The 121,896-nt window shown below is 44.7% G+C and overlaps 2 protein-coding genes and 2 long non-coding RNA genes across 36 annotated transcripts in view; 2 read left to right on the top strand and 2 right to left on the bottom strand.

Annotated features, from left to right (window-relative positions):
* The first annotated feature begins 744 nt into the window (after window positions 1–744).
* GAPVD1 (GTPase activating protein and VPS9 domains 1) lies at window positions 745–59,301 on the top strand. 17 transcript variants are annotated; one of them, XM_083721144.1, is made up of 28 exons: window positions 879–1,025; window positions 14,066–14,285; window positions 14,705–15,548; window positions 19,378–19,464; window positions 20,289–20,423; window positions 20,525–20,714; window positions 22,754–22,834; window positions 25,434–25,594; window positions 26,549–26,678; window positions 26,967–27,095; window positions 28,424–28,597; window positions 29,941–30,081; window positions 31,899–31,928; window positions 33,940–34,074; window positions 35,227–35,346; window positions 44,331–44,408; window positions 44,576–44,937; window positions 46,626–46,713; window positions 48,598–48,678; window positions 49,673–49,795; window positions 49,921–50,050; window positions 51,135–51,244; window positions 52,248–52,407; window positions 52,676–52,863; window positions 53,473–53,686; window positions 54,670–54,742; window positions 56,006–56,203; window positions 58,268–59,301. In XM_083721144.1, exons 2-28 carry the CDS (start codon window positions 14,101–14,103, stop codon window positions 58,406–58,408), a joined length of 4,488 nt encoding a protein of 1,495 aa, XP_083577270.1. In that variant the 5' UTR covers window positions 879–1,025; window positions 14,066–14,100; the 3' UTR covers window positions 58,409–59,301. The 17 variants fall into 17 exon arrangements, 14 of the variants coding, with proteins under 14 accessions (XP_083577274.1, XP_083577275.1, XP_083577277.1 ...); XM_083721145.1 differs by lacking the exon at window positions 31,899–31,928 and having other exon boundaries at window positions 876–1,025; window positions 44,579–44,937; XM_083721139.1 differs by lacking the exon at window positions 31,899–31,928.
* Window positions 59,302–89,388: 30,087 nt separating this feature from the next.
* LOC310836272 lies at window positions 89,389–90,555 on the bottom strand. The gene is made up of 2 exons (XR_014559984.1): window positions 90,246–90,555; window positions 89,389–89,490 (listed from the first exon to the last, which is right to left on the bottom strand). It is a non-coding gene; the product is annotated as an uncharacterized lncRNA (long non-coding RNA).
* Window positions 90,556–90,566: 11 nt separating this feature from the next.
* On the top strand, window positions 90,567–92,912 carry LOC310836264. Of its 3 annotated transcripts, none has more exons than XR_014559974.1 (3): window positions 90,567–91,208; window positions 91,538–91,741; window positions 92,777–92,912. It is a non-coding gene; the product is annotated as an uncharacterized lncRNA (long non-coding RNA). The 3 variants fall into 3 exon arrangements; XR_014559975.1 differs by having other exon boundaries at window positions 91,538–91,782; XR_014559976.1 differs by having other exon boundaries at window positions 91,538–92,912.
* Window positions 92,913–109,751: 16,839 nt separating this feature from the next.
* The window catches only part of MAPKAP1 (MAPK associated protein 1), a 185,951-nt gene continuing 173,806 nt past the window's right edge, over window positions 109,752–121,896 (bottom strand). For 11 of the 15 annotated variants that reach the window (XR_014559941.1, XR_014559944.1, XR_014559945.1 and 8 more), the window contains 2 exons: window positions 115,936–116,033; window positions 109,752–110,472 (listed from right to left, as the gene is read on the bottom strand). Coding sequence is in view for 8 of the 15 variants with exons in the window: in XM_083721202.1 (XP_083577328.1) it covers window positions 110,347–110,472; window positions 115,936–116,033 (224 nt within the window). In the remaining 7 variants the exon portion in view is untranslated. Of the gene's footprint in view, window positions 110,473–115,935; window positions 116,034–117,417; window positions 117,593–121,896 lie in introns of all 15 variants that reach the window. The other 4 variants (XR_014559940.1, XR_014559942.1, XR_014559943.1 and 1 more) reach the window with 2 other exon arrangements.

Here is a 121,896-nt window from a genome sequence, read left to right as displayed (position 1 = left end):
TCTACTTGCACTTTGAAGTGCTCTTGAACTGCTAGGTTAGCAGGAGCAGGGACCGAGCAACCCTGTCATGGGGATTCGAACAGCCAACCTTCTGTTTGGCAAGTCCTAGGCTCTGTGGTTTTGTGGTTTAACCCACAGCGCCACCCGCATCCCTTGGATACAGATGTAGTGAGGACTTAAAAAAACAACAACTGTACAAATGATTAGAGTATTAAAAGCTAAGGTAGTCTCTGTCTTAATTTGACATGATTTTTAAAGGGGGGGAAGGATGGGGGGAGGAGCAAAAAAGTTATGTTATTATGATTTATTGTCCATCTTTCCACCCTATAGGCCCCAGGGCGGGCGAGTACAACATCAAAACACACAGAACACTAAAATAGTAGCACAATGTGGAATCACAGCATCCCCTCCTATCCTAAATATGGTACAGCACCCTCTAACTAACCCCTTTATTTGTAGCATGTGTTTTAAAATTCTATTAAAATTTAGCTGTTGTACATACAGAGAATTTAAATTCTGTTATTGTTTAATTGTTTCCCTCCCTCCCCAATGTTTTTAGCTGTTCCTGTTTTAACTGTAAGTCGCCTCGAGTCCCTTTCAGCGAGAAAAGCGGGGTACGTATAAATGAATGAAACAATGAATGAAGGTAGCAAGAACTCCGGAGGACGACACCCCTTCACTTAAACAGTTTCCCCGCCTTCGGGGCGTGGCGTCCCGCCCCTTCTCCTTTGAGTGACTGCACTTGCAAAGCAATTTAACGCCCTTGCTGCAGCTGCCGCCGCCACTGCCCCCTGCTGGCTCCGCAGGTGGCGCGCACCCTTCCTTCCCAGGACGACAGTATTTATACCAGCCACTCCAGGGCGCTCCCCTCTATCCCGCATGCGCAGTGTCTGGCTTGGGAAGCGAGAGGGAGAGTGAAGGAGCGTCTTGGTGTGGCGGCGGCGGTGGCGGCGGCCCTGCTGGTAGGAGCTCGCGCAGGGCGGCGGACCCGGAGAGACCCAGGCAGCGGCGGCTTCGCCTCACAGGTTGGTCCCCTTAGGCTGGGTAAGGCCCGTACCAGGCCGCCCCCCCTCCTCTCAGTAGTCCTGCCCGCCCTCGCAGCGCCGGGCCCTGCCGTGAGGGGGCTGCCCGAGGTGGGGCTGGTGAAGTTGGGGGGGTGGGATAAGAGGCACACAATGGGTGCAGAGTCCGGCCTGGGCAAAAGAATTGGCGGACCTGATCTAGTTTGCGGCGACGGCAGCAGCAGCCCACCCCGCCCCGCTTTATCTCAGCCTTACACCGAGCCCAACCACCTCAGTGTTGTCTACACTGGCTGGCAGTAGCTCTGCGGGGTTTCGGAGGCGCCGCTGGGGGTTGAACCCGGGACCTTCTGCGCGCGGGGGGGGGGGCGTGGGTGCTCTGCTACTAAGCGAACGGCCCCTAAAGCTCCGCCGTGTCGTTTTCCTCTTCGCTGTCCCGCACGCCCCATATTTCGCTTTGGCATCCCTTTACGTTCTCTCTCCCCCCCCCCCCCCGCCTCCCTACACTCCTCCCTTCAGCCTAAATTCAGGATACTTCTGTCCCCAACCCCACCCCAGTGGTTTTTTTTTTTTTTTTTGCATTGCCTTCTTTACAGCTTGCACGTGACCGCCTATTTTATCTCCCCTCTCCATATTTTGCATTGGCTTCCCGTCCTCTCACCTAGACTACGCCCTCTCCCCTTTCAGCCGAAAATCAAGGTGTTCCTATCCCACCTCGTGATTGTCAGCTTCCCCCACCCCGCCCCCAATTTTGCAAAGATAGCAGCCACCTGGCCTTGCTGCTGCTGCTTCTTCTTCTTCTTCTTCTTCTTCTTCTTCTTCTTCTTCTTCTTCTTCTTCTTCTTCTTTTTATAAAGCCATGCACGTCTTATTCCTTACCCTTTCAGTGTCTGGTCAGACTATTCAAACCATTGACATTGCATCCTACCACCCCCCAGTCTACAGCCCCTTTAGCTTAAAGGCTGGCTATTTTTTCCTCACTTTGTCAATTCTTGCCACTTTTGCACTGACACACATACAACCTGCTTTCCTTACATTTTGCATTTGCTTACCCCGTCCTTTCAACTTCTGATCAGGTTACACCTTGACCTATATGTATTTATCTCAGAAGTAATTTAGCTCTTATATTTCCTTCCTCTGCCACAAGTTAGGCGTCCCTCCTCCATATTTTGCATTGACATCCCCTCCTTTCCCTCTCAGGCCCTACAACCAACTCCATACCTTGTGGTCCTCTTGTTGTTGAACTCCAGTTCCCATCAACCCCTAGCCAACTGTACTGGTGGTGAGTGATGATGAGAGTTGTAGTCCAAGAACACCTGGAAGGCCATAGGTTCCTCATCCCTGCTATGTGAAGAATCTGCTTCAGGCCATCACACAGTCTAGTCCCAGCATCCTGTTCTCAATGTCCTCCCTCAGTTTAATTCTCAGGTCAAAGCATTCCTTCCCTCCCTTATGTGTTTATAGTTTTCATCTATATTTCAACTAACTTATTCTACTCTTTGTGCCTCTACCCCCACTTTAGTCTAAAGTCAGAATATTTATTTTCTCTTTGCCAGTTATGATTGTCCCCTGCTGTGGTGTTCTATGACATATTTCCCTCCTCTTCTTGTTGCAGAAAAGGAATTTTCCTCCAACCTTCAAACTTGTAAGGCTCTGAAGAAAAAGTGTGGGGTAGAAGAGTCCTCCAAATTGGAGGGTGGTGGTAGTGATGGGGACTGCTGGAGAGAGGGAGAGAATGTGTTCTTAATTTCTAGTTCTTAATTTCTAGGTAATAAAGCTCGAAGCACTTCCCCCCAAAAGAGAAAATTCTGTCTGAGATACAGTCATACCTTGGTTTGAATGTGCTTCAGGTTGAGCGCTTTCAGGTTGCACTCCGCTGCAACCCAGAAATAACGGAGCATGTTACTTCCGGGTTTCAGCGCTCGTGCATGTGCAGACGCTCAAAATGACGTCATGCACATGTGTGGAAGCGGCAAAACGCCGCTGTCACGTTTTAAGTTCTATTCAGGATGCGAATGGGGCTCCAGAATGGATCCTGTTCACATCCTGAGGTACCACTGTACTAGAGTTTCTTCCCATCTGAGATGACAGTAGTTTGGCATAGATGGGGTCATGGTCTGGCTCAGAATCAGGCAGGTTCACAAAATCAATCTCTGGTAGGTTCAGAGTGGACAGAAGGAAGCATTGCTTCACTGTGTGTAATTAATGTAAGGAATTCAGGGCCACAGCATGTGGTGGGTGATTGGCAACCTCTGGCTTAGATAGCTTTATTTCTAAAATCATGGAAGATAAATCTGCGGATGAGGCAGGTACTGTAGTTCAGTGGCAAACACTATGTTTGAATGCAGGGCATCCCAGTTCAATCTCCAGCAGATCATATTGGGCACGGGGGGAGAAATGGGACATGCTGGCTGAGATGTTCAAGAGCTGTTGCCAGTCAGAGCAGGTAGTATTATGCATGATGGGCCAATGACCAGACTCTGTTTTAAGGTAGCTTCAAATGATCAAAGCCATTATAACCCCCTGGAGCCTCCATGTTCAAAGGCAGTGGGTCCATAAATACTAGATGGATGTGTCTTAGGTGGCTACAAGTTGGAAGCAGTGTTAGACACTCAGACATATAAGCTAATTATCCCGTCCCAATAGTGAAATTATTCCATCCTGTTTGCAGGCAGTAAAATGAGGCGGTACCATTTTGCCAAAAATTATGAGGCGTGGGGAGGAGGGAGGAGAAATTATCCCAGTTTATTGTGGGCATGAGCTCGTTTGAAGCATCATGGCTTCTTTTTTGATTTGCAAATTCATTTTATTCTGTTTATATCCCAACTTTCCACCTGAGGGAGTCCAGCTCTGCTGGCAGACTAGCCATCATTTTGCAACCCCCACATTACCCTGGGTGTAACATTGTTTTAGGGTATTGATGGTGGTGAGTAGCAGAGTCTGTTTGAAGAAAGAGCTCTATTTTGCGTGTCAAAATGGTTCTTTTTGCGGGAGAAAGCAAACAGGAAAATTATCAGATAAAACATATTCTATGTTCCACAGTTCCACAAGAGTGTTATGGAGATTTGTTTTGCATATTTCTGGTATGCTAAGCAGGGAACAAAATTATTGCTCTCCAAGAAGAAAGGGGCAAACCTCACGTATGTGCTTATCAGACAAAGGAGGCAGTGGGGTTTTAAAGTGGCAACTAGTTTGGTCATATGAAATGATTTTGAGAATTCACCCATGACATACAAACATTGTTAGACATGGGAGATGATGTCAAAAGGTACGGTAACTTGATAAGCTGCCATCTAGCATTGTTTATACTGACCGGCAGCAGCTCTCCTAAGAATTCAGGGCGGGTTCTCTCCCAGACCTACCTGAAGATGCTAGGGATTGAACCAGAGACCCTCTGCATGCAAAGCTGATGTTCTGCCACTGAGCCACAGCCCCTCTGGAGAGTGCCAGGTTGGCAAATTCTGCTTATTTAGGATTTCCTGTCTCTCATCCTAGCACTGAACTTCAACTTTGCTTCAGCAAGGTGGTTGCTTTATATGCCTTCAGACACAGCCCCTGGGACTTTAGGAGAAAGGTGAAACCTGGGTTTGAGTGATCTTAAATGGGAATATAGCTGTCATTCTACTTACAAATTCATATTAAGATTTGTATTTTTTTGTTCATTACTCTGTTTAGTAATATGTCAAGTTGTGTAGTAGAGATGATGCAGAGAAGGGTAACGTGGATGATCTTCTGCCCTATTTGGAGGAGCTGGTGCAGGCCACAAAGGAGGTTTTAAATTTATACTAACCATTACTGTGTTCTAGGTGGTGAGAATTTACTACATATTGCAAAGTTACTGCACCATCTGTCCCAGAGGCTGATTAGCCATCCTTTATCTGCTCTCACATAAAATTTGAGAGAGAACAAATTTATGATTATGCTACTATCCTCTAGTTACATACCTTCTCTTTGAATACAATGGAAGTGATACTATTCACTGTGGATTTATGATTTTCATCCTGTAAAAATCGTATTAGATATATTTGTAGCAATGTGGCCTTTTTCTGTCTGTTGATGGTTGAAGACAAGTTGTAACTAGCCACTTACTTGCTTGGTCTCATATAGTAACAACTCATGCAGGTTACAAGGTATGGAAATTTGTTCTGCTGCCTGGAACACTGCTTCATATGTGGTGGGATTGCTTCATAGTTCAGAGCTTCTGGACCCATATGTTTTCATTTAAATCAAAGCATTGAGCTTCACCTGGATTGAATCCATGGTGCCTGTGCAGCACAAAACAATATTTTATGCTGAAACATTCCAAGGGATGCTGCTCTTGCTGCCCACAAAGGCACTCTCAATACTCGTAAGTTCATTGCTAGAACAGAAGGATATAAAATGAAATAAAGAAATTACTTTCTCTCAGAAACTTGTTTCATATTTTCCTCCTTTGCTTTTACATGCAGTTGAGCCAGGAACAGCTGAACAAACTTTACCTGAGACCTTTTCATTGCAGCAGCATAAACAGTTGTCCGTTTAAAACTTAGGTGTCTGTGTGGGAAACAGAACATAACTTCACAACTAACCAGTATATTGAACATTCCCACCTTCAAACTAGCTTTACAAATATATCCTCAGTTATTAACCTAAAAATACAACACTAAGCATGTTTACTTAGAACCAAGTCCCACTTGAGTTCAGTGGGATTCACCTCTAGGTAAGGGTACAGAATTGCAGCCTTAAAAATTTACATGGCCTGCCAGGCAGAACTATGAAAGCCATGTGTGACTAAAAGGGGAAAGGGAGCCTATTTTTGATGCTATCTCCATTATCACCTCAATATCACCAGACCCAGTCTGGAGCTCCTATCCTTGGAGCATGGTACCAACTCTCCCATCATGCATAAACCTCGTGGGTTTATGCTTCTTGCCGCAGCCACATTGTTAGTGGCCTCCCAAGGGAAGTTGCTAGTGAAAGTATGGGACATTGCACTGTCAGAACATCTAAGTAGAGAGTCCTTAACTGTTCATTAAAAAGATATTCTTTATTTGACATGGTTTTTCTCCTGTGTTAATCAAACAGCCCACTAAACCCCCTGTTTTATGGATAAACATGTGGAGAGACTTTATTGTGAACTGAATTGACTCACCCCCTTTTAAAAATGTGCGATAATTGAATACTGTATTGTATTCTCAGTTGCTTTCAGGTTTTCCTCCTCAGTGTACAGTGGTACCTTGGTACTCAAAACGGCTTGGCTCCTGAACAAATTGGCTCCGAACGCTGCAAACCTGGAAGTAAATGTTCTGGTTTGTGAACGTTTTTCGGAAGCCAAACGTCTGACGCGGCTTCCGCTTCTTCTACTTGAGTGCAGGAAGCTCCTGCAGCCAATTGGAATCCACGCATTGGTTTTCGAACAGTTTCAGGGGTCGAACAGACTCCTGGAATGGATTAAGTTCGAGAACCAAGGTACCACGGTATCTTTTAAAAAAAAAAATTCTGTATGCATTTGTATTATTTACACTTAATACTTTTACTGTATTCTCTCTCTCTCTCTCTGTCCAGGAAGAACTTAAATTATCCAGTTGAATTCAGTGGACTTTAATTTGCCTGTATTGCACCCTATTATCGCATCCTGTTTTTAAGTGGTTTTTCTGCTTTCATTCTTACTCTAACCATACGGAAATGTACAGAATCCTGAGCTCGAAACTGCAGGCCTGGGAAAATATTTTCAGGTTCCTATGCATGGTGTCAGAAGAAAATATTTAGACATCTTCTTTGCTGGAAGATGGATATCTGTTTACTTGAGTGCTGCTGGCAAAGAATCTAGATGCCCAGGTTTTTCTTGGCCCTGCATAGTGGACACTAGCATCTCTTACTGTGATTATGCTGTCTATTGATGGTATGTTTTTGTTGCTGTTTTATGGGTTATTGTTTGGCAGTTGAAGTTGTATCCAATTAAGTTCTACTCACAGTAGATGCATTGAAATTAATATACCTACATTAGTTTATCAGTATATTAATTTCAGTGGGTCTTCTCTAAGTAGATTCAACATCAGAATCGTAGAATTGTAGAATTGGAATGGACCATGAGGGTAATCTAATCCAGCTCTCTGCAGTGCAGGAATATTTGCCCATTGTGGGGCTAGAACTCACAGCCCTGAGATTTAGAGTCTCATGCTTTACCAACTGAGTGATTATTATTAGTATACTGGATGCAACCTGGTTTTTGTTTGTGTGTTCCATGCTTTCCTTTACAACTTGGTAAGTCACTTGGAGATACTTTATATGTCAATATATTACTAATACCAGAACATAAGAAGAATCTGCTGGATCAGGCCAGTGGCCTATCCAGTGCAGCATCCTGTTTTCACAGTGGCTCAACAGATTCCTGTGGGAAACCTGCAAGCTGCACTTCAGTGCAGCATCCTTCTGCTCACCCAGTATCTGGTCATGATGCCTCTGATAGTGGAGGTAGAACATAGCCATTATGGCTAATCCTCTTTTAAAGGATTAATCATACTATCCCTGCTCAGGATTCTGACTGCATTAGCCAGACATCCTCTGCACTTTAGTACTGGACAATTACAAGTGGCTCTGTATAGAAATAGTAAACCTTGCCAATAGGCAGATTGCCAACAGGGCTAATGGAGGGGGAAATGGGGTTCATAGGAGCCAGCATCAAAGTTCAAGGCGAACTATTCAGGTTGGGTGCCTGTGAGATTCTGTCCAGCCCTGACAACCACCCTACAAAAGCAAGCCCATTGACCTTCATCAGTCTGGGTGTTTATAAATGTCAGTTCATCCATGTATTTTACTCTTGCAAATAAGTCTGCACAACTTAATAGTCAGCCTGCTACCATATACCTGTATTAGTCATTGGTACATGTTTACAGTATAAAAGCACCAACTCCATTCCTGTTTGCCAGTGTTTGCCTTACCTTGTTTTTCTCATGGCAGTTCCTTGATGCTGCAGGTAGCCAGGTGGCCACCTGATTTTTAAGCCTAATGTATTTAACAGGCTAGTATTTTGGTAGTGCTTGTTTAATAAGGAAGCTGTCTTTTACTCAGAAAGGTGACTGCTTTGGCTAGGACCCAATCCCAAATTAATCTTTTAAAAAAACATGTTTACAGTGTTTTTAGTTACTATGGATATTAAGCTTATCCAACAAAGTTCTAATGAACCTAAATCAGCTCTGTCCATTGACTTCAGTAGATCAGTTCTGAGTAGAACATGGAATAGCACCGTAGGAAGTAGAGGCTATTTTTAATTTCAGCTGTACCACAGGAGTAGGGGATTGTTTCAGGTTCGTCTTAAATATATTTTGATATAGACAGATTAGTACTGACACTGCTTTGCCTTGGTCTGCTTTGTATTTGATGTGACCATTTCTGCATTGGTAAGTAAATCTTATACAGTATTGACTGCTATGGCCATGTTAACACAAAGCAGAAGGCTTTCCAGGAGTTGGGGGAACATAGCTTTCGGAGGGTTTTCTTAAGGGGTGGGAGGAAGAGTAATAATTATAACAGTCTGCTGGATCAGGCCAGTGACCTGTCTAGTCCAGCATCCTGTTCTCAAGTGGCAGTGAGTTGCAAGCAGGACCCAATTAAAAGAGCACTCTCCCTTCCTGTGGTTTCTAGAAAATGGGATTCAGAAGCATTTTTGTCTAAGCCTTTATCTGTCACAGTTCTGAAAATTCACTCCCTCTGTGGAAGAACCAATAAATTAGAACGCTAGAAAGGGGTGATAGAGAGAATCAAGTTTGATTGGATGGTCATTACCAAGGGCAGAGCAGAGTTAGCCTCCCCTCTATAGTGTGCCTTATTGGACCCTTTAGTTTATCATATGTAAGGGAGTAGCTGCCATTCATTCCCTCAGTGAAGCACTGAGTTTTTAAGACACTTGTGCCTCCCCCCCCCATCCCCTCAGGATAGGAGGTTTAGCCCTCACTACCAGCTTTTTTTCTTCCAAGTCCTGCAGTATATCCCTTTAATCCTCATCCCTGACTGTAGCCAAGTTTTAAATGCATTTACCCATATCCTCCCTACCTATATTCTCCCACCCCCACTCCTCCTTTCCCCATTGTCCCCTTATAAGATGGGCAGGGACTGTATTTTTTTGCCTATGAAAGTTTGTAAGGTACCATATATGTAGGTGACACTGAATATATTATAAGTAATAAGCACTCTCTCTTTCCACATGCCCACCTGTCACAATAATGGCTGGGGGTTTTTTTGCTGAAAATTTTATATCAATTAGCACAGGCTTTTAAAAGCAGCTCCTCTTGGACTGCAGGATCAACCAAGTCCTGTGTGGGCTGCTCCATTGCATGTCCAGCATGCCTCATACAGCCTAGGCTCTAGAGGCTGAGAAAGCCTGGCAGGCTTGAATTATCTCATTTAGCTCTCTTTTTTAGTGATATTTGATCTGTAAATGCAGAAAAGCCCTTTCCCTCCTCTTCTGATGTCATTTTGTACCAAGCTGTCAAAATGAATAGATTTTGAGTGCTTTGAGGTGTCACCAGTGCTGTATTGTTCTGTTTTCAACATTTGCCAAGCTCCACATTTCTTTGGTTTTTTCATATTGCAAGGAGGGCATCTCCTGATTTTTTTTAAAAAAAATCCTTCGTCCACTGGTGTTTGGGGCCAGTTTGAGTTTGGTGAGATACTTGCAGTTCCAATACTCATGTGACCTTTCTGATGTGGTGAGGAAGGCTCATGTCTTTGACTATTTTAAATCCAGAATCTGTACTTGCGTGTTTAAGGTGATAACTGGAGTGGAATATCAGAAGTGGTACTTGGGAGCTTATCGGAATCCATGTGCCTAAATGCCAGCGGCTGCTGACGTTCTATAGTTTCTTATGTCTGCATAGAATTTAAACTGTTGATTATAGTGAATCCAAAATAGTTGTGCTGGTTCATATCTTCTTGCATGAGCAGCTGTGATGCCCCTGCAAAACCAGCATTACAATGTGCAGTAAAATGTATAAATAAATGCTTGAAGTTATTCATAGCTGCTTCAGTGGTTTTCTACTGGAAGTGGGACATAAATCTTAATAAATCTGTGCCAAGAGTTCAGTCCCAGTGGAATGTTAGCTTAGCTGTTGCAGAGTGACTTTCTTAAAGTGACCCCACATGTGGAAAACACATCAGAATGGCAGGCTCAAATGATTGATTTTTTTTACCAGGATGATACTGCGAATGAGATCCTAGGTTCCTAATAGATGACAGCTCTAGGGCTTATCCCCAAGAGAAATACAATCTGTAATAATTTTTTGGTAACTTACTGTGAATCTGTGCCAAAGGTAGCCAATGTGATACCTTCTAGATATTGTTGGACTACAACTCTTATCATCCTGGTCCATTGGCCAGTGCTTGTTTTGAGGCTGTACACACCGGTACGCCATACCACCACCTATTTTTTCCTTGCCTGCTACTGCCGCTTTTTTCATGGCAGCAGGCACAACCTCCTGGAAGTGCTTTGGCACAGTCCTTTAATGATTGCCCATAGCACCTTTCAAGGAGGTGCTTGCCGATCGTAAAAAGGTTGTGGCAGACCCCAATGTTTGACGTGACTCTTTTACAATTGTCAAGCGCCTTCCTGGAAGATGCTTTGGTGATCATAAAAGGGCCACACCGGGAGGCTGTGCCTGCTGCTGCGGAAAATGGTGGCCACAACAGGCAAGGGTGCAATTGGGAGAGGTGGGTGTGTGTGCGAGCAGGCAAACAGCAGTGGTATGGGATAGAAATAAAGCACTGTCGTTGGATATGCTTGGTCTGCAACAAGATCTATAGGGCAGGGGTCAGCAAACTTTTTCAGCAGGGGACCGGTGCACTGTCCCTCACACCTTGTGGGGGGCCAGACTATATTTTGGAGGAAAAAAATGAATGAATTCCTATGCCCCAGAAATAACCCAGAGATGCATTTTAAATAAAAGGGGACATTCTACTCGTGTAAAAACACGCTGATTCCGGACCATCTGCAGACCGGATTTAGAAGGCGATTGGGCCGGATGTGCCCCCCGGGCCTTAGTTTGCCTTAGTTGGCAGGGGTGGACAACTCCCAAGAGACTGCCGTCTACTCAGAGTTAAAAACTGGCAGGGAGCTAACCCCTTTTTGGGGGGGTTCAGGTCAAAGTTGTTTAGCTTTTTTTTAGGAAGGAGGAAGGCCCATTTTGGGGGGGTTGGGTCAAAGTTGTTGAGTTTTTTCAGGGAGGTAAAATATTGGGACAGGTAAGTTTTTTTCAGGGAGGTAAAATGTTGAGTTTTTTCAGGGAGGTAAAATGTAGGGATGCGGGTGGCGCTGTGGGTAAAACCTCAGCGCCTAGGACTTGCCGATCGCATTGTTGGCGGTTCGAATCCCCGTGGCGGGGTGAGCTCCCATTGTTAGGTCCCAGCTCCTGCCCACCTAGCAGTTCGAAAGCACAATTAAGTGCAAGTAGATAAATAGGTACCGCTTTCTAGCGGGAAGGTAAACGGCGTTCCGTGTGCTGCTCTGGTTCCGGTTCGACGGAGCAGCTTCGTCACGCTGGCCACGTGACCCGGAAGTGTCTGCGGACAGCGCTGGCTCCCGGCCTCTAGAGTGAGATGAGCGCACAACCCTAGAGTCTGTCAAGACTGGTCTGTACGGGCAGGAGTACCTTTACCTTTTACCTAAAATGTTGGGCTTTTTTAAGGAGAGCCGCAGTTGTTCAGCTTCTTGGAGGAAGCCAATGATCTACCAGTGATCTACCGGTAGATCACGATCTACCTGTTGGACATGCCTGCTATAGGGCATCATATGGGCAATCCTTTTTATGCCTTTGGGATCACTTTAGAAAGTAATCTGTAGTGCTTAACATATTGTTAGAATGTAGTCTCTGATTCTTAACGTTTGGGACATGCAGCAGGCACCTTATCTTAAGTACAGATTTATTTGCACAATGTAGTGGTTTTCAAACTGTTCTTCAGGAACATGGGGCGATTCTTTGAGCTTATTGAAGAGGAACCTTCCTGGAGGTTGAAGGCTTTGAATGTATTGTCTTGTGCGTCACATAATTGTGCTTGAAATGTTAGTCTCCCATACTCTAGTCAAGAAGACTTCAGTGAGGCAATTCTGAAGAAAACTAGTTGAGAATCACAAGTGGTAGAAATCCATTACACTGTCAGTTGCGAAAAGCAAAAGCTCTTTATGGATGCGGCCTAATGTACTTACGGCTTTCTGGTTTGTGTGCATTAAAAAAACTAATCTTGGGTTGTCTTTTTGGTGCTGAGGTCGTCTGACAGTGCTATAGTGCAAGGTGGTTGTTGTTTTCAGCTTTTGAATGCAAAATATGAACAATGCAAAGGCAAAATATTACAGATTTTCATGCAAAATTCCCAAATAGATATTTCCCCCTTTTTAGTTGAACTCCTTAACTGATACTGTGGTTGTACTATGTTCTTTTTTTTAAAGAATATGCCAACACATTTCATGCCACTCTCTGTTTAAAAAACAAGTGTATAGTCAACTATTTTTCTAGCATAACACAAGTGCAGCATGTAAAACCATTTGTAATGTTTGTTTTGGAAACCTGATGACAGAAGGAACTGCCATGGACTGCCATACCTGGACTGTAGCGATTATTCTTACTTAGTGAGAGGATTTTCCAGAGCAGACTGTTCTCTCAATATCTACTTAGGCAACAGTGAAAGTGAGACCAAAGCACACAGTCATCTTGACAGTATTTTTTTTTAAATTCCCCTTCGGCTTCCCATTTCACTGAATTCAAATATCGCTTTTATTCACGCAGCCAACTTTTAAACACTTCCAAAGCAACATAGGATTGGCATCTCATGGTTCTGGACTTTAACGGGCAGACGTACAGCTGAACATGGGAGATGGGGAATGTTTTTTTAAAAGCTGGGGAGTGGGAGAATGCTAGGGCTCAGATTTTTTGTCTTTCAAATGCTGAGGCCCCACCAGAAGTGGTCTTACAGTGAGGCAAGACAGATGGTGAGTTTTGAGCACTTTGAAGGGTTTTGGAGTGAAAGACGCGAACCTCATCTGGGGTAGAAAAATAAATCCTTGCTCCCATAAGTTTCAGCGGCGCTTGAACAGGAAGACAGTATCATTTGAAATGAATAAGGCACAGTAGAGCTTTAGCACAGTTCCCGCACCATTTCAGCAGAGAACCTGCTGTTGTCTTCCCAGTATGTTATCCTGTATGTTAACTGGTGGAGTGGGGCTAGGCAGATTTTGGATTTTCAGCTTCAAGCAGCTAGACATTTTGAGCCAGCTGGGGCCCCCAGGATCACACATGTTTGTACCCACTGTTAGTCCTATTCTCTACCTACCCATTGAAAAATAATAATGGACATTTGACGCTCTTAGACCCATTAATTTTAGAGGGTCTTCTCTGATGTGGTAAAATATGTGGTAAAAAAGATGTAGTAAAGCATTTTACCTTCTGGTCAGCTTGAAATGCTTTATGTGGCTGGTTGATATGTTGGATTTTTTTTGGGGGGTGGGTCTTGGTTGAGACAGTGGGGAGTGCACAGTTTCTTACTTTTCTCAAAGGCTAACTCTTCCATGAGGATAATGTAATTACCAGAAAGCCAGAAAGCCATGGCAGCGTTGAGCCCATTTTTCTTCTTTCTGCTCTCCTTTGAAGAAAACGCTGAACTGCCTAATTCATGTACAATTATTTTTGAGGTGTGTTCAGTTTTGCAGCTGTGTTCCCTGATGCAATTATACTTGCAAAAACTGCTGCTTCATTCCATATCGTTCACACCCAACTTGATACTTGGGCTGCTTCAGAATTACATTTTTATTCTCTTCACTTTTTAATTTCTGGAGAAGCCAGGTATTGAATCATTATGTTGCTGTTGCTGCCTAGATTTGATAAACTGAACCTGACAGGTTCCCTAGCTTCTAAGTTAAAGGGATAAGAGGGTGCTTGGGGTTGGCATATCCCAGCTAATTCTGCCAAAGCATGCCAGCCACTGTGGTGGCCCCAGGTTCATTCAATCAGTGTACCATGGATTGACTGAACTCAGTGTAACACGTCCTTGTCCATGGATCTCATTCTGTTTCTCCTTCACAGCAAGTCACCCAACGTCCTGCTGCCCCCTTTCAAAGATGGTGAAGCTGGACATTCACACATTGGCCCATCACCTCAAGCAGGAACGGCTCTATGTGAACTCCGAAAAGCAGCTGATTCAGAGATTGAATGCTGAGGTGCTGAAGACTGCTGAGAAGCTGTATCGCACGGCATGGATTTCCAAGCAGCAGAGAATTAACTTGGACCGGCTAATCATAACAAGGTAACTGCTGGTACATACAGAAATAGAAATGCTAATATCTGAAATTGGACAGTGCTTTGTGCACTGAAACACTGCAGAAATCACACATTCGAAATGTAAGCTTTCAGGTTGCACAGAACTTTTGAGCGAGCATAAAGAAAACATAGCTTTGAGCTGGGTCGAAGGGATGCAATTGGGCGTGTATTTTATAGCCCTCTTGCAACCACTGAGAAGACTTACCTGTGTCTTGAGTTGGTGGCCGTCTCTTCATAGATGGGACTTTGAGATCTTAATATTTAGGAGATTCTTGCTAAATGTGTGTGTGTGGATATACTCAGCAAAAATAGGATGTTTTTCTTTCCATTGATTTTTTTGTGACTTTGAGAAATTAAGATTTTGGGTGATCTAAATGGTTTCTATATATATTTATATTTTCCTAGCGCGGAAGCTTCACCTGCTGAATGCTGCCAGCATGCCAAGGTCTTGGAGGATACACTGTTCGTGGATGGGTACAAGCAGTTGGGTTTTCAAGAGACAGCCTATGGAGAATTCCTTAACAGGCTGCGCGAAAACCCTCGCCTTATTGCATCGTGCCTGGTTGCTGGAGAGAAGCTCAACCAGGAGAACACACAGAGTGTCATTCACACAGTCTTCACCTCCATCTATGGCAACTGCATTATGCCAGAAGACGAAAGCTACCTCCTCCAAGTCTTGCGCTACTTGATTGAATTTGAACTCAAGGAAAGTGATAATCCCAGACGGCTCCTAAGGAGAGGCACCTGCGCATTCAGCATTCTGTTCAAACTCTTTTCTGAGGGGCTCTTTTCAGCCAAGCTCTTCCTCACTGCCACTTTACACGAGCCTATTATGCAGCTGTTGGTTGAAGATGAAGACCACCTGGAAACCGACCCCAGCAAATTGATTGACCGCTTCTCGCCCACCCAGCAGGAGAAGCTCTTTGGGGAAAAAGGCACTGAAAAGTTCAGGCAGAAAGTTCAGGAGATGGTAGAATCCAACGAGGCCAAGCTGGTGGCCCTGGTGAATAAGTTCATTGGCTACCTCAAGCAGAACACCTACTGCTTCCCACACAGCTTACGGTGGATTGTATCCCAGATGTACAAAACGCTCTCCTGTGTGGACAGGCTTGATGTTGGAGAAGTGAGAGCCATGTGCACGGACCTTCTCTTGACTTGCTTCATTTGTCCTGCCGTGGTCAACCCAGAGCAGTATGGGATTATTTCTGATGCCCCAATCAATGAAGTGGCAAGGTTCAACCTAATGCAGGTATAACCAGGTCTTCAAAAATACATACGATATTTTTCGTCCTATAGGGCGCACCGGCCCATAGGACGCACCTCATTTTTTTGGGGGGGGGGGGGAAATGAATAAAAAAAATTTATTCCCCCCCCAGCCGCGGCTGCTGCCCCAAGCCTTGCGCACACCTGCCCGAAGCACGGGGCACCCTCCAGAGGGCTCCGCGTGCTTCGGGCGGCAGGACCTCCCGCCGGGTGCGCTAGGCTTGCAGACACTCGCCGGGGCTGCAGGCTGCTGCCCGCAAGCCTTGTGAGTCCGCGGGAACTCCCGCCGGGCTTGCAAGGCTTGCGGATAGTTTCCTGAAGCCTGGACAGCGAGAGGGGTCGGTGTGCACTGATGCCTCTCGCTCTCCAGGCTTCAGCGAAAGCCTGCATTCACCCCATAGGATGCACACACATTTCCCCTTCATTTTTGGAGGGGAAAAAGTGCGTCCTATGGGGAGAAAAATACGGTATTCTCTCTCTCTCATAGTGCTGCTGTATTAGTCTGTAGTACCAAGAAGAAAATAGATAAAGGTGCTGACAGTTGTGCTGATATAAATTGTAACTGAGAACAACTGTAGGGCACAGGGTTGGGGAAGGCTGCCCTGAATACCTTTTTAATCCACCTTTTTCCATTTTTGGTGCTGTGTCCCCCTTTTCAGCCTGCTGGTAGTGAGACCAGTTGTTTGCAGGCAGCCTCTTTAGCCTTCCTGTTAGCTGGTGGTTCATAGTTTTCTCTGGGCAAATGTTATTTTGTGAGCTGTTAGCTGTTCTGGACTTTGTCTGTGGGTTTAGAGGAAAAGCTATGTAAGATGACTAGGAGCCAGAGAAGCAAATGCTACACAAACTTGAGGAAATAACTTTATTTTGCAGTGTTATTCCTTATTTAACAATGACATTCACATACAACATAAATACAACAGTATAATACAGACATAAAACATAAGGCCAAAATCTTGCAATATTCCCAATAAAGTAAAAAGTTTCTTGTACTTTACTGTACAAGCAGATGGGTTTCTAACTTTTTCATACAAATGGCAAGGCTGGAGGGGAATTCCCACTGCTGAAAGCCACACTAGAAGTGTGAAAAATAGCTGTCCTCATTTGTTGCAAGAATTAATGCTTACAAACCCTTACCCTAGGCCAGGGGTCAGCAAACGTTTTCATCAGGGGCCGGTCCACTGTCCCTCAGACCTTGTAGGGGGCCGGACTATATTTTTTTTGGGGGGGGGGGAATGAACGAATTCTTATGCCCCACAGATAACCCAGAGATGCATTTTAAATAAAAGGACACATTCTACTCATGTAAAAACATGCTGATTCCCAGACCGTCCGCAGGGCAGATTTAGAAGGTGATTGGGCCGGATCCGGCCCTGAGTCTTAGTATGCCTACCCATGCCCTAGGCTGTTTTCAGATTCCTACAGTTAGGTTGTTATTCATCAACCCTATATAGACTAGGACAAAAGTAAAAAAAAAATATCTAGCTGCCATTATAATTTTTTTTGGGGGGGGACCCAGGTGCTTGGGAGTGGTCTTTCCAGCCCTGCTTATATTGCAGATAGCTCAACTGTCATAGTGTGCGTATTTCTTGGCTTAAAAGAACTGGGACAGCATCCAAGTTGCTTTATTTTATTTCCAGTTGTGCTACCAGAGTATTTTTCATTTGTTGAGATAAGGTGATGTTGACTGTTATTTCTCCCAGCGCTACCTATCGCTGAGCAATTGAGCTCAAATAACCACTTTATTGTAAAAAGGTTGAATTTTTAAGAGGGATGTGGTTTTACAGTATCCATTACAAGGAAAGTGTGTGTATACAGGTTGTTTTGATGTTGTTGTAAGCTAGGAGAGAACAACTTCATCGTACCTTTTGGGCAAAATCGAGATCCACCAATAGCCATGTTACTTGGACTACCCTTTGCTACCAACAAAATTTACATTTTCTGGGTTGTTCCTTGCCTTCCAAGGACAGTTAGTGTGCCAGTCTAATTTGTGCCATGCTGACCAGCTTTAAATTGCTGGTGTTCATACAGCACCATCAATGTAGATGACACTTTGTGGAGAGTTCCTTGGACAGCATAGATCTCTGCTCCCAAGGAACAAGGTGGAAATGAGAGACAAAGCATAGCTGTGAAGGGGAAAGTTACAAGTGCCTAAAGCTTTGTTAGTTTTGAATGATGTTAAGATGGAGAGGTGGTGTATGTTATACATTTAGAGTGGTTGTTCTAGGCATGTGAAGACTGGGCACAATTGAAAGACACATAGACATTTCTCCTTTAGCTGGCAACTAGGTTAGTGATGTTATTTGCTTATTTGTTTTGTGACTCTGGCTATATTTGAGATAGTTTCCGGAAGTAAGAACTTTTTTGTTTTGTTATACCTTAGCACACAACACCTTGTGCTGTTTAATAAACTTCATGGATGTTCACAGTAGTCCTAGTTCTACAGAGCACACATCACGCAACATATAAGCGTGTGTTACTTTTGCATTACCCATCCTGCTTTTTTGGGGGGGGGGAATTAGCATGGGTGTTGCAGTGTAGAATGCATGAAGGCGTAAGATCAGATTTTGGTGGTCAGGTGTTGTCTAGTATTCAGAGAAGAGCAGGAATGGAAGAAGGAGGGACTTGTGTACAGAGCGATGCCAACCTGCTGTAGCTAGCCCACTAGTTTCTAAGCATTCACTAGATAAGCAGTCTGATCCCTGCAGCTGTCAGAGGCCTGTCCTTTATTTTTGGAATAGCTGGATGCCCATTGGTATAACTGTGTGTGTGTGTGTGTGTGTGTGTGTGTGTGTGTGTGTGTTTTCTTCTCCCCCACCAAGAATTTCTTGCTTCTTTACTCATGTAAAGGGCTGCAGTTGAAAAATGAATTGTGGTACAGTCTTTATACCTGCTTCAATTACGGCCTTCTGCTTTGTACTGTAGAATTCAATGCCTCCTGTAGGCACACAAATGGACACTTTTTGATATTGACCTGTTATCTTCCTGCTCCTGCAAGGTCCTTGTCATACTAGGTTTCCTGTCTGTGAATGCCCTCTGCAGGAGAAGCTGACACCCTGCAGTTCAGCAAGTTCAGCAAGATGCAAAAGACAAACTGGGATTTTGTGTGTTTATATAAAGATGTTTATGGGTTCAGTGCAGGTTGATGGATAGATGGTTGGTTGGTTTTGATGGACTCTTGGTTCATCCCAACTCTAGATGATAAAAGCTGAGGATTTTCATGGATGTCATATTTATTGCCAGATGATGATTATTCCGTGTTTATGTGAAAACCATCTTTTGGCACCTGTTAAGTATGGATGGAAATAGAATGAGCAAGTTTAATTCAGGCTGGGAACTGTGGCTTAACAGATAAATTAGTTTGCAAACATTTCAGGTTCCCACAACTGTTCTGGCCACTGAGGACTCAGCTATATAGCTGCAAATAAAACGTTTTAAGTGGAATATACAGTGTGACACTAGATGGTGATGGTGAGCTTTATGGGAAATTCAATGTATTTTTTAAAAGGCTTTTAAAAAAAGCCTTTTCAGAACAGTTTTTATATGTGTGTAGGTTCCACCTGAGATGAAGCAAAGCTGATAAGAGGTAGCCATAGTTTTTGTAAGGGAAATTGAAGTTCTGTATAGGCATGTTGCTGTGGAACTTTTCCATGTAATTGTTTTTAATTTTTGGAAATAAAATACGGTTGTAATGTCTCAGACTTTGTGCAAGCTGAGTATGAATAGTTATTTTTCATCCCGTTTCAACTTAGAGGGTGGAGGCGGCTTTCTTTGTGGTAGTATTGCAATCCTGTCTTTAACTTGTTTCTCATTGTTAGGTTGGGAGACTTTTGCAGCAGCTGGCCATGACCAGTTCTGAAGAAGGAGACCCCCGCACAAAGAGTTACCTGGGTAAATTCGACAAAGTAAGAGCCAAAGCTATTGAACTTGTATCTCTGTGCATGCCAGTGTTTTTCTCATTCTGTATAATTTTGGAAAAGGCACCTGCAAATAGACTTTTGTTATGACTGTGAAGAGATTTAAGTGAGCAAATTGCAACCTTAAGAGGAAGTAGCAAATGGCACTTCCCCTCAATAGGATCTGTAGTGTGCAAGAGCCACTATTAAATGTAAATGAGTTTCAAGGAACCTGTATGAAGAAGTGTGCTTTGGCATATATTGGTGGTTCCCCCCCTTAACTATTAAAAACGTGGACCTGCTTATATTCTTGCTGCATGTTTAAAATAATAATATAACAATTTCAATTTCTTACCTGCCTTTCACCATAAGTGAAGAACTAGGGATCAAGAGTGTTGGACTAGGACCTGGGAAACCTTGGTTTAAATTCCCACACAGCCATGTAGCTGACTGGGTGTGATCTTCGGCCAGTCACTACCTCTCAGCCCAACCTACATCTCTGGGTTGCTTTGGGGATTAAATGTGGAGATGTAGAACTATGTATGCCACCTTAAGTTCCTTGGAGAAAAAGGTGGGATATAAATGAAATAAATATAACAATAAAATAAAATAAAATAAACAAAGGTCCCAGCGTGGGTTACAGCAATTTAAAATACAATATTAAAATCAGTTTAAAACAAATACAAACAAAAGGTCCTAAATTCTTTCTCTATCTGTGTGTGTATCTCTATATCGTCTACCCACTTTGTAGGGGTGTACAGGTCTCTTGTTGAAGTGCTTGTATTGAAACAGCTCACTTGTCTGTCCCCCGCCCACCATTTTTTTCCTTGCAGGGTTGTGTGGCTGCCTTCTTGGACGTTGTCATTGGCGGACGGGCAGTAGAGACTCCACCCATGTCCTCGGTGAACCTTTTGGAAGGGCTGAGTAGAACTGTGGTTTACATGACCCATAGCCAGCTCACTGGCCTGGTAAATATCCAACTCCTTTTGGGCTGCAGGAGGAGACAAGTCAGAGTGTCTGTGGGTGGGGGTCTGCTTTGCTGCCTTTTAACATTGCACACTTTTTTTAGGTCAGCTTTATGCGGAACGTCATGTCGGGCGACCAGCTGAAGGAGGACCGCATGGCTCTGGAAAACCTGCTGTTAAACTTGCCCCAGAACAAGCCAGGGAAAAGCAGCAGCCTGGAGATGACCCCATACAACACCCCACAGCTTTCCCCTGCCACCACACCAGCAAACAAGAAAAACCGGCTGCCTATAGGTGAGGAAGGTCAAGGCTCAGGCTTTTGCATGATAGCTTTTACCAGATTTGTTTTCGGATGCTTTCCTCTGCCTCTTTTGCTTTAGGACAGTGGAGTCCCCTTGACTAGTGTCAGTCACTTGGGTTTTAAAGTACAGTGGTACCTCGGGTTACGAACTTAATTTGTTCCGGAGGTCTGTTCTTAACCTGAAACTGTTCTTAACTTGAGACGCACTTTCACTAATGGGGCCTCCCGCTGCTGCCGCGCCGTGATTTCTGTTCTCATCCTGGGGCAAGTTCTCAACCCAAGGTACTACTTCCAGGTTAGTGGAGTTTGTAACCCAAAGTGTTTGTAACCTGAAGCGTTTGTAACCTGAGGTACCACTGTATATACCAACCTTTTCCACCCAGAGCCCTCCTGATGTGTTGAACTATAACACCCTTCTTCCCTGACCAATAGGATTTATTTCTTAAAGTTTTTTAAAAATTCATTATCCAACCCTTTCTTAGTATATCCAATCCAAATAGCTTTATTGTACTTGCCATTGGCCATGACAAATCTGAATCAGAAATAAATACAAGCAAAAGGGATGCTGCGCCACAAATAAATCTCTATTTAATTGATCTCTATTTAGATCTCTTCATCTCTCTTACAGTTCACTGCTATATTGTCCAGGGTCTTCTTTCTGATCTTTTTGGGCGCCAAAGCAAAAAGGGCAAAATCCTTTTATGAATTCCTTCACAAAGAAATCTCAAAGTGATGTCAGCAATAAAAATAATTTTAAGAAAAAAGATCTATGTATAATACAAGACCCACATGTTGACAGAATTAAAATTATTGTTATTCATTATACTGATTATCAACTTTCTTCAAAAAACTGAGCTCAAAGCAACCTACAAAAGCTAATGTTAGAAGTAGATATAAAACATGAATAAAAGGCAACCTAAAATTCAATAATATGTATTCAGGAGCAAATCCAGCACAGCCCCACTAAAAATATATATGCAGAGAATTATACTCCAAAGACCTGGGTAAATAACAATGTTTTAACTGGGCACCAAAGAACTATTTCATATGTAAAATACCCATTTTCAATTCTAATAGGGATACAGACTGGGGTAAAGATCTACCTAAAATACTTGTTGAAAAAGGGAGGCCTTCAATAAATGCCAACAAGACAAACAGGGTGATACCTTTCTTTAGTGTAAGAGAATTGCACTGTCAGGGGCTGATGGGAGTTGTAGTCTAAAACATCTGGAGGAAAGCAGGTTGTGGAAGGCTTGTATATGTACCTGTTTCGTTCCAAAGCCTAAGCAGCAAATGCACATTATCCCAACTCTCTATTCCTGTTGATTTGCTTTCTTCAAAAATGCCTCTTTTCAGCTCATTGATGGCACAGCCTGTCATAGTAAGTGACCCTTTTTAAATAGGAAATTAAGCATTTTTTGTGGTGGGCTGCTATTGTTCCTGCTATAAGTTCAGGGCTGTGTACATTGTGCAGTTGACAGGAGGGTAGGGGTAAAGTTCAGAAATGCTTACTTGCACAACTTTTACATGATTTATTCCATTGCTGTAAGTTGTTTGAGTTACTTTTGTATAAAAAGCAACTTATAACTTTAAATAATAATAGTCAAGGAGAAGGGCAAATAACTAAAAGGGGAACTGGATTCAGCTTGTTATGTCTGCTAGACATTTAGCATCTCTTTTGGCTTCTGAGATCTCTACAGACATGTTTGCAAGTATGTCTTCACAATCAGGAAGCATAGTAACTTTCCCTAAAAATATCTCTGTATATACTCAATACGACAATTTCTGCTCCCAGTATTGCATTCTTTGGATTTTCTGCATCCATGCCAAATTGCGGTTGACACACAGCCTTACACAAAGCTGCACTTGAATTGTTGTTAAGCCAGAACCTCACAGTCTCAAATAATTATTGACTCCTCCACTTCACTCCAAATGAGGCATTTGTATTATGTGCTTATTTTACAACTGAACCATGTTTTATCTCCTCCCAATGGCTTGACCTGTGTTTCTTTTTTAACGCTGTCCACTCAAGGACAACAGTTGGCAGCCATCACTGCCTGGGATACGTCTGCCACCAACCTGACAGCTCACATAAACCTTGTAACCCCATTTGGTGGGTAACTGAATCCTTCCTCTTTCTCAGTGTTTCTGCAAAGCCATGCTGTTGCCTTGCACGTCTGTGTCCACACCAGCTGCTTTTTTAAAAAGAAAGGCATCTTCCTTTTGTTCTGTTCAGAAGCTTGCTTTCTGTTTTTAAAGCTTTTTATATCTAGAAAGTGTTGGAAAGTCTTTGTGCATGAATGAAACTCTGACTTAGGATCTTGACTTTTAAGATTTGTCCAAGGGGGCGGTGGAAAGGAGTCCGCTGGTTCTGAATATTGGGTCAGAATCCTGCATGGACCTTTTGTGGTGGTAATTATATTATATGCTTTGATAGTCTACATGTGAAGAGATGTAAAAATAATGTGTTAAAAAATGTTTGTGCAGTGTTCAAATAGTTTGCTAGAGAATAGGCACCCTGTTCTTCTCGCTGAATTAGGCATCCACCTCTGATAATGGAGACATGCTTTCCCTCTGAGAACATGGCTTGATTTCTAGGCATTTAGGTCCCCCAGTGGTAGCTGATCAAGTGAAGCTGCCTCAAACATCACAATTGTGTGTATATTGAAGAAATCCACCACACCATAAACCTTTGATCACAACCCAAAGAAGAGTTCAAACACTCCCTGGGCTGTTGAATTCTTGTGGTCTATCATCCTCATAATTTCCCAAGACCAACATTCCTGGGGACAAGCTTCTTGCATGTAAACTTCATTTATGCCTAGCTGGTTTTGAATCACCATGTGCATTTTTTCCTTTTAAGTCTTTCTAAATAACAGCAACCTATTCTCTAGATGCCTTTCTATTATTATTATTATTATTATTATTATTATTATTATTATTATTATTATTATTTGAAAAATGTATTATCCTCAGCTTTCGTAAACATCCTCAAGGCAGATCGTTGACAAAAATGGTTTAACTTTCTCAGTTATGATGACCAGCTACCCTTTGGGATAGTTTATGCAACTGGCAAATTCAAGTGTTAATGTTGCAGATGGAATGGGGTCACCCTGTAAAAAAAACATGTCACCCTGTAAAAAAAACCCCAAAAGCCCTGTACCTTGAAAATTGGCATGTGAGGTGGAAGAGTTGAATCTAACCTTGCAGATGTATTATCTTTCTACAGATAGACTTAAAAAAAACCTGGGGAATGTTCAAACATATAACTCTCTTGCTGCGTGAAATGGTTCCGTTCAAGCAAAAAGAATACCACTTACTTTTGCTGGTCTGTGTAAACTTGCCATCTTGCAAGAATTAGAGAGTCATCCTTGTCTGGAATGGAACTCCAGCGGGGATGTAGACTTGAAATTCCATCATGTATTTTGTTCTGTGTTGTGTATGTGGAAGTCTGTCTTAATGTAGTAAAAGTTCTGAAAGTTTCTGTGTTTCTGTTTGAAGCATTTTCTGCTTTATTCCAATGTTATGCATTTTATTTTTTGAAAAGAGCTTGATTTCTTTTTTTTGGACGGGGGCAGAGGAAATGTAAGATTTTTCTTCACCCCCCCCCCCCCCGTTTTATGCTTGGCTGTTTGGGACTCTTTCTGGTGCTATGTCTGCATTTAGATATTGCCCAAGATACGGGGCCCTCATTCTTGATGATAATGTGGTTTTTGGCATGGAGTTCTTCGAGCAGCTGTCTAAATAGCAGGATCTGAATGCTGCCAGTGTGACTTTTCCCTCTTGCTGTGAGAGGAAGGCCCTTTCCTTTCTCATACATTTGCTTCAAGTTGTGAAGAGACACTGGCTATTTCATTACTTGTATCTAGGAACTAATTATCTCTCATTTGGGTAACTCCATTAAAGATATTTAACCCTCCCATTTTTATGGGGGATCCTGACTATTTTCTCCCTACCAGCAGTCCAAACACTGGGGAGATATTTCTTCTTTAACCACTGCAAGGCAGCTATTTTTCCACCAACCTGGTGCCCTCTGGACGTTTTACCAGAGATTGTGTTGCATTAGGGCAGAGGAGATGTAACGACAGACACTTTGTCTTTCCTGAGAATAAAGCATGACCAAAAACCAGGGAAGTAGGAGTAACTGAATTCCTACTTATGCCTCCCTAGTGATTTTACAAAAGGGAGTAGTAAACAATGCAAGAAGAGCCTTGTTCCCCCTTTGGATGGTTGGACAAGATGCCCCTGTGCCTTGAGTAATTACACAGAAGCAGGGATTTTGGCAGGGATTTTTCCTCTTGCCCCCTGCAGCACTCAGATGTGGCAAAACCCACCTGCCAGTAAAGCATCTTCTGCACAATTAATGTATAAAGCTTCTGTCCACAGGACTGTTGGAAGATCTATGAGACGTATAAACTACTGTGGTTAATGCCTGATAGCCAGAGGGCAGGTGTACATGTAAGGCTTTCCTTGACCCTTCTTCCTGAAGGCTCAGTGTGCTGGCTTGGTGCTTGCAAGGCAACCCTCCCTTGCACATACTTTTCTTAACAGCTGGAGGGTGGCATCATATAGCACCACTTCGTGCCAGTCTTTCAAAGCCATTTTTGCGTTTTGCTCAGCATGCTTGTATTAAGCATCACCCTATTGTATGGATCTTGCATTTTTGCCAGTTAAAAAATTCTTTATAAAACAACCCCCCTAAAATGTTCCAGCTACCCGAAGCCGGAGCCGATCGAATATTCAAGTGGACCAGCATGCAGACCATGATGGATTCTCTCAGGAGACAATACAAGAAGTTCAACCAGAAGAAGTATTGGTTATTTCTCTCGGGACTGGGCCCCAAATAACTCCAGGAATGATGTCAGAAAACGAGGTATTGACCCAGCGAGGCTTTGAGATCTGTGTAGGTGGAAGTAGGTGCTGTGCAGCACAGGATGCTACCTTAAATTCAGATAGTACTAGGTACTGTGGAACTATGAAAACATTAACAGCTGTTTTCCAACAGCAAACAAGTATCTGCCCCTCCTTGATCCAGCTTTCAGCAAACATGAAGTAGTACTTTCACATATGGGTTTGGTTAACTGCAGTTTAGTATATATTGTCTGGACCCACAAACCATGGTCAGCATTAACAATGTTTAGTTTAAGCAAGCCAGTTTAAGAAATTGTACTTTGAAGATGACTTTTTTTTTAAAAAAAGTTCATAATAACTTGTTATCTGAACCCAAAAAAAGTTTTGGGTTAAACACAACAAGCTGTGGGTAACCAGAAGCAAAAGCTTATGAGCTCCTTCCTTCAGCCTTCATGTCACAGTAAACCATGATTTCATGTGACATCTGAACAGTTGTTGGATGTGGGCTTTCTGGGTGAGGTGCCTATCACTTCTATATTCAGGACAATAAATGTTAAGACAGACGCATGGCAACTTGATAATTCACCTCCTCATCTCCCCACCCCCGATGTGAAGGTGAAGAAGATGATGTAAAGGATCCTGTGATGTAAATGTTAGATTTATTATGGGCTTCACAAGCACTTGACAAAAATGATAGCTCTGTATTTGCCATATTTAGTGAATATACATCTATTATTTCTTAAATATAGACAGTTTAATTTAGTATGTGATTTCTGCTATGTTCTAATGACTCCAAACAAATTAGAGAAGCAGTTCTGATACCAAATCGCTACACTCCCAAAAGTTTGATGGCACTAGAAGCCAGAGAGACTCTTAGTTAAAAATTCTGGCTTAAAGGTATTTGGCAAAGAATAATTTTTTCTTGACTGTCAATCCATGACCAAAATGCTGACCACCCCCACCCCTCTTTTCCTAGGTTTTAAACATGCAGCTTGCTGACGGAGGGCAAGGAGATGTCCCTGTTGATGAAACCAAACTCCACGGTAAACCTGATAAAACCTTGCGCTTTTCCCTCTGCAGTGATAATCTGGAAGGAATATCTGAAGGTGATGGCCTCTTGTCTGTCAGGCAATATTTAATAGGAGCTTCTGTTCATTGTAGCTGGTGTGTGCTTTGTATCTCAGCCACTGTTGTAAATGCTGTGATAGCTGCTCATTCCATTGGCCAATAATGTTTTGGTGTTTTTTTTATATATAACTTTTTGGTGCAGTTTTCTTTTTGATCACCTTGTCTAATGACTTCTGTTTGGTTCCTGGTTGCATTTAGTTGGGTGTATATTTCCTCTTACTGGGTGTGGGGAGATCAGGCTAAATAGCACCATCTCTTTCCAACAGGCCCTTCAAATCGCTCCAATTCTGTGTCATCGTTGGACTTGGAGGGGGAATCTGTGTCCGAACTTGGTGCAGGCGGCCCATCAGGGAGCAATGGGGTGGAAGCCCTGCAACTGCTGGAGCATGAGCAAGGTTAGTGCTGACAATGAACACAGCCAAAGGCGTAGCTCGCAGATGCTGAACTCACTGCCTTTTTTGGTTTATGCCTATTTAGTTAGTTTAAAAGATTTTTTTAATCCCACTCTTCACACACACAAAAGGTCTTACAAATGCCAATGGCCAAAAAGTGACTTGCTAATACCAGTGATCAGTCCCTGCTCTCAAATTTATTATAGTCAAACCTTGGTTTTCAAACGTCTTGGCTGCTGAACGTCTTGGCTTCTGAAAACCCGGAAGTAAATGCTTCCATTTTTGAACGCGCCTCGGACGTCAAATGGCTTCCGAGGCACGTTTCTCAATTTTCCCCACTGAACTTGCTGACAGCCCTTTGATCCTCGGTTTTTGAACATTTTGGAAGTCAAACGGAACGGATTACATTCAAAAACCGAGGTTCCACTGTATCTAAAAAGACACAGTGCAAAATAAAAGGGGGTGGGAAAGCATTAGGAAAATAAGCAAACTTGGAACCTATTCCCGCTTTTACTCTATAAGAAGCCTAGGGCTTGTCCTCCTCCCCACCCCCCAAGTTGCAAGTCATGATTAAAGAGGAAAACTTAAAGCACAGTTTCAGTATTTGGACAACCTGCACTGACCTGAAAAGCCCGGGAAGTAAAGCAGGTGCAAGCTTGTCTTCAGGAGACTGCATGGTTGCAGTAAACCATATTCTGACATGCAGACCAGTCCACGTGTGGGTGCTTACTTCATGTTTGTAAACAGAGTGTGCTACTTGTGCCCTTCCTAATACCTTGCGAGCTAATGGTTTTGATGCATGCCATGGATGGAAGCCTAGAGTTGGCTGCCTCAACTGTGGTCTACTCAAGTGTGGTGAAAGATGGTTTAGATGCTAAAATGGGTTGTCTCCAACCAAGTTCTACTTGAACCTAGACCCGCTGAAATTGATGCTCCTAAGTGAGCTGTGTACATTAATTTCAGTGTGTCTAACTTGGAGTAACAGCAGCACTGGGTACAACTCACTTTCTCTGGATTTCTTCTTTACCTATGCTTTATCCTTCTCTTTCCAGGGGTGATCAAATACAAAGAAGGGCACTGATCTTGTATCTGTAACTGTTGAGTGGAAGGGGGAATTCTGGCAGATGATTTCCACCCTCATCCCTGTTTGATAAGCTATGCCTGCCAAAGTTCCTGCTTCTGTTAAGGGTTCAATAAGCCTTCTGTCTTCTTTTTATGTGGTCATCCTGCCTCATGTTTACCTCAGTTCCCCACCTTTAAAAACACAAGCTATGAAATAATTGTGTAGGGATGCAAAGTGTTTTAACCAAACTCTGATCTTTTTACAATAGCAACCACTCAGGATAACCTTGATGATAAGCTCCGTAAATTTGAGATCCGTGACATGATGGGGTTAACAGATGACAGGGACATCTCTGAGACTGTTAGCGAGACCTGGAGCACTGATGTTCTAGGGAGCGACTTCGATCCAAATATTGACGAGGACCGCTTGCAGGAAATTGCAGGTAACCGGTCTGCTGTTTGATGCAAGAAAAACACTGGTCCTTCTGCAAAGCAGTGAGGTGCCTGCACTCTGTATTTGGATGTGTGTTTTGAAGCAGGTACCCAAAAAGAGCGCACTGCACAATTGTTGCCATGCTTTAAGGTTGAAACTATACATTTACTTAAGTCAAGAAATATCTTGCAACTGTTCAAAGGTAGGAAATACCTTTTAACAAATCATGATCAGCAAGTTGAGAACAAATCTTGGCTACAGATCATGGCTTCTGGGGGACAATGCAAAACTATGATCTTGTCCAGATATAACATCAGTTTACGGGTTGCACTTTCTTTCTTTCCAGCGCTAACAGGGAGGAGCAGAGGAGCCCATTTAAAGCATATTCATGCAATTTATAGACTGGGTTAAAGGATTCTCTGCATGGAGTGCTTTACCACAGTTCCCCAGAAGGTTGTTTTGCCTCGCAGTGCTAAATGTATGATGCATGGCCTTGACAGCACCTGATATAGTAACATGGATACAGCTACTCAGGTTTAGACAGGATTTGCTTGGATGGAAGAACCAACAGAGAGCCGCATAGACATTTCCCTTAGCATTCTATAGGAAGAGCAGGTTGTAAGTGTAATAAGCAGGAGCTCATTGTATGGTTACTTCCATTGCCAGTGGCCCACTTCCACCCCACAGATGATGATGTGGGAAGGAGCCATGCAGTTCGAGTAATACATGAAATCTGGGCAACTCATGTGGACATCCAGTAAAGCTGAATGTTGAAGAATCAGGACGGATAAAAGAAAGTATTTCCTCATGCACTGCAGAGTTAAACTTTGGAACTAATTTTCACAGAAGCAGTGGAGGCCACCAACTTGGATGACGTTAAAGAGGATTAGACAAATCCATGGAGGAGAGGGCTGTAAATGTCTGCTAGCCATGATAGCTATATTCTGCCTCCACAGTTGGAGGCAGTAATCCTTCTGAATTCCAGTTAGCTGGAAACAGCAGGAGGGGAGAGTGCTCTTGTGCTTGGATCCTCCTTGCAAATTTCCGACAGGCATCTGGCTTGCCACTGTGAGACCGGAATGCTGTGCTAGATGGGCCATTAGCCTGATCCGGCAGGGCACTTCTTACATTCTTAAAAGATTGCAAGCTTCTCATGGGTGGTGGCCCATATTGTTTAGTGAGAATAGGGGCCACTTAATGTTTTCCAGGTGGATAAGGTTTTTGCCTCTTGCACAGTCGCTACTGGACAGCCAGAAAATGGATCCTTTCAGAGCTAACATGAGGGATAAAGGGTAGATGTAATTGCCTTTGGGTATCTCCCTGCCGTTAACAAATTGTGGGTTGCTTCGTCAGGTGCCGCAGCTGAGAATATGCTGGGAAGCTTGCTGTGTTTGCCTGGTTCAGGATCGGTGCTTTTTGACCCCTGCACAGGCTCAACCATCTCGGAAACCACCAGTGAAGCTTGGAGCGTTGAAGTGCTACCAAGTGATTCAGGTTAGACTCCTCAGCTTTAAAGATAACTGATTTGTCTGTATGTCCCACACAAGCAGGGCTGTAATTATGAAGGAATGCTACCTTCTGGTTTCTTTGGTTAAGGAAACTTGAACTTCATTTCCATATTGAACTTCCCTTCTCTGTTGAACTTCTTACTGGAGACTTAAAAAAAATTCAGCAGGCTTTTAAATTGATATTATAGTTTGTTTTTTTTAATATTTTTTAATTAAATTTTCTTTTACAAATTAATCAACACAATCCTGTTCTCAAATTTCCAGTTTTTTGTACTTCCACCAGCTCCTCCACCAATCATCCATATTTTCTATTCATTACGCATTTTTCATGACTTGTATTGCCAGTTAATAGTAACTTATCGCTTCTGGGTTTTTTTTACAATACATCTTTAACAATCACAAAGCCTCTTTGAAACCGACTAACGTTGTCTATACATCACATCTGTTTTCCAGATAATCTGTAAACTTTCCCCAGTCCTCGATGAATTTGTGGTCTTTTTGATATCTAATTTTCCCAGTCATTTTGTCCAATTCTGCGTAATCCATAAGTTTCATTCTCCACTCTTCAAGTGTCGGTAGATCCTCTTGTTTCCATTTTTGGGCCATTAGTATTCTTGCCGCTGTTACTGCATATTGAAAAAGTTTATAGTCCCTTCTATTAATCTCTCTTCCTGTTATTCCTAGCAAAAAGGCTTCTGGTTTCTTTACAAATGTATATTTAAACATCTTTTTCAGTTCATTATATATCATTTCCCAGAAACCCTTAACCTTCTTACATTCCCACCACATGTGAAAGAATGATCCTTCTTTTTCTTTACATTTCCAGCACTTATTACATGTGTTATACATTTTTGCTAACTTGACCGGTGTAATGTACCATCTATATACCATTTTCATGATATTTTCCTTTTATCGCCGAACATGCAGTAAATTTCATATTTTCATTCCATACTTTTTCCCAGTCAGTCAGTTGTATATTATAACCAAAATCCCTGGCCCAATGTATCATAACCGATTTAACCTCCTCATCCTTCATCTGCCAATTGATATTATAGTTTTAACATATTTTTAGTCTTATTGTGGGTCTCCTGTACACTGCTTGGGGACAACTGTGCCAAAACAGTGTACAAAATAAAATAAATAATCCTTCCCTACCTTCCAATCCCTTTCATATCGGGCAGAATCTCTGGATTCTGTCTAGCTAAGTTCTACTTAGAGTAGACCCATAGAGATTAACAAAGCTAAGATGGTCACACCCAGCTGTTTCAATGGGTCTACTCTGAGCAGGAATAATGTTGGACATGGTCCCTTGTCATCAGTGGCGTAGCGTGGGTTGTCAGCACCCGGGGCAAGGTAAGTAATTTGCACCCCCTAACCCTAACCCCCAGATGTTGCGCCTGGTGCGGCCGGCCCCCCCCCTGCACCCCCCACGCTACGCCACTGCTTGTCATTAACTTTAAATGTTCTCCGTGACGTTTCTCCATCTCTTCTTGGCCTTTGTTTTCAATTATATTCTTGCCTATGGCCTCTGTTCCTTCGACTCTTACCACCCTTAGCTGCTGGAGGTCTTTTGCTTCCTTAAACATTTCTGTGCTCTCTCCTTTGTGCTTGGAACTCTTTCCCAGAGGTGGACACAGAACCGTTTCTCTTTGTCTTCATTCCTTTAAACCTACTTTAATTAATTTAAACCTTAAGCTTCAAGGGTGGCGGCACCTCTGCTTTGGAACTCCCTCCCATGCACATTAGGCAGGCATACCTTCATTGTACTGTTTTCGGTGCCTGCTAAAACCTTTTTTGTTCCAGCAATCCTGCCCAGACACGTGATTTTAGTAGGTATGCTTCAAAATTACTGATTTTTATTGAATTTTTTTTTAAAATTTATGTAGCCTGTTATTTGCTTTTACTGAAATTTTTAATTAACACTTGAGACTGTCATGTACTCTGCTTAGAGGTCTATTGTTCTAGTAAGGAGGATTATAAATTTTGTTAAGTAAAATAAGCACATGGAGCTGCAGGTGCCTCTATCCATCTTCCTCCCCCCCCCCTCCACCCCTATTAGATCTGTAAGCTCTTTCCAGGCCAGGGACCTGTCTGCTGCCTATTAAATTCTGTAATGTGCTTTTTGCTGAGGGTGCTATATTAATAAATAGCTGTATATTTATTAATCTCCTACGAAAACACTGCCCAAAGGTTATTTACATACAGCATAAACAAAACAAAACAAAACAAATACATTTAAAACAAGGCTAAAACCATGACAAGTGGACACTCATAGTAAACGATCATTTATTCACCTGGGGAAGCCCATCAGAACAAAAATAACTTCCGTTATTTCCAGAAAGGGCAGAATGTGGGTGCTTTTTATTCCACGGAATGGGGCAGCCACACTAAATGCCCTGCTCTGCGTTACTGTGGAGTGAGCTTTTGAGACTTTTGAGACCTTTGTAACTTGCAGGAGAGATTCTCCTGCGGACTGCAGTGGTCTGCGGGTGTATAAGGGATAAGGCAGTGTTTTAAGTAACCTGGTCTCAAGCTGTATAGGGATGGATGTGTTAGTACCAACGCCTGAACTTGGCCTAGTAGCAAATAGACAGCCAGTATGTATCCCACAAACAAGGTACTGTATGCTGTTGATAGTTTGCCCCCACAAACACACTAGCCTCCTTGTTCTGCATTGGCTGTAGCCTCCAAGGAGTAGCCACAAAGAGAGTACATTGCAGTGCCTCAACTGTGAGATTACCAATGTATGGACAACTGTAGTCAACTAGTACAACTGTTGCCTTTTCTCAACAGTTAACTCACCCATGCACACACTTTCTGTTTCTTTATGGTGGAGGAAGATACCCTTTGTTGGGTTGCTCCTCCCCAGACAGTGGGGCCATTCAAATGAGGCAACCTAGAAGCCTCCCATGGGAGAGTAGCCTCCCCTGGTCTTCCATTTTGCCTACTCACCCATGCAGATGTTTCCTTAATTCTCTACACAAACCTTGAATTCTGGGGCCGTGGATCGATCCCAAACTATTTTCCTTATGGACCACTTGAAAACTGCTGGGAGTCTTAGTGATTTTTCTTGTTGATTTTTATTCCTGTTGTAGCGATTGTTATACACTGCGGTAATGCACGTGGTAGATGCCACGTGATTTTTAAGTGCATTTGTATTGCTTCTTTTGTTCTTACGTATTTTGAATTCCATAGAATCAAATTGTCATACAGTAAAAGACCAATACAGAAGAAATAAAAGTAGCAATAAACATACTGTTAAAAATCTGTATGAATATTTAATGTAGACATGCTATGCTATGGACCACCTGAATGAAGCTTGTGGACCACTGGCAAAGCACATACCAAAATTTGGGAATCCTTGCTTTGGGGAATTCTGAGGTTCTTCAATGAGATTTTCCACAATGGGGTGATTATTAACGCCAGGGGAGCTTCTCTGAAAGGCACCTTGCCTGATACTTAGATCTCCAACATGCATCTGCAAGGAAGGGTGATGAGTACATTTTGGGGCAGCCCTTCCCCAAGCTGATGCTCTCCAGATGTTGTTGGATACCCTGGACTCTTGACTATGCTGTTTGGAGCTGATGCCCCAAAACACCTGGACGGCCACAAATTCACCTTCCCTGTTCTAGGGGGTTCATGTGGGGGTGACAATAAGGCCAAGGGATCCAGGTTAATGTACCATGTGAATTGAACATGACTCTGTGGCATCTGCACTGGGGTTCCAATGTTTAGGAAGCGTTCACGGAAGGTAGGAAATTTGTGAAAACTGGATGTAAAATTACAAGACTACTGTATCTAGAAGGTGACCTGTGTGTTGTATTTCTCCCCACCCACAATTTAGAGGCCCCAGATCTAAAGCAAGAGGAGAGGCTGCAGGAGCTTGAGAGCTGCTCTGGGGTGGGGAGCACCTCTGATGACACAGATGTGAGGGAGGTCAGTTCCCGCCCCAGCACACCAGGCCTCAGCATCGTATCAGGTGAGACCTCAGAAAATAACACATTATGTGAACAGTTGAAGCTGTGCTATGTCTGAAAGACTGATTGTCCATCTAACCTGGTATTGTCTACCCTGAATGGCAGCAGCAGTCCAAGATCTGAGGCAGGCGACTTCCTTAGCCCTGCTGCTGGAGATGCCAGGGATTTGAGAACTGGGGAAGTGACCTTAGCTCATATGGGCAGAGCATGCATTTTGCATGTGAAAAGATCCCAGGTTCAATCAATAGTATTTCTAGACAAAAGAGTCAGGGAGCAGGTGAAAAGGAGGGAAGCATTCTTGGCCTGTGAGACTGGAGAGCCACTGCCAGTCAGAGATGGATCAATCTGATCTGGCATGAAAATCACTTTCCTGTGTTCCTAATTGTGTGTGTCTTATGTGTTTGTGGCCTCTTTGTAAAACTTGTATATGGGATTGTCATCCATAAGAAGGCCAAGTCCTTTCTCAGTGGATGGTCTAGCTTCTCAAAATTGCTTCTCTCCTCTTGGCTCCATGCTAAGATGGCTCTTGTGAGAGTTGTTTTGCTGCCTTCCCACAAATGGCAGCCTTTCAAAGCCAGACATATACTCACCACCCTCGGAAGAATTTTAGCTGGTCGAAGATTCCTGACAGGGTTAGTGCCTGGGTAAAGGAAAAGTCAGTATACACTACAGGAGGGTGGTCTTCGTATGTGTTTCTTGCTGAAAAGAGGAGGAGAGTTCCTGCTCTAAGTTGTGAGAGTTGGCAGAAAGGGGTGTGGAGGTTGATAACGTGGCATGAAGGCAAGGAAATGCAATTATATATTCCTCCTCAAAGTTTTAATTGGGGATGAGAATTAGAGTTAAGCCCAAAGCATTCATTGTCGCCATTCTTCTTTCTGGACTAGTCAAATTCCCATAGAATAATTGAAGCAGGAGAAGCTCATAATCCGGCTGTAAAATAATGGAGGGGAAATTGCTTAGATTACTTCTTCAAGGTTACAAAGTTTGGTCTTGCTGGACAGGGTTCTAGATGTGGAGAGCAGGAGGCCTATAAATCCCATGCATTCATTGCTGGAACGGATATCCACTGCAGTGGTCTAGTAAGTTACTGTTTTGCTGAATGTCTTCAGACTTGGTGGCTTCCCTTTCAGCGAGGTCTCTTGTTCTCTCCTAAGGCATTAGCGCAACCTCTGAAGACATCCCAAACAAGATTGAGGACCTGCGATCCGAGTGCAGCTCTGACTTTGGTGGGAAGGATTCAGTAACCAGCCCCGACATGGATGAAACGGCTCATGGTAAGGTGAAGCATGGGCCACCCTGCAGTGAGTTTCCTGGCAGCTTAAACGTCAGTCCTGGAAGCATTTGAATTTACCAGATGGAGGGTGATGGCATTCCTGATAGGGATGACCTCCCTGCTGGAGGCAGTCAAGGTCTTCAGATTGTGTCCTATCCAGGGGAGAGAAGCCATCCTGTCTCTCCAGACTGGCCCTTCATGTTGCTAGGGATGGTTGGGTCTTCACGTCTCCCTGTGTATGGAGAGAAACACTTGTCTGAGTACTTGTTTTTTGTGGATTTTTCTTTCTGTGTACAATCCCAGTCCTCTTTACTTTCTGCTCTTCCTTGGTTGTTTCTGAATGTGTCTTGCATGTTTTCCCCGGCCTGCTTTCCTCACCCTCCAGCACCATCATACCTTCCATTTTGTTTTCCATTATACACACTATCTGGTTTTCAACATTGTGGTATATCACCAGCTGAACATTTGCAATTTAGTGATATACCACAGTGTCTGAAACATGGAACTATGTAGGGTGGAGCGGGGGAGATTGGGCAGAGCAGCAGTCATGGAGACTAATAGGTGTGTGCTATGTGCTCTGTGAATTCCTCCTCCCAAAGGCAGGCAGGCCCTTGTGTTTGGAGGGTGAACTCCTTCCACTCCTTCCTAGACAGAGAGAGAAGGAAGAATCAGATAATCATAGAATTGTAGAGTTGGAAGGGACCCTGAGGATCATCTAGTCCAACCCCCTGCAATGCAGCTATGTGCAGCTATGCAGGAATATGCAGCTGCCACATATGGGGATTGAACCTGCAGCCTTGGTGTTATCAGCATCACGCTTTAACCAACAGAACTATCCAGCCCACCTGTGATTCTTCATCAGGTAGAGACACCATGGTTATAGGGGGGCACCAAGGCTGGGAGTGGGAGTGTTCTGTCATTGGAGGGGAAAGGGAGCCGATAGGGCAGGCAGCCAGGCAGCCACCAGAAGACTCAGTTATTCCGCCCTTTTAGTTTTGAAGGCTGTGCTTCGTAATACATTGCCAGTTCAATTATTCTGTAATGGTTCTCATGATGTGATCCACAAACCAGTGTTGGATGATGCATCAATACATCGCCAAGCCCTAACACACACCTTTTCGTTTTTCAATGTCCCCCCCCGCCCCGCCCCCTGTTCTGGTGGGAGTGTGTAGTAGGGGATTTGACCCAGTTTTTTCAGGCACCTTGCAATTCTTAAATCACAACCTTCCTCTTCCTTTCAGTACAGATGGGGTAGACACCTTCTGTTGTTAATGAAACAGAAAGGAAGCTAATTGTTAAAGTGTCTAAAGCAAAGCGGAAAGGCTTGATTTATGGTGGACAAGAAAGATTAAAATGGACGATAGGAACTCATATTTGAAAAACATTTAATTCTTTTTTGTTTCTTGCCATTAAAGAACTGGTGAAAGTCAAATGGCCATAATTGGCTGTGAGAAAGGAATTTGCTTTGAGATGACAGTCACAACTGTGATTTTAAAGGGAAAACATTAAGGTGGATTGAGTGGCTGATAATATGCATAACATTAAAAGCTTCCAGTATGGAAAAGGTAGTTTTGTTTCAAACAGTGACTGTTGGTATTGTTAAACAGTTGATGACTGAACTATTAAAAATGATCAGATCAATGTTTGATGAAGATGAAGAAAATGAGCCAGAGGATTATGAGGCGGAAAATAGAAAGAGAGAACACCCAGAGGTTACAATCGGTTGCAGTTCTGTATGGGAAGGAGTTTGGCGGGGAGACTTCCGGAGGCGGCGCGAACGGTAATGGCTGCCCTTTCCTAACCGGGAGAGGGAAGCTACGCTGGAAAAGGGTCGTCCGCTACGGCGAAGCGGAGACCCATTTTGGAAAACCGCAGGCAGCGGAAGCCTGCGGTCTCGGGACCCGGCGGGCGCCAGGAGCTACCCCCGAAACGTTGAGGGAACCCCGTAAGGGGCTCCGGATCGCAGAGGGGGTAGCGGCGCTGTGGGTCTATGCGCATTCAGCGGAGCGAAGCCGCGTTGCCGTTGCCGGTGAGCGCCGACCTTTCTTCCTTCAACACAAGATTCCAAAACGTAACAACCCGTGAGTAATTGAGGACTTTACTAAATTTCGGGACTAAAATATTGAAAATAAGCTGAAAGCGGAGAGACGAGGAAAAGGAAGTCCGTCCTCCGCAGCCATTGATTTTTAAAGCAAAGAGCAGGAGGAGTGGAGGCATAGAGAGAACTTTTGACAGCTCAGATTGAGCACCCGCAGAAATTACTTTTCCTTTTAAAGACTGTAAGCAATTGATTTTTGGACTTTTATTAGGACTTATATATTCCTTTCTTTGTGGATTACAATTCTGTTTAAGAAGCCCAGGTGTCAGAACTGCCTGAGCAGTAGAACTGTCAGACTGCAAATTTGGATACATTCTATTTAAACTTGGAGACAGTCTGAGGGAGTTCAGAATGGTTACGTTCTTGCATTTTGGAACTCCAGTAAGCACAACTTGAAATATTGTGGCAAACCTAAAACCAACTCTGCTAAAACTACTTTTGTGAAGATCCCTAAGAATTGGTTTAGATTTTGTATGTGGAATGGACTCTTCTTCCTAGGACATTTTATGCTCCCCCTAGAGGATTGAGGACTTACAACAAAAACATTGTTTTACTTTCTATTTCCCGGCCCTCTGTTTGATTGCTACCATCTGGGCCGTAGCTTTCCCATGGGAATAACTCAGCTTGACCTTGACTGCTAGATATTTTTGGAATGAGTGGCGCAAAAAGAAAGGGATTAAGAACCAGACAAACAACTCTGACAACCGTAACTGCAGCCTCACAAGCACGCAGATCATCTGTGCCCACTTTGCCCTCGGAGGAAAAAGTTACCTCCCTGTCACAGGCAGGGGAGGAAGAAACTGAGGATTTACAACTAGAAGAGATGGCCTCAGGAGGATCTGGTTCTGTATTAGAGAGAATTCTTGAGAAATTGGAGTCTTTGGAGAGGAAAGTTGACCAACAAACTGCGAAAATTGACCTTAATACAGAAACTTTAAACAAATTATCTGGGCAAGTTGCACAGAATGCACAAGCAATCGGACAACTGAAGGAGGCTGCAGGTGAAAATCAGAAACTGGCCGAAGAGACCAGCCAAAGAGTGGGAGAGTTGGAAAAAGAAGTAAGGCCGCTCAGTAAGCAGGTCGGAGAACATCAGACCTATCTCTCTATGTTGGAACTTCGGAACAGGGAGATTAATTTAAGGATAAGATCGATACCAGAAGTGGAAGAAGGTAATCTAGCTGAGTTTCTGACCAAAGAATTCTCCAAGTTCTGGGGTTTAGAGGAGGAAGATTTTAAAATTGTGTCAGCCTTCAGACTTGGAAGACTTACAAAGAGAGAAAGGCCCAGAGACTGTTTGATTACGTTGAGATCAAAGGAGGAAAGGGACAAGATTTTGGGCCTGCACTACGGAAGCTCTTTGAACATTTCGGACAAAAGAATTGAGATTTTTAAGGACATTCCTAAACAGCTGTTGGATCTTAGATCTGAATATTTGGACTTAGTAAAACTGCTGAGAAGCAACTCAATCATCTTTAGGTGGGACTTTCCCCAAGGACTATCTTTTACCTTTAGAGGGAAGAAGATCAAAATTAGAACTTTGGAAGATAGGGATAAGTTTTTGACTGCCTACGGTGAGGACCTTCATAAAGGACTTGAACTACCCTCAGGGTCTGAACCACCACAGGTGCCTGTACCTCAGAACCCTGAAGACTCACAGAACAAAATACCATCCCAAGGAAACTAAACAGATCTATCCAGGATGTCTCTGCAACTTTTAAGTTGGAATATAAATGGCTGCAACAGCCCGGAAAAAAGGAAGAAAATCTTTCACTTATTAAAAAAGGAGCAACTAGACATTACTTGTTTACAAGAAACACATGTGACTAGGCTCCACAGAAAAATATTGGTAAATAAAAGGATAGGCCAAGAATTTATATCTTCGGATTTAGTTAAGAAGAGAGGAGTGGTGATATATGCAAAGGAGAGCCTCTCACCAAAATTTCTATTTAAAGATGAACATGGAAGAATTTTGGCAATTGAAATACAGCACCAAGGAGAGAAAATTTTGATATTAGGAATCTACGCTCCAAATGAAGGGAAATCAGAATTCTACAAGAAGTTGCATGAGATTATGCTGGATTATCTGGACTATGATAACATCATTATGATGGGAGATATGAATGGGATCGTTTCTACAAACATGGATAGGTCACAAAGCCAAAAGGTTACTAAAGAAGGCAGACTACCAAAGACCTTTTTTGAAATGACAGACAACATGGACTGGATTGATATATGGAGGACAAAGAACCCCTTAGGGAAAGAAGGAACATTTTTCTCTGAAGCCCAACTGACTTGGACAAGAATTGACCAAATATGGATTTCTAGAGGTCTGGCTCCTAAGGTGAAGAAAGTGGAAATCTGCCCAAAGACCTGCTCCGATCATAACGCGTTGAAAATGGACATGACATTATTACCAACCGGCTCCTTTAGATGGAAGATGAATGACAACTTGTTTAGAGATCAGGAGATTATCAAGAAGGCCCAAAAAACAATAAAGGACTATTTTGAGATAAATTTGAACACTGCTGTGGAAAAAAGAACAATCTGGGACGCAAGCAAAGCTGTGATGAGAGGGTTCTTGATACAACAGAACGCCATAAAGAAAAGACTACAAAATGAGAAAAAGGACAAGATTTTGGGGAAAATTAAAGAGTTAGAGAAGAAACTAAGAGTAAACCCGAAGTCACAGCCGATTTTGAGAGAAATTAAACTTCATCAGGCACAATATTCCAAACTGATAAATCAGGAAATAGAATGGAAGATTAAATCAATGAAACAAAAAACATTTGAATCGGCTAATAAATGTGGGAAACTGCTGGCTTGGCAGTTGAAGAAGAGACAAAAGCTGAACATAGTAACAAATTTGGAAATAGAAGGAAGGAATATTCAGAACCCGGTGGAAATTAGAAAATGTTTCCAGAAATATTTCAAGAAATTATACACTCAAGGGCCACAAAAGGAGGAAGAGATTGCAAAATTTTTGGAGAAAAATGGACTTAAAAAACTATCACAAGAAAATAGATCACTCCTGAATAGTAAAATAACACGACTAGAGATAGAACAGGCCATTCAGAATATGAAGTTGGGCAAGTCTCCAGGGCCAGATGGCTTGACCTCCAAGTACTATAAGACATTAAGTGACTATTTGATTCAACCACTGCTGGAGGTCAGCAATGAAATTATGGAGGGAAAGAAGGCGCCTGAATCGTGGAAGGAAGCTTTCATCACATTGATACCAAAATCAGAAACTGAAAAGACACAACTTAAGAACTACCGCCCCATTTCCCTTTTAAATGTGGATTACAAAATATTTGCTGACGTTTTGGCAGGAAGATTCAAAAGAGTTTTAAATGAGATAATTCATAAAGACCAGGCAGGCTTTCTCCCAGGAAGACATTTATTTGCTAATACAAGGAACATTATTGACATTTTGGAACTCTTGCAAACAAATATTAACACTAAAGCAGTTCTAATTTTTATAGACGCGGAGAAGGCCTTTGATAATATTTCTTGGAAATTTATGAAGGGGAATTTAAAAGAAATGGGAGTGGGGCGGGGTTTTGAAAATGGGATCGACGCGATTTACTCAGAACAAAAGGCAAAACTGATAGTTAACAATGTGGTTACAGAAGAGTTTAAGATTGAAAAAGGGACACGACAAGGCTGCCCGATTTCCCCCTTGCTGTTTATTTCTGTCCTGGAGGTGCTCTTGAACTTGATTAGAGGGGACCGGTTGGTGCAAGGGATTCAGATCGGAGTGAAACAATATAAACTTAAAGCTTTTGCAGATGACCTTGTTTTGACATTGCAAGAGCCAGAATCTAGTACAAAAAGAGTGTTACAATTGATTCAGGACTTTGGTCGGGTAGCGGGCTTTAAACTAAACAAACAGAAAACTAAGGTGTTGGGAAAAAACTTGACAGATGCAGAGTCAGAACGGTTTCAGAGAGAAACAGAACTAACTGTGGTTAAAAAAGTAAAGTACCTAGGGGTAAACATAACAGCAAAAAATCTGAGTCTATTTAAGGATAATTATGAAAAATGTTGGTCTGAAATTAAGAGAGACTTGGACAGTTGGTCAAAATTGAAGCTTTCTTTGTTAGGCCGAATTGCTGCTATTAAGATGAATGTATTGCCTAAGATGTTGTTTTTATTTCAAACATTGCAAATTGTGGATAAGACGGAGTGCTTCAGGAAGTGGCAGAGAGATATTTCTAAATTTGTCTGGCAGGGCAAAAAGCCCAGAATTAAGTTTAAGATATTAACTGATGCGAAAGAAAGAGGGGGCTTTGCCCTGCCAGACTTAAGGTTGTACTACGAAGCCGCAGCTTTCTGCTGGCTAAAAGACTGGCTACTTCTAGAGGACACTGATGTGTTAGATTTAGAAGGTTTTAACAATGCATTTGGCTGGCATGCATACTTATGGTATGACAAAGTTAAGATCAATAAGGCCTTTAAGAACCATATTGTCAGGAAAGCAGTGTTTAATGTCTGGACAAAATACAAAGACCTATTGGAAAATAAAACTCCAAGATGGCTATCACCTCTGGAGGCTAAGGCCCGAAAAAGACCCAATATGGAGGCCAAATGGCCGAAATATTGGGAAATAATAGAGAAAGAGGGTAACAATTGGAAATTGCAGAGTTTGGAAAAAATGAAAGATAAAGTGCGAGACTGGTTACATTACGCTCAGATTCAAGAAATTTTTAAAAAGGATAAAAAGTTAGGATTCCAGGTGGAGAAATCGAAGTTGGAAACAGAATTGTTAGAACCTAAGACTAAAGTACTTTCAAGAATGTATAACTTGCTGTTGAAATGGAATACACAAGATGAAATGGTTAAGTCGGCCATGATAAAGTGGGCACAGGATATTGGGCATAATATTATGTTTGAGGATTGGGAAAGGTTGTGGACCACGGGGATGAACTTCACGGCATGTAATGCTCTGAAGGAAAATGTAATGAAAATGATTTATAGGTGGTACATGACCCCAGTTAAACTAGCCAAAATATGCCATGTGCCAGACAACAAATGCTGGAAATGTAAGGAAAATGAAGGAACATTCTTTCACCTCTGGTGGACTTGTCCCAGGGTGAAGGTCTTCTGGGAAATGATATATAATGAGCTGAAAAAGGTATTTAAGTATACCTTCCTTAAGAAACCAGAGGCCTTCCTCCTGGGCATTGTCGGCCAGATGGTGCCAAAGAAGGACCGAACATTCTTTTTGTACGCAACAGCAGCAGCAAGGATACTTATCGCCAAGAAGTGGAAAACTCAAGATCTACCCACTCTGGAAGAATGGCAGATGCAGCTGATGGACTATATGCAACTGGCCGAGATGACTGGCAGAATTCGAGACCTGGGAGAAGAGAGGGTTGAAGAAGATTGGAGGAAATTTAAGATTTATTTACAAAAATATTGTGATTTGGCGGAAAGTTAAGTAGGATGTTTGATCATAAATAATTGGCCACCACAAAATCGGATCGAAATGGGATGTAAAGTGAGATTAAGAGAAACTAATTTACAGAGGATTATATTTAAATGAGTGGTTATAAAATTTGCAAATTAGATGATAAATTGCTGGGAAAAATTTATGATGATGAAAATGGCAGCGGGAGATGTGAGGAAGTCCAAAGAAGTTATGAAACTTTGTTGAGATAAAAGAAAGGTTGTTTATTTCTGTACTTTATTTTGTAAAAACCCCTAATAAAAATTTATTAAAAAAAAAAAAAGGGAAGGAGTTTGGCGGGGGTTACCTTTGAGTTTCTGCCTAACCTCTTGCGGTTTGTATGAGTGTTTTCATTCCTAGTGCTGAGTATCTATGGGTTCTCCTTAACTTCTTGGGGGTTGAGGTGTTCTTCCTTTCTGACACTCAGTCTGGAGAGACAGGATGACTCCATCTAGAGTGGACACGAGACCCAGCAGGGGGAGTCATCCCTATCAGGAATGCTGTCCTCCCGCACCCAAATCTGTAAACTGAAATTCACTGTAAGGGGGGGGGGAATTCTCCCTTGTGCCATGTGCTGAAGTAGAAACCCAAAATTCTCTGATGAGTAATGGTGCCATTTCTCTGTTGAGGGTGGGTGATATCCACTCAGGTTGTGGGCATGAGAGGAGAAGCTAAGTTTAAAGGAGGGGGCATGTCACTCTTACCCAGAGGTCTGAGCAGATTACTTGTAGGGAGGACTTCTTGAAGCCCAGCCAAGGGCTGCTGATAGACCATCCTTGCATTAGGGCTTTCAGAGCAGGAGTCAATGAAGGTGATTTTGAATCTGGCAAGATTATCCCCACCAGGAATGAGGAAAAGATTGCAATTTCTCCCAAGTACTTGAGAGATGACTAATGTCTGGTAACATTGATTTAAATTATCCATAAAGGTAAAGGACTCCTGACAGTTAACTCCAGTTGCAAATAACTCTGGGGTTGCAGCACTCATCTCGCTTTACTGGCCAAAGGAGCCAGCGTACAGCTTCCAGGTCACGTGGCCAGCATGACTAAGCTGCTTCTGGTGAAGCCAGAGCAGTGCACAGAAACGCCGTTCACCTTTCCGCTGGAGTGGTACCTATTTATCTACTTGCACTTTGTGCTTTTGAACTGCTAGGTTGGCAGGAGCTGGGACCAAGCAACTGGAGCTCACCCTGTCGCGGGGATTCAAACCGCCGACCTTCCGATTGGCAAGCCATAGGCTTGGTGGTTTAGACCACAGCGCCACCCGCTTCCCTTAAGGTATCCATAGTGAAAGGCAAATCCTTTTGTATGTCAGAGTGCTGTAGGCATGCTGGAGTAGGTGACCTCAGGTGATATCTCTGGCTTCTTAGGGTCTATGCAGCCTGTTAGTGAAGATCTTCCTGGTAATTTCTTAAACCCACTTCTCCATCTTTTAGGAACCAGCCAGGGGGCCTCTACCTTGTCTCATGCAGAATCCTTGCTTGCCATGTTCGATCCCTTGTCTTCCAACGAAGGTAATCTTGCAGCGTGTGGGCCACATGCATGTTAACAGTAGTGTTACTGCATTTGGTCCTCTTTCCATAGCTGCAAAACTTCCATGTGTTACCTGTAACTGTAAGGGATGTGAAAGAACAGCGTTGGTGTAATGCTTTGCTTGGTCTGACGCTGGTGTTTTTTCCAGCAGTGGTGAGGCCCAAAGTTCACTATGCAAGACCTTCACACCCCCCGCCAGACCCCCCGATCCTGGAAGGGACCCTAGGAGGCAACGAGGCAAGGCTGCCCAATTTCAGCTCCCACACTGCTATAATCATTGACTCCGAAGTGTTCAGGCAGCGGTATTCCTATCCTGAGAGGCTCGTGCGGAGCAGGAGCTCTGATATAGTGTCATCTGCCCGGAGGCCAATGAGTGACCCTGGTTGGAACAGGCGAGCCGGCAACGAGGAGAGGGAGCTTTCTGTGCTTGGCTGTGTAGGGGGAACTCCTTTGCTGACAGCCTCTCAGTCTTCTTCCTCATCTCCTAGCAGAGATTCCTGCAGAGGAGAGGTAAGAGAAGACAAACTAAGCCTCTCAATGGCTTTCTCAAATCAAGGCTTTATAGCTAAGTAATGCATTAAGTTTTACTTCTATCTAAAAGCATTTTGTGTGTATTTTGTGTTAGCTTGGTTGCTACCTCAATTTTTTCTTAAGCTAGAACTCCCTTGAACTGGAGCATAGTTAAACTATGAAACTTGCTTCCACAGGAGGCAGTGATGGCCCCCAATTTGGATGGCTTTAAAAGAGGATTAGCTTAATTCACGGAGGGCAAGGATATCAGTAGTTACTAGCCATGATGGCTATGTTTTGCCTCCACTGTCAGAGGCATGGTTTCTCTCAATACCAGTTTCTGGGAATCCCAGGTGGGTAAAGTGCTGTGGCACTCATATCCAGCTTGCTTCCCACAGGCATCTGCTCGGCCACTGTGAGAACAAGATGCTGAACTAGTTGGGCCTTGGCCTGATCCCGCAGACTTAATTTTACAGTCCTTTGTTCTTAACCCCATACACATTACAGTTTGGTGGGAGTACTGAAAAGCCACAAAGTGTGGTGTTGGCTGCAGAATTCCTAAGAATCCCAAGGGTTTCTTTCCCCTTTGAAGCAAGTTGAAGCAAGACCACTGTATTTTAATACTTTGGAAGCCACCCAGGTGGCTGGGGTATAAATAATAAATTATTATTATTAATAATAATAATAATAATAATAATAATAATAATAATAATAATAAGTTTTCAGTCCTTTCAAAGGTTTAAGAAGCAAGCTTCTAGCCCTTATGAATATATGTTTGAAAGTGTGTGACTAATGTGGGATTTCAGTCTCTTGTATAGATCCTTTCTACTTTTCATAAGTAGCTCAAAGCAGAATGCACCAGGCAGAAACTGGTTGGCGATTTTTACATAAGTCACAGAATTCAGTGTTTTTGATTTTGTAGCATAGAGGCCACACTGCCCTGTCTTTTAATCTGCCAGTTTTCTCCTGTGGAAAGCTGATGAGGCTGTGAGAGGCTAAACAGTCAGTCACCCTTGACCTCAGAGGAGTGTCCCCCACACACCCATTAGCTTTTGTGGTTGAGCAAGTGGGGGGAGAGTCACTAACATCCCTTTTAGTTCTGCATAAAGGGGTAGAAGAGTCCACTATGCCCCCTCCCTCTCCTGCACACAGAGCAAAGAACTGAATGCTCTAGTGCTCTTGGTTGATCAAAGGAGACAGGTTCTTCTTATTAGATATAGGTCCATGTGTCAACAGCCTCTTTGTATGATTCAAAAGGGATGGACTGTGATTCATGCAGAGTTTCAGTGGTGGCTGCTACTGCTACATGACCCTCCATGGTTGGACTACAGTTCCCATTTTCTCTGGCCATTGGCCGTGCTGGCTGCTGGAAGTCCAGCGACATCTAGAGGGTCCCAGGTCCCTCCTGATTTCAAGTATTGAATTCAAATATGCTAATATTCAATTCATATTTGAATTGATTACTTGGTTTAAAAACCCTATGGTTTCTTACAAGCCTTCAACCAGTTTAACATTTATTAACATTCAACAGAATCAGATAAGGCAGAATGAAAACAACAGGTTGGATCTAGTAGTTATTTCAACTTTTCTGCTGAAAAATCAACAGGAGAAGATACTCGTGACTCATGTTCCATTGATTTCAATAAACCTAAGTCTAGACCTGACCCAACACATCTCTCCCCAAACAGGTTGAGGATCGCAAAGACAGCGATGATGAGAAATCCGACCGGAACAAACCATGGTGGAGGAAACGTTTTGTTTCAGCTATGCCCAGAGGTGTGGTTTTATATCTCACTTCTTAGATAAGTTATGTGTATAATGCCTTATTTCTTCTACTGTGCATTTGTCTAGTGGCAGTGCAGTTCCTGTGGCCACAACTCAGCTGTGGGTTGAAGACCAGTGTCCTAACATATCAACCTAAATAGGTAGCAAAAAATCAGGTTTGGTTATTTGTTCAAAAGCTGGACTTGGGCAAGTTTTCTTTTTAAAAAATATTAAAAAATGATTTTCAGCAGTAATACCATAAGCATATCATAAAAACAAGAACAACAAATGGAGTACATATTATTGGCTTGTCTGTTACAAAAAGTAACGGTAAGGTACATGCATAGTAAGTTAACTGATTAGTTAGTTAGGTGAGGTAGTCCTCTCCATCGACATACATGCGTTGTAGGGGGTTGCAACAACTGTGCTGACATTGATGTGATCAATGTTTTTAATGTTGTATATTGGCTGGGGATCTTCAGATAAAGGGTCCCACCACATTTGGAGCAGAGATCCCAGAACATTGCACCTTCTCCAACAACTTGGGGAATGCTGAAGATTAATTTGGGGAAACTTTAGTGGGGTCCAATGCCACTTATATATAATTTTCAAGTATTTCATTGTATCATGGCCACTATTGTTTTTAACAGTGGTCTGGACCACACTTTATGCTATTGATCTTCTTGGATCACCAGGCCTAGGTGACTTTTGCACATTTTCAAGTGATCATTGCTTTTCCTTACAGAGAAGAAAATCACCTCAGTAAGTCAGGGAGTCACATTCATATTGAAAAATGGGTTGCCTTTATTTTTTACTGTTTTTTTTAAAATTAAATGATACAGAAACAACAACAAAATAAATACAACAACAACAACATCATCATAAATACTTATATCCCGCCCATCTGGCCCGGGCCTCTCCAGCCACTCTTGGCAGCTTTCAACAGGATACTAAAAACACAATAAAAGATCAAACATTAAAAACTTCCCTAAACAGGGCTGCCTTCAGATGTCTTCTAAAAGTCAGATTGTTTTTTATTTCCTTGACATCTGGTGGGAAGGCATTTCACAGGGTGGGCGCCAGTGCCGAGAAGGCCCTCTGCCTGGTTGACAGAGACAAATAAACAATTCCAAAAATCCAATGATATATCCAACAAAAGGAAGGGCATGCAAAACCTGAATATATTAAATGGAAATCATGTTTTTCCAAATGGCACAGGGAGAGATACTTGTATATCTTAAACTGAACTATATGAAATAAAATCCCACCACACTCAGTCTTCCTGCCCCTTAGATACCTGTAAATTATGTGTTATTTCTTATGCACCTAATAAATTCTGAAGGTTTTTTATAATAGATATAGTCATTTTTAAGCAATTTCTATTGTGCTGTAGAGATACTGGCAGTTGGCTTTTGTTGAAAGTTCCTTTTAGTTAAAAAACAAAACAAAACAAAAAAACAAAACAAAACAAAAAAACCTGATTGTCTTGCCCCGAAAACAGCTTGTTCGCTTCTTTGCCTGCTGATGCCTTGTTTCAGCTTCAAGTGTTGTTGCAGGAAGACTGGTGGGTTACTTTATATATATATATATGTACCTGTTTACCTATCACCTGGACTTGTGGCAATATCACTCAAAACATGCCTAGAATAAGCTCTCTCTAATGGGATTTTTGCACCTGTGGTATTTTTATTTTTATTTTATTTATTGAATTTATATACTGTCCTATACCCGGTGGTCTCTGGGCAGTTCACAGAATTTCTCTCCCTCTCACTCCTCAGATCCTTTCTCTCATTACCATGGGGTGAAATGTGTTTTTGGGATAATCTTGTGCAAACTGAGCTGTCATAGAAGTTCCTATTTCAAATTAAAATTCTTCCGCCTTCCCCACATCCCCAGCTCCCATCCCATTTAGGAAAAAAGAGAAGCAGGACAAGGACAAAGAGGACTTTGTGCCTGATAGATACAACGCTCTTCAAGGTTAGTAGTTGCTGCTGAATTTAATAACATGGTTGACTTTAAATAAAGAAGATCTCAAGGACTCTTAATCCTGGTCTAGGGATTCAGGTAGGATTTACCTATACTTACTACATGAGAACACTCATCTTGGGGCCAGTCTGTAGAACTGCATCACTTCAGGCTGTATATGTGTGTGTGTTTTTGTGTTTCCCTGCACACAGATGGCTTGTATTAAACCAGGGGTGTGGAGCCTGTGGCTGTCCAGATAATGTTGAACTGCAACTCGCATCTATCTATTTAGTGTTTATGTACCCCACTTTTCAACCAAAAAGGCTCCCAGAGCAGCCAACATACAATCGGCACAAGACAGTCCCTACCTGCAGGCTTCTAATCTAAAAATAAACACAAGGGGAAAACTAAGAAACAGGACACCACAGATAATATGAAGAGTTTTTAAGTGTGTGTTTGAACCAGAAAATGTTGTACTTTAGTTATTTCATTTCTATAACCACAATGAATGTTTGTAGCGGGAGTCTAAACCTTCTGAACCAGTTAAAAAAAAAGTTATTTCCTCAAATCTGTGTTTTGGCATGTAAATTTCACCATCCCACCCCTGTCTTCTTCCTCAAACTTATACTGTATACAACACTAATGTCTCATATCAAATGTAACTGGTCTGTAGAAAAGACTTTACAACCTGAAAAAAGAGACAATGCACGTACTTTTGTAAACCAAGACAATCTTTAATAAAAAAATATTTTTTTAAAAAACAAAAACCTGTGTTTCTGCAGCCATCTTTCCCACACATTTGATTTAATGGGGAAAGCAAAACGGCTGGGAGAAACCCCCAATGACACGTCTCTGTATTCTCACATTCAGTCATGTCCGTAGTGGCTGCATGACTTCACCCACAACATGATGCCTTTGGTATTTAGACTGCCTACTCGAGACCAGCACCCACCCCCATGTTAATTCCTTGCTGCTTCTCTCCCCCCCCCCCCCTTTGACATTTTAGATGACTCTGGCCCTAGACTGAGCGCTCAGGCCCAGGCAGCAGAGGACATCCTGGACAAGTACAGGAATGCGATTAAGCGAACCAGCCCCAATGAGGGGGCTGTAGTGACCTATGACAATGCAGGTGAGAGTCTGTTCTTGCCCCCAGCCATCATGGCTTTCAAGCAATGAGGGGAAGAGGATGGCTGCTACCTGCTGCTAATGTGAGAACGCTAACTTTTCTATGCTCATTTGGTGGGCTGGGTTTAGATGCCATCGGAGATGGCGAGAGCATCCATGACTCTGTGCGGGACGACAACTTGCAGAACATATCCGCAGATGACCTTCCGGATTCTGCCAGCCAAGCAGCCCAGCCACAGGATTCGGCTTTCTCTTACAGGTAGCTTGACTCTGTGTGTGTGTGTGTGTGTGTGTGTGTGTGTGTGAGAGAGAGAGAGAGAGAGAGAGAGAGAGAGAGAGAGATGTTCACTGCAGTAGACAAAGGGACTTTGGGAAGAAGGCTAGATCCAAATACTGTCTAGGATTCTGGGTTTGGTGAAAATCCTCCGCCTTAGTGTGGTGGTTAGAGTGTTGGACCAGGACTCAGAGAGACACCAGTTCGAATCCTCCAACTCTACCAAGGCCAAGCCTTGGGGAACAGCAGCATACTCTCGCCCATGCATATCCCACAGGGTGGTTGTGAGGGTAAAATGGGAGGGTGAACCACGTACTCTAATCAAAGCAAAGGTGAGGTATAAATGTAGGAATGTTAATAAATGAGCCCAAACACTAAGGCTGTTCGATGTATGGAGGCAGACACGGCAGGCATTTAGCTCTATGCTAAATAACATTCCCTGCTTTTGGAAGCTCTGTTTAGAAATTCTCCAGCGTGTAACTTGAGAGTGGAAACTGCCTACTGGTTTTCTATGCTCTTCCATCACCATGAAGGCAAGTGACTTGAATTGCTCTTTTGGGGGATGGGAGAGGCCCTGTGGCATCTATCCTCCTCTCCTGGTGTGTTCTTCCAGGGGATTTGGGGTTAGACCTTACAAAAATGGATTCCAACAAATGGCTCACAATACAGTGGTACCTCTGGTTACGAACTTAATTCATTCCGGAGGTCTGTTCTTAACCTGAAACTGTTCTTAACCTGAGGTACCACTTTAGCTAATGGGGCCTCCCGCTGCCACCGCGCGATTTCTGTTCGCATCCTGAGGTAAAGTTCTTAACCCGAGGTACTGCTTCCGGGTTAGCGGAGTCTGTAACCCGAGGTGTTTGTAACCCGAGGTACCACTGTATAGAAAAGGGAGGAGAGCAGATTCATATTACACAACGAGCATTTCCATGTGAGATGCTAGAGTCCACCACCACCTCTCTCTTTTTTTGGGAGCCTCTGAAATAAAATAAATAGATTTTGGTGTTTATATGAAAATTCAAGGCAGAAATGAATATTTTCTCTCTCCCCCTCTGCCCCTTCCTCCCAGAGATGCAAAGAAGAAACTGCGGCTTGCCCTCTGTTCAGCAGATTCTGTGGCCTTCCCTATGTTGTCCCACTCGACGCGGAATGGCCTTCCAGATCATACGGACCCTGAAGGTAAAATACTTCTTTTGACTTTCAGACTTCAACAACCACACTTAAAGCAAGAGGCACACTTGACACATGACACCACTTAGAAATGTGTAAAATTGCTGGAAATTTTGAAGCAGGGACAGGGTGGTGTTGTCCCTGTCCCTACCAGAGGAAAAGTGGAAAATTTGAGAAATTTTATTCTGTTTATTGGATACCTTACCCACCCTTCATCATAAAGCCTCAGGGCATAAGTTATACAATGCTTAGGGCTATATTTTAGTGTTAATCTCTTTACTGTGGTCAATGAACCAGTCTTCTCTAATGCTAGTCCTACTTGGAGTAGATTCATTGAAACAAAAGGGCATAACTTTTTTAAAAACAAATTTTTAATGGTTCTTAAATGAATACAGATACAATAACTATTAAACACTTATCCAGCAGTAAGGACATAACTAACATAAATCCTTTGACTTCAGCGTGTCTGCTCTGAGTAGGACTAACATTGGATATATAACTCATATCAAAGTCAGACTTATTTTACTTCTTTGACACACGGTTTGTCACTTAGAACAGGGGTTGGTAACAACATGAGTTATCATGAGCACGGTGGGCCTTTAGGTATTACTGAACCAGATGTCCCATCAGCAACCATGGCCAAGTCACCTGCTGGTAACTAGGCAGAGCATTCTTCTCCAACCTGGTGCCCCTCAGAAATGTTGGACTACAACTGCCTTCAGCCCCAGCAAACATGATCAGTTGGGGATAATGGGAGTTTTAATCCAGCAATAGGTTGGGGAAGGCTGATATAGCGTATGTGTGTGTTAGTGTGAAATGTAGACTAGGAAGTGTATGAGAGAAATCAAAGTGTTGCCAAATATAGAGTCTATCTCTTGTGCTCTAGAAGATGGCAGGGAGGACAGCAGGAAGGGGCGATCCCACAGGGCCGCAACTCGGGGGGGGGGGGATATTACCACAATGCTCCTTTACTCACTTGGTTTCCGCTCCCCCTTTCCACCATCTTGAACAGACAACGAAATTGTATGCTTCCTAAAAGTCCAGCTAGCTGAAGCCATCAACCTTCAGGACAAGAACCTGATGGCTCAGATCCAGGAGACCATGCGTTGTGTTGGCCGCTTTGACAACAGGACCTGCCGCAAGCTGCTGGCCTCAATTGCTGAGGATTACAGGTAAATCCCTTACCTTCCATAAGAACACAAGAAGAACCCTGCTGGATCAGGCCCATCTAATACAGCAGTGGCCAGTCAGATGCCCCCAGGAAGTCAACAAGGGTCTGCATCTCACTCATATAAATTTGGGAGTAGAATTATGCTGTCACTTCTCATGGGGCAGGTGCTTTGAAGCCACCCTAAACAGCTAGGAGCACCTCCCCCAAACTTGCACTTTCCAGATGTCATTGAGTTGTACAACCCCTTTCTTCCCACCCCCAAATCCCAGGAAAAGGGCTCCCTATATTGCCTACCTGACACAGTGCCGCCAGGGTCTACAGACCACCCAGGCCCATCTGGAAAGGCTGTTGCAGAGAGTCCTGCGAGACAAAGAAGTGGCAAACCGATACTTCACCACGGTGTGCGTGCGGCTGTTGCTGGAGAGCAAAGAGTCAAAGATAAGGGCGTTCATTCAAGGTAAGCCACTCCCGGCATTGTGCACAAGAGATGAAGTGGGATGTATGCAGTGTAGGGCCAGGCACACTTCGGTTCAAAGATTTACTAGGAGACGTTGGGCCATTGGCTGTAACCTAGTGAATGGTCCAAGACGTATTAAGATAAAAGGGGTGAGGGGAAGACTCATAATTGGAGTTTTAGTCTGCCATTGGCGAGACCTTGACTCCAGTTGGTTGAGCTGCTATGATCTCACAGAAGGGGCTTCTAGTCCCACTCTGTGACATCTAGCCACTTGACGTTCTAAGGTAGGCAGAGAAGGCAGGAACCAGTCATGGAATAGGAAGCAGCAGGCCCATGTATGTATTGCTGGTCTTGGTTCTTGTGCAGATCCAGTTAAACATTTTTCCCTTGGAAGTACTCTTGGCCAGCTCTCCTTTGCAACCTGTGCAGGTTCTTTGCATAGGAATAGTGGTGCACATGAACTGCCAAGTTCAAATGTCATGGCTTTCCTGGAGAGGACATGGGGATTGTAATTTTGGAGCAGCTTCTAACAATTCCTATGTTGTGTGTGAGGAGAGAGGGTGTGCTTCTCCTTCCCTTTATTTCCTCCCATTTGCTTTGTTGCCAAAGATTTCCAGAAGCTGACGGCAGCGGATGACAAAACTGCCCAAGTTGAGGACTTCCTCCAATTTCTCTACGGTGTAATGGCCCAGGATGTCATCTGGCAGAATGCCAGTGAGGAGCAGCTCCAGGATGCCCAGCTGGCAATTGAGCGCAGCGTCATGAACCGCATCTTCAAACTGGCCTTCTACCCTAACCAGGATGGAGACATCCTGCGTGACCAGTGAGTGGGACATGGCTGGTTTCTTCAGGCTTGAGCAATAATGGCAGCAGAGGCCAAGCCACAGCCGCCTTTCCTTGTGTGCTTCCTCTACTTCTGTGCAGGCCCAAGTTTGCTTCTGGTTGTAGCTTTTTCAAATACCCTAATTCTGTTCCCTTCTGTTGCATTTCTTCCTTTGCAAGAAATGAGTGTTCATTTTGAACTTGTTCTGAACTTGGGGGTTTTGTTAGGGCTTTCATTTGCCAGCCTGAGGGCCACATTTAGTCTGGGAAACCTTTCCGAGGCTGCATGCAAGTGGAACAAGTGGGCGGAACAATGGGTGTAAATCCTACCTTTGTACAATACTCTTTTTTTACTTACCCATTTTAGAGGCATTATCAGAGTTCAAGGACACATTTCAGCCAGGCAAAACCACTCAGGGGGTGAGTGGAGGGTGTGGCTTGGGAAGAGTTCCAAGGGGCAGATTGAGAGGCCTGAAGCCCTCAAGCCTGAGGTTCCCCACCCCTTCTGTATTGGGCCCAATCTACCACTCCTTCCTCCGCACCCCCCCTGTATATATAGCCTGTCCTTAGAGGCAACAAGAGAAGAAAATGAGGGCTTGAGATTCTGGAAGAGTGGCAGCCTTGCCAACGCTTGGTTTTTTTCTGTGCCAAAATAAGACAGGATAAGCGTGGATATTCTGATCTGTCTCTGAAGCTAGCTGATTGGTTTTTTAATTGCAAGTTCTTGTGTCCTTCAGTAACCTCAAAATGTTACATTCACTGAGGCATTATATTTAAATACAATTAGTCGCTTAAGCCATACAAGTTATTGGGTTGACAGCCCAGACTCTTTTGTAGGACAGATTTTTGTAAGGGGTGCTGCTGCAAGGAACTGAAGGTTGCGTAAGGAAGCCCCCTGCTACCTAACGGTGCTCGCTATGCAGAATCCCAGATTGTGCCATCTCTATTACTTAAATTGTTTGGTTCTCCTCCCTTTGTTTCTAGGCTTCTTTACGATCACATACAGAGGTTATCTAAAGTGGTGACTGCGAACCATAAAGCACTCCAGATTCCTGAGGTAAGTCCTTGGTGGTGCATGGTACCTGAGAGTAAGACTTTGTCTGAACTGTATCACTTGTGACTGAAGATGGCAGTTCATGATGTGGACTGTCACTGTAGTATGGGGGTAGGGGGTTGAATTTTGCGCGCGCGCACACACACACACACACACACACACACACACAGAGCGAGTTTGGATGTGCTGGAGTTGGGAGAAGGAAGAACTCTTCTCCCTAAACATTCAGATTGATTGTGTGGAAGTGATTGAAAGTTTGGCCATGTGGCTGTGGCTCAATGGCAGAGCATCTGCTTTGCATTCAGAAGGTCCCAGGTTCAATCCTTAGCATCTCCAGGAAGGGCGGAGAGAGACTTCTTGTCTGAAGCACTGGAAAGCCACTGCTGCCAGTCAGTGTAGACCGTACTAAGCTAGAGGTCGTGCTGTGTGCTTGTGAGCTTTAATGCCATTCCCTTTCTGGGCTTGGGGATCAGATTAGACCGAAAAGCACCCAATAACTCAGTCTTAGTTCTGACTGAATTGGTAAGTACATGAAAGGGTTTGCGTCACTTAATATTTGCGGGTACAAGTTTTTCTCCTCACCACAGTGAGGTCTGGAAGTAGTAGTAACCGTCCTGTGGCTCTAGCTTTTCTAAGTGCATCCAGTCCTTTTAGGCTCAATGGATAAGTAGTCCTAGCAAGTCCATATTTAGTAGCATGTGGAAGCTTCCTTGCCTTTTGTGTGCTGGCTCCCTACAAAATCTTCATTGTTTTGTACCAAAAAACCAAAAACATCAGTGGTTAGAATCAGTGCAGTTTTGAAAGTTTCAGTCTGCCTTCTTGATTCAAAACAGGCCTCTGGTTGTTTCCAATCGTGGGTGAACACTTGCTCCTGGATCTCAGGAATGATCACGCAGAATTTGTTTACGATCCAAATACAAAGCAAACAGGAAAGTTTTCAAAATACGTAGTAGGTGTTAGTTATAATATTGCATAACATTTGCGTAGAGGTCTCAAGCATTCAGAGCACATCACTCGCAGGTTCTAGTTGTAATATTTCCAGCAACCCAGTTAAGATAAGTCAGCGTTAGTATTTCCCAAATTGCAGACTGAGGCTCCAAGGGTGAGCGAGTGTGCCTTGTTGAAGCCTCCTAGTGAGTTCACAGCCAAGGTGAGATTTGAACTGGGGACCTTCTGATTCATAGCTTGGCCTTTTAATGGTTATGCTACACCAATCACAGGTATTTTAATAAGCTTGCATATTTACATCTTCTCCTTTCCTTTCAGGTCTACCTCCGCGAAGCACCGTGGCCATCAGCACAGTCTGAGATCCGCACCATCAGCGCCTACAAGACCCCCCGGGACAAGCTGCAGTGTGTCTTGCGGATGTGCTCCACAATCATGAACCTGCTGAGCCTGGCAAATGAAGATTCTGTTCCTGGGGCAGACGATTTTGTCCCTGTTCTCGTCTTTGTTCTCATAAAGGTAAGGGTGATGTCCCCATAAAAGAGCCTTGCGCCTCTCTCGCTCATGAAACAACTCAGACTGCAGATCGCTTTTTAGTATTTCCCTACGTGAAACATTCTCTGCAGGTGTCGTAATTTTTTTAAAAGTGAACTAGCCTGGTTCCTGCTTGCTCTGCCCTTTGTTTGCACTGGGGGGGGGGGGAGTATTCAAGAGACATGGCTGAGAGTAACACAGTCCATCCTCCTGCCCCTGTCTCCCATCTGCCATTTTGCAGCACCTGTGGGCTAGGCTTCAAGCCTGTGACAAAAAGGGACATTTGCTCTCCCAACTGCAAGGTGCAGGTCTGTGCCCAATAGAGATGGCTTTCCACACCCAAGAACCATGCAAAGGTCATGGGGGCTATTGGGCACTCCTTAGAAGAAAATATCCAGTAGGTATGGAGCAGGATATACTGTTTTAGGCTAGTCTCCAGTCCAGTCATCTTGTCCAACCCTCTGCAATGCAGGAATCTCAACTTTTAAAGATACCTCCCCAAAAACTTACAATTCCCAGCGTAAACTACTGTTCCTATTATTCTTGGTTGTGGGGGGATGCTTTACATCAGGCATCCCCAAACTCGGCCTTCCAGCTGTTTCTGGGATTACAACTCCCATCATCCCTAGCTAACAGGACCAGTGGTCAGGGATAATGGGAATTGTAGTCCCAAAACAGCTGGACGGCCAAGTTTGGGGAGCCTGCTTTACATGTATGCTGTGCCTTACCTGCTTCTGTCTGGTTCAACTGCTGTGGCAGCTATTATCCAGTGGCTGGACCAGGCCTTGGGAGGGGGGTGCGTCATTGGTGAAAAGAGTCTCCAACAAGCACAGTGCCTCCACCTGCTGCTTCACTTAATCCTGCCATGGCAGCAGCCGCAAGGTGGCATGTATGGCTTAAGGTCCTTTGACTTCTTCCAGGCCAGAGGTGTGTCTCCTCTGTACCCTTTTCTCATGAGAGGGTTCAATTAGGGGGTGTTCAGTGTCTTTCTCTGGAAGGCCCTGCCCCTCCTGTGCTGCGTGGTGTGTGGTCCGTCTCCATCCTCCACCCCGACAAACCATCTCTCTTTCTATGAGGGAGAGAGAAGGGGCGCAGAGGGGTGGTCATCAGCCCTTTCAGTGCCCCTTCTTTCCCCCTTGGCCAGCATTATCTTCTGGGAGAGAGGGACACAGTTCCTCCCTCCCAGCATATCCTACCCTACATATTATTTTTTTGAGTGGTGGGGAAGAAATGAGATTATAATGTAGGTTGCAAGCAGAATAAAATTGGAGGTGGAGGAGGGAGAGAATTGGGGTAGGGAGTCTTCCTGCATTTTGAGGGGGAGGGTGTACCCTAGCTACTGCCTCCATCCTGTAGTGGGGTGGTTGGAAGGGGGCTAAATGTCTCAGCTCCTTAAGGTATCCTTGTTCATGGGGACCCCACCCCGATCCTTCTGGGCACCTGCACTTTGCTGCTGCTGCCGCCAAGGAACCAAGCGCCATCATCTTCCTCCTCGGAAGGCAGGTACCTTCCCCATTACTTCTTCAGATTGCAGAGTTCAGAGTTCAATTGTATTTCTAAATGGTATTCTTGCCTGCTTTCCAAGCTGTTATAACGGGGGGCGGGGGGGGGGGGCTAGCATGGTGCCCTCAATATGTTGTTGGACTTGAGCTTCCATCATATATTATGATGATTAACTGCTTGATGCCAAAATAGGCTTCTAAGCAGCTTACAAGTATAAAAACCCATTGCATGAGCGTTAAAATATAAATACTCTTACTTAAAATATGCAACAAAACAATACCATTAGAACAACAGAGTAATTAAAACAGGAGTCTCAGGTTGAGAGAGCAAAGGAATTGCCTGTGTAAACAGGTGTGCCTTCAAAAGCAGACGGGATGCCCATGCAGATGGGGACCTCTCATATTTCAGCAGGGTGGGCATTCCATAACATAGGCACCATGGTGAAAAAAAAAATTATGCTGGCTAGGGCTGATAGGAGTTGGAGTCCAACAACCTCTAGAGGCAACAGACCTGCCAACCGTGACATACATCTCCTCCTCTCTGCAGGCCAATCCGCCCTGCTTGTTGTCCACTGTCCAGTACATCAGCAGTTTCTACGCCAACTGTTTAACTGGAGAAGAATCCTACTGGTGGATGCAGTTCACAGCGGCAGTTGAGTTCATTAAAACGATAGACGAGCGCAAGTAAGCCCAACCCAGCCAGCATCTCTGCTGAGAACCAAATGGCTCACAGAGGAGGACCTTTATGAATGTATGAAGCCTGGTCTCTGCCCATCAGGCTACAGGAAAACAAAGAGAGAAGACCTCCATGTGTAAATACTGTAAAGGAGTTCCAAGCATTTTCAAACAAACCTTTACTAATTCCAGCAGGGTGGTTTGAGGTATTATTTTGGGTGTGTGTGCTTCCTTTTCTTTTTGAATCCTCTTTCCCATAGAAACTAGCACTGTGTCAAATCTTAATTAAAATAAAAGGGACCACTTGTTAAAGTATCCTGGAATCTCCAGGCATTTTTTCTGCTGCCACAACCTCCATGTCAAAAAATTTTTTTCCTTAACAGTTTAGTTAGAACTTTTTAAAAACTTGGTGAGTGGAGAGAATAAAGGTAAGCACTTTCTAATGATCTTTATTTACGAGAATTCATTTGTCTTGTTGAGACGGAATGCACCAGTCACAGAGGAGAGTTTGCAGCAAGTGAAGGGGTCAAACTTGAATCATGAAAGAGCAATGTATTTATTAAAATGTAAATGCTCACCAAATGGTATACTAAAACTGGAAGATATTCATATGGCCTTTATCATAATTAGCACATTCTTTCTAATTTTGGACAGGGCATTAGAGTTATTCATCTGTTGCACAAAAGAGGTGATGTTTAAGGGTTTATAGGGGGAAGCGGGATTGCTTGAAGAGAATTTAAAAAATAAGTGAAAGAAAGAAACATCAATAACCTTACGTTTGTTTTGTTTGTTTTCCTTCGGAAATACTGTGTATACTGTACAAACCCGAAATGGAACTTTCCCCCAACGAAACCAGAATCTGTAATATATATTTTGATTATTCGTATTAAAAGCATACATCAAGCATTTGGGTGAAAATCTTTGTGTGTCTTTTGGCTTCTCATTCTCTTTGCTGTTTGTAGTTTTAAACTGGTTGTATCTAGGATAACACTCCTCTTTTTTCAATAAGAAAAACAAATATATAGGGGTTTATTGTACAAATTATGGGGCTGCTTTTGTGTGTGTGTAAAAGCAGTTGGTTGAGGACTAGGCATAATCTCTGGCTATCTTGGAGATGTGGGGTGGGGGGAAGCAGAGAGGAAAATGGGGAATTGAGGTTGGGGGGAGGTGGAATGAAGTATCCAGGATGAAGGCCAGGCTGGCTGACTGGCTTCCTGTACAGCAGGACTCCACAGATCATTTCTTACTTATATAGTGCTATCTTTCTGCAATGACAGGGCATGTCCCCGTCCCAAGGAGCTTACAATTTAAACATAGATACAAAGGGATATAAGAGAGGAAGTGTTCCTAATCAGAGAGAAAAATAAGTAGCTGTGTGTGTGTTTTGCTTGTACGTTACATAATAATAAATGGACTATGATAACCCCCCTTTCCCCAGTGTAACCTTAGCCTGGGGAGCCTGTGATTTTCCAGATGTTAGGACCCCCATCTCCCTTCGGCCCCAGGTAAGGATGGATCAACCAAGGATGATGGGAGTCAAGAGTCTAGCAACAGCTGGAGGGTCACAAGTGAACATGCAAACAGGCCCCAGAGTTTACAGTTGTGTTTTCTTTGACATAGCAAGCTCAGCTCGGACCCTGCCTTTGGCACTCTCACCACGACACTTCTGCCTGTGGGTTTGATCAAACTTGTTGCTGCACATATTGGGGGAAAGAGCTAAAGTGTTGTTTTCCTCTTGAGTTTTACAAGTTAAAATATGATGGATTGTACAGTCAAGGGGTTGTCTCTCAGTGGTAGAGTATCTACTTTGCATGCAGGAGCTCCCAGGTTCAAACCCCAATGGCATCCAGGTAGGGCTGGAGAGACTCCTATCTCCAAAACAGTATGGTTGCTTCCAGTCAGTGTAGGCAATACTGAGCTAGATGGACCGAAGGGGTTCTCAGTTTCATGTATACTGAGTAGCAGCCCCTCTCCAGGCTTTCAAGCAGAGGTCCTTGTCATTATCTGATTCCCCCTTTCTCTTTTTGGACAGTATAGGAGAGGGGTTACGAACCTGCTGCTCTTCCAATGCTGTTTGACTCCAACTCCCATCATCCCTGATCCTTAGCCATACCAACTGGGACTGATGGGAGTTGACATCTAACAGTAGGAGGACCAGGAGTTCCCCACTTCACTGCACCCAGAGGCAGAGAGCAGGGTTGCGTTGTGTGTGATGGCCCAATTGCCACCCATACCTTGTTTTCTGGGAACAAAATTTGTAACAGCTCTTTCAACTCTTGTGGATAAATGTATGTTGGGTTAGTTTCTGGTGAGCCACTGTTTTGTTTCCACTTTAAAAACAGAAGCATGAACGATGAAGGCTTAAAAGACAGAAGCATTGATGTCTTTTTCAATTGGCACATTTCACTTCTGCTTACGAGACTGTTGGCCGTTTAGCCAGCTGCTCTATTTCATGTTCCTGAATGGGATATTCAACATCCTCATACATAGCTTGAAAATAGACCCAGTGGTCAGGTGGAATTTGTGTGGATAGAGGGGAAACAGCCTTGGGGGAGCCGGAGGTAACCAATTTCCAAAATAGTGACTGATTTCCCCCCCTTTGCCGTGCTAATTAGGTTCAACCAGCATTTTCTGCTGTAGGCATATTTTTGGTGGGTTATTAGGGCTTTGTATACTTTTTTGGGGGACGCACTTTGGGTTAAACCACAGAGCCTAGGACTTGCTGATCAGAAGGTTGGTGGTTTGAATCCCTGCGACGGGGTGAGCTTGGTCCCTGCTCCTGCCAACCTAGCAGTTCGAAAGCACGTCAAAGTGCAAGTGGATAAATAGGTACCGCTCCGGTAGGAAGGTAAACGGCATTTCCATGCGCTGCTCTGGTTCACCAGAAGCGGCTTTGTCATGCTGACCACATGACCCGGAAGCTGTACGCCGGCTCCCTTGGCCAATAAAGCGAGATGAGCACCGCAACCCCAGAGTCGGTCACGACTGGACCTAATGGTCAGGGGTCCCTTTACCTTTAGCTATACTTTTTTTAAAGCGTGGACAGAAAGATAGGCACATTTGAATTTGATCCAACCTAGTTTTTGGAATGGTGACTGCAACTGTTGCTCAGAAAGCAAAACGTTTGCTGCGTTCCACAAGAGCCCTCAGGGAGGCTGTGCATTTAAATGACTGGTGTCTGGCACAGAATTGAACATACCAAAAACCTTTAAAAATAAAAAAATCAAGTTTCTAGCCCTTACAATGAAAAAATAGAGAGCTTGCTCTCACCAAATACTTGAAGATGAGTTTGTATGCCTGCTTCAGTCGTCACTCTTGTCAGCTGCCTGCTTTATGAGTGGTGCCACGCAGAGGGGAATCCTACAGTAGAGTCAGAATCTGTGTTTGTCTGCATGGTACTGGTAAGAAAATGTTGCATCGTATCCTCAATATGTTTCTGTTCAGCCAGGTTACCTCTCTTTCCAGCATGCCATTCTGTTCCATAGGGTCTTGTTCCCTACTTTTCTTTTCCAGCTGTCACTCAAAATTCTATTGCTACTGAGCATGCTCAGTTCTTATTGGGCTGCTTTGTTGGGGGGGGGGTGTCCTTTTTATTTTAAGGAACTATTTGTCTTCTACAGACCTTGCAGATACCTCACTTTTCTTTTCCTCAATGGCTCCATTTGGTTATTAGAATATTACATCTGTATAAAATGTCACATTTCTGTCCCTAAGGCATTGGAAGGGGAGGGAGCAATACTTAACTTCTTTGCACAAGAGCCAGATTCACACTTGGCCAGAAGTGGGTGGGGGTAGTCTCACACCCACACGCTTGCAATGCATACAGTTTCCCCTCCTCAATTCCTGCAAATCAGTTTAGGAAAGCAGCTGCCTCTTGGGGGATTTCCCCCTGCTCAAGTCACTTGCAGACTCGATATTTCCAGCTGAGATTCAATTGCATACTGGCACTGCAAACTCCAGATTGTGCAAGAAGTCTTGCACAACCCACTTCTCTTTCTCGGCAAAGATTTGACTTTCTGCAATAAGGAAGAAGTGATTGCAAAACATATAATAATAAAATTGTCCAGTAGCACCTTAGAGACCAACTAAGTCTCTAACGTGCTACTGGACATTTTAATTTTTTTTATATATATTTCAGCTGCGTCAAACCAACACGGCTACCTACCTGATTGGAAAATGCATAGTAAAGTGTGGGACCCTTGCTTTGATTCAGCATCATCTAACCTCCCCACAGACAAATCAGACCAAATGCTCATTTAAATGGCTAATGTTATTTAATTTACCTGCAAACACTTGATAAGCATATACAGTAATCTGGAGGGACCCTCCCTCTCTTGGGGTTGTATCAGTGATGTTCCCTGAACACTCTCACACACCTCTTCCTCCCCTCTCTACAACACACATACCTCAGCTGCTGACACTGCTGTGGGACTCTTTCCATGATCTCAGGGCTCCAGCATTAAAAGGGAGGTGTTTTTCTGAAAGCCCTATCCCTGGCAAAGACCTGGGCATATTACCTGTGCATGCCTTGAGTGACATCTAGTGGCCAAGTTTCTGTACTACCCTAGGGCTCCCCATTTAGTATGACCTCTGTGACCTTAGGCGCTGTTAAGAGCATAATAGAATCTGCTGGATTAGGCCAATGGCGCATTAGTCCAACATCCTGTTCTCACAGGGACCAGCCAGAGTCCCTAACGGGAAGCCCACAAGCTGGAATCAAGCAAATGAGCATCTCCCCTTCTGCGAATAGTATTCAGAAGCATAGAGCCGCCAACTGTGGAGGCAGAGGATAGCCATTGTGGCTAGTAGCCATTTAAAGTGTTATCCTCCATGAATTTGTCCAACCTGCTTTTAAGGCCTTCCAAATTGGTGGCTGTTCCTGCTGATGTCAGTTACTTATACATCACTGCCTCCTGCGGGTCTGAGTTTCAGAATTTAATTGTGCCCTGCTTGAATAAGTCTGAATCTTTCTACACTGGATGTTCCTGAGTTCTAGCATTATGAGAGGGAGGAATAAAAATTTCTCCTATTCACTTTCTCCAAGTTATGCATCATTGTATGAACTTCTATCATGTCCCCTATTCCTTGGTGTAGTGGTTAAGAGCGGTAGTCACATAATCTGGGGAACCGGGTTCGTGTCTCCGCTCCTCCACATGCAGCTGCTGGGTGACCTTGGGCCAGTCACACTTCTTTGAAGTCTCTCAGCCCCACTCACCTCACAGTGTGTTTGTTGTGGGGGAGGAAGGGAAAGGAGATTGTTAGCCGCTTTGAGACTCCTGAAGGGGAGTGAAAGGCGGGATATCAAATCCAAACTCTTCTTCTTCTTCTTCTTTTCTTTGCTAAACTAAAAAATCTCCAATGCTGCAACTTTTCCTCCTAGGAGAGCCACTCTCCGCCCCCCCACCCCCGATTATTTTGGTTTTCCTTTTCTGAACCTTTCCCAACTCTGCAAGATGCTTTTGGAGTGAGGCAGGCAGAATACCCAGTATTCCAAATGCAGTTTTGCAGTTGTATACAGTGGCACCTTGGGTTAAGAACTTAATTCGTTCTGGAGGTCCATTCTTAACCTGAAACTGTTCTTAACTTGAGGTACCACTTTAGCTAATGGGACCTCCTGCTGCCACCACCACGCGATTTCTGTTCTCATCCTGAAGCAAAGTTCTTAGCCCGAGGTACTATTTCTGGGTTAGCGGAGTCTGTAACCTGAAGTGTCTGTAACCCGAGGTACCGCTGTATATCAACATTATGATATTGGCAGCTTTATCTTCAAGTCCTCTTCTAATGGTGTCTAGCATGGAGTTTGCCTTTTTCACAGTTGCTGCACACTGGGTCAACAGTTTCATCAAGCTATTGACTACAATCCTAAGGTCTCGTTCCTGATCAGTTTGCCAGTTCAGCCTCCAATGTTTCTACATTCACTGGTGATCTGTGAAAGAGCTCCATACTGAGTATTTTCCTTATTTTTGGTTGTTCAAAACTGCTGTGTGTGTGTGTGTGTGTGTGTGTGTGTGTGTGTGTGTGTGGTGTATGATTTGTCATTTCAGCCAATCCCGGGCAGCTGACCTTACAAAATGCTGGGCCTGAGTTGTGCCAATCTCCTCCGCCATGGCAGCTCTCCCCACTGCCTCCACTCCTGCCATAAAGTCCCTGCCGTGTGATTGACCTTGAATCTCATTCGCTCGCTGCCGGCATTTTTCATCCCCTGGAAGATGGCGTTTGGGGACCTTTCCATCATTAAGTGGATTTACAGCAATTTCCTTATGTGTTTTCTCCAAGGGATTGTGTTATGAGAGGCACATTAAATCTCCATTAATACCTCATTATCCCACAGATAAGATTACCATGATAATGAGGCAGAAATTCTAATTGTCTCACTTCTTATTGTGCCTTTCATTAAATCATATACCTGGAAGCGTGAACAGTAGGAGGGGTGTTCTTGAGCCAACAGGCCCCTGGGAAGGCCTACAAACACACATATGTACACACCGCCCCAGGTGTTTTGGGTGGGTGGGGGTCTGCACAGAGGGGCATTCCCATAGAGCACTAGTGGATTCTCTGGGATCCATTCCTTAACGGTTTAAGAACCGTTACATATGTAAACTACCTCCGTTTACGTATTCAAGGGCCAGCAAGGCCATTGGGCATAGGGAGGCAACTGCCTCAGGGGGCAGAAGTTGAGGGGGCAGCAGCAGCAGCTCCTTGACTGTTCCCTCTGTAGGAGGGCAGGAGCTGGAGTGCCCTGTGTCAGCAGCCCTCGTGTGGGCTGGGGGATTCTGCTATTCCTAGCCTGATGCCAGCAGTGAAGTTTAGTCAGCTCTCAGTAGAGTCACCATATGAAAATGGGAGAGGGAGAGGCTGGGCACCATTTTGTCCTTTGCCTCAGGTCTCACAATGTCTGGAGCCAGCTCTGCTGGGGACTGCTGAACATTCAAGTGTAAATAATAGTCTTAAGAGCCCTTCCAGACATCCTTTTCATTGCACATTCATGATGATTTGAGATCCCACTTTTGAAATTGCTTTCTCCTGCAAAAGTTTCAGGGTGGGCAACCTGCTTCATTTCCAGTCGGCGTACATCCTGTTAACATCCTGCTGAAATCCTGTAACTTTTCATACCATAAATGTTCTGGCATGTATTTTTTCATTCTGCTTTTGCTGCACCACGGAGCAAGAGTTGCCTTGCAAGTGACAGTAATGCAATACAGTGACATTAGGGACGTGGGTGGTGCTGTGGTCTAAACCAGTGAGCCTCTTGGACTTGCCGATCCGAAGGTTGGCGGTTCGAATCCCAGTGACGGAGTGAGCTCCCATTGCTCTGTCCCAGCTCCTGCCAACCTAGCAGTTTGAAAGCACCCCAGTGCAAGTAGATAAATAGGTACCACTGCAGCGGAAAGGTAAAGGGTGTTTCCATGCGCTGCTCTGGTTTCCATCACGGTGTTCCATTGTGCCAGAAGCGGTTTAGTCCTGCTGGCCACATGACCTGGAAAGCTGTCAGTGGACAAACACTGACTCCTTTGGCCTGAAAGTGAGATGAGCGCTGCAACCCCATAGTTGCCTTTGACTGGACTTAACTGTCCAGGGGTCCTTTACCTTTTAACCTTTTTACCTTACAGTAACATTGGCAGAGCACTGCAGAACTACTGATAAAGTGGAATGATGCACTGATGGTCCGACATGAATCTACCATAAATGCACTATGTAGCAAAAACATCCCCAGTCTAAAGTGTCCATAAGTCTGTTGTGAAGTTTGGTTCCACGACACTTAAGATTTTGCCATGCTCCCTCCCCACAAGACCTGCTACTTTTAGTCGGCCTCTGCTGACAAGCTTCCAGATTTATCAGGGTTCCGCTGCCCCAGCTTTCTCTCATCTGCTTCGCTCCACCTACAAGGTTTGTATCCACCTAACTTGTACTCAGACCCATTGAAATCAATGGACCTGCCTTAGTCATCTCTATTCATTCCAATGGGTCTAGTCTGAGTCGGACTAAATGTTGGATGCAGCCCATAGTATTTCTTTCATTCTCATTTATCCTAAGAAGAGAGAGCAGTGGGGGTGCGGGCTTCAAGTTGCTTTGCCATTAGGACCCTGGGCCACAGGGTTGACAACCTGTTTTTTTTTAAAAAAAAAACAGGTCCTGCTCCTGTGCCTTGAAGTTTTCTACCAAGGTCTTAGGCTGATCATGTTACTTTCTAGTTTGGAAATGATTCTGCGTGGCAGGGAAACTTGGCTGCTTACTTTAAAAAGTATTCTTTCTTTCTGATCATGGCAGAGGTGCTCCCCACCCCATCCCAAAAAGGTGTTATCGACTAAGCACAGAAACGGAGCACAGAAAAGATGGTAGGCTTGAAGACAGGTAGAGTCCAAGCTCTTTGGAAATCTGCTGGCTGCGATAAAGCAAATGTGTTGCATGCATGAGGTTCTGGGTTCAATCCAGGGCATCTCCAGGTAGGGCTAGGAAGGCTCCCTGCCTGAACCCCTGGAAAGCTGCTACCATGCAGTGCTAAGCTAAAGAGACTGATGGTCTGACTATGTATGGGGAGTTTTCTATATTCTTACACACCCCACATGCCCCCTCTGGTAAAAAAAGAATCTTAAGAGTCCTTTGAAAAGAGTTGTTTTCTGCCCAATGCACCTCTGCCAGTCAGAGAATGCATTGCTGGGCTAGATGGGCCAATGGTCTGAAATCAACACAAAGCAAATTTGTTAAATGTTCAACAAGAATCTCTATTCCCTGAAATTTGCTTTGCTTGCTTGTCCCCCGCCCCCAGGGAGCAGGGGGATAATTCCAGCTTCTCAAAGACCAAGTAAAATACAGGCGGCTTTATATGGCACTACTGTGTCTTCAAAAGCAGCAAACCAGGCTGCTATTCAACGGGTGCAGCCACTGCTTGCATTGAAGTGACATGATTGCAAGTTACTGCTTGATGTGCTTTTGACATTTGGTTATTTGTAAATTATTGTACATATGTGTGTGTGTGAATATATCATATCTTATCATCATATCATAACATACTTTATTATAGATTTTGTTTCCGTTATGTTGCAAGCGACCAGTATGGCAGCCTAATTTTTTTCCTTTAAAAATACTCCCCCCCCCCCCATAATTTGTTCATTTCATCTCATTCCATTTATGGATCACTTCCTACATAACATCTCGGAGCAATCTAACATTAAAAACACCAGCAATTATAGATACAGATTACTTATTTAAAAACAAATCAATTTTGTCATTAAAACCATTTAAAATCCAGTACAGATGCAGCCTGGGATTTATTATTAAAAATAAAATAAAATCCTGAAGCTTGTTTATTAAATATTGTGACAAAGCTTCACTTGTTGAATTCCTGTCTGTTCCACCACCATGAACGGCCCGGGAGAGCTCCCTGGGAAGAAGGGTTGATTGTTAACCACTCTGGGAATTATAGCTTTGTGAGGAGAACAGGGGTCTCCTAACAACTTGCAACATCCTTAACAAACCCCATTTCCTCTAATTCTTTGTGGGAAGCCATGACTGTTTAAAGTGGCATCATAGCGCTTTGAATGCATGGTGCGAATGTGGCCACAACATGCCAAATGGCCTTGGCGGATGATCAGCCTGACCGTTCCCCGTTCCTTGACAAAAGCTGCGCCGCCCCTGCCCTGCAGCCTTTGGCAGGTGCTCTGATTGACAGCGACAGCTCCAGAGCCGGCGGGAGGGAGCAACGGTGTCGAGGTCGGCCATTATTCACCGCCACCCTGCCGAAAGCTCCCCATTGGCCTAATAATGAGACCTGCCATTAACGGCTCGTCCCCCCATGGCTGAGGCAGCTACAATGGCGGAGCCCTTGCTGGGCCAATGACTAAACTCAGGGCAGGACAGCTTGACCCCAGGACAGCTTCCAGAGCCCTGGGGTTCAACAGGCTGCTAGGAATGTGGGCCTAGAGCCAAAACCAGGAGGGTGGAAATAGCTTGGAGGAAACAGACATGTTCAAAGTCCTCATCCCAAACTAGCCTATGTGCAAAATGTTTAGTGTGGCCCAACTTTTCAAAAGTCTTGGCATCACAGGCTGAATGGCTCTGGTCTTGTTCAGACCAGGACTTTGTTTCTTTGGAAGGGCAGAAAGTTTTCATTTTGAAATGTTTAAGAACATTGAGGGCTGGAGCTCAGGTCCAAATCCCATTTTATTTTTATTGCAAAAGCAAAAAAACAACAACCCCAGTTTATTTTAGATCTTGATATATAAACCTTTGTATGTAATGAATCTCCTGCCAACCTAGCAGTTCAAAAGCACGTCAAAGTGCAAGTAGATAAATAGGTACCGATCTGGCGGGAAGGTAAACGGCGTTTCCATGCGCTGCTCTGGTTCGCCAGAAGTGGCTTAGTCATGCTGGCCACATGACCTGGAAGTGGTACACTGGCTCCCTCGGCCAATAAAGCGAGATGAGCGCCGCAACCCCAGAGTCGGTCACAACTGGACCTAATGGTCAGGGGTCCCTTTACCTTTATGTAATGAATGGGAAAATTCATAACTGTTATGAGAGATGTAGCTTTGCATGCAGAAGGTCCCATGTTCAATCCCAGGCCACTGTGGATAGGACTGGGAATGTCCTATCCATCTGAAACTCTGGAGAGCCTGAACAATATTGAACTGGAAGCACCAACAGCCTGACTCTGTTTAAAGCAGAATCCTGTTTAAATCTACTCTTTTTTTCAATACCATGAGGACTAGAATCTTACTTATTTATAGCAGACAGGCCCTTAGCTCAGTAGTAGAGCATCTCCGGGGGAGTGGGAAAAGTCTCACTGAGTTATCAGGAGCCATTGCAATGTATTCCACTAGCAAAAAAAAAGGTAAAAGGACACCTGGACAGTTAAGTCCAGTTGAATTCGACTATGGGATGCAGTGCTTGTCTCCGTTTTCAGGCCGAGGGAGCCAGCGTTTGTCCACAGACAGCTTTTCTGGGCCATGTGGCCAGCATGACTATACCACTTCTGGCGCAACAGGACACCATGACGGAAGTCAGAGCACATGCTGGGCTGGTTGAGCCAGCATGTAGTCTTTGAAGAGCACCACCCTAAACCCACTGCTGGATTTCAGATACGGTCTCTGGAATGCTACACACAATTCTGTTCACCTCACATTGGAGAGGATATTGTAAAGTTGGAAGATGTTCAAGAAAGGGCAACCCAAATGTTCAAGGTGTTGGAGCAGCTCCCCTGTGAGGAAAGGTTACAGCATTGGGGGCTTTTTAACTTGTGGAAAAGGCAAGTAAGAGGGGCACAAGTTTCTAAGACGATGCACTAGAACATGGGAACATCCAATGATGGTATTGGAAGATTCAGAGTGGGGGGGGATTCTTCACAAAGTACTTAGTTAAGCTATGGAACTCCCTCCCACAGTGTTCATCAATTTGGATGGCCTTTAAAGAGGATTAAACAAGGGGTCAGCAACCTTTTTCACCTGTGGGCCAGTCCACCATCCCTCAGACCTTGTGGTGGGATGGACTATATAATTTTTTTTTGGGGGGATGAACAAATTCCTGTGCCCCACATATAACCCAGAGATGCATTTTAAATAAAAGCACACATTCAACTCATGTAAAAACACGCTGATTCCCGGACCGTCCACGGACCAGATTGAGAAGGCGATTGGGCTGCATCTGGCCCACGGGCCTTAGGTTGCCAGCCCCTGGATTAAACAAATTTATGGAGGACAAGGCTACTAGTCACGGCGAATATACTCTGCCTCCATAGTCAGAGGCAGTTCTGCGTCTGAATGCCAGTTGCTGGATATTACAGGTGGGGTGAGAGCTCTTGTGCCCAGTTGATTGTGGGCTGCCCATTGGGGCATCTGATTGGCCACTGTGAGAATATGATGCTGGACTAGATGGGCCATTGGTCTCAGGCTCTTCTTAACAGTCTTATGCTCCTTCCCCACAACTGCACCCAAACCCAATGCTGCACCTGTCCAACGCAGGTGTAGCTTGACAGATCCTTCCCTTCTTCCTTCTGCTTCTTCCCTGCCAGCCACGCAGCCACTTAACCAAATCGCATGCAGATTCATTGGGTTGGGGTTAATCAACATTCATTCATGTTTCCAAGTTTAAATGGAGCATTTGTTTAATTATGTGCAAGTAGCAATACATTCTGGCCATTATCTAAATCACTATTTTATTTCCTGGATGTGGTTTCATAATGCCCAGCTTTCACACTCCAGCCTCTGCATCATTAACAGAGAAGAGTTAATGAATATAAAAGCATAAAGGCTAATTACACTTTAATTTACAATCATGATCTCATTTTGGGACTGGAGAAAATCTGTTTTGAAAAACAGCTTCTTCCTTTTTCTTTTTCTTTTTTAAAAAAAGAACTACCCAGTTTTAAAGACCTGGAGTTGAGGACAGGAAGATGTCTGGATCTCCACCAAATTAGAATGCAGGGAAGGGGCAAGAGATTAGTGGCAGAGCACCTGCTTGGCATGCAGAAGGTCCCAGGTTTAATCCTCTGCATCTCCAGATAGGACTGGCATAAGACACTCTATCTAAAACCCCAGTCAGTGTAGACAATACTGAGCTAGATGGACTAACCTTGGTCCAAGTCAGCGTATGACAGCTTTCTGTGTCCTCTACATTTCAGAACTATGCAGACTACTTTATTTTTAGGGAAAGGGGCCATAGCTCAGTGGTAGAACATCTGCTTTGCATGCAGAAGGTCCCAGGTTCAATCCCCAACGGTATCCCCAGGTAGGGAGGGGAGAGAACCCTGCCTGAAACCCTGGAGAGCTGCTGCCAGCCAGTGTAGAAAACTTAGCATAATAGAATCGTAGAATTGTAGGGGTGGAAGGGACCCTGAGGATCATCTAGTCCAACCCCCTGCAATGCAGGAATATGTAGCTTTCCTGGGCTGGCCGTAATATCTAATCACTTGGCTCTTGTTGAAAGGGTCTGGGCATGAGATGAGTGATACAAGGGTGAAAGCAGAGCTTTCCAGACTTTCCATGTTGGGGACACACTCTTCAGAGAGGCAGCCTTTCATGACACAGTAATTCATTTTTACTAGCAAACCAGAGGTTAAACTAACCCCTTTCCAGTCCCGGGAGGAGGGTGGCAAGTGTTCGGGTGACACACCTACACGCTGCAGCCGACACACTAACGTGTTGCAACAAACAGTTTGGAAAGCTCTGAGGTAACATAAGGTAACATTTATTTTCATACAGTTTTTTAGTCAAAAGGCTGGTTGATGAAGCAATGGGGCAGAAATATGTGCAGTTTCTCATTTTGCTGCACCTTCAGAGCTTTCTAAGTTAAGCTCTTGGTCCTCCAGTCCGTTGACATTGGACTCCAGTTCCCATCAGCCTGAGCCAGCATGGCCAACGGCCAGGGATGATGGGAATTGTGGTCCTCATTTTTAACACCAAACTCCCTGAGAGACCCAGTGTGGTATAGTGGTGAGGAGACCAGGGTTCAAATCCCTATTCATCCATGAAGCTTACTGTGTGTGAACTTGGGCCAGTCACTTCCGCTGAAGCTAACCTACCTCACAGGGTTGTTGTTGTTGTTGGGGTTAACTGGGGAGAGGGACAGCCATTCTATTTTTGCCACCTTGAGCTCCTTGGAGGAAAAAATGTGAGCTATAAATGCAATCAATAAATAAATTTTACTTTTTGCAACAATGTGCAAAGTGAAACATAAAAAGGTAAAGGTAAAGGACCCCTGACAGTTAAGTTCAGCCACAGACGACTCTGGGGTTGCGGCGCTCATCTTGCTTTACTGACCGAAGGAGTTGGCGTTTGTCCACAGACAGTTTTTCCAGTTCATGTGGTCAGCATGACTAAGCTGCTTCTGGTGCAACGGAACACCGAAACCAGAGCAGCGCATGGAAACGCTGTTTACCTTCCCGCCGGAGTGGTACCTATTTATCTACTTGCACTTTTTTGGCGTGCTTTAAAACTGCTAGGTTGGCAGGAGCTGGGACCGAGCAACAGGAGCTCACCCCGTCATGGGGATTCGAACCGCCGACTTTCTGATCGGCAAGCCCAAGAGGCTCAGTGGTTTAGACCACCGTGCCACCTGCGTCCCTGAAACATACCTCTTGCTTAAAATCCACACATTTCTGAATTTTGCAGTGCAGATTTCCATCCAAATCACACTTACAAGAAATGTGTGTTTGAGGGGAGCGGAGGCATCATAATGCTTAGTGAAAATACCATACCTGTTCTGAGATGCTTCAAGGTGTTTTGAAGAAAGTAGACTAGTTTACCCCTGGAGCAGGAAAGAGGCTGTTATATGAAAAATTGGGGTTGGCCTTTACAGCCCAACTCCCTCAAAGGACACTGTATCCCCTAAGTCCATTATTGTTCAGAGAAGAATTGGGTGGAAGCAGGAACCTGTAGAAGAAAAGCAAGGAAGATCTTTATTTTCTGTTGTAACAGCGCTCCCCACCCACCCACTACTTGCAAGGAAGTGAGGACAAAGTTGTGTGATAGCTTTTAAAGGCTTTAAAAATTGCCCAACCCCATAGCCAATGACCACCAAAAAATTTGAGAGTGTGGCTTGTCTCCTGTGTGCCTATACATGATAATGCTTGCTAATGGCCTAATCCCGGCCAGTCTTTCAAAATGGGAAATACTCTGGTTCTTGAAACGATTGTCCCAGACCTGTGAGCACAGGACATGGAAGGATTTTGCAAGTGAAAAGAAGAACTGTTGGGAAAGGTTTTTTGCAATATACTTTCTTCTACTGCAGAGGAAATATTTGGGGTCATTAAGAGAGTCAAGATGGCTTCGGAATTGCCCTGTGTACTAAAACAAAATGTATTTTTTTCAGGGAATATTTCCTAATTTTGAAGAGTGGAATATTGGTTTTCTGTGGAATGTGGCCTGCTATGTGCACGCACATTAAAATTATTATAACAATCCCTTCCTCTGGGGCTATAATTTTAACTAAAATTGTTGTCCCACTATACAACCTGGTATCCACTCTTCCCAGATGTTGCAGCTGGATGGTTTTATGTAAACCTGAAGAGGGACTTGCATGACAAGTCTCTCAAGACTATTTACAAGTGAAGCAGTACACATAGGCAGACATGGGAGTCTGTAGAAGAAGAAGAAGAGGAGGAGTTTGGATTTGATATCCCGCTTTATCACTACCCTAAGGAGTCTCAAAGCGGCTAACACTCTCCTTTCCCTTCCTCCCCCACAACAAACACTCTGTGAGATGAGTGGGGCTGAGAGACTTCAAAGAAGTGTGACTGGCCCAAGGTCACCCAACAGCTGCATGTGGAGGAGCGGGGAAGCGAACCCGGTTCCCCAGATTACGAGACTACGCTCTTAACCACTACACCACACTGGCTCTGTAGCATACAAATATAATGCATACAGTAATGGAGACAAGAATGAATAAAATTCCTTTGAACTATTCCATCCGGCTAAAGCAGAGTGAGAAACAAAACCTAGAAGACACCCAAATGACCTGGTTAACACAACACCAACTACATGCCTTCTTAAACAACCCAACAGTAAAATCAGCAGCAACTAGGCCCCTGACAACCTTCAAAAACCTCCTCCTAACAACAAAGGAAAACAGTAAAGGGACGGTATCCGCAATATACAAAATACTACTCAAAAATCCCGCAAATCCCCTAGACACAATCAAAAAACAATGGGAGAATGACATAGGCTATGAGATTAACCCCACTCAATGGACCAGAATGTGGTCTAAACCCCCCTTTAAATCCTTATCAACAAAAAGAAAAGAACTCACACTGAAACTCACCTACAGGTGGTACCTAACACCAAGGAAACTAGTGCTAATACACCCAGGAACCTCACCAAAATGCTGGAGAGGGTGCACCTCCTTAGGCACATACCTCCACATGTGGTGGGAGTGTCCCAAAATTCAACTATTCTGGACAACAGCCATACAAGAAATATGTAAAATAACTAAGCAAGTAATAGACATCACCCCAGAATTGGCCCTACTAAACATTTTCCAAGACAACAATGCCCATTTACACCACAAAGAACTTATAACCCACCTGCTCTCAGCAACCAGAAACATCATAACCAGACACTGGAGAGACCTGTCAGGAGTAAGCATGGACCAATGGTACCAAATAGTATGGGAAACAGCCCTACTAGAAAAATTAACTAATAAACTGAAACTGACATGGGAACAAACAGAAGAAGACGCCTTCACCCCGGTATGGCTCCCCTTTATCACATACACAGCTCAACAGGACAACGACAATAATCCACCAACAGCATACAAATCAATATGGCTAACCTGATCCAAAACACCCACCCACCTCACTCACACACGAAAACAAAGATCACCACAGCCAATCACAAGCAAACAATCACACCCTAAGCCAACCCCAACCTCTCTCACCACCAAAGGAACACAAGTGAACAACACAAGCAATGCTGACACCAAACTCTACATACATTAAACATAATAGAAACACCGCCACCCGACCCCACCCCCATCCATCCTCCCTCTCCCCACCCCCCCTTTCTTTTTTCTTTCTGTTTTCTTCTCCCCCTAATGCCTCAACAAATGAAACGGATTTGTAAAAACGTTACATGGAAGAAGAAGAAGAAAAAAAAACGAGGCACTACACTTCTGTAAAACAAGAAAATCCTTAATAAAATATTTTTTTTAAAAAAAAAACAAACCACGGGGTCTCCACAGCCAACAGATCAGCCTCTTTTGTCTCCTCTTCCCGAACCCATTCCATACCATCTGACTGTTACAAAAACTCAAAGTTTTTAGTGACTGAGCTCCTTCCCCCACTCCTTCCTCGCCCCCCTTTTCCTTTTGTGTCATGTAATTTTTATTGCAAGCCTGAGGACAGGGTGATCCTATCACTGATATTTGCAAACCCCTCTTTGAAACATTTTCGGTTTTAGCTTTATACAATGCAATGCCATACTTTGCAGAAGCCCCCTCTGGTTTGGGGTGCAGGGCTTACCGCCTGGGAGTCTCCATGTTTTCCCCAACGTAAGTTGCCTAAAAATAACATTAAAAGAGCCCTGAAGCTAGGTCAGGCCCCAAAGTCTAGGTCTAGCCCAGAAGCCTGCTTTCAGAGTGGTCCACTAGATGCCTCTGGGGAGCTCAAAAGCAGGAGCTGAGCGTAAGAGAACTCTGCTTGTGGTTCCCAGAAACTGGTATTTAGAACCCATGAATTTGTCTGTTCTGCTATTAAAGCAATCCAAGGCTGAGTCCCCTGCATATTTTAAAGCACATTACTCCATGCAAAGAATCCTGTGTAGTTTGTTGAGGGTGCTAGGAATTCAGCTCTGTGCTGGGTAAACTACAGGTTCCAGGATTATTTGCATGAAGTAACGTGTTTTAAATGTTTGCTGGCCATCACTGCCTCTTTTGTGAGCGGATTCCATGGTTTAACTATGTTCTTGTGTGAGGAGGGTACCTTCTTGTGCCCACTAGCACTCTGTGGCCTCTAGATGGCACGAGCGAGCTATTTTTAATACTACTTGAAGACGATGATTTGGAAAGGGGAGTCTTCTGCAGGGCACCAACCATGGGAAAAGAAAGCAATTTAGGCTTGCTATATTTCAAAAAGTGAAAACCCAGAAGTGAAAAAGTTGTTGATATATATATATATATATATATATATTTGCTTTCGTAGATTTTCACGGGTACATATATATATTGGCCAAAATCTAGACTTCTGACATGGGTTACCGGACGTACATTTGCTGACCTGGGAGAAGTGTATGCCTGTTCTAGCGCTGAGCTAGCCAGCAAGAGGTGAAACACACACGAGCAGCAAAAAAGCGTGAGATTCCAAAAATGTCAGGCTCACTGAAACTTACTGGGACAATGTACATGAATCACGAGACTTAGTTCTAATCTAGGTTGGGCTTGCACACTGCAGCAAGAGTTATTGGTCTACCACAAATGGGCAGTTTGTTCCTGGTAGGTTCCTCCTTGCTAAATGTCCTTGTAGTGTCAGAAGTGGCTGCACCTGCTTTGCATGCCAAAGGTCATAGGATCAATCTCTGGCATCTCCAGCTAGGCCTGGGGAAGACCTGCTTTCTGAAACCCTTGAGTGCTGCTGCCAGTCAGTGTGGACAATACTGAGCTTGGTGAAGCAATGTCCTGACTCATATGAGGCAACTTTCTATACTCCTATTTAAAACTAGCTCTGTATTCAGGACTATATGGACTAGAACCTTACTCACACAGCCTTGAGGGCTGAACATCTGAGCTAAGGAACAAAACAAAGCACTAGCCTGAGATTCTCAAGAACACTGCATTCTGTAGCATTGAGCACTTGTGTCAAGCAAACGCCGCTGCACTCAAAGATGCTGAAGGCTATTGTTATTGTATGTGCTATTGTTATCACAGTGTGGTTATGTATTTGTGACTTTATTGCTTTCCCCCTTTATTTGTGCACCTTTCTGAGAGCCTTTTTAGTTGCAAAGTGGGGTAAGAATATTTTAAGTCACTTTAAGTCATGAAAGCAAGTATTTATGCCTGCTTTGGAGGAGGTTGGACTAGACAGCCCTCTGGGACACTTCCATCTCTACAATTCCATAATTCTGTAAGTTAAGGATGATGCCAGTGAGTTAAGGCACAAACATGCAAGGCTGCTTGCACTCTCTAGAGACTGCATACACAGTGGTACCTCTGGTTGTGAACGGGATCCATTCCGGAGACCCATTCGCAACATGAAAAGCCCGCAACCTGAAGCGCCCTATCTGCGCAGGTGCGCGGCGCGATTTGGCGCTTGTACGCACACCACAATTTAGCGCTTCTGCACATGTGCAAGCAGCGAAAGCCAGAAGTAACCCTTTCCAGCGCTTCCGGGTTGCTGCGGGACGCAACCTGAAGCAAACGCAACACGAAGTATGACTCTACACCATACAAATAAAGCACACACACACCTCTGAAGTTTGTTAATGGGTGCTGGGAACTGTAGTTCTACGAGGAGTGAACTGCAGTTCACAGGATTCTTTTGGGGTGCAGGGAAATGTGCTTTAAATGTATTGTGTGTACAATGCCTCCCACCTTCTCTGTCTCTAGCAGGAGTGTGAGCGTCCTTCCACTTCCCAGAGCCGATGGCTCGAAGTGGCCGGCCAGCCATCTGCCTAGGTTGAATTTCAAAAGCTCAGCATTTGCGCCGGCCTCCGGAGACTCCACCGAATACATTTCGCAAGCGTGTGTCTCCTCTTGACTAATGTGCTGAGTCCAGCGATGGAAGGCTGGCCTACTCCCCAGGGGGATCGTTCCCCAAACTTCCTGAATGCTGAGACACACTTTTCTCTCTCTCATAAAACTGAAACAATGCAAAAGTTGGGAAAAAATGGCATCTACGGTAGGAACATAGGCAGCTGCCTTATATGGAGTCAGACTATTGGTCCATTTAGCTCAGTATTGTTGACACTGACTGGCAGCAGCTTTCCAGGGACTCAGGCAGGAGTCACTCAGTCACAACCCTACCAGAAGATGCCATTTGGTATTGAACTTAGGGCCTCTGCATACAAAGCAGAGGTAGCCATGTCTATTATTTCTGGTGGGCCTACTCTGAGTAGGACCAGCACTGGCTAAAACTCATAAATACTACCATCCAGTGCTTTTTTTTTCCTTTTAAAAATGTTTAGGGGTACTCTGTTTTGACTCAAGAAAATCACCATTTTGTAGTTCAAATAGGGAAAAATAAATACAGAAAATGGACAAAAGTACAAAGATTCACAAAATGTTTAGGGGTATGCATCCCCCCAGAATGAGGATGAGGCATGGCACCCAGTGGTAGAGCTATTCCGAGCAGACCCATTGGAAACACTGAACATGGCTAACTTAGATACATTCATTTCAAGGGGTCTATTGAGTAGAACTTGGCTGGAGAGAACCCATGATATATATATACAGTGGTACCTCAGGTTACATATGCTTCAGGTTACAGACGCTTCAGGTTACAGACTCCACTAACCCAGAAATAGTACCTCGGGTTAAGAACTTTGCTTCAGGAGGAGAACAGAAATCATGCTCCGGTGGCGCAGCGGCAGCAGGAGGCCCCATTAGCTAAAATGGTACCTCAGGTTAATAACAGTTTCAGGTTAGGAACAGACCTCCGGAATGAATTAAGTAGGTAACCCGAGGTACCATTGTATATGTGTGTCTATGAAAGAACAAGTACCTGAGTTGCTCTCATGTTCTCTGCTGTAGGATGATTGTAGCATCCAGCCAGGTGGGCCAGGAGAAGGTCCACTGATCTGTGTCTTTGACCACCTCTTTGTGCCTGTAAATTGTGGTACTTAACTAGCCAGCCAAGGCCATTATAAACTGGGCTGACCAGTTCAGCAGCCTTTTCTACTAGATTCATCTAAACCTCACTGGACTTGGACCCACAGTTATAATCTAGACTGCTCTCCACAATCCATAACAATATATTTTGGTAAGTTGTTTGTTCACCATGTGTTTGGATACTTCTTACGATATCGTTACCAAATTTTGCATGAAGGTTCCTGACGGAGCAGTTTTTCTACCATGTTTTGACACGGTTTTGAATCAAAATGCCAGACTTAAGCTTTCAAAATTTCACGGTTTTTTAACTGCAGATTTCAAAACTGCAGCTTGATTAACTGGTTGCAGTGATTTTTTTGGGTTTCTTTGAATTCCGGAGCAATGACAGGTATGAGGCAGCTAGTAACACATACATACATACATGCACACATACATGATACATGCATTCATAAGTGGTGCAGAAAATAAACTTTGCATATGTAGGTGACGCTTATTATTTGGATGGGTGCCTTGACCGTCTGAGCAGGTTCAGGTGCAGAGCTCTAGTGAACAGCACTGGCTCACATATTTACACCTCAAGCACGTCCTCTTGAGTCCTGTGTTTTGCCCATGTCTCCATATTGATGTGTGAGAGGTTCTCCTCATTCCCTGGAAGAACCTCTAGACAGTTTGTCATCTGGCCTGTCACTCGGTGACGGGGCTGTGTCTCGCTAATGAACACATCAAGCCGCCTGAGTGTTTGTGCTGCCTAATTGAAAGAGCTCACAATTGGGAATTTTTAAAAAAATGTGGCTTAGAATGACAACACTTGGGACGAAGGGGGAGAGCGGTGCCCTCTGCAAGCGAGATAAATTATAAATAAAATGACCATGTGTATCACTGTGACTTTTAATCAATTTGTTGATTAGATTCATGATTTAAAAAAAACAACAAAGCAAAAACAAACCCTTTAATTGACTAAAAATATGTCTCCAATTAGATGGGACAGAACTGTAGTTGGTTACGGGTTCCAGATGTTGTTAGGAGACCTTTATTCCCCTCCCAGATCTACAGTTCCCAGGGTGCTTTAACTATAAATCCCTCTTCTCAGAGAACCCTGAGAATTGTAGCTCTGTGTGCGGAAATGATGGTTGCCTGACACCGCTCAGACCCTTAACAAACTACAGTTCCCAGGATATTTCGGGGGAAGCCATGACTATTTAAAGTGGTATGATACTGCTTTAAATGTATTGTACAGCTAGGGCTCCAGTTTGCATTCTATAGGTTGCGGGGACCCCATGCTCTTGGTTCTTTTGGAAATAATTTCCCTCCCCCAAAAGCTGCTTCTAATGCAGTGGGGAGAAGGGAGAGAGTATAAAAGAGCCTTGAGTTCAGCCAGTGCTGGCTGGGGCTGATGGGATTTGTAGTCCAAAATTTCTAGAAGATGCTAGGTTGGTGAAGGCTGGTGAGGCATTTCAAATTGTGGCCTCCTTGGGAGTCCTTATCACTGGGCAAGCTTCCATAAGCCATTTCCTTGTTCCATGCACCATGTATGGAGAATACAAACCAGCCATGGTTCCCCCTACAACCTCATATGTGGCCTACCACTTCCCATATTGCAGTGGGATGTTTTGGGCCACAGCCACATTTAAAGCACCTATGATAGCACTTCGAAAAGTCATGGAGAATTCTTGGAGCTGTCATTCATTAAGGGCAGTGAGCTGTTAGGAGATCCAGGTTCCTGTCCCAGGGCTAAAAGTAATCCGCAGAGTTCCCTGGGAAGAGGGATCAATTGTTAAACCACTCTGGGAATGGGATCTGAGTGAGGTGAATAGGGGCCTCTAATCAACACTCAGTGCTTTAACAAACAGCAGATCCCAGAATCCTTTGGAGGAAGCCTGCTTATTCATGTGTTTCCGTGGTTTGGCCTAGCATTATGTGAGAACTGAACCGTAGCCCTTTTGATATGCCCAGGTATCTCAGTGCTTTTTACTTGCGTTTGAAACCTGCTGCCTTGCTGTCTCAACTGCTGCTCTTTTACTTGCGTTAAAAATGGTTGAGAACGGCAAGGGGCAATATAAAATATTTAAATAATTGAAGTAAACACCCGTTGTTAATAATAATGACAACAACATTATTTGGCTAAAAGAGGCTCTCGGAGCTGCTCGTAAATATCTGTGACAGTCCCAATCCCAACCATCAGGTTCATGGTCTTAGGAGATACAGTCAAACCTCCGTTAATCCGTTCCGGAAGCCCGTTCAGCTTCCAAAAAGTTCAACAACCGAGGCGCGGCTTCGTGGAGTGAATGTGGACTTAAGCTCACTGCAGTTGATCCCCTCCTGGTTCTCCCCCTCCCCCTCAGTCTCGCTCCACCCTCAAACGCCTCCCACCCCCATCTATGCGCTGGGCCAAGCTGAGGACAGCTTCAAAGACGTTAACCAGCTTTTCAATTTTTCATCACTGCTCATGGTAACCATACCTTCAACTTGCTGCCTCCCTCAGGCTAACCCACCCAGCCTGCTGTCCGTTCTTTGGAATATTAATAATTCCTGCGCCAGTCTGCTCAGCATGGCCCCTTCCCATTGGCTGACACCGGGCAGAGCAGCCGTTGGGTTCATTAGAAGTCCTGATGATCACAAGCCAGGCAGAAAACCACCTGCACCGCCAGCCTGTCAGCAAGGAGAGTGAAGGCAACACAGACCAGCTGCTTGCGGAGCCTCGAGAAAGTAACATATTTTTGCTCCTCGTCCATCGGAACTACACACTGGGCCTGTGACGCTGTGTCTTCTACTTTAGTTTGATGGCCAGGAATATTAGTACTGTGTTACAGACTGCACACATACACCGTACATCTAAAACACAGGCTCCACTTCCCAAGATTCATGGGAACTGTAGTTTTTAAGGGTGATGGAAAACTACAGTTCCCAGTATTTTTTTGGGGGTGTGATAATGTGCTTTAAATGTATGATGAGTTCGCAAGTGCAGCAGGGCTATGTTAATCATAACAGACTGCCTGATTTCCATTGGAGCGATCAATGTGAGGTTGGTTAGACTGAGAGACAGTAACTGGCCCAGCATAGTTTCACGGTGGGGTGAGCATTTGAATCCCGGTCTCCCAAATTACAGCACAGCACTCTAACCACTACAACACACTGACTCCCAACTCTACAATATCTTTTTTTAAAGATGGAGGTGACCAGAACTGTATTCAGTATGCCAAGTGTGGTTGCTCATCAGATTTACTAACAGGTGTTTGAATATTGGCATTTATATTTTTGATCCTTCTCCTAACGATCCTTAGTGTGGAATTTACTTCCCCCCTGCACAGCTGTCATGCAAACTGTGTCGACATCTTTCAACTTTTTTCTATGGGAGGAATCAAGGGATGAAACACTCAGGCCATAAAAATTGGCAGAATTACAATTTTCCTTTAATTTGTGTGTGCTTCCTCATGCCTCCCCTCGGCCCCCCCAGTTCTTCTTTTCCATCCTCATATTTGCTAACTTCATTCTGCAGTTATTCAGGGAAGACTGCCTCACCACGATGTTCTGCATATTGTGATTGTAAGCTGGATTGATTCCTTACTGCCTATGTAAAAATTTCTCTGTAGTGTTACGATCTTCCTGAGAGGGCTATAAAATATAATGCGGGAAAAAAATGTTTAATAAAATGTAGAGCATCAAAAAAAACAGTGCCTGAATTATGCAAGGAGAGGTTGAAGGGATTCCCATAGCTAACAGGGGTAAACAGAGTTACGCTCCCTCCCTGTGCTGCCTGAGGCTGGGCTTCTGTTTGGGACAAGTGCCGACTGGGCAAGGTGTTGGGGAGGACCTCTAAGAAGAAGCTGGTGGCAGGTGCCCAGTGGAACTTGTTAGGCAAAAAACAGGGACCACCACAATAGTGGGAGCCAGAGCCAATAACAGGTAGAGCTGGATGTAGGTAAGCCACACTGCTGAGTCAGTGCAGCATAGTGGTTAGAGCATGGGTAGGCAAACTAAGGTCCGGGGGCCAAATCCGGCCAAACCGCCTTCTAAATCCGGCCTGTGGATGATCCAGGAATCAGTGTGTTTTTACATGAGTAGAATGTGCCCTTTTATTTAAAATGCATCGCTGGCTTATTTGTGGGGCCTGCCTGGTGTTTTTTCATGAGTAGAATGTGTGCTTTTATTTTAAATGCATCTCTGGGTTATTTGTGGGACATAGGAATCCGTTCATCCCCCCAAAAATATAGTCCGGCCCCGCACAAGGTCTGAGGGACAGTGGACCGGCCCCCTGCTGAAGACGTTTGCTGACCCCTGGGTTAGAGTGTTGGTCTAAGACCTGGGAGGACAGGGTTCAAATTCCCTCTTGGCCGTGAAGCTTACTGGGCGTTCCTGAGCCATTGCCTCTCTGCCTGACCGCAGGGTTGTTTTAAACGAGAAGAGAAGAATCATGTATGCTGCTTCAAGCTCCTTGGAGAAAAAGGTGGGGTTTAAATGTAATTAATCAATAAGAGTATGAATAAAAGAAGGCAGACAGGTCAGGGTCTGGAGGAAGGCAGGCTGAGGTTGGTTGGGCACTGCCCCATTTGCCCTAGCAGATCACAGACTGCTCACGGGCTTACAGAGGCACCCAAAACAGGCCATTGTTGCCTAGCCTCAGAACTAACGCTCAAATCCTAAAGCTGGGCTAGGGGATCTGTTGCTGAACTTCAAGTCCCATCATTCCTGACCACTAGCCCTGCTGGCTAGAGCTGATGGGAGTTGGAATCCTACTCCAGTAGATGCCAAGAAGACAACAGAGGCTGTGCCAGTCTAATATTTAAAGAGAAGGCATTGCAAGGGCCAAGCACCACAACACTAAAATCCAATATTGTGTCAAATGGACTTCCTGGTAAGAAGTGCAGGAGCTGAGACAATCTTTCAGGCATGCTGGACCCAAGCTATATAGGGTTTTCTCCACTAGAACTAGCATCTTGAACTTAGCCTGTTAGCTAACTGGCAGCCAGAGAGAAACCATTTCTCATTGAAATGCAAGCAAAACCCAATGTTTCCCTGAATCCCTTCCATCCTCCCCGCTCCCAGCCCCCAGCTTTGTACTGTATGCATCCTCTTTGACCTGGAAAAGACCAGCCTGACTCCAGCAACGGTGGCAGTGAAAGGGAGCAAGCCGGCAAATAGGACATGACAGCATATCACAGGCCGATATGGTAACCAGCTGTCTCAAGTTCATGGGCCAGTCGGAGCACTTGGGAAGGAGAGGGGAGCACCCACCTGAGGCCAGGCGTCTGCAGGGGAAGGGGATGGTGAGAGAGAGGGGGGGGGGGAGAGAGGATGTTACTGACGTGCAGGTCCTACCTCCCCCTTTCCGTGAAACCCTGGACGTCATGTATTGCTTGGACATGCTGCAAAACTTGCAAGTTAGGAACACTGAAAGCTGCCTTTTACTGAGTCACTTCATTGGTCTATTTAGCTCAGTATTGTTTGCACAGACTAGCAGCAGCTCTCCAGCATTTCAGACAGGAGAGCCTCCTGGCTCAACCCTGGCAATCCCTGGCTGGGATAAGACTCCTTGTCTGGAACCCTGGAGAACCACTGCCAGTCTGTGTCTCAGTGTGAGGCAGCTTCCTACGTCACTATTTCAACCAGCCCTTGATTTAGAAACATGAGGACTACAGCCTTACTTTGTTTTTACAGGAAATGCCACAACTCAGTGGTCAAACACCTGCTGTGAACATAGAAGGGCCCAGGTTCAACCCCCAGCATTTCTTATGTTCTTATTTTGAATCATGAGGACTGGAAACTTACTTTGTTTTTGTGGGAAATGCCATAGCTCAGCAGAAGAGCACCTGTGTTGCATGTAGAAGGTCCCAGCCTCAGTCCCTGGCATCTCCACATAGGGCTGGGCAAGGCTCCCTGTCTGAAACCCTAGAGAGCAGCTGCCAGCCTGTGTGGACAACACTGAAGTAGATGGAGCAAGGGTGTGATACTGGATAAGCTTCCCAGATTCCTCTTTAAAACCAGCTCTTTATTCAGGACAGTGAGGACTAAAATCTTACTTTATCTATAGGGGAACGACCATGGCTGACTGGCTCAGGACATGCTCTTCATGAGGAAGGCCCCAGCCTCAACCCCCAGCATCTCCACGTAGGACTTGGAACGTCTCCTTCCTGAAACCCTGGAGAGCCAATCAGGTTAGACGGTACTGAACCAGATGGACCAATGGTCTGGCTTGGTATAAGGCAGTGTTTTAGAAGCATGAGGACTGGAATCTTACTTTATTGTAAACAAGGAATACCATAGTTTAATGACAGCGCTCCTATGCTCTAGGTTCCTATGCTCTTGCATCCTGCAAGAGGCACGCATGCAACGACCAAAGGACCTATCTGCAGGCATCAGGACGCTGCCAGCCCTCTCTTGCATAACTACCCTTGGCTCCCGTCCATCGCTTCCAGGCCAGCAGCCTGAGCCAGCCGAAAACGGACTCTAATGAAGCCACTGTCTGTTTCTCGCACAAAGCGCCGTCCCCGGCAGACACATCGCCATAAAAACCCAGCCGTGCCGGCTTGTTCAACCTGCTCGTGTCCCCGGCTCCGAGGCAATCACCAAGCTGCTTAGCTGCCCTGTAAATGGTACCATACAAGCCATAACACCGGCTGTCGGTTCTCAGCAATGGCCTGGACCCATCTAGAGAGCACTTGCCTCTTAAACTCTTGGCCTCGTAATGGCATTGGAAATTTGCATCCTGAGCTGGCTGGGGGGAAGAGGCAGGGCTGGAGGTGAGGGGAAGACATTGGCAGTGAAATAATAATAATAATAATAATAATAATAATAATTATTATTATTATTATTATACTTCAAATCATGCAATAATGAGAAAAGCGATATATACAACAGTTGGAGGAAAGAGTACAAATTTTACCCCAAGATGGAAGGGCGTGAGGTTGAGATCTTACCAAGGGCATCCCCAGGGAGAAGTGGGAGAGAACCTTGCCGGAATCCCTGGATTCATTGTAGACAGGGCTGAGCTAGACTCTTGGGCTGACTCTGCATAAAGCAGCTTCCTATGCTCCTAAAAGAGAAAATCCGCCCGCAACGAAACAAAGAAATAGACAAGCTTTGCGATACCCAGATATTCTTAGCTGTTTCTGACATGTAGGACTGCACGTCCAAAATATATTAATTTATTTTGTGCATATGAAATAAAATTCCACCAAAAAGCCCTGAATGACTGTGGTTTCTTGTTCCCTATTTGACAAAAACTGCAGAGCAAAGACTTCAGCTTCTTTGAGCCACAGAACATAAGAGGGTAGGAACACAGGGAACAGCCTTCTGCTAAATCAGTCCATTTGTCCAGCTAGTTCTATATTGTTTACACTGACTGGTAGCAGCTCCCCAGGGTGTTAAGTAGATTTTTCAGCCATGCTCACAGGTGATGTTGTGCTCACCAGTCCCACATTATGTCTTAAGCCATACTCAGGCTGTTTGTAAGTTACGCATTGTGCAAACGCTCAAGTCTCCCACTTTTTCAGATCCAGGACTCTTTTACTAGTCTCATCCCAAAGCATGGAAACTACATAAAATAAAATAAAAATTAACCACATGTGAACATAAGAAGAGCACTGCTGGATCAGGCCAATGTCCCATCTAAGTCCAGCATCCTGCTCTCACGGTGACCAACCAGATGCCTGTAGGAAACCCACAAACAGGACCCGAGCACAAAAGCGCTCTCCCCTCCTGTGGTTTCCAGCAACTGGAAGCATTCGTGCCTCCAACTGTGGAGGCGGAGTCATTGTCCCCATCGATAGCCCTCTCCTCCGTAAATCTGTCTAATCCTCTTTTAAAGCCATCCAAGTTGGTGGCCACCACTGCCTCTTGCTGACTAATCCAGCATTCAGGTTTATCTCTCTCAAATAACCCTGGGTACTGGAGCGGGTTAAGGATGCTGAGAACTGTAGCTCAGCACGGGGTAAATTGCAGTGCCCAAGATTCTTTGAGGGTGCGGAGAAGAGTGATTTAAATGTGCTTTAAGTGAATGCTATGCAGGTGGAGCTGTGGTCTAAACCACTGAGCCCTGGGCTTGCCAATCAGAAGGTTGCCGGTTTGAATCCCCGCGACGGAGTGAACTCCCGTTGCTCGGTCCCTGCTCCTGCCAACCTAGCAGTTCGAAAGCACGTCAAAGTGCAAGTAGATAAATAGGTACCGCTCCGGCGGGAAGGTAAATGGCGTTTCTGTGCAGGGTGGTGCTGTGGTCTAAACCACAGAGCCTAGGGCTTGCTGATCAGAAGGTCGATGGTTCGAATCCCCACAACGGGGTGAGCTCCCGTTGCTCGGTCCCAGCTCCTGCCAACCTAGCAGTTCGAAAGCACGTCAAAGTGCAAGTAGATAAATAGGTACCGCTCCAGCGGGAAGGTAAACGGCGTTTCTGTGCGCTGCTCTGGTTTGCCAGAAGCGGCTTAGTCATGCTGGCCACATGACCCGGAAGCTGTACACCGGCTCCCTCGGCCAACAAAGCGAGATGAGCGCCGCAACCCCAGAGTCGGCCACAACTGGACCTAATGGTCAGGGGTCCATTTACCTTTCCTTACATAAGCAGTCTTCACAGGGCTTGCTTCCAGATGCCAGGGGCCGGACCTGGGACACTCTGCATGCTAAGCACCACTGAGCTATGGTGCTTTGGGTGTGCCACACTTGCTGACTCACTGTAACATTTCACAATGTCACTGACACATCAAAATTATTTCTCTATCTTTCACACACACACACACACACACACACACACACACACACACACAAACACACGATTTCCCCAGCACATCCCGGAATGACAGAGGCCATCCAGGCTTCTGATTTGATCCCAGAATGTCCTGTTTCAGTGCTCTAGCACTGCTGCTGCCAAGCACAGGGAAGAGGGGAGGAGCTGGTGTTTGCAGCCAGAGTTACAGTCAGTGCTTGCACTTACAGTGGAACCCTCGTGAAGCAGGACCCCTGTGCGCAGGGGAGGCAGTTCTCCCTGGAGCAGAGGTGGCAGAGCCCTTTCTGCTGCTGCCAAAGCCGCTGCTGCTGTGATGGCAGCATGAGGTGCAGCACAGGTGGAGGCAGTGAGGGGAGGAGGTAAGGGAGAGAGTAGCTGCTGGGCTGGGGCTGGGGCAGCAGGGGAGGCAGCCAGCTGACTTACGTGGCAGCGCACACCTAAAGACACGCGTCCTCATTTTCAGCCGAAGAATGTTGGAGGGTATGTTCTTTTGCATACTCCCAAATTTCCCTTTCTAAGAGATGCACAATTTGGCGGATGCAATTCCCGCATCATCTACATAAACGCCTGGGGCTGTTTTTCCATCTTTATGCATTAGCTCGACATGAATATACAAGAAGTATTTCAACTCTAATTCTGTTTGAAAATGCTAGAATAGTGTCTGTATACATTCTCCAGGAAAAGTAGGTCCCTTGAGTTCTGAAGTGTGTGTGTGCATGTGCGTGTGTGTGTGTGCATGTATTTACATATTTCCATGTAAATCTGGGTTTAGAATCTAATGTTCCCTTTTAAATAGGCATTAAAACGTCAAGCACTTCCCTTAAACACTTGCTATAGATCAGCAGATTAGTCTGCATCTACTGGGAAAAGACAGAGATCTGGCATAGGTGCGTGTGTTGTGGGGTAGGTCAGAGGTCTTTCATTGTTTATTTTATATATTTTTACATTAATACTTCAGCTTTCCTCCAAGGAGCTCCAGGTGGCGTACAATGTTCTCTCTTCCTCCCCAGATTTATCCTCACAATAACCCTGTGAGGTAGGCTAAGGTGAGAGTGAGTGACTAGCTTGAGGTTACCCAGTAAGCTTTGTGGTTGAGTTGGGATTTGAATTCTTGTCTCCCAGGTCTTACTTAGTGTTATGTACTGAGTTGAATAGGATCCAGAAGGCAGCAGTCTGATTGGTCCTAGAACAATAGGATTCAGAATGCAGCAGTCTGATTGGTCCACAGGAGCCACCCAATCCAGCTCCAAGTGGAAGTGAATCCACAACATGAGTATATTTCACTTAGTCCAACACTCTAACCACTGTACCACACTCTAACTCTCCAGAGGCTGTGAAGTGCCATTACTTTACTTCTGGGCTTGGGGAAGGACCACAAAACTAAATGCTATAGGCCACCCTGCCTTATTTGCTAGGATTTCATCAACTTTTTCCAACTTGCTGCCCTCCAGCTTATTTGGACTCCAACTCCTATCAGCTGCTGGACAGGGTTGATGGGAGTTGTAGTCCAAGGCAGCAAGAGGGCACCAGGATAGAGAAGGCTCGCTGACACTCTGGGTGCTTAAGACTTGTATAATTGCTGTCTCCTTTTCAGAGATGGGCTCTGGCCATGAACTGATATATTTTGCTGCTGCCATGTGGAACAGTCAGAGCTAAGACGTCAAGGGAAGCTTGGAGTCAATAGCAGAGGGCCAGGCAGCCTAACGGAAATATGTTAAGGCAGGAAGAGGGAGCTTCAGGCACAGGGGCCAAATATGGCCCTCCAGGTCTCCCTGTCTGGCCCTCAGAACTCTCTCCAGGCCACACACCTTCTCCCTAGGCTACGCCCCTCACTAGGCCTGCTTTGCACCTTCCTTCAGTGTATTTACCAGGCTGGAATGTGTCTTTGAGCCTCGTTTGTCTGGATGATGGGTGTGTCAGTATCTGTATAAAGTAGCCTATGGTACAAAGAGTGAACTTCACAGGTTCACACACACACACATATCTGTACACTCCAATTCTGCTCCTTGAGGTCTTTCAAATCCTGTAGCTGTTGTCTTGCAAAGTGTTTCAATCCGACAACTCAAGTTCTGAAAACTCTCCTTGAATTGTCACAGAGAGCTGGAGGGAGGTTCACAGGCCACCAACCAGATCTAAGGAAAAGACAGAAGTCAGAGCAGGAGAAATTACTGCCATGCATTTTTTAAAAAAAATAAAAAAATTGATCAGTCATTCCTGGATGAAACACATTAAACATACACACACACACACACACACACACACACACACACAATGGAAGGTAGCCTTCCGTACTTGACACGCTGACAGTTTCCCTCCCTGCTCTTCTGGTTGTGAAACATTATTATCTGCCAGTAAAAGTTAAATCTCTCAATTGAAATGGGCTCCTTCCCTGCTGGGTAGCAGAAGGCAACTCCTGCCCTTCCTGATTAGTACTATGTAGCCCCCCAGGTTTGGTTTAAAAACAAACCCCCCAACAACTACTCCCTCCAAAAGGGACAAACTAATAAAGATCTAATCCAATTACGGCTCTGAACAGCATGGGGAGCTTTGTTTGTGTTTGTGTGTGTGGTTGTAATAGTACTCTTTAAGTATTGCCCCTTATCCCACTCTCTCTTTCCTTTCCTCCTGCTGCTTTCTCCAGGACCAGCTAGAGTCAAAAAGCAGGCTGTTAGGTTGTGTGAGGATTTAAGAACCAGGCAAAACAGTCACTTCACCCTGGTCCAGCCCGTTTAGAATTTTGAAGGCTCTCTGCCAAATAAGAAAAATGGGGGCCTGGAAGAAACAGAAGTTCTTCTTCTTTTGTTGTTAGCCTCCAGTTCTCTCCAGTAATGCAGAGCAGGGTCCTAGGGAGAGAAATGTTGGCAATCCTACCCGCCATTGCACTCACCTTGGAAGAGCATTTGGAGATGCAGGGAGAGTGTGTTTTGACTCCATGTGATTCTGGATATGCGCTACCCCCAGAATGTAAACCTTGCATAAGTTGAGAGTTGATTGGATTCCTGAATGCTTAGCTTTGGAGCAGACAGAACAACAACTCCTTGGTGTTCTTCCTGAACACCTTCTCCAGAGTGACCCTAGGAGCCAATTCTCCGTGGCTGACTCACCTCCTTTCGCTCTGATTGGTTCCAATCAGCACAAAGGGTGAGAAGACTTCTCATTGGCCCACTGGAGGTGAACAAAAGAATCTAAGGACATAGTAAGAGCCCAGCTCAATCAGGCCAGTGGTCCATCTTGTGGTCTATCACAGGGGGCAGTCAGATGTGTATGAGAAGCCCACAAGCAAGACCTGGACACAGCAGCACTCTCCCCACTTGAGGTTCCCAGCAACTGAAGTTCAGAGACATACTGCCTGCACCCATGGAGGAACAGCATAGCCATGAATTTAATAGATGGTCAATGGTTACTAGCCAAAATGGCTGCACTCTGCCACCACCGTTGGAGGCAGTAAAATGGGTGTAGCTAGGAGTTTTTGGGGCGGGGAGTAGGTCTTTTGTTAGGGGGCCAAAACCTCAGTTTTCTATGTATTTTTATTGATGGGGGGCAGCTGCCCCTTCCTGCCCCCAATTAGCTATGCCCACGGGCAGTAATGCTTCTGAATAACAGTTATTTGAAGCTACAGGAGGGGAGAGTTACTCTTGTGCTCAGATCCTGTTTGCAGGCTTCCTGCAGGCATTTGGTTGACCACTGTGAGAATAGGATGCTGTACTAGATGGGCCATCGGCCTGATCCAGCAGGCTCTAATTATGTTATTAATGGTTGAACTGTGGAACTCACTCCCAAAAGGTATAGTGATGGATGGCTCAGATGGCTTTAAAAGAGGATTAGGAAGACCATAGCTTGCCATACAAAAGTAAGTATCACATTCATTCCTTTGCCCACTTTTGCCTCTGGCTGGCCCCACCCTACCACTGGCATGTGACCTCCAGATGATTGGAGAGAATGCAGCCCTCGGGCTGAAAAAGCTCCCCCTGCCCCTATTTCATGTTTTCCCCATAACCAGGAAAGCTCCTTTTCCAATTGGGACAAGTGAGTGTCTTGTTTCACACTGTGAAGACCCTTCCACCTTCCAAGTTCTGTATATTTACTGGCTTATACGAGGGAGACAGATGCTGCTGTCTTAAGAGAGTTTCAGCAGCCCTTCCAACAGATCTTGCTCTTTTCCTTTCCATCTGCAACCAGGTCACCCTATAGCCCGAGGGACCCAACATCTGATGTCCACAGTTGGTATGGAAAACAGCTGCTACTCACCCTGAGTTGTGGAGAGAAAGAGTCTGTTGTTCCAGCTGACAGTCCACGCAAGACAGGTCATGGTTGGGATCAAGGCCATCCAAGAAGAGATGGGCTGGTTGCAAGAGAAGTGGGAAGACTTACTTAATTGGGCTGGTGAGGAAGAGGAAGATCAGGATCTCTTGCTCAACCTCTGAGTAGCTTTCAGTAGATCAGCAAGAGTTTCTGTGCCTCTTGATATAATTTTCATTCATTTTGTATTATCTAAAATGCATAGCAAAACAAATAACAGATAATAATTCAGAGAATAGCATATACCCCAATCTATCTGCAAGCATTTCTGACTCCCTACAATCGATGGACAAATTGGTCAGTTTCAATTCTCTACGTTTTTATTTTTCCATTCTTAAACGTTCTCCATATTTCTACAGCAACTTGAGGTGTGTGTTGCTGGTTTGTTTGTTTTTTAAAAATCCTCAGGAAAATTTGTCAGAATTTAAGTGTGAATGTTTCCTATTAGACACATTTTTGTATGCACTTTTGCCTAAGGTACACATTTTATGCAAATAATTTCCCCCTAATATAATGCATTTGTTAATTTCACTAATAATGCACTGGTATGCATACTTTACACTAGGATTTGCATCTTTATACCCATGACTTGATTGGAGAACTGCACTGCAAAATCTGGAGAACTGCCACTTTTAAAGGGTCGTTGTATTCCCATTTATGAAAACACATTTTTGAAGCTGCAACTTAAGGAGTATGATCTTCAAATGCAAAGTGAATTTATCCCCCATCCTTGGAGTAAAGGGCAATAAGTGCCCAAGTCAATCCTCCGATTCTAAAAAACGTCAACTCCACAGGGCTCCACAGAAGGTGAATGGATTTCTGGCTGCTTTTTCCTCCCACGACCTCGAGGTGGCGAGCTAAGTATGGAAAGCAAAGTCCCTCTCTGGCCCGTTTTCAGAACAAAGGCATATTAGCCCAGCAGCTCGGGCAAATCGGCTTCTCCCTCCAAGAACGCCGAACCCTTTCCAAAACTTGCATCTGTAGGGCAGAAACTCAAACAAAACAAAAGGACATTTAGGGGATGATCTAAGCAAACTTTACCTAGGATTACTATGCTTATGTATGCATGTACGTACTATGTAACTGTGAAGCCTTTTTTCATCTGCATTGTAGACACAGGAGGTCCTAGCTTCAAATCTCAACAGCTCTAGATAGGGCTGGGAATGTCCGCTGCCTGAAACCCTGGAGAGATGCTGCTGATCTGTGCGGACAGTATTTATTTCTTTATTGTATTTAATAAAATTTATATACCGCTTGATTGTAAAAAACAAAATTAAATAAAACAACCTAACAACTTCAAAGTGGTTTACAATAACAATAAAACAGCGAACTTGGCGGGGGGGGGGGGGCAACCCTGTTGAAAACACATATTTAAAACACACCTAAAATCAGCGATAAGTGAAAGAACAGATCAAAACATAGGTCAACATTCTACATATCCTGATTGATTTTCCTAAACAGAAATGTTTATAGCAGGTGCCAAAAGAAAGGAACAGTGAAGGCCCCTACCTGGTGTCAACAGGCAGGGAGTTCAAAAGTTTCCACCTATGAATCCCCTATGAACATTGCAAAGCTCAATATGGAACTAGACTACTTGGTAGTTTGTGAGGTGGGGTTCAAATACATTCTGGCGAATTCAAGTTGTGTGGGACAACAATTGCTCTTTGTGGCATCGTATAACCTTCCAGCAAATATATCAGAACAAATACTCAATAGACAATGGCTGTTGTATAACTGCCTCACAAGCTCTGTGTGTACAAAAATCAGGATGAAGGCCCAAGAAACAAGTTGACTTGGTTGCTACCCTAGATGGATCAGTGGTCTGACTCTTTATAAGGCAGATTCCTATTTTCTGCAAGAGGTGTCGAGATTCGAGGTTGAACGGTGGTTACTTGGGTCAAAGAAAAGAACGCTGCGGAAATCCTGGTGCGTTTGCTCCACAAAGGCCCTCATCTCTTGCAAAGGGAAGTTGAAAACAATTTCTCTGGAGCTGACAGAAAACAGAGAGGCATACTTTTAGGAGATGCTATAGCTTCTCTCCATCTCCATCTCTCCTCTCTACCCCCTCCCCCCGTTCCCCCCTTTGCTGTCAGGGAGACAATCTGTTCCTCCTTTGCTGAGGAGGAACTTTACAATATGGTGACGAGATGTCAGGAATCATTAAACAAAACAAAGAAAGATGGAGCAGGGACATTCAGGAGAAACATCTTTTCAGCATGAGGGGTAGAGGAGTGTTGAGCACCCAGCTGAAGAGGCTTCTTAAAGCTTGGCAGGGAGGCAAGGCCGCTGTTGTTTATTATTCTCATCCACCTTGATCTCCCTCAGATGCCTCCCATTCTTAGCATACACAGGGGATTTGCAGTGGGTAGGATTTGGATGTGGATATGGGGAATCCCACTTTCAGCTTACCACCCACCAGGAGATTGTGACAAGGCCTGAGACTCAGGCTGATGGAACCAGATCAAGGGGGAGGATGTGCCCAAATATAAACCCAGGATATGTGTGCTCCAGAGTCTCTGGTTCTGGAGCAGAAATAAGAACCCCTAAGTAGGTCTTATTCCAGGAAAATCCAAGGTGGTGTGTTCCAGATGTTGTTTCACTACATTTCCCACCAGTCCCAGCCAACATGGGATTGGATGATGGGAGTTGTAGTCGAACAACAGCTGGAAGGCAACATGTTTATATCAAGCTGGGTAAGTTCCAAGCCTTGATACTGCCTGCCAATCACAGTGGCTGATGTTGCAAATCCGCAGTTCCTTCTGTGTCTGCAGAAGGCTCTGAGGCAACTGAGCGGGCATGATCCTGGGGAGTTTGCTGGGGTAGGTGCCTCTCAAGCTTCTTAAAATCCATAGCATGCTTTGATCTACCTTGCAAAAATATGGAAGATGGGCAGGATACATATGGAAACAGTTATAACTACTTGGTCTCCCTATGCAGATCTGAACAAGGAAAGTGTGCTGTAAATTTTCCTGAGTGTCATCCATTGATCACAATTATCACTGTTCTGCAGACTTGGTGTAAGCATGGAAGGCTGTGAGGCTCCCCCAGCACCTATCTCAATTTGGACAGTAACTTGCTTTAGGACAGGCACTGCCCACCCCTCTCAGTTTAGATTGTAAGTTCCCTTGGGCGAGTGATTAAATAGCAATCTGAATGAGCACAAGACTGTTCATGCTGATGTGTAAAGCTCAATGCACACCAGCAGCACTCTAACAAATAATAAAACAAAGCGCGCCTAACACAGCATGCAGTTTGACCCTTAGACTGTAAGTTCCTAGAAGGAAGAGATCATCCCTTGTCTGAATTTAGCCTGTAGGCTCAATTTCAGTGTAGATTCAACAGGGACAGTTGTGACCACATAGCAAGTTGAATAGACATACACTTAAGACTCTTAACAACAACAACAGCAATATAATGACTATTATTTGTAGTAGTTCCAGTAGTAGCGGTAGATGTACCCCACACGTCCCCCCCAAAGGAGCCCAGGGTGCCAAACAAATAAACAATAAAATAATTTAAACATGTGAAAACATCTAAAAACAATTCCAATGCAGATATGCAGATGCTATTGCGTCAAGGGCAAATGCACACCAGTGGCACTATAGTAAATAAGATAAAAGATAAACAACCACACCAGTAATACTTAATCTCCCTCCTCCTCTTCCTCTGGAGATAATTCTTCCAGCTACAGTCAAACAGATGTACCTGTTTGCAACTGTCAGATGTGGGTAGGGGACCCCTCAATCCTTCATGGCCCCCCTCCTTTTAAAGATTTAAGGCTGACAAGTGTCGCTAACAGAGGATGGCTTCTCACTCCTTGCCTGCAAATGTTGGAATATCCCCCTCCGCCCCCCCTCCCCGTTCCTGCTTCTCCCTCATCATCTGGGCTCTGTCACATCTTCTGCCATCAAGTCACGGCACTCCAAACATGACAACATTGATGCGATGTGTCACAGCCTGTGTTCCATGGCAGCAGCTATCACAAAAAGGCCAAAGTTTGCTCCTGGACATGTTTCTGTTTGTGCCAAGAGGCCCAGGGGTGGAGGGCCATGGAAAAATAACAAAATTTAAACTTTGCGAGTGGCAGCAATGAAGGCTGAGATACAGTTGCGCGCTCTGTGTGTGTGTGTGTTAGATTGGGGTCTGTGTGTTTTCCCAGCTGTTAACAAATAAAACCCGGGGTGTGTGATTTTCAAGAAACTTGGGGCTAGAGCAGAGGTAGGCAACCTAAGGTCTGTGGAGCGGATGTGGCCCAATCACCTTCTCAATCCGGCCTGTGGATGGTCTGGGAATCAGCATGTTTTTACATGAGTAGAATGTGTCCTTTTATTTAAAATGCATCTCTGGGCTATTTGTGGGGCCTGCCTGGTGTTTTCACATCAGCAGAATGTGTGCTTTTATTTAAAATGCATCTCTGGGTTATTTGTGGGGCACAGGAATTCATTCATTTCCCCCCCCCCAAAAAATATAGTCCGGCCCACCACACGGTCTGAGGGACAGTGGACCGGCCCATGGCTGAAAAAGGTTGCTGACCCCTGGGATAGAGTATTTAGCACCATAGTGAATATCTTAATTATCACAATGGTGAATAGTTTGCTCAAACAGCAGATCATATTGTAAAGCAAAAAAAAGGAGGGGGGACTTCAAAAAGTGGTCCTTTCTCCCTGACCCTCAGAACTGTCTGCAGGCCACACACCCTTCTCCCAAGGCCATAATCCTCACGGCCCCTGCCTTGCACCCTCACTCCGTGGAATGCATCCTTGAACTCTGAACAACCTTTTTGCTTTTCTGTAGGGAGGATGGGGAAGGTTGTGTGTAGAAACAAGGCTACTGTGAAAAGCTAGAATTTACATAACTTGCACTGCCCACTTTTGTCTCTGCCCCCCCCCTGCATATGGCCCCAGGCATGTTGCCAAGGAGGCGATGAGGTTTCTCCCCACCTGCACTTTAAAGCAAGGTGTGTATTTTAAAAGAGAATCATAGAATTGGAAGGGACCCCAAGGATCATCTAGTCTAGTTCCAGTTTGGAAGAAAAATGTATACGAATGCAAGAAGGAGCCTTTTGTATCAGAGAAGATACCTGCATATTCTTATCCCAGCAGCTCCCAAACTCCTCCCACCCACAGACCACATGAAATTTGTTGAGCGTCTTGGTGGCCCAGCGAACGATTTTCCCTGCCTTTTGTAGCAGTTGTAATTCCATAGAATTCAAACTGCAATACCATAAAAGCAATAAAAAGAAGCAATAAGAATGCAATTAAAAATCAGTACAAATGTTTAATTTGATGGATGTGCCATCTTCTGGCTCTGACCACAAATCCACAGGTCTAATGTGGGCCCCTGGTGGTCCACAGGTCGTATTTTGGGAACCCTGATCCATCCTGTTTTCACAATGGCTGACCAGACACTTTAGGGAAACCCATAAAGGGAATGTGAGCCCCACAGTGTTCAGCTGCTTGAATGCTCCGGTAATCAAACACAGAGCACCACTGATACCGAACGTAATATTGCTATTGTGGCTTATATCCTTATCCTCTGTGAATTTGTCTCATTCCATTTTAAAGCTGTTCAAGTTTATTTGTATTCCACTTTTCCTTTCCTTTTGGAAAGGAGATGTACTTGGGTCTCCATATTGTTTCAGGAGCTGGTTGATAGATAAACCCATTTCTCCCCCATCTCAGGTTGACATCACGACGCAACCAAATGAAAATGCACACACATCCTGCTTCTTCCAGGCTCTTAAGTCCCCCCCAAGTAGATCCATCAACCCTCCCCCCCCCAGTGCTTCATTTAATCATAATAATGAAAGGTGTGAGCCACTATTAATTTGAAGGCATTCGCATTAGCCCTGCACTCAGCTACCAGGAAGCCATGGCCATTTTCCAAATGAATGTGCCGAGGCCATAAATTGGAAAGTAGAGATCTGACCGACAGCAGCTCTTCATGTCTGTACATCCCCCTCCTTCTGAGAGGCACTTTACACACACACTTTCTCTCCGTACGGCAAAAGAGCCTCCTTAATTAAGTGAAAGTGGCAGCAAAAGAGCAGGCCTAAGTGTGGAAAGAGGCAGCTTAAAAACATATTTGATTCATTATAAATAATAATAACTGGAAGGTGGGAGAAGGGTGGTGTCAGAACAGAAGCAGGGGAGAACAGCTTGCAAAAAATAAAAAGAGGAACACTGGAAGATTCCTTGCAGAAGGTCAGGCTGTTTTGTCCACCTAGGCCAGCATTATTCTTAGCAGCAGTAAAAAAAAGAACCAAGAGTTCTGGGGCACCTTCGGGAGGAGCAAATGCAGCATGGCAGGGGCTCCCATCCTGGCACCTATAAATCTTTCATTATTGCCCTTTGGAAAGGCAATAATGAAAGGTGTGAGCCACTATTAATTTGAAGGCATTCGCATTAGCCCTGCACTCAGCTACCAGGAAGCCATGGCCATTCTTTTGAAAAAGGAAGTCAATCTCTAGCCCTCCTAGAAAGAAAGTTATGGAACAAAATGTGCAGGTACCTTCTAAGAGGTTTCTGTGAAATGAGAGTAAGTGTGATGTGGTCTATTTTTCCTGATATTGAGGAATACTGCCTCTTGCTGTTAGACTGCAACACCATCAGTGTATGTGCATCTCCACTTGGGACCAGGAGAATCCACTCTCTGAAACCCTGGAATGATACTGCTAGTCAGTGCAAACATTATGGAGCTAGATGGAGTCAGGGTTTGATTGGGTATAAGGTATATTCCTTTGTTTCTGCCCCACCCCAAACAAATCAGCAATAGAAGCACAGAATCTGCACAGAATTGCAGAGTTGGAAGTAAGCTTGGAATCTAGTCCAAACCCCTATAGTACAGGAATCTCAACTAAAGCATCCATGACAGATGGCCACCCAACCTCTGCTTAAGCACCTCCAGTGGAAGAGAATCTACCTTCTTAATAATAATAATAATAATAATAATAATAATAATAATAATAATTTATTATTTATTATTTCTACCCCGCCCATCTGGCTGGGTTTCCCCAGCCATCCTGGGCAGCCTCCAATAGAAGGTTAAAAATGAGGAAGTCTGTTCTACTGTCAAACAGCTCTTACCATCAGAAAGTTCTTCCTTTTGTTTAGTCAGAATCTACTTTCTTGTTTCTTGAAGCCATTGGTTTGGGTCCTACCCTCCAGATGGCTAAGGGACCACAAAATATGGAAGTGACCCACATCTCTCTGGATCTCCAAGAGGCTCTGCTGATGGGAGCTGGAGTCCAGTAATATCTGGAGGGTCATAAGTTCCCCACCTCTTATATAGAGAAGTGATGATGACTCCTCATATGCAGACTGAGTATACCTTTAAGGGTTGATGGAGGGGATGAGGTGAGTGTAAGTAATCTTCATGAATTCCTACTGGACTTTAGAGAAGCAGAATTATGGAGTTGATCCTTAATGTCCTTCTTTTTACACATTCTGGATACATCTGGAACACAAGAACACAGCTCCCTCATAGTGAGTCAGACCACTATCCATCTAGTTAAGTAAAGCCAACACTGACTGGCAGCAAATCTCTAGGATTTCAGTCATGGTGTCTCTCTCAGCCCTACTTGGACTGAGCCTGGGACTTGCATTTAAAGCAGATGCTCTACTGCTCTTAAGATCCAGCTCCTAGGGGCCAAGGTCCCTTTGGTTCAACCCACAAACTATTTGAGGGGGCTGCCTCCCCAAAGTTGATGGGCATTGCCATTCAAATTATGTTTGTGTGCTGTGTCATGTGATCAATTATGTGGGTGGGGCTTACCTGTCCCCCCAATAGTGTATCCAAGTTGGCACCCCTCCTACCATTGAATTATTGTCTTTCATCTAAAAACAAAGTAAGACTCAATTCCCCATGATTCTGAACAGGAGATGTTGAGGATTGGACCTGAGACCTTTTGCATGCAAAGCAGATGTTCTACTGCTGAATTCCTTCATCTAAAAATAACAAGGCTCCAGTCCTCATGATTCTGATTAGGAGATGCTGGGAATTGAATTGGGGGTCTTCTTCCTGCAAAGCAGATTGCCACTGAGTTACGGCCCTTCCCCATCACCTCTCCCTTTAGCAACTAACCAGTGATCATTAAGTTCTCCCCACCATGCCAGTAGCAGCATGTTCCTGCGGTCCCCACATGGCAGTGGGCACACCCTTGCTCAGTTGCAGCTGCTGGTCCGTTTATAAATCACTGCATCACTCTGCCTGCATTTTAGCATTTAACGTGCCTTCGTCTGTGATCCTTAAAAGCTGAAATTAATGACAACCTTGCCGCCGCTCATTAATAATTGCTTCATTACTGTATACGACTGCAGCCTCTTGACAATAACGGAGTTTGCTCGGGTATTTCTAATTATCTGGCATTTCAGCTTCCTAATGGAGCCCCCCCCCCCAATTCCTCTCTGTGGAAGCAGCACAGGTTCGGGCCGAATGACACGGCACAGAAAGGACCCCAAACATCCTGTAGCCCTGGCATTTATTAATCATTCCAGGACGGGGGGCGGGGGGACAGGCCATGAACTGCAGGGGACCAGTGGACCTCCAACTGTGTAGTCTTCTACACATCAACTTAGAAGTGGGGAAGGGAGATGAATTCAATTCACATTTGAAGGGGCACCCACCTCATTCACATTCTCCGAAGCAGTGTTGCCGAACTGAAACACAGAAATCCTTTTGTGCTTCTCTGAATTTTGCAATGTAGTTCTGCAGCCAAGTAATGTGTACAAAAATATATACACTAGAGTGAGGCCTATGCACTGAGATGCACTGAAATTTGTGGAGGGGATGTAGCTCAGAAGTAGAGCACCTGCTTTGCATGCAGAAGGTCCCAAGTTCAATCCCCAGCATCACCAGGGCCTGGAGAGCTGCTGCCAATCAGAATAGACAATACTGAGCTAGCTGCACCAATGGACTGGTTTGGGTATAGGTCAGTATACTACTACTAATGATGATGATGATGATGATGATGATGTAGTGTCCAATGTTCACTAAAAGCCTGATGAATTTTCATGAGGACATTTTTTTAAAACGCAACAAACCAATGTGGAAATGTGAAGAGCTGTACAGGTAGTGACTCTTTAAGGCATGACTATTTGTTGCACAACTGTACACACATGCATCACACTGACCCTGGAACTGGTTGGAAGAGGGTGGGTGGAAAAGGGTGGGCAGGCCTACACATTCTCCAGCAATGCATGGGGGGATGCACAGGAATGCAACCCCTGTGCAAAACAGCTGTTGTCTGTATTTTTGATTGGAAAAAGCACCTGAACCATCTTCAAAGGCAGCCCCATGTTTAACACAAGGCAATAATCCAGCCAGGTGGTAACCAGAGCACTGGATCACCATGCCCAGGTTAATTCAAGAATTCAAGTCTTTTTTTGTGGAAGATTGTATTTAATTTGGGCTCACCAACTCCTAAAAAATCCACAGCTTTTTACACTATGCAGCCAAGCACTACACTGGCCCTCTGTTCAGAACACCAGCATGAATGATACACCGACTGTGAGCTGAACAGCTTGTGTGACTCTAGGCCTCATTTTCCTGGGATTCCCCATCCCCAACTCCTGAGAGGAGTTTTCAGACATTACAATGCTGACACCTCAATGGACAAACGTCTGCAAAGGGCATTTGCTGAGAATCCGCTGAGCATTGCAATCAAATTTGCCGAATCTCTCTAGGAAGTGGGAAAGACTGAGAGGTGGGGAGAAAGGAAGGTAAAAAAGCAAAAACTGCCTGCAAAAGGATGGTTGGTTCCTCATCCCGTTTGGGGTGACCAGCTCAGCTATTGTGACGCAGAGCACCCCTCACCTACTCAAGAGGCTTGGCAGGTGCTTTTGCAAAGTAGCAGGGAAGGCTTTTGCTGTGCTACGTTGAAATTCCAGCTGCCCTCCTGTCTCGGGGTGGGGTGTGTAGAGAGAGATGAGGAGTGTGTGTGTGTGTGTAGCTAGAATTACAACCTACTCAGGTAATTAGCAAAATTCGGAGCAGACAGATTTCCGCTTGCACCGCTGGAACTTGTCACAGGGGACCTACTAATTAAGCTGGCTTTGGAACTGGTTGCAACCGCTGCCACAGCAGAACAGAAAAGCCATATGCAGCTCCTTGGGGGTGGAGGCCTTGCTACCTTGTCTTGTCTGAAAGGTGCCATTCTGGTGGTCACAGACCCCAAGTGAACTGCTACCACTCGTTACCAGAACAGCAGTCATGGGCAGCCCCCTCCCCGATGCTTGCAACAGAAAGGTGCAGAAGACCACCTGTGTTTATTGTTCCCTGACAATCACCCCCTGGGGAAAGGTGTCCATAGCACTGTATTCTTTTTCCTATGTTCACCGTGTGTACAAGGGCCGCTGCCCAGGCCTGCATTAAAACAGATCTTCAAATTAGAAAATGAGAGTTAATTCCCCGTTAGGGAAGTGGGGAGGCATCTGATTCAGCTGGCGTTTAAAGACAGACCTACCTAATTCACACATTCTGAAACAATTTGCAAACTGAAGCACAGTTCTCCAGCCAAGTAATGTGTACAGAAATGCACATACTTGGGCAAAGTGTGCAGATAAATGCATGTGTTAGTGAAAATAATACACAGCACTACATTGTATTAGGGAGAAATTGTTTTGCAAGAATATATATCTTAGCCAGGATTACATTCAAAAATGTGTAAATGAGGATAAATTTGCACTGAGACACATATTCATGAGGAATATGAATGAGACTGATGTGGAAATGTGCAGGAGTTAAAGATTGGAAAAACGAGAAACTGCCTGTCCTGATTCTCCAGGATTCGGAGATTCTCAGCAGGGAATACACTTCTCTCAGACGTTCACAATATGAATATAATCTTTAAGAAGCGAGTAGCTCACGTGGTGTTTGGGACTGCAACCCCCAACATCTGTGGCCACTGGTCATGCTGGATATGGCTGATGAGAGTTCGAGTCCATTAACATCTAGAGGGCACCATGTTGGAGATTCCAGCTTTAAGTGGCTGCTCATTTCTTTTTCTGTGGTCCTCAGCTTCCCCCTTCTGTGTCCACCCTCTTGGGCAAAGCAATGGTGTCTAATAGCTGACAATGTCCTTTGTGGCTCAGGTCATGCTGAAGAAGTTTCCCCAAAGCAAGCCAGGCTTGAACCCTTCAGTCTGCCCCAGGGACAAACCCTCTTTTGTAGAAGGTGTTAGGTGTGGTGCACCAGGAAAGGCTTTGCTCCCCACAACAAAAAGTCTTGAAATGATTCACATGAAGCATAAAATACAGGAAGAAAATACACAAATGCATTAAAAACACAGCCAGAATATAATATCCAATTGTTTGTGCTGCTCAAAAAGTCTGATGCTCTAATGATGACAATGTTGGAGCCAGCTGGGCCTTACTGAGGAGAGGAGAGGTGCTGCAGAATAGTCCTCTCATTGCCAGACTAAGGACCACCCTCAGAGGTGTGCAGGGGGCTGGACTAGATGACCCTTGGGGTCCCTTCCAATTCTACAGTTCTATGATTTTATAAAACTATGTATGGAAGAACCATACTGAAATACCCCTGAAGAAATGGGAAAATAATATCTGGGATTTAGCAATGTCTGAGTGTCTCACCAGACACAGGAGAGCAATTAAAGGCATAGCGAATAGAGACACCTTCCAAGGAACAGGGACCCCTTTCTTTAACTACGTTAATGACCAAAATCAAGTCCTTATTATACCACCTGCTCCATCTTCACAGTGGAGAGGTTAGGTTAAGTAATAGGTTTGAAGACTGAATGTGTGAATTTATGTCTGAAGTCAACGGGCAGAGCAAACACTATTAGATGTACTGGTGGATGTTCAATGGTTGTTGTTACTGTATTTGCTTAAAAAGCAATAAAAAATTGTTTTAAAAACCCACTATGTATGGCATAGAGAAAACAGATAGAGAGACCTTTCTTCCCACCCTCTGCCATGATACTGTTGGGGAAATCTTCTTCTTTGGCAATCACTTGTAGCCGAGTAAGATTGTCTTCCATAAACACGGTCTTAACAGTGAGTCTGTAAGTGACTGTGGAGGCCAGTTTTGGATCTGCACGTCCTTCCACAGTGGGGACATTCGTTTCCGGGCGAGAGTTGATCACGGTGTGGATTTTCCAAGCATGCCTTCCTCTTAGCACATTTCTCCCTTTTGGCCTGAGTTCAAGTGTCTTCAAAGCCCATGACACCTTTGGTAAAGGCTGCTCTCCAGCTGGAGCGCTTGCAGGCCAGTGTTTCCCAGTTGTCAAGTGTTTATACTACATTTTTTGCAGATTTACCCTGAGACAGTCTTTAAACCTCTTTTGTTGACCACCAGCATCACGCTTTCCATTTTTAAGTGTGGAGTAGAGTAGTTGCTTTGGGGTTCCAGCTGCCTGGAACAGCCAACTGAAGCCAGACACCAACTGTCAGCAAAACAGGACATTTATTTAGGCATTGCAAGACTGGTGCGACACAGCCTAAACCAGCAAGTAGTTGGGGGGCAGCAGACTAAATATGAAAAAGAGCATAAGCATTCCTATGCAAAGGGAAGCAAAGGGCAGTTGTGTTCATATTTGGCAATACTTCCTTCTACTAGCTTCCATTGGGGTAAGGCATACCAACTTCTTATATTTCCCTCCTCCCTTTGTCCTTAACAGTTATAGCAGCTGGTCCTGCTCACATGTCCTTCTGTCCTTATCTCAAGGTTCTCTTGCAAACAAAACCTTCACATTTCAACCTTCACCTCCTCAGCCCTTCTCATACACATTTCAATTTTATTTAATTCGTTAATTCCTTTGTAATTTTATTCTTCTTCCACAGTGTCAACAAAACTATCAGGACAAGTAAAAGGAAAGGTTTGTTCATATCTGCATGAACTACTATATATTTTGGAAAGCTTCGTTCACTATGCATTTGGACGCCTCTTAAGATATCGTAACCCAATTCAGCATAACGGTTCCTGAGATCTAAGAGTAATATTTCATCTATGTTTGACTACCGTCAGAGGGTTTTTTGAATCAAGATGGCAGACTGAACCTTTGAAAGCTGTAGTGATTTTAACCACTGACTAAAAAACAGCACTGAGTTTTTCTTCTTACTTAGAATTCCCAACCAATGCCAGATATGAGGCTCCTACTTCACTTATACTTCTGCTGCCCCAATATGTGATCAAATAGCTTAAAGGGGGAATTAGATTAATCTAGGGTTGCCATAGGTCCTGATTTTCCCAGACATTTTCCCAATTTCTGCCCAGGCACTGCGGCTGACTGCAGTATTCTGGATATGTTTGGGAAAATCTGTTTTGCTGAGCTGATGGGTTATGAAACATGATAGCTAAAGAGAACCTCCATGTGCAAAGGCAACCTACCTCTGAGTTCTATATGCTGAGGACGAACAATTGAAGAAAGGCTGCTGTGCTCATGTCCTGCTTGTCAGCCTCCCAGAAGTATCTGGTTGGCCACCATGGAAAACAGAATGTTAGACTGAGTCTCTCTTGGATCTGATCAAGTGCAGCTCTTTTTAAGACCTTATGAAAAAGGAGTAAGGCACACCCATGGAGTGAACTTACCAACAGCTGTTAGCCATGACAGTTAATGGAGTTTCTAGGTTCAGGTCAGGACCCAGGGTATCTCAGAATGCCAGTTGCTGAGGAATAACAGTAGGAAAGAGCTATTGCCTTCTCAGCCATACCTGTGGGCTTTCTATAGTCATTTGGAGAAGGGGGTGCTGGACTTCATAGGGCTTTTGTCCTGATCCTAAAGGGCTCTTTAGACATACTTCTGGTTAGACATACATCTATTTTGACAAAATGGCAAGAGACCAGTGCAACTCAGTATTGGCAGCTAAATAAAGCAACAATGGGCAAGCCAGGGGTGGAATAATCCTTAATTCCTTGCCAAGCTGCTTGGAGAAATGCTGGCAGTAGCCAGAGGTGGAATCAGCCACACCTTCCCCAGATGTGATCACTCATGCTGGTTGTTCCTAAAGACCTTTCTGGAGGAGACATTAACTTTGTTGGGGTGATGCTCTTGGGCCCCTCTCCCCTCGGCACACCTGAGAGAGGCCCTCCTCATTTGCTGTTTAAAAAAATCTATTGTGACTTGTCAGAAAAAGTGAATAAACGAGGGCATTATTTTTTCATTCTGGAGCTGAGCGTCTGTTTGCCTAATCAAGAGAGAGAGCCAGGAGAGTCAACCACGGTTGACGCACACATTTTATTTAACTTTTCCTCTGTCAAAAGGAGTTTAAATGTGTAATGAACAGGCCACGGCGATTTGAAATATAATCCCATTACTCTGATGAGATTACCAAGGCTGGGAGAGTTCACAAATCATGCTTAGGGGTTTTTATAGCCAACATCACCCTGTTGAGATTTTTACATTTAAAGCAAGAGGTGTGCAGTAAGAATAAAACGTGACAAGGAGACCTGCTTTAACCATTCACTCGCCCGATCTGCAGGCAACTGACTCTCTGCCCATCTCCAAAGGAGGAGCCAGTCTGTGAAGAACAGTCTCTGTGCTAATTCTAAAGGGTGGCTTATATATGCATCAGACTGAGATGGTAGAGCCCTGAGGTAGCTGAAGGGATTATACCACTTTGTCCTTCCAGCTGGGGCTTTTTTGGATTTCCCCCCAGACACTGCTCACATCTTCAGGTCTGTCTGTGGTTATATGGTCTAGGAAGTTGGAAAAGAAAGCAATCATTCTGTTCCTCTTTTAATGCTAGATCAAAGTCTAGCCGTCACCTTTCAACTCTTGACATTGTCGTGCATTTGGGTGAGAGGCAAGTCTCCTGCTTGAAATCTTTATCTTCCCCTGGCACGTGATGACATGTGGGTGTCAGGGGCGCCGACTTATACAAAATATTGGGGGGGGGGCGGGGGCCCATACCGACTTATAAAAAATATTGGGGGGGGCCCAAGACTTCCAAACCGCTGCTGCTGGGGGAACGAAAGGGGCAAGCCCCGGGCTGCCCCGACCTTAAGTGAACCTGTGAGGGCCCGCCCTTTGCGGCAGCCGATTGGCTGCCGCCGTGGGCGGTGAATATTAATGAGCTAGGGGGAATCCCTGCTTCTCGCGGGGCTGACGCCAGCCCCGCGAGATTGTTGATGGGTCGAGAGCCCGCAACCCCACCCCCTCTCTAGATCGGGAGTGGCTTTGTTTTAACTCATTACTGAATGTATTTTAAAAGGTAACTATCGTCAAACAAGGAAAATAAAAAATAACAACATAATTTTGTGATTTTACAAAGCATAATATAACTAATAATTTTCTTAAATTATTGGGGGGGCGGAACCCCCCCAAACGAATTTTTGAGGGGGCTCGGGCCCCCTCAGGCCCCATGGAGTCGGCGCCTATGGTGGGTGTGCCATACATTTTTGGATGCTGCCTCAGTCCACAGCGACCATTGGCAAGTCCCAGTGTTCCTGGCCCCGAATGCATTGTTGAACTGAACGTGCTCCAGTGGAGATTCCCAGAATCTTCTGCAGTGAGCCAAGGAGGAGGGGCAAAGGTTCCACAGCAGAGGCATTAAGGATTCTTAGCAAACAAAGCCGATGTATATGTGTGTATGGGGGTGCAGAAGGGATCTCTAATGGCAGGAAGTTTTGAGCGCCACTGCTTTATAGCCTCCCTCCAGAGATTCCCTCCTCCTCCTCTTTTGGTGCATCGTAAAAACCTTTTGCCTGGCTCCCAGTTGCGGCAGAGGCCATGAAGAAGGCCATTTGGCACTCGAGCTGATGATTTAAGCAGCATTAATTTCAGCCGAAGCTCTCTCCTGAAATGTAGCAACAACTCTGGGAGGCAGATTCCTCTGGAAATTCATGGTTCCATTACAGACATGTCTCTGTGAATAACTGCCCCCATTAATCTTGGCTGGGCTGCACCCAAGCATTGCCTTAATGAGGTTCCTTCCTTCTGGTTTCTCCCAGAGGGTGGGCTCAAGAGCCTGGGCATCTCACTCCTTGGGGAGAAAGTGCTCTGAACTCTCTCCAGGCCTCCCAAGAAGGTGCATGGCAGGGAAAGGAGTTCCTGCCACACAATATACCAGGAAGTGGGTGGCCCAAAGGCCAAATCCAGTTCACAACCAAGAAACAGCCTGCCTTGTAATTTGGTGCCTCTGGAAAGAAATAAATGGCTTCCCAGGGATTAGATGGGTTCCCACTGCAGTGGAGCTACAACCTCTATAGGGCTGTCCTGGGTTATGCCATGACAGCTCAGTTGGTTGTCTACCAGCCTTTAAAGCAGCAGGTTAGTTAAAGGTAGTCAAAAATCCCATGAGAAGTCACCACAGTGCCAACTTATTCACCATGAAGCAGAACTTTGGTGCCTGCACATGCAGCTTGGAATTCTCCCTCTAAACCTGAACTGCCAATCTGCTGAGCATACCACAAATAAATGGGAAAGTCTCAGAAGCCAGAAGGGGGGTGATTTGGATTTCTAGCAATCAGGAAATGGGATTGCGGTGTCATACTTGCCATTCCTAGCAAAGCTGGTTAGGTGTGAGTTGGGAGATCCACAAGTGAAATCATATCTTATTACTTGGCTTGAGCCATGAACTTTGTAGGTCACAAATAGCCTCTCAGCCTCAGCTCCTTCATTGCAATGTTTTCATGTTAATAAACCAGAACTACCTTATAGGGCTGTTGCATGGAGGGTCAATGAAAACCTGTAGGACGACAGGCGTGGAATGAGGTGGTAGAATGGGCCAAACCACTTCAGATTGTAGGTGGAGAGATTTCTCTTTTTAATACTTTCCCCCACCCCACAAAACTGCCTGTAAAATGGCATTTGGGCACCTGAAACAAACAGGTTCTATCACCACCTTTTGCTGAGCTAGCTTTCTGTCTGCAGGGATACACACACACACACACACACACACACACACACACGCATAGCTGAGCATTGAAAATGACCTTTCTGGGCATTTTGAGTGGTTGTCTACTTCAGCACTCTCATCAGCTCATTCTGTTGCAGGTGAGATCCAGAAGGGACAACACGCTTCCACTTGAGACAGTCTATCCACCTGATAGATGAAGGGGTGCAGTGGAAGTGATCTGAAGTGCTATAAAAAGCTCAATACTCTCCCTGTCTCTTGAAGGACAAAGAGTTTAATCCAGTGCATAGTTTAACTATGGAACTCGCTCCCACAGGAGGCAGTGATGGCCAACATCCTAGGTGACTTTTTTTTAAAGTTACACAAATTAACAGAGGAGTGGGCTTGTAATGCCTATTAACTTTGATGGCTGTGTTCTGCCTCTATGTCCCAAGGCAGCAATGCATCTAAGAAGCTGCTGTAAACCACAGAAGAGGAGACAGGAGTCGTCTAATCCTGCTTGCTGCCTCCCCACTGGAACATCTGGTTGGGCACTGTGAGAATGTGATGCTGGGCTAGATGGGCCACTCTTCTAGTCCAGCAAACTCTTTTTATGTTCTTACATTCTTCTCTGAATCTGGCCCATCAGAGATATGTGCTTTATCCTACACCCCTCCCTCCCTGCTGACCACATCCCTGGCCCTGCTCTAAGCTATTTTGGCTCTCTCCGTTTTTCATTTTTCCAATCTTAAATTCAGTTAGTTCTCCACATTTCTGCAAGAGATTTGCAATTTTCTTATTAAAATCTGGACGGACATTCGTCCACATTTTAGTGCAAATTTCTGCCAATAGTTTCTGTATGCAGCTTTGTCTAATATACACATTTTTTGTAAGTAGTTTCACTTAATACAATGCATTTCTGTATGCTATTTTCCCCTATTTTTAACACACACCTTCCTCTCATACATGCATTTCTGTACACACTGGTTGGTTGGAGAGCTGCCTCTGATTTTCAAAGGATAGTAGTGTTTTAGGTTCATGTATTGGTTTGAGAAATGCCAATTAGGCAGGTTTTTACAAAATAATAAAAAATGCATGCAACAACTGAATTTCTCCTCTGTTGTCATGAAAAGTCCAGAGCAATGGATGATTTGAGATATGTATGTGTGTATGTTTCAGAGTAAAGAAAAACAGTACATGGTTCACAGCAGAAGACAATGAATTTGGGATAACAAGACCAGCCGACTTTTCCATCTTTGACCACACCACTGAAAGAACCAATCACTAAAATTAAGACATTGAAAAAGAGTACAATTTGTTTATTAGTAACAAAAATGGATACATTTGTCCTGTTTGTTGGTTTTTAGGAAATTTGATCATGTCAGCAGCGATACGTTTGTCTTTGTGGGTTTGTCTGTGAGCTGTGCGCTCCTGTGTGTGTGTGTAGGCTACAAACAAGGGCCATTCGGTTTTCACCTCTGGACTTTATTTTTTTGCGATCCTATGGCACTTTCCTTGCAACTGTACCTTGGAGATTTCTACAAAAACAAACAGACAAACAGACAGACAAACAGACAAACAAACAAACAAACAAACAAACAAACAGGAAGTCAAGCCTATAGAGGCCTCTATTGGCCCCAGCGGGAGACATTGAAAGCCCAAGTATGTCCTCTTTGGGGCTGATATGGCTCTTTTTTCTTTTCCTATGAAAGGGCAAAGCCCATTGCCAAAAGCGGCTGTGTAAAATATGTCATGTCGACCTGTAAAATAATACCTGTAAAATAATTCCTATGCTGGCTGGCCACTAGCCACCAGAATTCATGAGTCCCTCTTGTCCCAGAGGGAGCGTTTCCTACTTATTCCCAAGCAGGGCAGCTGGACTCCAGACAAGTCTAGACTTCACTGCTGCCCTGATTTCTTTTCCTTTTGGAAGCTGAAGCTGGTCCTTCGACTCAGTTTTCTTTGCTTTTGAGCCAAGTAATCTGCTCGTGTTGTACTGGCACGGGATTCCAGGATATAGTTCACCTATTGGAGAAAAAAAAACACAGAGGAAGAGCTGTTTACTTTTAAGGCAGCAGCATGAGAAAGTCCTGCTCCTAAGCAGGCTTACTTGGAAAACAAGCCCCATTGATTTCAAACAGGGCTTGGTTCACAGTAGGCAGGATTATCCTAGAAGGGATTTTTTAAAAATATATATTTAATCTCGGCCTCCCATGGTTTTTTTGTATGCTTGTGGCTTGCTATAAGAAAATGCCAACCCTGACTGAGAGCTGTTTCAAGTAGCAGAGTCTTAACACACATTTCAGCTCTTAAAAAACCTCACTCACTTACCCCTGGGAAGGTATACATCCTTCCAAGAACTGGCTTTTGACATTTGCTCATCCCACAAAAAAACAGAAGCTGAGTATTGGCTGGGGCTAGTAAGAGTTGTAGTCAAAAACAGCTGGAGGGCAGCAGGGTGTGGAAGGCTGTTCAGCGTCCTTCTCCCACCACCCCATCTCAATCCAAAACCAGAAGCCTAGCTGATTATAGCATTCTGTCCCCTACGGGGCCAGCTTAAAGAGACAATTCTTGTTTACAGGCTTCTTTCCCTAATGTTAACATCCTTAGGGGAAAGGGCACAGAGATGAGTAGTAGAGCATTTGCTTTGCATGCAAAAGTCCCAGATTCAATTCCTGGAATCCACAGGTAGAGAGTGCCCCAAATCCCAGAGAGCCCCTGCCAGTCAGTGTAGACAATTGGGAGATGGATGGACCAACGGCCTGACTTGGTACAAGGCAGCTACCTATGTTTCTATCCAGAAAACTGGCACTGATCACTCTTTGACTGATAAACACTGTTACTCGGGGTTGCATCCAGTGTAAGTCCTAATCAGAATACTCACTGAAATTGGCTGGCATAGCTAATTTAGGTGCATTTATTTCAATGGAACTGACTTGGACACATTCCTCAGCAAGGTGCTGCTGTACTGAGCATGAGCCATTAAATAGTCTGCAATAAAGGGCACTTTAATCTACCAGGCCACTTCTTTCCTTACAAAGTTTGTGGTCTTGGTTGTTTTTTATGTACCTAGGATGTTTTGGCACATGTTACTTGATAGAGGCATTTTTAAATGATATTTAGCAAGCCAGCTCTTCCTTAAAATTTATTATCTCCCAGTGCTTGGGCGATAATCACATAGATAATTTTAATGGAAGGTTAATGCAAAAATCAAAAGATAAAAACGCCCTTTGCTCCGCCATTAGCTGGTTAATATGCTGTGGCATGAAATCTCACCCAATTTTATGCACCGCAGGGTGTTTCTCTTCTGTTGCAGATGAAGCTGTGGGGGCTAGGGGTGGACTGGAAGAATATATCTAAATAGCTATATATCTATATGCCCATGTATATGTATGTACAGTATGGAGGTTTCGTGGTAAGTCTTTTATTTCTTGATCATGCAAAAGATCTAATTGGAGAAGTATGAGCCAAGCTCCATCCCTTCCTCTACAGAAATAAATGGATTAATCAGAGAATTCATGAACCAACCAACCCCAAACAAAATCATCACCACGACCCAGAGGTTGCACTTTGTGTATGTTGCATGTGACTTAGCTCACTTGAATGAGTTGCCTGCCAACCAGAAAGTAATTTCATTTTATTTTAATTTAGTATATTTCACATTTTATTTCATCATTTTGCCATGAAGCATGGTGCCCTCCTCCTTCCCTTATAGCAATCCTGTGAGGTGACCAAGGAGAGAGAAAGCCCAATTGGCCCAAGGTGACTCAGCAAGCTTCATGGCTGAGTGAGGATTTGAACCTGTGTCTCCTGGGTCCCAGTTTGACACTCTTACGATTATACCATCTCTGTGTCCCAACCATCTTACTGACAAAGTTCATTTCCCCCCCTCAGGATTAGAAAAGGGGAGGGGGGGAGAAAGTGATAAACCATTAGGTATAAAGTTGAGTCATTCTCAGAAGAATCTGCTCTGCTGTGTTGCTGTGTAAGTCAATCCCTTGGATGTGCATTGGAAGGAGACAAGCTCAGAGAAGTGACTCAGACAGAGAGACAACAGGCAGCTTGTACCAAGGGGAGTCAGTTCTACTGTGCCTTAGCAATGGGAATGTATGAACAACTTAATCATGCCTGACTCCATAGAGAAATGGCCAAATTACCCATCCCTCTTAAGGAAGGATGACTGGAAGTAGGCAAGGCTCAAGCAGTCTTTGGGGGAAGGGGTGTAGCTCAGTGGCAGAACATCTGCTTTGCATGCAGAAGGTCCTAGGTTCAAGCATCTCCAAGGATGACCAGGAGATCCCTGTCTGAAACTCCAGAAAGCTGCCAGTTAGGGTAGACAGTTCTAAGCTGCATAGGAAATGGCCTGGCTCTTAGGTAGGGCAACTTCCTGTGCTCCTAATTACTTGCTAATTAGTGTGCTTCTGTTAGATTACTGCAACATGTTATACGTGGGGCTGCCTCCGAAGATGGTTTGGAAATTTCAGATGGTGAAGAATTCAATGGCCAGTTGCTCACTGGAGCGAGTCGGCTTGAGCATATATCACACTGACCCTGGCCCATCTGCACTGGATGCCAATTTAGTTTCTGGTCCCAATTCAAAGTCCTGGTTTTGACCAATAAAGCCTTAAATGGCTCACGGTTACAATACCTCAAGGACTGCCTCTCCCCATATGAACTGATACAGATCCTGTGATCATCTGAGGCCCTTCTTCATGTGCTTCTTCTGCAAGAGGCCTGGAGGGTGGCAACACAAGAACAGGTGGCTCCCAGTTTGTGGAATGCTCTCCCCAGGGAAGCTCACCAGGCACCTTCATTACATATATTTAGGTGCTAGGCAAAAACATTTCTCATTTCCCAGGCCTTTGGCTAATTAAATGATTTATGGCCTTTTGAACTATGTGGGTGGGGCGGGTATTGTTTCTGCTTGTGATGCATTTTTGTGTTTTTATATGGTAAACCTCCCTGTGCTTCTTGGATGAAGGGCAGTAGAAAAATTCAATAAACAACAACAGCAATAACAATAACTAAATAAATTCTGAGGACAGCTGGCAGCCTTGAGGACTAAGATCATTCCTCCACCTTCACACAGAAACTGGGGTTATCAAATCCATGCCCAGTTATGGTTGCATGTCGTTGCCAATGCTATTGTGGGAGTACAAGAAGCAGGGACCATTGATCTTAACTCCTTTTTTTAAAATACGCAAAAACCAAGGAAGGACAACAGTAGCTAAAGGGTTTAGTTGGGTCAGGCTAAAGACCAATCTAGTCCAGCAACCTGTTTCCACAATAGTTAACCAAGTGTCCTTATGGGAAACTTGCAAGAAGAACTTGATTGCATAAATGCTCTCCCCACTTGTGATTCCTAGCAACTGATATTCAAAATCATACTGCCTCCACCAGTAGAGCGGGAACAGCTAGTAACCACTGATAGCCTTACATCCTCCATCATCTCCCACCTCTCTTCCTCCAAACCTACCAATATTTTTAGATTTCCAAAAAAGCAGTGCCAAAAACTCTCCTAGGGATGCTGTAAAAATATGAATGGTGAAGGCAATGACAAAGGAGGGGTGCCTGGTAATGGGAGTTTGCACCGAGCCCTTTCTTTTTGTTTGGATGGTGGGCGAGAACCAAGATTCCTTAGCATATGTCAGTTACTGAACACTGCCATAAGCTTTACATGGGAGGGAAAAAATGTTAAGGACTGGAAATGGCACATAAAGCTTATCACTAGAAAATTTTAAATTGCCATAAAAATAATAGATGGCAGCAAGTTCCATTTAACCTTCCAACAGCATTAAGTGCCTTCGTTTCAGAAAGTAAATCAGCCGGGGTGTGCAGGCAAGCTGTATTTCCTTAAATTAAAGAAAAGAAAGTAAACCGTAGCAATAAAAAAGGGAGAAAGATTTCCCTTCAAAACAAACAAACAAACAACAAACAAAAAAAGCCTGAATGGAAAAGACAGTGCCAGGGATTGGAGACCTGCGAAAGGGTCTCTGTAAAGGGGGCAATGAAACTCACTCACTTGATTGCACCCCACCCCCACAATCCAGGAGCTAGAATCAGAAAACCGGTACCCAAAAGTTTTTCAGATGTCAAGAACCGACTCATGCTTTTAATGGAACACTCCTGAAATCTTTTGAGTAAGACGAACAGCGGCAATAAAGCCCAAGCACGAGTGCAGTGGGATGCATGCTTAAATATTCCACACTATGCTCAAAGAACACTCCCATTTGTTAAATCCTTCAAAAGGACTGTCGCTTAGCCAAGGCCACCCGTATGCAAGGAGGACGTCTGATTGGATTGTGGGTGTTTGGGAGCTTGGCTGAAGCTAAAAGCATGTGATAGCGGAGGAAGGAGGGGAAACTTGTCTCCAATGAAATGGGAGGATCAGGCACCAGGTCCATGCTGAATCCACTTTTGGCTGCTTCCTCCAAGGTCAAGATCATGCCTGACCCTGTGACATAAAGTCTGAATACTCAGTAGAGTGCATCAGATAAATACTGAGCCTATGCCAACTTTTCAGGTACCAGGGGGCAACTGTTTCTGGTCCAAGTATGCCAGCTGCTCTCCCCTTCCCCCACATTTTCTTTTGAAAGAACCAGATGTAGTTTAACCAATAGCCTATCCATACCTAATGAAGTTCCCAGGTACTTGCAGTAGCTATCAGTGCCAACAACTACTACAAGCACACTGGACTACTAGGGTGCCCGTTTGCAGCCTTATCCTTACCTTGATTTTGGGGAAAGGAAAAAGCTGCTGACAAACCATTCAGACTCTGACAGCAGCTTGTAGAGTGGGGCAATAAGGGGCTGGACGATGCTTTCTACAGCTAGATGCTACAGCCTTTCAGAGGCTTTGGCATGCGGGGACAGGCTCTTACAGGAACCAGGTTTCAGCAAAGGAGTTTTGCAAGTTCTTGGCCTCAAAATGATTGGTATTTAAGGTCAGAGAACGAGAGAGAGAGAGAGAGAGAGAGAGAGAGAGAGAGAGAATGCATTCTTCAAATCAAGCTGGCTAAACCCCCTGGGTATATTTATGCTTTCCCTTGTAGTCTGTACCTGGACTTGCTTGTGTCTTCTCCTTTGAGTAAGATGTTCAGTAAGCATATTTCCATGGCAGACCTGCCCTTGGCTTGTGGCACGTGATGGCTGAAACTCCCCAGTGCTAGACTAAGAGTATTCCATGGCCACACAGCCTGAGTGCAAAACCATGGCCCTTGGCAACAAAGGGAGGCTTTGACCTTCCTATTGCTTTGCTTACAAAACAAGCACATTTCCAGCTTTTAACACAGCAAAAGTGAGAGCAATGCTTGGATTCTCAGAAGCAAGAAAAGGAAGGTTGTGTGTAAGTGTGGAACTGAGAACCAGATGCTTGCCCGTTTCTTGAGGATGCTTCTTGCAAGTATTTATTCACCCAGGTCATAGCAAACTGGAACCTCCCAGCAAATGGACCCCTGACCCAACAATTAATTTTTTGGAAGCCACATACCTTCAGCACAATCTCGTTGACAGTAGCAGCATCAGACTCAAAGTAGAGATGTTTGTAGTCGTGATTGCTTAGATATGCGAGTTTAAATATTGCATGGCCTGTTAAAGGAATTAGAGGGAGAAAGAAAAGAGAAAGGATTGACATGACAAAATGCAGTGTTCACAAAAGCCCATTCTGGAATAAATAAAACAGAATAAGTGTTTAACCTATTCCCCATCGCCACCTCCCTTGAATTAAAATTGGGGACACAATGAGAAAGGTGTTTCACTCATCACTGAAATGGAAGAAATTTAAAAGGGCATCATTTTGGCTGGCTTGTGCCCTGAACTGCTCAGAAGAATAAGAACTAGCTGCCTTCTGAGGAGTCTACCCACTGTATCTCTGTCTGAATCCTTGTGTTCTTGGGTCGAAGAAGGCAAGTCAAGAGAAGCTGCAAAGAGAGGCAGCAGAGAGCCTCCTTTGCAAGGCATAGAATCTGCTGCACCTTTGCGCTGAGCATGACCAAACGATCCCACTGCACCTTACGTGTTTCTGACACCTGGTGGAGGCTGCCTGGAAGGAGGCGAGGCTTGGGACTCAGGAACCAGACTCTTCTGTGGGTAATCTTCTTTGGATTGGATTGGGAGCCTTTCGCTATTTAATTCATTTTCTTCTCTCGAGAAAACTGGCCCTTCTCTCCTGAGGCACACTTTGCGTGCTCCCCAGCAGCAGACAGTTTGGGAATGATTGCTCTGAAAACTTTCAGCAAAAGCTCGTGGGCATGACAGGAAGTGGAGAGGGAAGAGCACACAGATGGCGATCTTAGCATACCATCGGCAGAACAGACGGCAGGAGGGAGCCTGACAGCCTTCCCATGTCATTTCAATTTAAGGCGAGGGGTGGCTCACCAGAGAGGCTGAACTCCTATCAAGGAAAGTTCACTCCCTCCCCCTCTTCTCTCCCCCCCCCCCACAGCTTCCCCTCTGGAGGGGAAAATGCAAATATCTGCCACATGGCTAGTTGGGTGCCAGCCGGTCCCTGGACTGGATTCCTGCTTAAGCACCCTAGTTAGGGAGAAAAAGGATATTGCAAATTGTTCCCAATGTATAATTGCCATTGCCTGTGGAGGAGAGGTGGGGGACTTAAAAGTAAAATAAAAACAAAAGGTTGCTTTACTAAGGAATGATTGAAGGTGCAACAAAACAAAAGCAGCACCTCAGTATATAAGCTCAGCTGCCATCAAAGGCTACTAGCTATGATCCTTGGAGGTGCTATTGCTTCTGAATATCAGTTGCTGGAAATTGCAGATGGAGCAGGTGCTGCTAAGCTCAGGTCCTGCTTGTGGGTTTAAAAGGATGTATAAAGGTTCAATAAAGCAACTTGCCGATCAGAAGGTCGGCAGTTTGAATCCCTGTGACGGGGTTAGCTCTCGTTGTTGGGTCCCTGCTCCTGCCCACCTAGCAGTTCGAAAGCACGTCAAAGTGCAAGTAGATAAATAGGTACCGCTCCGGCGGGAAGGTAAACGGCGTTTCCGTGCGCTGCTCTGGTTCGCCAGAAGCGGCTTAGTCATGCTGGCCACATGACCCAGAAGCTGTACGTCGGCTCCCTCAGCCAGTAAAGCGAGATGAGCGCCGCAACCCCAGAGTCGTCCGCGACTGGAGCTAATGGTCAGGGGTACCTTTAATATTTAACAGGGAAAAATACGGCTTCTGTAACATGTTTACTCCCCCCAACCCCAGATCTCAATCAGTAAAGTGCTCTGAATGCAATGTTGTTTGAAAAGGAAGAGGGAACCATGGAGGGCACCCTATTCCCTCCCCTTCCTCCTTTAGCCATGCCCCTTTGAGGAAATGAAACTTCAAAGTGTATTATTACTCTAGCTGCATCACGCCCTGAGAACAGCCTTCCCTGACCAGATGAGCTCCAAGATGGGTGCAGCCAGGACTTATGCTGGGAGGGGGGTAAGCCATTGGTTTTTTTTTGGGGGGGGGAGATCCTCAGTTAGCTATGTATTTTTATTGATTGGGGGGCAGCAGCCCCTCCCTGCCCCCCTGGCTATGCCCATGCCCTCCAGAGGAGTTGGACTACAAGTCCCATCAGTGTTAGCCACTGAGAAGCAGCTGAATGATTATTTCTTGATTAAGCACCTCAGGTGGCTAATCTTATGGCTTAGCCTTCCAAAAATTGTGGGGGGGGGGGAGTGGCTTTGGTGATTCTGGCACAAGCAGTGCCCCACCCCCTGCAGCAGCAGCTGGTCCGTCATCGGGGCTAAGATACCCAATCTATGAACCAGGAACCTCTGCTATCAACTTAGCTCACTTCTTTAGGGGAGTCGAATCTGCCTTCCCCACCCAGGAAACCCAATCACAGTTATACTGTGTTATTTTACATGTTGTTTTATGTTGGTGCTAGTAGGATGCTAAGTTATTAATCTAGGTTTTACTTCATTTTCTAACACCGTCCACTTCACTCCCAAGTGGACTACAAAAACATTGTAATAAAACTCAGCAATAGCTAGTTCAAATATAATACTGCATGAAATAAAGCTAGATGTGTTCTGTGCTAGCTTAAGTTTGGCTATGAACTTCCATCTGCCCCCACCAAAAAGAAGATCCAAATGACTATGCTGAGGATCAGACTCTAGGGAGTTTCTAGGGAAAGGAAGTTTGCTTTAATATTCTCAGTGTTTCCCAAAGTGGTATACATACCCATGGAGATATACAAAAGGGTTTAAAAGGGTACATGGAGAATATGTGTGTGTGTGTGTGTGTGTGTGTGCGTGCGCGTGCATGCAGCTATCTACCTGTCAGGGAACTGCCATCAGAGAGTCAGGTGGTGGAAGGGCTCAAGGAGGCTAGGAGAGCCTCGGATGCGGAGGAAGGAACCAGTAGGGGGAGAGGGAGAGTTCCTGCAGAAAATCAATCGGAGGAAGGGCTCCAAGATGTTTCCAGTGAGAATAGCGGGGAGGGCTCAGGACCTCCGCTGGGGACACCCACTCTGTGGAGGAAACTGTCACGCAGAGAATCCAGAAGGAGAGTTTCCGTCAAGGAACTCTTATGTTGGCGTAAATTCCGGAAGCGCCCACTGACGGATTCTGCCAGCGATTGAGGTAGCCATGCACCCATGGCTCCGCGGACTGGGAGAGTTTAGGAACTGATGGTAAAGCTTGGAGGCTTTAAACGCTTACGCACGAGCAGCCCCCTTTTCCCATTACAGCAATCCGTCAGTCTTTGACGCTGCTTGTGCGAAGGAGAGGCATCATGAGCAACCCAACCGGAGCCGGAGGAGCAGGAGGGGGACCAACTCTGGAGGAGAGAAACAGAGTTTTGGAGCACCAGCTGGCACTGCTAACGGCGCGGCTCGAGGAAAGGAGGGCGCAGGATGCACAGGGGAAACCCACTCCCATCGGAAGGAAGGTACCTGGGTTGGTACAGAAATTTGGGGGTGATCCAAGGAACTACCAAGCCTTTAAGACAGAGATGCAATATGCACTAAACCTGCAACACGATGACTTTGCTGATGAGGAATCGAGAGTGGCTTTTGTGATTGGACACCTCGAGGGAGGGGCTAGAGATTGGGTGAGACCCCTGATGGCAAACAATAATAGCGCCTTAAAAGACTTGAGGAAATTCTTTGGTGCGATGGACTTGATGTTTTCCAGCCAGATTGAACAGGGCGTGGTACGCAGACAGTTAATGGCGTGCAAACAGGGAAATCAATCAGTCAGAGTATTGGACACAGTTTACCATGCTTATACATAAATTGGGGTGGGATCTGTCTTCGGACCCGATACAAATGCTGTTTGAAGAAGGTCTAGCCCCAGCGGTGAAAGATGAACTTTCCCGCGCGCCCCGTCCTGAGTCCATGGATCAGCTGACCAAGGCAGCGCTTGCGATTGGTGCGCGCCAGGAGGCGAGAGCGCTAGAGAAGCGGGAAGGGAGAGGAGAGTGTTGGAATGATTTCCGCATTCCTGAGATGCCGGCGCAATCTTCCCCGCCAGTGGAACCGATGGAGATTGGAGGAGCAAGCGCGCGCGGAACTTCAAATGTTAACGAAGGGCGGAAGAAGGAAGGGAAGAGCGGCAAGAAATGTTTCCTTTGCCAACAGCCAGGACATTTTGCCAGGATCTGCCCGCAAAGGAAGGGATGGCAAGGAATGGTGGGGGCTGTTGGGAGTGAGGAGGAGGGGGTTAAGGAACAAGTAAAAGCCAACGCCTGGCTGCCAACGACAGGGCACAGCAGTCAGGCCAAGGATCAGTGAACGTGCCCAAGCCTGAACCCCCAAGAGCTGCTCTCGTCGTGGAGGTGCTGCTAGAGCTACCCAACGGACATCCACTTACTATAAAAGCCCTCTTAGACTCAGGCAGCTCCTGCAATTTTATGAGTAAGGAGTTTGCGTCAGAACACCAAATACAAACCCTGCCTTTAATTCCTTCCTTGCAGGTGACAACGATTGACGGGAGGGAACTGCTGGGAGGGGAAGTGAACCAACAGACGGTCCCCATGACAATGAGAGTGGCAAGACACACGGAAGTCATTGCTTTTCATGTAGCCACACTAGCGGGACCTCCCATCATCTTGGGAATGAGCTGGCTGGCGCTACATGACCCACTAGTGGGATGGCACCAGCGGACAGTCTCTTTTGGGTCAGCGCATTGCCTAGAGCACTGCAAGGGAAGAGAAATGCAGGGGCTGGCTAGGGCCAGTCTTGCAGGGATGGCGGTGGGGGAAAAGGGAGAAATACCCCGACAATACGCCAATCTGAGTGACGTCTTCAGAAGGAAGGAAGCAGATAGACTGCCCCCGCATAGACCCTTTGACTGTCAAATCAACCTACTCCCGGGAGCCCAGCTACCAGTGGGCAAGCTGTACGCCATGTCAGACAGGGAGATGCAGGAGTTAAGGGAGTTCATAGACAAGAACCTGAAACGAGGTTTCATCAAGGAGTCAAGAGTGGTGGGGGGCAGCCCAGTGTTTTTTGTGGACAAAAAAGACACTAATAAGCCCAGGCTTGTAGTGGACTTTCGGGCCGTCAATTCGGTGTCAGAACCAGTAGCCTTCCCCATGCCCAGGATTGACGACATTTTGACCAGGGTGAGGAAGGGAAAGATTTTTACCAAGCTGGACCTGAGGGGGGCGTATAACCTGATACGGGTGAGGAAGGGGGATGAATGGAAAACTACGAGCCTTTGAGTATCTCGTTATGCCCTTCGGACTACAGGGGGGCTCAGCCTGTTTCCAATCATTCATGAATCACGTGCTGGGACCTTTGCTCTATAAGAACTGTGTAGCCTTCTTAGACGATGTGTTAGTCTACTCAGAGGACGAAGAGCAGCATGTCTGAGAGGTCCGAGAGGTCCTAAGCCGACTGCAAGCAAACCAGCTGTGGGTCAAGCTGGAGAAGTGCCAGTTCCATACTAGAGAGGTGGAATTCCTGGGGTACCGTTTGTCAGAGAAAGGATTGGCCATGGATCCTAGCAAAGTCCAAGCGGTACTGGAATGGAAGACACCCAGAACCAGGAAAGACGTGCAGAGATTCCTGGGGTTTGGAAACTTCTATCGGAAGTTCATCAAAAACTTTGTCCACTTAAAGGCTCCCATCACCGATTGTCTCAGTAGTAAGAAGAAATTTGCATGGACGGAAGAGGCGCAGCGAGCGTTTGAAAAGCTAAAGAAAGCATTCGCTTCGGAAGAACAGCTCTTGCACGTGGATCTACAGAAACCGATGAGGGTGGAAACAGATGCATCAGATCGAGCGGTAGGGGCAGTTCTGCTCCAGCCGGGGAAGGATGCGTCGGACTGGAGACCGTGTGCCTTTTTCTCGCGGAAGTTGAATAAATCTGAAAGGAACTACACACACACAGTGTATGACAGGGAACTGCTCGCCATTTATGAAGCGTTTCGACGATGGTGGCACCTGCTAATAGGAGCGCAGCACAAGGTTCAGGTGTGCACGGACCACAAGAACCTGGAATATTGGCGA

Source organism: Podarcis gaigeae (assembly GCF_964106915.1).
Source record: "Podarcis gaigeae genome assembly, chromosome: Z".
Taxonomy (NCBI): Eukaryota; Metazoa; Chordata; class Lepidosauria; order Squamata; family Lacertidae; genus Podarcis; species Podarcis gaigeae.
Note: the sequence above shows the minus strand (reverse complement) of the source record. Positions and strands in the feature narration are given on the sequence as shown.

Excerpts from the sequence above, each read along its gene's own strand:
- GAPVD1 (XM_083721144.1), top strand. The coding sequence starts at position 14,101 with ATGGTGAAGCTGGACATTCACACATTGGCCCATCACCTCAAGCAGGAA. Across the intron at positions 26,679-26,966 it reads TCTGGAAGGAATATCTGAAG|GCCCTTCAAATCGCTCCAAT; the intron begins GTGATGGCCTCT and ends TCTTTCCAACAG. Across the intron at positions 52,408-52,675 it reads TCAATTGCTGAGGATTACAG|GAAAAGGGCTCCCTATATTG; the intron begins GTAAATCCCTTA and ends CCCAAATCCCAG.